Genomic DNA, 144179 nt, shown 5'->3' with positions numbered 1-144179 from the left:
CAAGAGCAGACTATATAACATGGTCTAAGTAGAGTAAAGCAACATTATCACAGGGAGAGTTCAGACACTGTGTTGTAGACCAGCTACATGATAAACAACCAACGATAAGAGAAATGTGGAAGGTGTTTCATCTTTACACAACATGCACGTTTATAACATCATAGAGAGTATTTGGGTATGAATGACTGGTGATTCTGGAGAATCTCCCAGCTCACACAGCGTGTAGATCATCATCGGAACACATGTGGTTAGAAGGGGTAGAACACCGTCTTCAAACACCAACGCAGGAGAGCAGATCAACACACTACAGTAGCTGTTGTTGACCTCACTTCAGAGAGGCAGAGCGCACAAATGTCATACTTGAGTAAAGTAAACATCCCTTAATAGAAAATGACTCAAGTAAAAGTGAAAGTCACCCAGTAAAATACTACTTGAGTAAAAGTATAAAAGTATTTGGTTTTAAATATAGTTAAGTATCAAAAGTAAATGTAAATGTAGAAATCATTTCAAATTCCTTATATTAAGCAAACCAGACGGCACACTTTCCTTGTTTTTTAAATTTACGGATAGCCAGGGGCACACTCCAACACTCATCATTTACAAATGAAGAATCTCTGTTTAGTGAGTCCTCCAGATCAGAGGCAGTAGGATGACCAGGGATGTTCTCTGTTTAGTGAGTCCTCCAGATCAGAGGCAGTAGGGATGACCAGGGATGTTCTCTGTTTAGTGAGTCCTCCAGATCAGAGGCAGTAGGGATGACCAGGGATGTTCTCTGTTTAGTGAGTCCTCCAGATCAGAGGCAGTAGGATGACCAGGGATGTTCTCTGTTTAGTGAGTCCTCCAGATCAGAGGCAGTAGGATGACCAGGGATGTTCTCTGTTTAGTGAGTCCTCCAGATCAGAGGCAGTAGGGATGACCAGGGATGTTCTCTGTTTAGTGAGTCCTCCAGATCAGAGGCAGTAGGGATGACCAGGGATGTTCTCTGTTTAGTTCGTCCGCCAGATCAGAGGCAGTAAGGATGACCAGGGATGTTCTCTGTTTAGTGAGTCCTCCAGATCAGAGGCAGTAGGGATGACCAGGGATGTTCTCTGTTTAGTGAGTCCGTCAGATCAGAGGCAGTAGGGATGACCAGGGATGTTCTCTGTTTAGTGAGTCCGCCAGATCAGAGGCAGTAGAGATGACCAGGGATGTTCTCTGTTTAGTGAGTCCTCCAGATCAGAGGCAGTAGGGATGACCAGGGATGTCCTCTGTTTAGTGAGTCCGCCAGATCAGAGGCAGTAGGGATGACCAGGGATGTTCTCTGTTTAGTGAGTCCTCCAGATCAGAGGCAGTAGGGATGACCAGGGATGTTCTCTGTTTAGTGAGTCCGTCAGATCAGAGGCAGTAGGATGACCAGGGATGTTCTCTGTTTAGTGAGTCCGCCAGATCAGAGGCAGTAGGGATGACCAGGGATGTTCTCTGTTTAGTGAGTCCTCCAGATCAGAGGCAGTAGGATGACCAGGGATGTTCTCTGTTTAGTGAGTCCTCCAGATCAGAGGCAGTAGGGATGACCAGGGATGTTCTCTGTTTAGTGAGTCCTCCAGATCAGAGGCAGTAGGGATGACCAGGGATGTTCTCTGTTTAGTTCGTCCGCCAGATCAGAGGCAGTAAGGACGACCAGGGATGTTCTCTGTTTAGTGAGTCCTCCAGATCAGAGGCAGTAGGGATGACCAGGGATGTTCTCTGTTTAGTGAGTCCGCCAGATCAGAGGCAGTAGGGATGACCAGGGATGTTCTCTGTTTAGTGAGTCCGCCAGATCAGAGGCAGTAGGGATGACCAGGGATGTTCTCTGTTTAGTGAGTCCTCCAGATCAGAGGCAGTAGGGATGACCAGGGATGTTCTCTGTTTAGTGAGTCCTCCAGATCAGAGGCAGTAGGGATGACCAGGGATGTTCTCTGTTTAGTGAGTCCTCCAGATCAGAGGCAGTAGGGATGACCAGGGATGTTCTCTGTTTAGTGAGTCCGTCAGATCAGAGGCAGTAGGATGACCAGGGATGTTCTCTGTTTAGTGAGTCCGCCAGATCAGAGGCAGTAGGGATGGCCAGGGATGTTCTCTGTTTAGTGAGTCCTCCAGATCAGAGGCAGTAGGGATGACCAGGGATGTTCTCTGTTTAGTGAGTCCGCCAGATCAGAGGCAGTAGGGATGACCAGGGATGTTCTCTGTTTAGTGAGTCCGCCAGATCAGAGGCAGTAGGGATGACCAGGGATGTTCTCTGTTTAGTGAGTCCTCCAGATCAGAGGCAGTAGGGATGACCAGGGATGTTCTCTGTTTAGTGAGTCCTCCAGATCAGAGGCAGTAGGGATGACCAGGGATGTCCTCTGTTTAGTGAGTCCTCCAGATCAGAGGCAGTAGGGATGACCAGGGATGTTCTCTGTTTAGTGAGTCCATCAGATCAGAGGCAGTAGGATGACCAGAGATGTTCTCTGGTTAGTGAGTCCTCCAGATCAGAGGCAGTAGGGATGACCAGGGATGTTCTCTGTTTAGTGAGTCCGCCAGATCAGAGTCAGTAGGGATGACCAGGGATGTTCTCTGTTTAGTGAGTCCTCCAGATCAGAGGCAGTAGGGATGACCAGGGATGTTCTCTGTTTAGTGAGTCCCCAGATCAGAGGCAGTAGGGATGACCAGGGATGTTCTCTGTTTAGTGAGTCCATCAGATCAGAGACAGTAGGGATGTCCAGGGATGTTCTCTGTTTAGTGAGTCCGTCAGATCAGAGGCAGTAGGGATGACCAGGGATGTTCTCTGTTTAGTGAGTCCATCAGATCAGAGGCAGTAGGGATGACCAGGGATGTTCTCTGTTTAGTGAGTCCGTCAGATCAGAGGCAGTAGGGATGACCAGGGATGTCCTCTTGATAAGTGTGTGAATTGGACCATTTTGCTGTCCTGCCTGAGCATTTGAAATGTAACGAGTACTTTTGGGTGTCAGGAAAAATGTATGGAGTAAAAAGCACATTATTTTCATTAGGAATGTAGTGAAGAAAAAGTAAATAGAAAGTATATATAAATAGTAAAGTAAAGTACAGATACCCCCAAAAACTACTTAAGTAATACTTTAAAGTATTTTTACTTCAGTACTTTACACCCCTTATTTTCTGCTCAGACCAGCCTGCAGAAAACACAGATCACAGAAACAACCAAAAAGCCTTTCCTTTCCTCCACCATGACACACAGCCTGCATCCCAAATCTTTTCCTATTTATTTAATTTAACCTTTATTTAACTAGGCAAGTCAGTTAAGAAGAAATTCTTATTTACAGTGACGGCCTACCCCAGTCAAACCCTAACCTGAACGACACTGGGCCAATTGTGCACCGCCCTATGGAACGCCCAATCACAGCCAGATGTGATATAGCCTGGATTTGAACCAGGGTCTGTAGTGACGCCTCTAGCACTGAGATGCAGTGCCTTAGACCGCTGCTCCACTCGGGAGCCCATATTCCCCTAGGGCTCTGGTAAAATGTTACCCTATTCCCCCAGGTCCCTGGTCAAATGTTACCCTATTCCCCCCAGGGCTCTGGTCAAATGTTACCCTATTCCCCCAGGGCTCTGGTCAAATGTTACCCTATTCCCCCAGGGCTCTGGTCAAATGTTACCCTATTCCCCAGGTCCCTGGTCAAGTGTTACCCTATTCCACAAGGGCTCTGGTCAAATGTTACCCTATTCCCCCCAGGTCCCTGGTCAAATGTTACCCTATTCCACAAGGGCTCTGGTCAAATGTTACCCTATTCCCCCAGATCCCTGGTCAAATGTTACCCTATTCCCCCAGGGCTCTGGTCAAATGTTACCCTATTCCCCCAGGTCCCTGGTCAAATGTTACCCTATTCCCCCAGGTCTCTGGTCAAATGTTACCCTTATTCCCCCCAGGGCTCTGGTCAAATGTTACCCTATTCCCCCAGGGCTCTGGTCAAATGTTACCCTATTCCCCCAGGGCTCTGGTCAAATGTTACCTTATTCCCCCCAGGGCTCTGGTCAAATGTTACCCTATTCCCCCAGGTCCCTGGTCAAATGTTACCCTATTCCCCCAGGTCCCTGGTCAAATGTTACCCTATTCCCCCCAGGGCTCTGGTTGAAAGTATTGCACTATATATAGGGAATAGGTTGCCATTTGGGAGTGGGATGTACACACAGTGGTTGTTGACAACACCTCAGAGAGGCAGGGAGCTCAGACCTGCAGAAAACAACCAAACAACCTTTCGTTTCCTGCACCAGGATCATAACACTGGGAACTGTGGGAAGTGCCCCCTCCCATCCCTGTCCCAGGGATATTTATATCTGACACTACACGTGGAGGTCTAGCATCTAGCATGTGACGGAGGCTGGTATGTAAGTGCTCTACTCATAGTGGAGGGAAGAGAAAGCAGCACTCACAGGGATAGTTTATTTATGATATAACAACTGATTCCCTGGCCAAGTACCATAGTACCATAGTACCATACATCCATATCTTTATCTAACTCTGTCTAACACTCACAGGGATAGGTTATAACAACTGATTCCCTGGTCAAGTACCATAGTACCATAGTACCACCATCCATCTCTTTATCTAACGCTGTCTAACACTCACAGGGATAGGTTATAACAACTGATTACCTGGCCAAGTACCATAGTACCATAGTACCAGTACACCATCCATCTCTTTATCTAACTCTCTAACACTCACAGGGAAAGGTTATAACAACTGATTACCTGGCCAAGTACCATAGTACCATAGTACCATAGTACCACCATCCATCTCTTTATCTAACTCTGTCTAACACTCACAGGGATAGGTTATAACAACTGATTACCTGGCCAAGTACCATAGTACCATAGTACCATAGTACCACCATCCATCTCTTTATCTAACTCTGTCTAACACTCACAGGGATAGGTTATAACAACTGATTACCTGGCCAAGTACCATAGTACCATAGTACCACCATCCATCTCTTTATCTAACGCTGTCTAACACTCACAGGGATAGGTTATAACAACTGATTCCCTGGCCAAGTACCATAGTACCATAGTACCATAGTACCACCATCCATCTCTTTATCTAACTCTGTCTAACACTCACAGGGATAGGTTATAACAACTGATTCCCTGGCCAAGTACCATAGTACCATAGTACCACCATCCATCTCTTTATCTAACTCTGTCTAACACTCACAGGGATAGGTTATAACAACTGATTCCCTGGCCAAGTACCATAGTACCATAGTACCATACATCCATCTCTTTATCTAACTCTGTCTAACACTCACAGGGATAGGTTATAACAACTGATTACCTGGCCAAGTACCATAGTACCATAGTACCAGTACCACCATCCATCTCTTTATCTAACTCTGTCTAACACTCACAGGGATAGGTTATAACAACTGATTCCCTGGCCAAGTACCATAGTACCATAGTACCACCATCCATCTCTTTATCTAACGCTGTTTGAGCGTAATGAGAGGAAGTAATGCCTGAGGTCTCCCACTTAAGAAAGCCACTCATTCTGCTGCAGAGCAGAGAGAACCTCGTTTTGGTTCATCTAGTGGCATGTTTCTCCAGGGTTATACTGCACTAGTCAGAGAGGAGGGATCACTTACCATGTAGAGCTCTCTGTCACTGTCACACCAATCTGTCATGACATCCTAAACACTCAAATGAGTAGCTAATTTGATTTTGGGTGCCGACATTACTGTCATACATAAGAGCCAACACACACATTACAGTACATTCATGATATTATACACATACAGCCAACACATACATTACAGTACATTCATGATATTATACACATATAGCCAACACATACATTACAGTACATTCATGATATTATACACATATAGCCAACACATACATTACAGTACATTCATGATATTATACACATACAGCCAACACATACATTACAGTACATTCATGATATTATACACATATAGCCAACACATACATTACAGTACATTCATGATATTATACACATACAGCCAACACACACATTACAGTACATTCATGATATTATACACATACAGCCAACACACACATTACAGTACATTCATGATATTATACACATACAGCCAACACACACATTACAGTACATTCATGATATTATACACATACAGCCAACACACACATTGCAGTACATTCATGATATTATACACATACAGCCAACACACACATTACAGTACATTCATGATATTATACACATACAGCCAACACACACATTACAGTACATTCATGATATTATACACATACAGCCAACACACACATTACAGTACATTCATGATATTATACACGTACAGCCAACACACACATTACAGTACATTCATGATATTATACACGTACAGCCAACACACACATTACAGTACATTCATGATATTATACACATACAGCCAACACACACATTACAGTACATTCATGATATTATACACATACAGCCAACACACACATTACAGTACATTCATGATATTATACACATACAGCCAACACACACATTACAGTACATTCATGATATTATACACATACAGCCAACACACACATTACAGTACATTCATGATATTATACACATACAGCCAACATACACATTACAGTACATTCATGATATATACACACACACAGCCACACACACACACACACACACACACACACACACGCACACACACACACACACACACACACACACACACACACACACACACACACACACACACACACACACACACACACACACACACCCTGATAGGTTGATAAGGGTGAGGGAGGGCTGCCCTTCTTCCTATTCTCTACATAGTGCATTACTTTGACCAGCCAAAGGCCACTACAGTGAGGGAAAAAGTATTTGATCCCCTGCTGATTTTGTACGTTTGCCCACTGACAAAGAAATGATCAGTCTATAATTTTAATGGTAGGTTTATTTGAACAGTGAGAGACAGATTAACAACAACAAAATCCAGAAAAACGCATGTCAAAAATGTTATAAATTGATTTGCATTTTAATGAGGGAAATAAGTATTTGACCCCCTCTCAATCAGAAAGATTTCTGGCTCCCAGGTGTCTTTTATACAGGTAACGAGCTGAGATTAGGAGCACACTCTTAAAGGGAGTGCTCCTAATCTCAGTTTGTTACCTGTATAAAAGACACCTGTCCACAGAAGCAATCAATCAATCAGATTCCAAACTCTCCACCATGGCCAAGACCTAAGAGCTCTCCAATGATGTCAGGGACAAGATTGTAGACCTACACAAGGCTGGAATGGGCTACAAGACCATCGCCAAGCAGCTTGGTGAGAAGGTGACAACAGTTGGGGCGATTATTCGCAAATGGAAGAAACAAAAAAGAACTGTCAATCTCCCTCGGCCTGGGTCTCCATGCAAGATCTCACCTCGTGGAGTTGCAATGATCATGAGAACGGTGAGGAATCAGCTCAGAACTACACGGGAGGATCTTGTCAATGATCTCAAGGCAGCTGGTACCATAGTCACCAAGAAAACAATTGGTAACACACAACGCCGTGAAGGACTGAAATCCTGCAGCGCCCGCAAGGTCCCCCCTGCTCAAGAAAGCACATATACATGCCCGTCTGAAGTTTGCCAATGAACATCTGAATGATTCAGAGGACAACTGGGTGAAAGTGTTGTGGTCAGATGAGACCAAAATGGAGCTCTTTGGCATCAACTCAACTCGCCGTGTTTGGAGGAGGAGGAATGCTGCCTATGACCCCAAGAACACCATCTCCACCGTCAAACATGGAGGTGGAAACATTATGCTTTGGGGGTGTTTTTCTGCTAAGGGGACAGGACAACTTCACCGCATCAAAGGGACGATGGACGGGGCCATGTACCGTCAAATCTTGGGTGAGAACCTCCTTCCCTCAGCCAGGGCATTGAAAATGGGTCGTGGATTGGTATTCCAGCATGACAATGACCCAAAACACACAGCCAAGGCAACAAAGGAGTGGCTCAAGAAGAAGCACATTAAGGTCCTGGAGTGGCCTAGCCAGTCTCCAGACCTTAATCCCATAGAAAATCTGTGGAGGGAGCTGAAGGTTCGAGTTGCCAAACGTCAGCCTCGAAACCTTAATGACTTGGAGAAGATTTGCAAAGAGGAGTGGGACAAAATCCCTCCTGAGATGTGTGCAAACCTGGTGGCCAACTACAAGAAACGTCTGACCTCTGTGATTGCCAACAAGGGTTTTGCCACCAAGTACTAAGTCATGTTTTGCAGAGGGGTCAAATACTTATTTCCCTCATTAAAATGCAAATCATTTTATAACATTTTTGACATGCGTTTTTCTGGATTTTTTTGTTGTTATTCTGTCTCATTGTTCAAATAAACCTACCATTAAAATTATAGACTGATCATTTCTTTGTCAGTGGGCAAACGCACAAAATCAGCAGGGGATCAAATACTTTTTTCCCTCACTGTATCTTTGGAATAGGGTGCCATTTGTGACACAACTGTGGTCTGATGTCATTCCTCATTCCTAATTCCAACTTGATTTACACCAGCAGCACTCTTCTGAGAAGCCTGAACATTGTGGAATAGATTGTCTTTCTCCCAAACTCTCTGCCTTATTTTACGTCCCAAAGGGAACCCTATTATAGAGCACTGTTGACCAGGGCCCTATGGGAATGTTACCCCTCTGCTCTCTCTGACTCTAGCACTGTCTCCTCCCTTGTCTCTCTACAGTAAAAGTAAATACCTGAGTTTCCACAGCCTCTCTCTTCAAGTGGTGCAAGACATTATAACCATCCACTGTGTTTTTCATACAAGCACTAAATAAATAGTCAATATCTCAGTCAGGTGTAGCCTGTCTTCTTTTCTCTGTAGTACAGACTGGAATATACCCTCCCTCCCTCCCTCCCTCCCTCCCTCCCATATCTCCCCATTTATGACCTTTTACCATAAATCTCCTTAAAAGGACTCCTTCCATTTTCTCCTCTGTTTTCACACCAGTCTTCCACTTCCTTTCCATCGTCTCCCCCCCACCTAACATCTCCATCCCCCACTCCACCTCTCTCACTCTGTCGTTCCTTCTCTTCCTCTGATCCTGGACTCAAACCCCCTTGAAATGTAATCCCCCCACCTCCCACTTCACACCATGTTAATACCTCCCTCCAAACCCTCCCAAACCCTCTCTCTCCTCTTGTCTCACCTCCTCTCCTCCCCTCCTCCCCTCCGCTTGACTTATACCCTCCCTTCTCCCCCTACTTCCTTGTACCCCCCCTCCCTCCTTCCCTACCTCCCCTGTCTCACCGTCGCTCCCCGGGGTGCTCGGTGTGTATTGCTGGGTGGTGATGGCCTCCTCCAGGCTGTCGATGACGCTGTTCTTATCTCTCAGCCTCTGACGGTACGATGTCCTCAGGGTCTTCATCTGGCGGCGGTGCTGGGCCCGGTGCCTCTTCAGCTGGACCCGGTACTGATCAGCCTGCTGCTGCAGCTGCTGGAGGTGGGAGTACTGCTCCAGAAAACTCAGCAAGTGGGACATCACTGCCACCAAGGGAGACTCAGACATCAACTGGACCAGGAGGAAATGTGGGTTTAGATGGATTTCATCTAACAAGACCAAGGCTTGAAGCAAGACACTGTAGTATTTATTGTGTGAACTACTGTCTATGTGTACTAAACCAAGGGAGACTCCCACAACTAAACCAGCAGGAAGTTTAGATAATGCATCAGTTCTAAGAAGGTCATGGCTACAACTAGACCAGCAGGATGTTTAGATAATGCATCAGTTCTAAGAAGGTCATGGCTACAACTAGACCAGCAGGAAGTTTAGATAATGCATCAGTTCTAAGAAGGTCATGGCTACAACTAAACCAGCAGGAAGTTTAGATAATGCATCAGTTCTAAGAAGGTCATGGCTACAACTAGACCAGCAGGAAGTTTAGATAATGCATCAGTTCTAAGAAGGTCATGGCTACAACTAGACCAGCAGGATGTTTAGATAATGCATCAGTTCTAAGAAGGTCATGGCTACAACTAGACCAGCAGGAAGTTTAGATAATGCATCAGTTCTAAGAAGGTCATGGCTACAACTAAACCAGCAGGATGTTTAGATAATGCATCAGTTCTAAGAAGGTCATGGCTACAACTAGACCAGCAGGAAGTTTAGATAATGCATCAGTTCTAAGAAGGTCATGGCTACAACTAAACCAGCAGGATGTTTAGATAATGCATCAGTTCTAAGAAGGTCATGGCTACAACTAGACCAGCAGGAAGTTTAGATAATGCATCAGTTCTAAGAAGGTCATGGCTACAACTAGACCAGCAGGAAGTTTAGATAATGCATCAGTTCTAAGAAGGTCATGGCTACAACTAAACCAGCAGGACGTTTAGATAATGCATCAGTTCTAAGAAGGTCATGGCTACAACTAGACCAGCAGGAAGTTTAGATAATGCATCAGTTCTAAGAAGGTCATGGCTACAACTAAACCAGCATGATGTTTAGATAATGCATCAGTTCTAAGAAGGTCATGGCTACAACTAAACCAGCAGGATGTTTAGATAATGCATCAGCTCTAAGAAGGTCAAGGCTACAACTAGACCAGCAGGACGTTTAGATAATGCATCAGTTCTAAGAAGGTCATGGCTACAACTAAACCAGCAGGAAGTTTAGATAATGCATCAGTTCTAAGAAGGTCATGGCTACAACTAAACCAGCAGGAAGTTTAGATAAGGCATCAGTTCTAAGAAGGTCATGGCTACAACTAAATCAGCAGGATGTTTAGATAATGCATCAGTTCTAAGAAGGTCATGGCTACAACTAAATCAGCAGGATGTTTAGATAATGCATCTGTTCTTAGAAGGTCATGGCTACAACTAGACCAGCAGGATGTTTAGATAATGCATCAGTTCTAAGAAGGTCATGGCTACAACTAAACCAGCAGGATGTTTAGATAATGCATCTGTTCTTAGAAGGTCATGGCTACAACTAGACCAGCAGGATGTTTAGATAATGCATCAGTTCTTAGAAGGTCATGGCTACAACTAAATCAGCAGGATGTTTAGATAATGCATCTGTTCTTAGAAGGTCATGGCTACAACTAGAAGCAACAGTATTATTGTGTAAATGAGACCCTAAATTGTGCACTACTTTTGACCAGGGCCTATAGGGAATAGGGTGCCAAGGTGTTTGTGGTGAAGCCTACCTTTCCTGCCGTCTCCAGCTGCACCTGGACCTCCCTCCTTTTCTCGTTCTCTTGTTTAAAGGACAGGAAGGCACCCAGAGGAGTGCATGCTGGGATATCGGGCACTTCACCACCTCCACCATCATAATCATCTTCATCACTCAGGGACAGGCCGTCACTATCACTGCTACTGCCTTGAAGAAAATACATCAGCATTTTAATAAGGGCATGAATTCATACGATCAATCACTATGAGAAATCACCATAAATCACTATGAGAAATCACCATAAATCCCCGTGAGAAATCACCATAAATCACCGTGAGAAATCATGATGAATCACCATGAGAAATCACTATGAATCACTATGAGAAATCACCATAAATCACTATGAGAAATCACCATAAATCACCGTGAGAAATCACCATAAATCACAATGAGAAATCACTATGAATCACCATGAGAAATCACTATGAATCACCATGAGAAATCACCATAAATCACTATGAGAAATCACCATAAATCACCGTGAGAAATCACCATAAATCACTGTGAGAAATCACCATAAATCACCGTGAGAAATCACCATAAATTACCATGAGAAATCACTATGAATCACCATGAGAGATATACCACATCAAAACAGTAGCTATTATCATTCCTGTTATTCCTATTCTGCAGTAGCTATTATCATTCCTGTTATTCCTATTCTAGTTGCTATTGGGCTCCTGAGTGGCGCAGTGGTCTAAGGCACTGTATCTCAGTGCAAGAGGCATCACTACAGTCCCTGGTTCAAATCCAGGCTGTATCACATCCATCTGCGATTGGGAGTCCCATAGGGCGGCGTACAATTGGCCCAGCATCGTCCGGGTTTGGCCAGGGTAGGCCGTCATTGTAAATAAAAATTTGTTCTTAACTGACTTGCCTAGTCAAATAAAGGTAAAAACATTTTTTTATCATTAAGCCTGGTATTTAAGTATCTATTGATCACCATGAGAAATATCTATCTATACCATAATAACAGCAATTATCACTGATATCTGTCAGTAGCAAATACAGTAGTTAAGTATTTAACCAGTGTTACAGATGCTTCTATTTATAGACATTGTTGTCATAAAGCATCCACTCACTGGAGTCACTCAACCTGCTGCCACGCCCCCTTTTTCTTCCTCTCCTTCCTGTGGGTGTGGTCTTTTTTCCTCCTGCTCCTTGTTTCCATGGAAACATGTCCTGGCTGCTGATCACAGCAACAGACAGACAGGGGGATGGCAGAGAGCAGAAACAGACATTAGTGTTACTAAATACTGTGTTAACCTCCAAAACAGACAACACACACACGTACACACTGCCAGCCTGCAATGTCAATGCCAGCCCAAATGCTGTTCTCCATATACAATGAACCTACACAACATGTATGACAGCATGAACATCTCTCTCTACCGACATAAAATAGCATTTCAGACGTACGTCTGTGAGATTAGCAGTAACATATCTCCCAGACAGTAGACTTACATAAATAGCTCAGTATCTATACAGTTTCCCTGCTGTCATGGGATTGGTAGTCCTGCTGCTGGTTACCATCCTCTGATGACAAGACAAAGGAACCGCGTGGTGCTGTAGATAAACACTGTTACTAGACTCTACTGAGGACTGTAGTTAAACACTGTTACTAGACTCTACTGAGGGCTGTAGTTAAACACTGTTACTAGACTCTACTGAGGACTGTAGATAAACACTGTTACTAGATTCTACTGAGGACTGTAGATAAACACTGTTACTAGACTCTACTGAGGACTGTAGATAAACACTGTTACTAGACTCTACTGAGGGCTGTAGTTAAACACTGTTACTAGACTCTACTGAGGGCTGTAGATAAACACTGTTACTAGACTCTACTGAGGACTGTAGATAAACACTGTTACTAGATTCTACTGAGGACTGTAGATAAACACTGTTACTAGACTCTACTGAGGGCTGTAGTTAAACACTGTTACTAGACTCTACTGAGGGCTGTAGTTAAACACTGTTACTCGACTCTACTGAGGTATCTGTATACAACACATTTTGAGCTTCAAAGTGCACTATATTAGTGCCCTGTAGTGCCCTTTATAGGGAATAGGATGCCATTTGGGTGCAGACGCTGTGACTAGACTCACCGCTGAGGCTCCACCCTGAGCAGCTCCCAGGGCTTCCTCCTCCTCCTTCTTAAAGACAGTGTAGAAGATGTAAACTAGCAGGGAGTAGAAGGCATACATCTCCCCTCCGTCTGGGACTCACTGTTACAGTCACAGTAGCAGAACTAGATACCCAGGGAAACACTGGCACGGTCCAACACTGCAGAGAGGAGAAAGAGAGATAAAAGGAAGAGAGAGAGAGAAAGGAAGAGAGAGAGAGAGAGAGAGAGAGAGAGAGAGAGAGAGAGAGAGAGAGAGAGAGAGAGAGAGAGAGAGAGAGAGAGAGAGAGAGAGAGAGAGAGAGAGAGAGAGAGAGAGAGAGAGAGAGAGAGAGAGAGAGAGAGAGAGAGAGAGAGGGGATAACAATGTCGTTCTATAGCCCATTCATTTTCAAACACCAAATCTTTTCCCAAGCAGTGACGCCCATTCACTGACAACAAAGGCTCTGGCAGCTAAAATATCAAATGCTGACGGATGAGGATACCACAGAGAAAGACCGATTAGCATAGATCTGTCTAAATAGATCTGTCAGGTTCCTCTTGATCTTTCCTCAGAGATCATCCTTCCGTCTTCCTCTTTAATCCGTTTTCTGATCTTAAAACGCTCCTCCTCTCCATCCCTCAGAAACATTTTGTCTTCTCCTTTCTTACCCATACTTGTCTTCAGGTCATTAATGATGTACGTTCCAGACAATCCAACGTTCTGCATTCCACCACAACATCCCATGTTCTCCCTGTTTTGTCTGTTATTGTTAATTCTGAAGCCCCCTTTGCAGCCCCTGTCCTCTCTGCTGCAGCAGCATCACTGCACTGAGCAGCAGCTCCTGTGTGATTCTCTCTCTCTCCTTCTCTTCTCCCCTCCACTCTCTCTCCTCCTCCTCTCCACTCCGTCCATCCACAGGCTGCAGTTGCAGCGGGCATGCTCAGTGCAGCTCTCTGCAGTGCTGAAGCAAGCAGCTGAGATGGAGATGATTGTGTTGGGGGCCATGTGGCCTCATGCTGTCAGCAGTATGCAGCAGCCACGGTTCCTTCACAAATGGCACCCTATTCCTCACAGGGCTCTGGTCAAAAGTAGTGCACTATGTAAGGAAAAAGGTGCCATTTGGGATGCACCCCAGGAGTCTGAGCTTGAGGAGAGGAGAGACTAGCCAGTCACTGATACTATCTGATGGGCACTCACATGGAAAGGATCAGCAGCCATTGTTTATGTGTACAGACATGAGTCACAACAACCTGTTGTTTATGTGTACAGACATTAGTCACAACAACCTGTTGTTTATGTACTGTATGTACAGACATGAGTCACAACAACCTGTTGTTTATGTACTGTATGTACAGACATGAGTCACAACAACCCGTTGTTTATGTACTGTATGTACAGACACGAGTCACAACATCCCATTGTTTATGTGTACAGACATGAGTCACAACAACCCATTGTTTATGTACTGTATGTACAGACACGAGTCACAACAACCCATTGTTTATGTACTGTATGTACAGACATGAGTCACACAACCCATTGTTTATGTACTGTATGTACAGACACGAGTCACAACAACCCATTGTTTATGTACTGTATGTACAGACACGAATCACAACAACCCATTGTTTATGTGTACAGACATGAGTCACAACAACCCATTGTTTATGTACTGTATGTACAGACACGAGTCACAACAACCCATTGTTTATGTACTGTATGTACAGACATGAGTCACAACAACCCATTGTTTATGTACTGTATGTACAGACCTGAGTCACAACAACCCATTGTTTATGTACTGTATGTACAGACACGAGTCACAACAACCCATTGTTTATGTGTACAGACACGAGTCACAACAACCCATTGTTTATGTACTGTATGTACAGACACGAGTCACAACAACCCATTGTTTATGTACTGTATGTACAGACACGAGTCACAACAACCCATTGTTTATGTACTGTATGTACAGACATGAGTCACAACAACCCATTGTTTATGTACTGTATGTACAGACACGAGTCACAACAACCCATTGTTTATGTACTGTATGTACAGACATGAGTCACAACAACCCATTGTTTATGTACTGTATGTACAGACATGAGTCACAACAACCCATTGTTTATGTACTGTATGTACAGACACGAGTCACAACAACCCATTGTTTATGTGTACAGACACGAGTCACAACAACCCATTGTTTATGTACTGTATGTACAGACACGAGTCACAACAACCCATTGTTTATGTACTGTATGTACAGACACGAGTCACAACAACCCATTGTTTATGTACTGTATGTACAGACACGAGTCACAACAACCCATTGTTTATGTACTGTATGTACAGACATGAGTCACAACAACCCATTGTTTATGTACTGTATGTACAGACACGAGTCACAACAACCCGTTGTTTATGTGTACAGACACGAGTCACAACAACCCATTGTTTATGTGTACAGACACGAGTCACAACAACCCATTGTTTATGTAGCTACAGACACAAGTCACAACAACCCATTGTTAATGTATGTACAGACACGAGTCAAAGCTAAGGACCAAATTACATCATTGGTTCGAAGTTTCTGACAATTACTGTTTCTGTGTGTATACCCAACAACATCTTGTCATTTTTGTTACCAAATTATGTACCAGTACACAAATGACTTAAATCACAAACGATGCCAATATGCAAAAAAGGTTTATTCAAGCATCTATTGACAATATGTATTACTCATCCACTACAATGTAAATAAGGACATGAATTAACAGGTAGATATCCTTAGTTAAGTCTGGCCCTATTTATGTTTGGCTGAGCTGGGCTTAGAGCGTTGGAAGGAAGTCTGCAGAAAAGAGCAAGTCTTGTAAATAGCAGATGGAGGCTGGCGCTGTGCTATCCAGGAGTCCTGGGAATTACAGCAGTTCCATTCTGCAGTGTCCACTCAGCACCTCTATCTGATACAGAAATGAATTCTTCCTTGGCTGTGCTTTGAGGAGAAGAAAATCTTGATGCATCCCAAAATGCATCAAACTGAGCATCTATCTGACAATCATATAGTCATTTATTCACAAGTTAATCAAAGTACATCACAAATACAACATAACTTACACAGAGGGTTAACCAATTAGCATCCCGAAATCAATGCACAATCCTCCAACTAGTATCAAATATCATTTTATTGGTCGGGTACACATATTTAGCCGATATTAATGTGGTTGTAGTGAAATGCTTGTGTTCCTAGTTCCAACAGTGGAGTAATATCTAACAATACACACAAATCTAAAAGTAAAAAAATGGAATAAAAAAAGATTGAAATATTAGGACGAGTAATGTCGGAGTCCAGAGTATAAATATATATATATATATATATACACAGTACCAGTCAAATGTTTGGACACACCCACTCATTCCAGGGTTTTTCTTTATTTTTGCTATTTTCTACATTGTAGAATAATAGTGAAGACATAAAACTATGAAAAAACACATATGGAATTATGTAGTAACCAAAAAAGTGATAAACAAATCAAAATATATTTTATAATTGAGATTCTTCAAATAACCACCCATTGCTTTGATGACAGCTGTGCACACTCTTGGCATTCTCTAAACCAGCTTCACCTGGAATGCTTTTCCAACAGTCTTGAAGGAGTTCCCACATTGGCTGAGCACTTATTGGCTGCTTTTCTATTACTTGGCGGTCCAACTCATCCCAAACCATCTCAATTGGGTTGAGGTCGGGTGATTGTGGAGGCCAGGTCATCTGATGCAGCACTCCATCACTCTCATTCTTGGTCAAATAGCCCTTACACACAGCCTGGAGGTGTGTTGGGTCATTGTCCTGTCGAATAACAAATGATAGACCCACTAAGTGCAAACCAAATGGGATGGTGTATCGCTGCAGAATGCTGTGGTAGCCACGCTGTCACGTCCTGACCAGTAAAGGGGTTATTTGTTATTGTAGTTTGGTCAGGACGTGGCAGGGGTGTGTTTGTTTAGAGTGTTTCGGGGTTTGTTGGGCATTGTTCTGTTTTAAGAGGGGTGTTTGTTTAGAGTGTTTCGGGGTTTGTTGGGCATTGTTCTGTTTTAAGAGGGGTGTTTGTTTAGAGTGTTTCGGGGTTTGTTGGGCTATGTTATATGTTAGTATATTTCTATGTTTATCTAGTATGTCTAGTTCTATGTTTAGTTAATGGGGTTGACCTTCAATTGGAAGCAGCTGCTCCTAGTTGCTTCTAATTGAAGGTCCTATTTAAGTGGGGTGTTTTTCTGTGGGATTTTGTGGGTAGTTGTTCCTTGTTTAGTGTTGGTTGCACCTGACAGGACTGTTTTTTTTTTTGTATACGTATTTAGTTGTTTCTCCTTCTTCAAAATAAAAAGAAGATGAGTATACATATTCCCGCTGCGTTTTGGTCAAATCCTTACGACCCCCGTTACACACGCTGGTTAAATGTGCCTTGAATTCGAAATAAATCACACTGATTTAGACAGTGATTTCACCAGCAAAGCACCCCCACACCATCTCCTCCATGCTTCACGGTGGGAACCACACATGCGGATATAATTTGTTCACCTACTCTGCGTCTCACAAAGACACAACGGTTGGAACCAAAAATCTCAGACCAAAGGACAGATTTCCACCGGTCTAATGTCCATTGCTTGTGTTTCTTGGCCCAAGCAAGTCTCTTTTTCTTACTGGTGTCCTTTAGTAGTGGTTTCTTTGCAGCAATTCAACCATGAAGGCCTTATTCATACAGTCTCCTCTGAACAGTTGATGTCGATGTGTCTATTACTTTGTAAAGCATTTATTTGGGCTGGAATTTGAGGCTGGTAACTCTAATGAACTTATCCTCTGCAGCAGAGGTAACTGGGTCTTCCTTTCCTGTGGCGGTCCTCATGAGAGCCAGTTTCATCATAGTGCTTTATGGTTTTTGCGACTGCACTTGAAGAAACTTGAAAAGTTCTTGAAATGATCCTGATTGACTGACCTTCATGTTTTAAAGTAATGATGGACTGTCATTTCTCTTTGCTTATTTGAGGGTTCTTGCCATAATATGGACACACCTGCTAATTGAAATGCATTCCAGGTGAGTACCTCATGAAGCTGTTTTAGGGAATGCCAAGAGTGTGCAAAGCTGTCATCAAGGCAAAGGGTGGCTACTTTGAAGAATCTCAAATATATTTTGATTTGTTTAATACTTTTTTTTGGTTACAACATGATTCCATATGTGTTATTTCATAGTTTTGATGTCTTCACTATTATTCTACAATGTAGAAAATAGTAAAAATAAAGAACCCTTCTGGTATAGACATTATGGACAGTAAGTGGATATAATATGTGTTATATCTGAAGAATAAATGAATATAGATCCATAGTGTTAGTGGTGTAAACACTGCAGATGTATCTAGTTAAATCTCACTGTACACAGTAGCTATCTGCTGAGGCTGCAGAATGAACAGGATCCTGAATCTGAGGGGACTTAGGGCTGCATCCCAAATGGCACCCTATTCCCTTTATAGTGCACTGCTTTTGACCATGCCCATATAGAGCTCTGGTCAAAAGAAGTGCACTATATCGGGGATAGGCTGTCATTTGGATCGCAGCCCTGACTATTTTGGTACCCCGGCCATGTTCAGGCACTAAAGCTATCGGCTCTCAAACGTGTCCTGTGTGTCAATGACATTGGCTTCACAGTGAGCATAGTCTAGTACAAGCTGTTTGGTGCTCATCGTAGGACAAGACACTGAAGTCAAGCCTGCCCAGGTTCAACCAGAGTGTGCCCCAAAATGGGCTCAAAGTAGTGCACTACATAGGGAATAGGGTGTTATTTGGGAGGCATACTCATAGACAAAGACAGTAATAAATGTCTGGAAGGTACTTCCATCCTCCTTATAGAGCCACTGTTGGGAGGATATTTTCACAGAGTAAGCAGATAGAATCTTTTATAGCCAATTGGTAATTACACTGTCCTGTAAATCAACCTCCATAGATGAATTAGACTTTCTAATATGTGGTGTGAAAGAGGTTGGGAGTATTAGTGACCCATGACAATCACTACATACAAGCGTTAAATCCAAGCGCTACTCCTTTTGTTGATACAACAACAAATCAATATTTTAGCACATAAAATGTTATTAACCGCTGTTACTAATATCATCAATAATGTTTTACAGTTTTAGAATTAAGACACCAGTGCTTCTTCGACTTGCATAGATGAAAGTACTAGGATAACAGAGCAGAGCTCCCTGGCCATGACAATAAGCTGAACAAGTAGAACAACACCCTTGACAGTGCTCATACACTGGCAACAGACACTTGTCCCAATGGTGGATCATGTCACCTCCAAGTTGGCAGACTGGCATCATTATATGGATCATATGGATAATCTCTTGAAAAGGTCATTGGCCAGTAGGAATTGGAAAGGTCATTGGCCAGTAGGAATTGGAAAGGTCATTGGCCAGTAGGAATTGTAAAGGTCATTGGCCAGTAGGAATTGGAAAGGTCATTGGCCAGTAGGAATTGTAAAGGTCATTGGCCAGTAGGAATTTTAAAGGTCATTGGCCAGTAGGAATTGGAAAGGTTATTGGCCAGTAGGAATTGGAAAGGTCATTGGCCAGTAGGAATTGGAAAGTTTATTGGCCAGTAGGAATTGGAAAGGTCATTGGCCAGTAGGAATTGGAAAGGTCATTGGCCAGTAGGAATTGGAAAGGTTATTGGCCAGTAGGAATTGGAAAGGTCATTGGCCAGTAGGAATTGTAAAGGTTATTGGCCAGTAGGAATTGGAAAGGTCATTGGCCAGTAGGAATTGTAAAGGTTATTGGCCAGTAGGAATTGGAAAGGTCATTGGCCAGTAGGAATTGGAAAGGTTATTGGCCAGTAGGAATTGGAAAGGTTATTGGCCAGTAGGAATTGGAAAGGTCATTGGCCAGTAGGAATTGGAAAGGTCATTGGCCAGTAGGAATTGGAAAGGTTATTGGCCAGTAGGAATTGGAAAGGTCATTGGCCAGTAGGAATTGTAAAGGTTATTGGCCAGTAGGAATTGGAAAGGTCATTGGCCAGTAGGAATTGTAAAGGTTATTGGCCAGTAGGAATTGGAAAGGTCATTGGCCAGTAGGAATTGGAAAGGTTATTGGCCAGTAGGAATTGTAAAGGTTATTGGCCAGTAGGAATTGGAAAGGTCATTGGCCAGTAGGAATTGGAAAGGTCATTGGCCAGTAGGAATTGGAAAGGTTATTGGCCAGTAGGAATTGTAAAGGTCATTGGCCAGTAGGAATTGGAAAGGTTATTGGCCAGTAGGAATTGGAAAGGTCATTGGCCAGTAGGAATTGTAAAGGTTATTGGCCAGTAGGAATTGGAAAGGTCATTGGCCAGTAGGAATTGGAAAGGTTATTGGTCATTAGGAATTGAAAAGGTTATTGGCTACAGATCAAAGGCAAGCCACAGTACTAGAATAAGTCGAACAAGCTTGCTCATTTAAGTCAATGACGCCATTTTGAGTGCACCCATGACTTTACCAGTCAAAAAGCCATGGTCAGAGGTTCCAAGACCGTTCTATTCATTCTACTTCTATGAGGCAAGGCCCTGCAGGACAAAATAAATAGACCCTCCATCTGGTTCTCTTCTGTCAGCAGCTCTATGTGCACATCATGAGACCACATCAACTTAACAATCAGTAATTATCATGTGTGAGGGACTATTGAACTGTTCAGACAGTGAGTAACTGTTACAGTAGCGTTTCCCAAACTCGATGCTCGGGACTCCAAGGGGTGCACGTTTTGGTTTTTGCCCAAACACTATAAACCTGATTGAAATGATCAAAGCTTTTAGTTGATTATTTGAATAAGCTGTGTAGTGCTTAGGAAAGACACTAAACCCCGGTGACCCGAGGACTGAGTTTGGGGAAGCCCTGTGTTACTGTGGTAACAAGTTAAAATGGCGTGTCCAATTCCTTCAGTTCCAACAGGTACTTGCTAAGTGCCTTCTCAGAGGCCCAGCACCCTACAGCCATGGAGCCCTTCAGGAGCCACTTAAGCAGTCCCACAGTGGCCCCTGGAGAGACAAGGGGAGCCAGAGTCTTGACCCCCACCCTGGGGGCCACCATTTGTGGCAGGCTGAGGGCCACACTGCCCAGGGCCCCGACAGCGTTTCCCGCAAACAGACACACAGTGAGCGAGCAGGAGATGGCAGACAACGCCAGACAGCGTGACATCAGCATCAACTCGTCCGCTGACAACCAATCGCAGAGCACCGGGAGGAGAGCTGAGCCAATAAGGAGGATGTTGGCTGTGGTGCGGTCTTCACTGAGCCACAGGAAGCCGAAGGAGACCAGCGGTGGAGCCAGGACCTCGCCGGCCCACTCCAGGTCCCCCTGTACAGAGGTCAGGTATGGGCTGAAGGAGAGAGGCAGGGTGCAGAGGCCTGATGAGAGACCAAGCAGGAAGAAACCCACCGCTGGAGCTCTGTGGTCCTACAAGAGAAAGAGGGAGATGAGGGAACAGTTAGGGTGAGGAGAAAGAGAGTCATGACAATAATCAGTGACAAAGGGGTGAAGAATGGTTTAATGGTCCACAAGAGTTACACTCAAGTGAACACCAATATATCCCAAAATTACCTTGAAGAGCTGATATGCTGTGCACAGGGCAGAGACTGACAGTGTGACGTTGGAACATGCTGTGATCAACTCTGCCATTGGTCTTGACTCAAATCCAAAGCTACAGTTGGAGGATCACACTGTTCATTTGATATGAAGAGACTGAGTGGGATTTGTGAAAGAGAAGAAGTTTCCACATATCTGCAAGTAAACTGTTGAATACCATATCAAAGTTGAGAAAACACTGTTGAAAGTAAGCTAGTATACTTGTCTTGCACCGTAGCTATGTGTACATTGTTAACATTCTAAACAGCTATGTTTCAGGTTAGTAGCCACGTTTATACTGACCAAGGTCAAGATTGAAACTAATATGTGAGCTGAAAAATATCGGTTAACGTTCACCCTTACCTGTCTCTGTTCCGCTTGTTTGAACACGTGAGACAAGCAGTACCAGGATGTGGGCGTCCCCAGAGCTTAAACAACTGCGCATGCTCGGCGCGATCTTCCAACAAATTCGAAAAATATGGCGGCGCTGTTGACAACAGTAACAGAGCAGTGGATACGACAGAAGCTACATCTAAATCACCATTGCCTTGGTAATGTATTTGACACTTAACTTATAGCTTGTAAGTTGGTAGCCTAGATGTATGATTAGTTTGATTTAAACCTAGTTTAAACTTCCATTAATAGCTAACTAATGCACAGAGACTATGCTTAATGCTAACGTTAGCTCGCCTGCTAGGCTAGCTGGCAAAACAGTGCTTTGAATTTGTCTGGCCACAGGTAGCTATCTAGCGAAAGATGGCCAGCGTTACCGTGGGTCTACAACTATCCAACTACTCTAACTTTGATTGCTGGCTACTAACATTCATGACCACTTTACAGCGGATGTGAGATCACTGAGCCTCCCAGGCTCATACAAGGAGAAAATCAGACATCTGGGAATCTCACTAAAGAACTTTGTCCGTTTGAAAACCCTGAACCTCTCCTGTAATGCACTCATCTCTGTCGAGGTGAGACGTCTCTCAACAGATAAATGTGTATACAGTACATGGTGAAATGGTGACTGAAGTCTGAATGTGTAGATCTGTTTACGTCCACAATGGTACTCAATTACATATTATTCCCTATATAGTGCACTACTTTTAACCAGTGCTCTGGGCAAAAGTTGTTCACTATGTAGGGAATATGGCACAATTTGGGACATGCACTGAATATGTAAGTCACATTTGTTTGGGTGGGTAAAATTTGTGGAACGTTCCAACAGGACTCTGGTTTCCAACAAACAACTCATACAAAGTAACATGATCAATTCACCTATCTAACTAGCTGCCGAATAGGCATCAACCTACCACTTAGCGTATTCTTGATGTTTGTCCATAGGCTACCAGTGAGGACAGACATTTTTCAGAATAAATGTGGGGAGTGAAAAACTTAATGAAATAGCCCACTCCCTACCAGGTATCTTATTCTGCCGCTATACAACTTTATATGCGTTGTTTGTTGGCAACCTTGTTATTTACAACGTTTTTGGAACAGATTCCTGTTGGAACGTTCCACAAATTATACCCACCGCTATTTGTTTCTTTCTATGTTTGTTCATCTATAGGGGGTCCAACACTTGAAGAGGCTGGAGAGGCTGAACTTGTACTACAACAGCATTCCCTCCCTTCAGGAGGTCAAAGTGCTCTGCCTGCTGACTGCTCTGAGAGAGCTGGACCTGAGGCTCAACCCTCTGGCTAAAACAGATCCACACTACCGCCTGTACTTGGTGCACGCACTGTCCAACCTTCGCAAGCTTGGTACCTATAGCTACCATATTTTCATTTTGGGTCCGATTGGCTGTCCAATGACTTTGCTGTTCGATAGTTCTTCTTACCAATCTGACATTTGATGTTTGTTTTATATTGTTTTTTCCTGCAGATGACTGTCCAGTCAGGGACAGTGAGAGAAAAGCTTCAATCATGCATTTCTCCTCAGACTCTGTGCTCGGACCCCAACAGACGAGCTCCTCGGAGACAGACATCACTGACCAGAGGTACTGTACTCTACAGTATTAGACATCACTGACCAGAGGTACTGTACTCTACAGTATTAGACATCACTGACCAGAGGTACTGTACTCTACAGTATTAGACATCACTGACCAGGGGTACTGTACTCTACAGTATTAGACATCACTGACCAGGGGTACTGTACTCTACAGTATTAGACATCACTGACCAGGGGTACTGTACTCTACAGTATTAGACATCACTGACCAGAGGTACTGTACTCTACAGTATTAGACATCACTGACCAGAGGTACTGTACTCTACAGTATTAGACATCACTGACCAGAGGTACTGTACTCTACAGTATTAGACATCACTGACCAGAGGTACTGTACTCTACAGTATTAGACATCACTGACCAGAGGTACTGTACTCTACAGTATTAGACATCACTGACCAGAGGTACTGTACTCTACAGTATTAGACATCACTGACCAGAGGTACTGTACTCTACAGTATTAGACATCACTGACCAGAGGTACTGTACTCTACAGTATTAGACATCACTGACCAGAGGTACTGTACTCTACAGTATTAGACATCACTGACCAGAGGTACTGTACTCTACAGTATTAGACATCACTGACCAGAGGTACTGTACTCTACAGTATTAGACATCACTGACCAGAGGTACTGTACTCTACAGTATTAGACATCACTGACCAGAGGTACTGTACTCTACAGTATTAGACATCACTGACCAGAGGTACTGTACTCTACAGTATTAGACATCACTGACCAGAGGTACTGTACTCTACAGTATTAGACATCACTGACCAGAGGTACTGTACTCTACAGTATTAGACATCACTGACCAGAGGTACTGTACTCTACAGTATTAGACATCACTGACCAGAGGTACTGTTCTCTACAGTATTAGACATCACTGACCAGAGGTACTGTACTCTACAGTATTAGACATCACTGACCAGAGGTACTGTTCTCTACACTATTAGACATCACTGACCAGAGGTACTGTACTCTACAGTATTAGACATCACTGACCAGAGGTACTGTACTCTACACTATTAGACATCACTGACCAGAGGTACTGTACTCTACAGTATTAGACATCACTGACCAGAGGTACTGTACTCTACAGTATTAGACATCACTGACCAGAGGTACTGTACTCTACAGTATTAGACATCACTGACCAGAGGTACTGTACTCTACAGTATTAGACATCACTGACCAGAGGTACTGTACTCTACAGTATTAGACATCACTGACCAGAGGTAGTGTACTCTACAGTATTAGACATCACTGACCAGAGGTACTGTACTCTACAGTATTAGACATCACTGACCAGAGGTACTGTACTCTACAGTATTAGACATCACTGACCAGAGGTACTGTACTCTACAGTATTAATACAGCAGATTGCTAATGTCAGGAGGTCTTGTTTGCACACCAAGGTCTCTTGTCTGTATTAGATATTGATTATTGATATTGTATTATTAGAAAACACCCGGAATGACAAACTTCAGATTTCATTCATTAAGTAAGCTGTTCTTTATGTGGCATTGTTTCCAATAGTGTGTACAGTGTAATAACGGTCACGTTACATTGCTATAGATTGTATTATACTCTATTCTTCTAGTAGTGCTATGTTATGATGTAATGTGTTTGATTGGTGTGTTCCAGGAGCAGTAAGCCGAGGATGGCCTCAGTAAATCGCCTGGCCAAGAAGCTCTCTGTCCTGGATGACAACGATGACATAGTGTTGAACCTTGTCGCTAAGAGCAACTGGGACCAAAGTGAACCTCTGTTCCTTACTGGTTCTTTCCACAAGGAGCCAGAGTCCCAGCTCTATCATCAGATCAAAGATGAGTGTGAGTTTATGTTGTTTGATCACAGAATAGTACTATTAGAGCGAGATGTACACCATGACTGTTAATGTAGGGACAGTCCACCAGGGGGAGACAAATGTTGTTAGTTTTCCCTAGGAACATGGGGATTTTGCTCATTTATGGCAAGATTTCAGAGATTTACCCTTAATTGATTTCATTCAGTACTTGATGAATTGTATGTTTAACTAGTTACATTTACTGTCAACCTTTTTTCAAGTGAGCAAACAAGCCTTCAGTTTAAAATGGGGATCTTTTATTTTCATTATGATCAGCTTGTCATTCCCAGTCCAATGGTCTACGTTTAAGAGAAGGATCTCGAAGGAAAGGTTCTTCCTCCTCGTTGAAAACGTCAGAGAGGCCGAGGGTAACCTTTAACCCCCGTGTAGAGAAACACAGCGGGACTAGCTCTGGACGGGAGGAGCGAGAGAAACTCCCCAAACACCTGAGAGTCACAGCCAAGGGCCACTTCACCCCTCACCCTGGTGAGGTGACACTCTGAATATCCTCTCTGTCACCGCTGTCACACAAATCAGGTTGCATGAATGGCCTAATACAACATTCTGAGTGTTTTGCACTGGCTTCATCCTCCTTTAGATCAAGTTGACCAGCATAAGTCTTCCTTAGTGAAGATCCGGCCCCCCAGTCCAAGAAGTCCCTGTCCCAGTAGGTCTGATGCCACCAACCCCATCCTGCACCCTCCCAGACTGTCCTACCATAACACCCAGCAGACAGCAGGGGGCTCCACCTCACCACAGAAACATGCCAAGCTTCAGAAGGTGAGACGTTTCAGAGAGAGAACCCACCTATCCCTACCGTACCATTCATTCACCCTAGAGAAAACCCACCTATCCCTACCGTACCATTCATTCACCCTAGAGAAAACCCACCTATCCCTACCGTACCATTCATTCACCCTAGAGAAAACCCACCTATCCCTACCGTACCATTCATCGTAGAGAAAACCCACCTATCCCTACCGTACCATTCATTCACCCTAGAGAAAACCCACCTATCCCTACCGTACCATTCATCCACCCTAGAGAAAACCCACCTATCTCTACCGTACCATTCATCCACCCTAGAGAATACCCACCTATCCCTACCGTACCATTCATCCACCCTAGAGAAAACCCACCTATCCCTACCGTACCATTCATCCACCCTAGAGAAAACCCACCTATCCCTACCGTACCATTCATCCACCCTAGAGAAAACCCACCTATCCCTACCGTACCATTCATCCACCCTAGAGAAAACCCACCTATCCCTACCGTACCATTCATTCACCCTAGAGAAAACCCACCTATCCCTACCGTACCATTCATCCACCCTAGAGAAAACCCACCTATCCCTACCGTACCATTCATCCACCCTAGAGAAAACCCACCTATCCCTACCGTACCATTCATTCACCCTAGAGAAAACCCACCTATCCCTACCGTACCATTCATTCACCCTAGAGAATACCCACCTATCCCTACCGTACCATTCATCCACCCTGGAGAAAACCCACCTATCCCTACCGTACCATTCATTCACCCTAGAGAAAACCCACCTATCCCTACCGTACCATTCATTCACCCTAGAGAATACCCACCTATCCCTACCGTACCATTCACCCTAGAGAAAACCCACCTTTTCCTACCGTACCATTCATCCACCTTAGAGAAAACCCACCTATCCCTACCGTACCATTCATTCACCCTAGAGAAAACCCACCTATCCCTACCGTACCATTCATTCACCCTAGAGAAAACCCACCTATCCCTACCGTACCATTCATTCACCCTAGAGAAAACCCACCTATCCCTACCGTACCATTCATTCACCCTAGAGAAAACCCACCTATCCCTACCGTACCATTCATCCACCCTAGAGAAAACCCACCTTTTCCTACCGTACCATTCATCCACCTTAGAGAATACCCACCTATCCCTACCGTACCATTCATCCACCCTAGAGAAAACCCACCTATCCCTACCGTACCATTCATCGTAGAGAATACCCACCTATTCCTACCGTACCATTCATCCACCCTAGAGAAAACCCACCTATCCCTACCGTACCATTCATTCACCCTAGAGAAAACCCACCTATCCCTACCGTACCATTCATCCACCCTAGAGAAAACCCACCTATCCCTACCGTACCATTCATTCATAGTAGAGAAAACCCACCTATCCCTACCGTACCATTCATCCACCCTAGAGAAAACCCACCTATCCCTACCGTACCATTCATCCACCCTAGAGAAAACCCACCTATCCCTACCGTACCATTCATTCACCCTAGAGAATACCCACCTATCCCTACCGTACCATTCATCCACCCTAGAGAAAACCCACCTATCCCTACCGTACCATTCATTCACCCTAGAGAAAACCCACCTATCCCTACCGTACCATTCATCCACCCTAGAGAATACCCACCTATCCCTACCGTACCATTCATCCACCCTAGAGAAAACCCACCTATCCCTACCGTACCATTCATTCATAGTAGAGAAAACCCACCTATCCCTACCGTACCATTCATCCACCCTAGAGAAAACCCACCTATCCCTACCGTACCATTCATTCATCATAGATCCTACTGTTCATTATAACCAGTCTTTTGTAATCTGTCTCCTAGGGAAGCTATAGGAAACCAATGGAGATGCTGCTGAGCCTAGTGGACAAGCACTGGACAGGGGAGAGGCCACTGCACCATGACAACAACTTCCTCTGTGAGTATGAAACCCCATGTACTGTGTAGCTTACCTGCTTAATGGAGAATCAGGCCCTAATAGTATTTATCTGTCCTACCTCCAGCTCAGGCAGTCCAGATCCTGTCCATGATGGAACAAGACATCTCCAGTGGAGAAGCCGAGGTCAGGACGTTGAGAGGGAACGTTGAAGAGCTGAAGGAGCAGGCAGAGATACGAGACCAAGACCACAGGACAGAGACCCATAGACTAACTACACAGCTGGAGGAAGCACACATCTCTGTTGTAAGCTTCAGACTGTTCAAAGCAGCATCTTCAATGATATTACCTCATGTTTGAAATGGCATGAGACCCTGACTCCACAAAGAGTTAAGAAGAAATGGATGGATGGAATTATCTTCAATGTCTTGATTGATTGATTGATTGATTGATTGATTGATTGCAGGACAGTTTGAATGAGCAGCTGAGGATACTGCTGGAGGATAACGTCTCTCTACAGAAGCAGATGATCAGATTAGAAAAACAATATCTCAACTCTATGATGAAAAGTTCACCAAACACTGAGATATGTGGTGAGTGAAAAAGCAGCAGCTTTTTGATATTCCTGGTCAGTGGTCACTATACTGGGCAGAATCTGACCGCGACGCAGAGCACATGTAACCGTGACGCAGAGCACGTGTAACATAGAGCACGTGTAACATAGAGCACGTGTAACCGTGACGCAGAGCACGTGTAACATAGAGCACATGTAACATAGAGCACGTGTAACCGCGACGCAGAGCACGTGTAACATAGAGCACGTGTAACCGTGACATAGAGCACGTGTAACATAGAGCACGTGTAACCGCGACGCAGAGCACATGTAACATAGAGCACGTGTAACCGTGACATAGAGCACGTGTAACATAGAGCACATGTAACCGCGACGCAGAGCACATGTAACATAGAGCACGTGTAACCGTGACGCAGAGCACGTGTAACATAGAGCACGTGTAACCGCGACGCAGAGCACATGTAACATAGAGCACGTGTAACATAGAGCACGTGTAACCGTGACGCAGAGCACGTGTAACATAGAGCACGTGTAACATAGAGCACGTGTAACCGCGACGCAGAGCACGTGTAACATAGAGCACGTGTAACCGTGACATAGAGCACGTGTAACATAGAGCACGTGTAACCGCGACGCAGAGCACGTGTAACATAGAGCATGTGTAACATAGAGCACGTGTAACCGTGACGCAGAGCACGTGTAACATAGAGCACGTGTAACCGCGACGCAGAGCACGTGTAACATAGAGCACGTGTAACCGCGACGCAGAGCACGTGTAACATAGAGCACGTGTAACCGCGACGCAGAGCACGTGTAACATAGAGCACGTGTAACATAGAGCACGTGTAACCGCGACGCAGAGCACGTGTAACCGCGACGCAGAGCACGTGTAACCGCGACGCAGAGCACGTGTAACATAGAGCACGTGTAACCGCGACATAGAGCACGTGTAACATAGAGCATGTGTAACCGCGACGCAGAGCACGTGTAACATAGAGCATGTGTAACATAGAGCACGTGTAACCGTGACGCAGAGCACGTGTAACATAGAGCACGTGTAACCGCGACGCAGAGCACGTGTAACATAGAGCACGTGTAACCGCGACGCAGAGCACGTGTAACATAGAGCATGTGTAACATAGAGCACGTGTAACCGCGACGCAGAGCACGTGTAACCCCGACGCGGAGCACGTGTAACATAGAGCACGTGTAACCGTGACGCGGAGCACGTGTAACATAGAGAACTTGTAACCGTGACATAGAGCACGGGTAACCGTGACATAGAGCACGTGTAACATAGAGCACGTGTAACCGTGACATAGAGCACGTGTAACATAGAGCACGTGTAACCGTGACATAGAGCACGTGTAACATAGAGCACGTGTAACCGTGACATAGAGCATGTGTAACATAGAGCACGTGTAACCGTGACATAGAGCACGTGTAACATAGAGCACGTGTAACATAGAGCACGTGTAACCGTGACAGAGCACGTGTAACATAGAGCACGTGTAACCGTGACATAGAGCACGTGTAACATAGAGCACGTGTAACATAGAGCACATGTAACCGTGACAGAGCACGTGTGACATAGAGCACGTGTAACCGTGATATAGAGCACGGGTAACCGTGACATAGAGCACGTGTAACATAGAGCGCGTGTAACCGTGACATAGAGCACGTGTAACATAGAGCACGTGTAACATAGAGCACGTGGAACTGTGACATAGAGCACGTGGAACCGTGACATAGAGCACGTGTAACATAGAGCACGTGGAACCGTGACATAGAGCACGTGTAACATAGAGCACGTGGAACCGTGACATAGAGCACGTCTAAGAGTAATGCAAGATGTTCCATAAATCTCTTAAGATTCGTACAAAAGTTAAACGTGCATATCTCAAGGTGGTGTTCACCACTTGACGGATTGGATTTGATTTCAGTCTGTTGTTGTTATATCCGTTGATGTTGCAAGTCAATGTGCATTTGTATTGCTGCAGAGTTAGCATCATATGCTAACTGTGGCCCATGTGGATCTGTATTGCTGCTAGCTTCATGTGCTAACTAACTGTGGTCCATGTGTCTCTCCAGAGAAGCAGGCAGAGGTGGATGAGCTGAGGAAGAAGGTATCAGAGCTGAGGGAGAAGGTCGAGGAGGGGGAGAGAGTCAAGGAGCTGGCAGATATGCTGCAGGAGAACCATAGGTAAGCACTACACTATGTCCAGTACCACCTGGCGCTAAGATACTACACTATGTCCAGTACCACCTGGTACCTAGACACTACACTATGTCCAGTACCACCTGGTGCTAAGATACTACACTATGTCCAGTACCACCTGGAGCTAAGATACTACACTATGTCCAGTACCACCTGGAGCTAAGATACTACACTATGTCCAGTACCACCTGGCGCCAAGATACTACACTATGTCCAGTACCACCTGGCGCCAAGATACTACACTATGTCCAGTACCACCTGACGCCAAGATACTACACTATGTCCAGTACCACCTGGCGCCAAGATACTACACTATGTCCAGTACCACCTGGCGCCAAGATACTACACTATGTCCAGTACCACCTGGCGCCAAGATACTACACTATGTCCAGTACCACCTGGCGCCAAGATACTACACTATGTCCAGTACCACCTGGCGCCAAGATACTACACTATGTCCAGTACCACCTGGCGCCAAGATACTACACTATGTCCAGTACCACCTGGCGCCAAGATACTACACTATGTCCAGTACCACCTGGCGCCAAGATACTACACTATGTCCAGTACCACCTGGCGCCAAGATACTACACTATGTCCAGTACCACCTGGCGCCAAGATACTACACTATGTCCAGTACCACCTGGCGCTAAGAAAAGCATTCAACTACTCTAGGGACAATAAAGGTCCTTGACTTGGGATAATAGAAATCTTAACACTAAAAGCAACCTAATGAGATATTCATTATAGGAGATGCCAGATTATATGTTCTAATATAAAGATAAAAGACCATACCCAATGGGTGAAGAAAGTGCTTGTTAGTGTTTGTGTGATTAAATGGTGTTGTGTTTGTGCTTCAGGTCACTGGTTGCAACTAATGAGCGTTTGCTGAGTGAATTGGAGGGGACTGGGAGACGGCTCTGAGGAGCTACAAGTCACAACAACTAGAGAGAACTGGAGGAGACTGGGAGACGGCTCTGAGGAGCTACAAGTCACAACTACAACAACTAGAGAGAACTGGAGGAGACTGGGAGACGGCTCTGAGGAGCTACAAGTCACAACAACTAGAGAGAACTGGAGGAGACTGGGAGACGGCTCTGAGGAGCTACAAGTCACAACTACAACAACTAGAGAGAACTGGAGGAGACTGGGAGACGGCTCTGAGGAGCTACAAGTCACAACAACTAGAGAGAACTGGAGGAGACTGGGAGACGGCTCTGAGGAGCTACAAGTCACAACTACAACAACTAGAGAGAACTGGAGGAGACTGGGAGACGGCTCTGAGGAGCTACAAGTCACAACTACAACAACTAGAGAGAACTGGAGGAGACTGGGAGACGGCTCTGAGGAGCTACAAGTCACAACAACTAGAGAGAACTGGAGGAGACTGGGAGACGGCTCTGAGGAGCTACAAGTCACAACTACAACAACTAGAGAGAACTGGAGGAGACTGGGAGACGGCTCTGAGGAGCTACAAGTCACAACTACAACAACTAGAGAGAACTGGAGGAGACTGGGAGACGGCTCTGAGGAGCTACAAGTCACAACTACAACAACTAGAGAGAACTGGAGGAGACTGGGAGACGGCTCTGAGGAGCTACAAGTCACAACAACTAGAGAGAACTGGAGGAGACTGGGAGACGGCTCTGAGGAGCTACAAGTCACAACTACAACAACTAGAGAGAACTGGAGGAGACTGGGAGACGGCTCTGAGGAGCTACAAGTCACAACTACAACAACTAGAGAGAACTGGAGGAGACTGGGAGACGGCTCTGAGGAGCTACAAGTCACAACTACAACAACTAGAGAGAACTGGAGGAGACTGGGAGACGGCTCTGAGGAGCTACAAGTCACAACTACAACTAGAGAGAACTGGAGGAGACTGGGAGACGGCTCTGAGGAGCTACAAGTCACAACACAACTAGAGAGAACTGGAGGAGACTGGGAGACGGCTCTGAGGAGCTACAAGTCACAACTACAACAACTAGAGAGAACTGGAGGAGACTGGGAGACGGCTCTGAGGAGCTACAAGTCACAACTACAACAACTAGAGAGAACTGGAGGAGACTGGGAGACGGCTCTGAGGAGCTACAAGTCACAACTACAACAACTAGAGAGAACTGGAGGAGACTGGGAGACGGCTCTGAGGAGCTACAAGTCACAACAACTAGAGAGAACTGGAGGAGACTGGGAGAGACGGCTCTGAGGAGCTACAAGTCACAACTACAACAACTAGAGAGAACTGGAGGAGACTGGGAGACGGCTCTGAGGAGCTACAAGTCACAACTACAACAACTAGAGAGAACTGGAGGAGACTGGGAGACGGCTCTGAGGAGCTACAAGTCACAACAACTAGAGAGAACTGGAGGAGACTGGGAGACGGCTCTGAGGAGCTACAAGTCACAACTACAACAACTAGAGAGAACTGGAGGAGACTGGGAGACGGCTCTGAGGAGCTACAAGTCACAACTACAACAACTAGAGAGAACTGGAGGAGACTGGGAGACGGCTCTGAGGAGCTACAAGTCACAACAACTAGAGAGAACTGGAGGAGACTGGGAGACGGCTCTGAGGAGCTACAAGTCACAACAACTAGAGAGAACTGGAGGAGACTGGGAGACGGCTCTGAGGAGCTACAAGTCACAACAACTAGAGAGAACTGGAGGAGACTGGGAGACGGCTCTGAGGAGCTACAAGTCACAACTACAACAACTAGAGAGAACTGGAGGAGACTGGGAGACGGCTCTGAGGAGCTACAAGTCACAACTACAACAACTAGAGAGAACTGGAGGAGACTGGGAGACGGCTCTGAGGAGCTACAAGTCACAACACAACAACTAGAGAGAACTGGAGGAGACTGGGAGACGGCTCTGAGGAGCTACAAGTCACAACACAACTAGAGAGAACTGGAGGAGACTGGGAGACGGCTCTGAGGAGCTACAAGTCACAACTAAACTAGAGAGAACTGGAGGAGACTGGGAGACGGCTCTGAGGAGCTACAAGTCACAACTACAACAACTAGAGAGAACTGGAGGAGACTGGGAGACGGCTCTGAGGAGCTACAAGTCACAACTACAACAACTAGAGAGAACTGGAGGAGACTGGGAGACGGCTCTGAGGAGCTACAAGTCACAACTACAACAACTAGAGAGAACTGGAGGAGACTGGGAGACGGCTCTGAGGAGCTACAAGTCACAACACCAACTAGAGAGAACTGGAGGAGACTGGGAGACGGCTCTGAGGAGCTACAAGTCACAACTACAACAACTAGAGAGAACTGGAGGAGACTGGGAGACGGCTCTGAGGAGCTACAAGTCACAACTACAACAACTAGAGAGAACTGGAGGAGACTGGGAGACGGCTCTGAGGAGCTACAAGTCACAACTACCAACTAGAGAGAACTGGAGGAGACTGGGAGACGGCTCTGAGGAGCTACAAGTCACAACAACTAGAGAGAACTGGAGGAGACTGGGAGACGGCTCTGAGGAGCTACAAGTCACAACTACAACAACTAGAGAGAACTGGAGGAGACTGGGAGACGGCTCTGAGGAGCTACAAGTCACAACTACAACAACTAGAGAGAACTGGAGGAGACTGGGAGACGGCTCTGAGGAGCTACAAGTCACAACCAACTAGAGAGAACTGGAGGAGACTGGGAGACGGCTCTGAGGAGCTACAAGTCACAACTACAACAACTAGAGAGAACTGGAGGAGACTGGGAGACGGCTCTGAGGAGCTACAAGTCACAACTACAACAACTAGAGAGAACTGGAGGAGACTGGGAGACGGCTCTGAGGAGCTACAAGTCACAACTACAACAACTAGAGAGAACTGGAGGAGACTGGGAGACGGCTCTGAGGAGCTACAAGTCACAACTACAACAACTAGAGAGAACTGGAGGAGACTGGGAGACGGCTCTGAGGAGCTACAAGTCACAACTACAACAACTAGAGAGAACTGGAGGAGACTGGGAGAGACGGCTCTGAGGAGCTACAAGTCACAACTACAACAACTAGAGAGAACTGGAGGAGACTGGGAGACGGCTCTGAGGAGCTACAAGTCACAACAACTAGAGAGAACTGGAGGAGACTGGGAGACGGCTCTGAGGAGCTACAAGTCACAACTACAACAACTAGCAGGCCCACAACTACAATACCAGGGCCACGTTCAGTAGGTAAACGTTATAGAACATTGCAGATAGAAATGTCATGAATAGAGCCCATGTTTGTTCTGCATTTCTATCTGAACGTTCCAGAACGTTGTCCTACTGAACAAGCACCAGCACCAGATTCTCTCATCTTAGCTCTATATACACTGCTGCCAGCATTTACACTGTTCTTCTGATGCTCCGGGATTAATGTTGAGCATGTAAACTTGTCTCTAACTCTGATCTCATTTTTTACTTCTGTGTATCGTCATGCTTTTACTGTGTCCACTATCCACACCTTTACAATGTTCCTTACTGACTGTATCCACACCTTTACACTTTTCCTTACTGACTGTATCCACACCTTTACAATGTTCCTTACTGACTGTATCCACACCTTTACACTGTTCCTTACTGACTGTATCCACACCTTTACACTGTTCCTTACTGACTGTATCCACACCTTTACACTGTTCCTTACTGACTGTATCCACACCTTTACAATGTTCCTTACTGACTGTATCCACACCTTTACAATGTTCCTTACTGACTGTATCCACACCTTTACACTGTTCCTTACTGACTGTATCCACACCTTTACAATGTTCCTTACTGACTGTATCCACACCTTTACAATGTTCCTTACTGACTGTATCCACACCTTTACAATGTTCCTTACTGACTGTATCCACACCTTTACACTGTTCCTTACTGACTGTATCCACACCTTTACAATGTTCCTTACTGACTGTATCCACACCTTTACAATGTTCCTTACTGACTGTATCCACACCTTTACACTTTTCCTTACTGACTGTATCCACACCTTTACAGTGCACATTGAATCTCAATATTTATGACTCTAGACATGTTGAAATGATAAAGTATTTATTGTGTTTAAGCTGTTTCTGCCTCTGTGTTTATGGAAACTGAAGTGGGGAAATGGCTTCTTCACTAAACACAATGCTGCTTGAGGTCAGTTCTAGCAAGTAAAGCCTGTCTTGGTAGAACATATTGTGGGGATAATATATTATTTTAACATATTTATGAGGAGAGAACAGGCATGGTGTTCATCACAAATGGCACCCTATTCCCTATGTAGTTGGGATAAAACAATTTCTTTCCAGAATCAGTGGCTAGATGAGGCCTCCCCCAGCCAGATCTGTAGCCTGGTTTTGAGGTCCGTTTTCTTCTCTCCATCTGCTTATCACGGCCGTGGTGGAATGGATGTTTCTAGATTACATCTGCACCGTGGCCTTATTTCTGCCTCAGGGTTCAAACACACATACACTTAAACAAGCTCCGTATGAATGTAGCTTGTCAGTCATACTGGCATGGGGATCTTGAATTGTGGTTATTGTGCCCTTTATGGTCCTGAACTTCTGGCAAGGAAAAAAAACTAATAATAATACAAAATGTAAGGAAGGATTCTGTCCAGATGGGATGTAGTAACATACAACCGATCCTCTCAATAAGTCATCAGATCAAAAGAGGAGGCAACTGATCCTCTCAATAAGTCATCAGATCAAAAGAGGAGGCAACTGATCCTCTCAATAAGTCATCAGATCAGTAGGAGACAACTGATCCTCTCAATAAGTCATCAGATCAGTAGGAGACAACTGATCCTCTTAATAAGTAATCAGATCAGTAGAGGAGACAACTGATCCTCTCAATAAGTAATCAGATCAGTAGGAGACAACTGATCCTCTCAATAAGTCATCAGATCAGTAGGAGGTAACTGATCCGCTCAATAAGTAATCAGATCAAAAGAGGAGGCAACTGATCCTCTCAATAAGTAATCAGATCAGTAGGAGACAACTGATCCTCTCAATAAGTAATCAGATCAAAAGAGGAGGCAACTGATCCTCTCAATAAGTCATCAGATCAGTAGGAGACAACTGATCCTCTTAATAAGTAATCAGATCAGTAGGAGACAACTGATCCTCTTAATAAGTAATCAGATCAGTAGAGGAGACAACTGATCCTCTCAATAAGTAATCAGATCAGTAGGAGACAACTGATCCTCTCAATAAGTCATCAGATCAGTAGGAGGTAACTGATCCTCTCAATAAGTCATCAGATCAGTAGGAGACAACTGATCCTCTTAATAAGTAATCAGATCAGTAGAGGAGACAACTGATCCTCTCAATAAGTAATCAGATCAGTAGGAGACAACTGATCCTCTCAATAAGTCATCAGATCAGTAGGAGGTAACTGATCCTCTCAATAAGTCATCAGATCAGTAGGAGACAACTGATCCTCTCAATAAGTAATCAGATCAGTAGGAGACAACTGATCCTCTCAATAAGTAATCAGATCAAAAGAGGAGACAACTGATCCTCTCAATAAGTAATCAGATCAAAAGAGGAGGCAACTGATCCTCTCAATAAGTCATCAGATCAGTAGGAGACAACTGATCCTCTTAATAAGTAATCAGATCAGTAGAGGAGACAACTGATCCTCTCAATAAGTCATCAGATCAGTAGAGGAGACAACTGATCCTCTCAATAAGTAATCAGATCAGTAGGAGACAACTGATCCTCTCAATAAGTAATCAGATCAGTAGGAGACAACTGATCCTCTCAATAAGTCATCAGATCAGTAGGAGACAACTGATCCTCTCAATAAGTCATCAGATCAGTAGAGGAGACAACTGATCCTCTCAATAAGTAATCAGATCAGTAGGAGACAACTGATCCTCAATAAGTAATCAGATTAGTAGGAGACAACTGATCCTCTCAATAAGTAATCAGATCAGTAGAGACAACTGATCCTCTCAATAAGTAATCAGATCAGTAGGAGACAACTGATCCTCTCAATAAGTCATCAGATCAGTAGGAGGTAACTGATCCTCTCAATAACTAATCAGATCAAAAGAGGAGGCAACTGATCCTCTCAATAAGTCATCAGAGCAGTAGGAGACAACTGATCCTCTCAATAAGTCATCAGATCAGTAGGAGACAACTGATCCTCTCAATAAGTAATCAGATCAGTAGAGGAGACAACTGATCCTCTCAATAAGTAATCAGATTAGTAGGAGACAACTGATCCTCTCAATAAGTAATCAGATCAGTAGGAGGCAACTGATCCTCTCAATAAGTAATCAGATCAGTAGGAGACAACTGATCCTCTCAATAAGTAATCAGATCAGTAGGAGACAACTGATCCTCTTAATAAGTAATCAGATCAGTAGAGGAGACAACTGATCCTCTCAATAAGTAATCAGATCAGTAGGAGACAACTGATCCTCTCAATAAGTAATCAGATCAGTAGAGGAGACAACTGTTCCTCTCAATAAGTAATCAGATCAGTAGGAGACAACTGATCCTCTCAATAAGTCATCAGATCAGTAGAGGAGACAACTGATCCTCTCAATAAGTAATCAGATCAGTAGAGGAGACAACTGTTCCTCTCAATAAGTAATCAGATCAGTAGGAGACAACTGATCCTCTCAATAAGTAATCAGATCAGTAGAGGAGACAACTGTTCCTCTCAATAAGTAATCAGATCAGTAGGAGACAACTGATCCTCTCAATAAGTAATCAGATCAGTAGGAGGCAACTGATCCTCTCAATAAGTAATCAGATCAGTAGAGGAGACAACTGATCCTCTCAATAAGTAATCAGATCAGTAGGAGACAACTGATCCTCTTAATAAGTAATCAGATCAGTAGGAGACAACTGATCCTCTCAATAAGTAATCAGATCAGTAGAGGAGACAACTGTTCCTCTCAATAACTAATCAGATCAGTAGAGGAGACAACTGATCCTCTCAATAAGTAATCAGATCAGTAGGAGACAACTGATCCTCTCAATAAGTCATCAGATCAGTAGGAGACAACTGATCCTCTCAATAAGTAATCAGATCAGTAGGAGACAACTGATCCTCTCAATAAGTAATCAGATCAGTAGAGGAGACAACTGTTCCTCTCAATAAGTAATCAGATCAGTAGGAGACAACTGATCCTCTCAATAAGTAATCAGATCAGTAGAGGAAATTAGAAACACCAATGATTCTTCAGGATGGGGAGTTTTTATTTTCAACAATGCTACAAATCATGAACACACAGGTCTCGAGAACAATAACCAAAACACAAAGCATGCACCAGGTCACAATAATAGTACATGAACAAGTTATTTTTTTGAAAAAATAAAACAGTATTGCTTCTCCACATGAAAAGGTGCACAGTATTTGGCATTAAGAACACAAGACAAATCGCACTAAAGCGACTACGATTCCACAAGTTAACAGGTGTTGATCTCAATCAATGCATGAGTCTTATTGGTCAGCAGAGGCTAAGGTAGGGTGGCCAGTATGAAAGCAACAGTATGTCATTATGCTGGAAAAATACATGTCCTACAAAAGTCTACTTCTTTGTTCATCCCCTTCTCCTCATACAGTATGCCCATCAAATATTACAGTACTATATTACCCTGCCTTTTGTATTCCGTTGAAAGTGTGCCGTAGAAAGTGTCAGGATAACAGTGTTTCAACTAAAATAGTTTCTCTAAAACTTCTTCAAAGACAAGAGTTCAAGGGTCACAAACAATACTGATGAAGTCACTAGTCATATGTACCTAACTGTAGTATCTATGGCAGTCGTCTTTTTCATTTAGAATGGAAAACCTTCTAGTTTGATATGCATCCATTTGACACAATGCCTTTTGCTGGCATTTGATTTTGTAGCCTGGTGGAACCAGTCTGATCGCTAGCTCATCATTCTATTTCATAGTGAACGTAGTGATCAGGCTGGTTCATCATTCTATTTCATGGTTCTATTTCATAGTGAACGCAGCGATCAGGCTGGTTCATCATTCTATTTCATGGTTCTATTTCATAGTGAACGTAGTGATCAGGCTGGTTCATCATTCTATTTCATAGTGAACGTAGTGATCAGGCTGGTTCATCATTCTATTTCATAGTGAACGTAGTGATCAGGCTGGTTCATCATTCTATTTCATGGTTCTATTTCATAGTGAACGCAGCGATCAGGCTGGTTCATCATTCTATTTCATGGTTCTATTTCATAGTGAACGTAGTGATCAGGCTGGTTCATCATTCTATTTCATAGTGAACGTAGTGATCAGGCTGGTTCATCATTCTATTTCATGGTTCTATTTCATAGTGAACGTAGTGATCAGGCTGGTTCATCATTCTATTTCATAGTGAACGTAGTGATCAGGCTGGTTCATCATTCTATTTCATGGTTCTATTTCATAGTGAACGCAGCGATCAGGCTGGTTCATCATTCTATTTCATGGTTCTATTTCATAGTGAACGTAGTGATCAGGCTGGTTCATCATTCTATTTCATAGTGAACGTAGTGATCAGGCTGGTTCATCATTCTATTTCATGGTTCTATTTCATAGTGAACGCAGCGAACAGGCTGGTTCATCATTCTATTTCATGGTTCTATTTCATAGTGAAAGCAGCGATCAGGCTGGTTCATCATTCTATTTCATGGTTCTATTTCATAGTGAACGTAGTGATCAGGCTGGTTCATCATTCTATTTCATGGTTCTATTTCATAGTGAACGCAGCGAACAGGCTGGTTCATCATTCTATTTCATGGTTCTATTTCATAGTGAACGCAGCGATCAGGCTGGTTCATCATTCTATTTCATAGTGAAAGCAGCGATCAGGCTGGTTCCACCAAGCTATAGATTTTTCTACGGTCAATGATAATATTACCTGATAATGTCAGCCAACTCCTTGGCCACAAACGTCCCCTTTGATATTCTTAGTCTATACATAGTAATTTACAGGATCTCTATGGTCTCTGTACACTCACAATTTAACCACAACTTGGTCCTCTTGTCAAAGTGAAGTTGTTTTAGTTTTAATTCCATTGGTCTGACTACTCTGACAGAACGTAGCAGCAGAGCAAGTCACTATAACTGAGTCACTAACACAGCAGTTAAAATGAGACATCTGAAATATGTTGTCTGTTTCCTATTGTTAATGGTAAAGTAGTAGCATTCCATTACTTCATGCATAAGATACAGCAAGACAAGAAAAACAGAAACGCAGTCAGTGTCTTAAATGAAGCCATGCGGCCACATGTTTAGAAATATACACACTCTTACCACCAATATATTACAACTATAGAAATCTGATGGCAATATCATATCAGTTAAATATTGAAAAATACAAACCTGAACAACCCAGCTCACCTCTTAGTTTCAGAGCTCCAGCTAATACAGCCCACATAGTGTGAACAAACTATGGAGCGTTATCAAACCGGGGTGTGATTTAGATGAATGATTACAGATAATCATTTCAGGGTCATTTACCTATTATCTTATTTAATATGTTGGGTGTAAATAATTGATGAGGGTTTCAGAATGAACCACACAAGACGTGTCCTTAGGATATCAAATCATTCTAGCATTGTTCTTCTCCTTGTGTTGTAAATACATAAGGTACAGTACCGATATAACTTCACAGAACGTTTCTAAAAGCAAGATTCACAAGAAAGGGAAGTTAAGACTCATAGATAACAAACTTCATATCTGACAGTAGAATGAACAAAAATAAAATGTCATCATTCATATGATATACGTAGCTAAAGACAGGAAGACACAGAACTTCTACATATCCTGTTGAAGGTTTAGTTATTTTAAGAACAATTGAAGGCAAACTATGTAGTCGTCAATATGTGTAAACTATGATGAAGTATAAAGGAGGACAGACAGTCAGTAGATGAAGACTCATACAGCAGACTTCATTGACCAGCGGAAAGACAGAACGTTGATATTGAAGATGGTTTGATCAATATAACAACCTACCAGTATATCTACTTCACCAGTTTATGCCAATAAACATTCAATTAACTAAAAAGTATGAAATTAAGGATGTATTTCTTCAACTAAAAATGGGAAAAGAAGCTATGGCCTATCTAAAGCAAAGTGCAATCTTGTTAAATAATTTGGCGAACCCTTTCTTCCCTGTTATTTGTTTTTCTTGGCATGGTGTTATTCATAGTGCTTATAATACATATGTGAAGGCCCTATCATAATAAAGAGGTTTCAAAATATACAGAGCAAAACAGTTGGTTTCCCTTGTTGGTTGGTGGGCTCATTTTAACATTTGGCAGTAACTTGCTATCTGTTAGGAATGTACCAGCTGTAAAAATTGATGTAAACAGTTTTCCAGTTCTCACACATAACAAAAAAGAGAGGAACTCAAAACATCCCACTCGCAAAAAGAAAACAAGATGGGTGAGAAAATATGAAATCCTATCTTTTTGTTGTGCTTTCATGGAGTTCTTTCTTTATAAAATTATTATCCTAGTAGTTGGTCTTATGTTTCTGTTTGTTTCTTTCTTTCTACTTTCCTCACACTGGTTTGGCTCCAGGGGGGCCCGGCTCTAGGGGGCCCAGCTCCAGGGGGGCCCAGCTCCAGGGGGCCCGGTGGGCTTGGTGACTTTCTTCTCGTACGACCCGAGGTGTTTGTATCCTGCGACGTACCCCGATGTGTCCACCATGTCCACGCGACCTGCCTTCCCCTTCCCACGGCCACTCTCGTCAAAACGCTCCTTGTGTGACCCAGTGAACTTGGTCGTGTCCGTCAGACGAGACACGGTCGGAGAAGCCACCGCTCTCTGTGGACAGAAAGAAATTTGAGTTTGTTCTAAGAATACATCCCAAATAGCACCTTATGCACTACCCTATGGACTCTGGTCAAAAGTAGTGCACTACCCGATGGGCCCTGGTCAAAAGTAGTGCACTATAAAGGGATTAGGGTGCCATTTGGAACGTAACCCTGAGTCATACCCAGCAGTTGTTTCTATATACACATCACAGTGGTCACGAGCATCCTGTCCAGGGGCTGTACTGGTACATCAAGATGCCTCATGCTATAGGAACCCTATGGGACGTTCTGGCTTGGACAAGGTTTACTTACATTGGTCTGTAGCATACAGTGCATTCGGAAATTATTCAGACCCCTTGACTTTTTCCACATTTTGTTACGTTACAGGCTTATTACAAAATGGATAAAAACATGTTTTTCCCTCATCAACCTACACACAATACCCCATAATGACAAAGCAAAAACAGATTTTTGAAATATCACATTTACATAAGTGTTCAGACCCTCAGTACTTTGTTGAAGCACCTTTGGTAGTGATTACAGCCTCAAGTCTTCTCTGTATGACGCTACAAGCTTGGCATACCTGTATTTGGGGAGTTTCTCCCATTCTTCTCTGCAGATCTTCTCAAGCTCTGTCAGGTTGGATGGGGAGCGTTGCTGCACAGCTATTTTCAGGTCTTTCCAGAGATGTTCGATCGGGTTCAAGTCCGGGCTCTGGCTGGGCATTCAGAGACTTGTCCTGAAGCCACTCCTGCGTTGTCTTGGCTGTGTGCTTAGGGTCGTTGTCCTGTTGGAAGGTGAACATTCGCCCCAGTCTGAGGTCCTGAGTGCTCTGGAGCAGGTTTTCATCAAGGATCTCTCTGTACATCTTTCCCTCGATCCTGACTAGTCTCTCGCTGACAAACCACAGCAAGATGCTGCCACCACCATGCTTCACTGTAGGGATGGTGGCAGGTTTCCTCCTGATGCGTCGCTTGGCATTCAGGCCAAAGAGTTCAATGTTGGTTTCATCAGAACAGAGAATCTTGTTTCTCATGGCCAGTCCTTTAGGTGCCTTTGGCAAACTCCAAGCAGGCTGTCGTACCTTTTACTGAGGAGTGCTTCCGTCTGACCACTCTACAATAAAGGCCTGATTGGTGGAGTGCTGCAGAGATGGTTGTCCTTCTGGAAGTTCTCCCATCTCCACAGAGGAACTCTGGAGCTCTGTCAGAGTGACCATCGGGTTCTTGGTCACCTCCCTGACCAAGGCCCTTCTCCCCTGATTGCTCAGTTTGGCTGGGCGTCTAGTTCTAGGAGTCTTGGGGGTTCCAAACAGCTTCCATTTAAGAATGATAAAGGTCACTGTGTTCTTGGGGAAATTCAATGCTGCAGAAATGTTTTGGTACCCTTCTCCAGATCTGTGCTTCGACACAATCCTGTCTCTGAGCTATACGGACAATTCCTTTGACCTCATGGCTTGAATTTTGCTCTGACATGCACTGTCAACTGTGGGATCTTATATAGACAGGTGTGTGCCTTTCCAAATCATGTCCAATCAATAGAATTTACCACAGATGGACTCCAATCAAGTTGTAGAAACAGGGTCTGAATACTTATGTAAATAATTATATATATATATATATATACATACACATACATACATACATACATACATACACACACACATACACACATACATACACACACACACACACACACACACACACACACACACACACACACACACACACACACACACACACACACACACACACACACACATTTGCAAACATTTCTAAAAACCAGTTTTTTGCTTTGTCATTATGGGGTATTGTGAGTAGATTGAGTATTTTATTTTATTTTGATACATTTTAGAATAAGTAACGTAACGAAATGTGGAAAAAGTCAAGGGTCTGAATACTTTCCGAATGCACTGTATCTGTGTCTGTATACGTGTATTTATCCTTAATGTACTGTGTCTGTATACGTGTATTTATTCATAATGTACTGTGTCTGTATACGTGTATTTATTCACAATGTACTGTGTCTGTATACGTGTATTTATTCACAATGTACTGTGTCTGTATACGTGTATTTATTCACAATGTACTGTGTCTGTATACGTGTATTTATTCACAATGTAGTGTCTGTATACGTGTATTTATTCATAATGTACTGTGTCTGTATACGTGTATTTATTCATAATGTACTGTGTCTGTGTATTTATTCATAATGTAGTGTGTCTGTGTATTTATTCATAATGTACTGTATCTGTGTATTTATTCATAATATACTGTGTCTGTGTATTTATTCATAATGTAGTGTGTCTGTGGATTTATTCATAATGTACTGTGTCTGTGTATTTATTCATAATGTAGTGTGTCTGTGTATTTATTCATAATGTACTGTGTCTGTGTATTTATTCATAATGTACTGTATCTGTGTATTTATTCATAATGTACTGTGTCTGTGTATTTATTCATAATGTACTGTGTCTGTGTATTTATTCATAATGTACTGTGTGTGTATTTATTCATAATGTACTGTGTCTGTGTATTTATTCATAATGTACTGTATCTGTGTATTTATTCAGAATGTACTGTATCTGTGTATTTATTCATATCTGTTGTAGCGTCAGTACTATTGGGTGTCATTTCCTGCTGCTTTGGGACCTTACTGTGACTCCTTTAATGACCGGTTTCTTCCCCTCAATCATCCTGAAGACCTCCCCCTCCGCCTCCTCTCCCGTTTTCTCCTTGAATCTCTTGCTGGCCAGCTCTCCCACCGCTGCCTTGAACTCGTCAAACGTGATGGTGCGACAGGATTTCTTCCTGAAATGTAGAAACAACCAACCAGCCACTTAGAAATGTCAAAACTACAGATGTCACAGAGTGAAGAGTCTGTGGAACTCAGTGAGAGAATTCTGCTGCTGTTGACCTCTGTCTCCATGTTACATCATAAACATGGGGATGTCTGTCCCAAATCACACCCTTTTCCCTATTGAGTACCCTGGTCAAAAGTAGTGCACTATAAAAGGGAATAGGGTGCCATTCAAGACATGATTTGGCTTGTCATTTTAATGCCCCTCATCAGTTTGAGAGCGTCAAAGGAGAATCGACCACACTGTATACAAAGCCATGAGATAACATCAACATGTCAGCTGTCTGATGGCCCTGCTGTGTGATAACATCAACATGTCAGCTATCTGATGGCCCTGCTGTGTGATAACATCAACATGTCAGCTATCTGATGGCCCTGCTGTGTGATAACATCAACATGTCAGCTGTCTGATGGCCCTGCTGTGTGATAACATCAACATGTCAGCTGTCTGATGGCCCTGCTGTGTGATAACATCAACATGTCAGCTATCTGATGGCTCTGCTGTGTGATAACATCAACATGTCAGCTATCTGATGGCCCTGCTGTGTGATAACATCAACATGTCAGCTATCTGATGGCCCTGCTGTGTGATAACATCAACATGTCAGCTATCTGATGGCCCTGCTGTGTGATAACATCAACATGTCAGCTATCTGATGGCCCTGCTGTGAGATAACATCAACATGTCAGCTATCTGATGGCCCTGCTGTGTGATAACATCAACATGTCAGCTATCTGATGGCCCTGCTGTGTGATAACATCAACATGTCAGCTATCTGATGGCCCTGCTGTGTGATAACATCAACATGTCAGCTATCTGATGGCCCTGCTGTGTGATAACATCAACATGTCAGCTATCTGATGGCTCTGCTGTGTGATAACATCAACATGTCAGCTATCTGATGGCCCTGCTGTGTGATAACATCAACATGTCAGCTATCTGATGGCCCTGCTGTGTGATAACATCAACATGTCAGCTATCTGATGGCCCTGCTGTGTGATAACATCAACATGTCAGCTATCTGATGGCCCTGCTGTGTGATAACATCAACATGTCAGCTATCTGATGGCCCTGCTGTGTGATAACATCAACATGTCAGCTATCTGATGGCCCTGCTGTGTGATAACATCAACATGTCAGCTATCTGATGGCCCTGCTGTGTGATAACATCAACATGTCAGCTATCTGATGGCTCTGCTGTGTGATAACATCAACATGTCAGCTATCTGATGGCCCTGCTGTGTGATAACATCAACATGTCAGCTATCTGATGGCTCTGCTGTGTGATAACATCAACATGTCAGCTGTCTGATGGCCCTGCTGTGTGATAACATCAACATGTCAGCTATCTGATGGCTCTGCTGTGTGATAACATCAACATGTCAGCTATCTGATGGCTCTGCTGTGTGATAACATCAACATGTCAGCTGTCGGATGGCCCTGCTGTGTGATAACATCAACATGTCAGCTATCTGATGGCCCTGCTGTGTGATAACATCAACATGTCAGCTATCTGATGGCCCTGCTGTGTGATAACATCAACATGTCAGCTATCTGATGGCTCTGCTGTGTGATAACATCAACATGTCAGCTATCTGATGGCCCTGCTGTGTGATAACATCAACATGTCAGCTATCTGATGGCTCTGCTGTGTGATAACATCAACATGTCAGCTGTCTGATGGCCCTGCTGTGTGATAACATCAACATGTCAGCTATCTGATGGCTCTGCTGTGTGATAACATCAACATGTCAGCTATCTGATGGCTCTGCTGTGTGATAACATCAACATGTCAGCTGTCGGATGGCCCTGCTGTGTGATAACATCAACATGTCAGCTATCTGATGGCCCTGCTGTGTGATAACATCAACATGTCAGCTATCTGATGGCCCTGCTGTGTGATAACATCAACATGTCAGCTATCTGATGGCCCTGCTGTGAGATAACATCAACATGTCAGCTATCTGATGGCCCTGCTGTGTGATAACATCAACATGTCAGCTATCTGATGGCCCTGCTGTGTGATAACATCAACATGTCAGCTGTCTGATGGCCCTGCTGTGTGATAACATCAACATGTCAGCTATCTGATGGCCCTGCTGTGTGCACAGCTGCGTGATGGTGTGCTCTACAGACAGACAGGGAGAAGCATCTTAGGCACTGCCTGGACAGAGACAGACGATGTGTTTATGTGTGAAAGTGAACTTCTCGGCTACAGAGTTTTTTGATTTTCTGGTGTTCCATGTTCTGCTTTCTACTAGGGCTGCGTCCCAAATGGCACCCTCAAATGGCACCCTCAAATAGGTCCCTATTCCCTAAAGGATGCACTACTTTCAACCAGGGTCCATTTGGTACACAGCCTAGTAGTCATCAACATGATGTCAGGTGTTATTATAGCTCAACCAATCACATCCTCCCCTCCAAGGGGCCATGCGTACGGCTGTTTAAACGGACTATACACCATTCTGCTTCTCCGTTCAGACGTCGTCGTGCATAGTAACACAAATACAAACAACCATTGCTGTGGTGATAAATCTGCTAAACAAAAGGCTATAAAGCCAAACAGTCTCCCCGGGTAACCTGCTGTCATAGCAGCAAGCCACAGTAAACAGGCGTGTTAGGGGTTTATTATTCATTTGACTCCTTCAGTGAGTGATTTTGTTTGGGCGATCCGTCAGTGTTGAACAGTTGAGAGCTCCATTCCTCCGTGCCTGTTCCATGCTGTCTAATGTCAGATGGGACACAGGACTTCCAGCTGGGACGTTGTGTCTGAGGAGAGGAGGAGGACGGCTCTGTGTCTTCTGGAAACCAATTAAAAAGCGTGCTAAGGAATCAGACATATCACACAGCATGTACCAAGCGTAGGAGTGCTGATTTAGGATCAGTTTTGCCTTTTAGATCGCAATAAATTATTTTTTATTTATTTTACCTTTCTTTAACCAGGAACAAGTTCTCATTTACAACTGCGACCTGGCCAAGATAAAGCAAAGCAGTGCGACACAAACAACAACACAGAGTTACACATGGAATAAACAAACATACAGTCATTAACACAATAGAAAAAGTCTATATACAGTGAGTGCAAAAGAGGTAAGATAAGGGAGGTAAGGCAATAAATAAGCCATAGTGGCGAAATAATTACAATATAGCAATTAAACACTGGAGTGATAGATGTGCAGAAGATGAATGTGCAAGTAGAGATACTGGGGTGCAAAGGAGCAAAATAAATAAATAACAGTATGGGGATGAGGTAGTTGGATGCGCTATTTACAGATGGGCTATGTACAGGAGAGGTGATCTGTGAGCTGCTCTGACAAATAAGGACAGTAGGGGACCTGATCCTAGATCAGCACTCCTACACTGAGAAGCTTGACACATACAGCGCTGGGTCTGTGGTGGGGGCTGGTTGGGACAAATCATTCAACTGACAATTGAGTGGCTAGCTGATTGGTAAGCTTTTCGGTTCTAGACTGTGCGGATATAGTTTTTATACCGTGTTAAAGATGGGATGGGACTTAATTTTTTACTTTCTTATGTTTTTACTGGAGATTATTATTTTTTTAAATAAAATATCTATCCAGCTGCCTGGCTCACCACAGTAAGGTTGGGGTTGGGGTAGGCAGTAGACACCATAGTGCTGAACTACAGCTAGTCCAGCCTGGTCTCATAGACTAGACCTAACATAGTAAAGTAAATCCGTGACACTCAAATGAGTATGATATGTTGTTTGGTATGGTTACATAAGACAGATGATTACTTAAGGCAAAAATGAAAGTAGGGTGGTTTGGTCGGGGTAGATGGGTGGGTGTATAACGCGAGCATCTAGTAACCCAAAGGTTGTGAGTTCGAATCTCATCACCAACAACTTCAGCATTTTAGCAACTTTTCAATTACTTACTACTTTTTTTGCTACTTTGCAACTACTTAGCATGTTAGTTAATCCTTCCCCTAACCTTAATCCTTTAACCTAACTTTAACCCTAACCCCTAGCCTAGCTAACGTTAGCCAGCTAGCTAACGTTAGCCACCTATCTAGAATTCGTAGCATATCCTACGTTTTGCAAATTCGGTAACATATTGTACACTTTGCACATTCGTAACATATAATACAAATTGTAATTCGTAACATACATTACATGGTCAAAAGTATGTGGACACCCCTTCAAATTAGTGGATTCGGATATTTCAGCCACACCCGTTGCAGACAAGTGTATAAAATCAAGCACACAGCCATGCAATCTCCATATACAAACATTGGCAGTAGAATGGCCCATACTGAAGAGCTCAGTGACATTCAACATGGAACCGTCATAGGATGCCACCTTTCCAACAAATCAGTTCAAATCTAATTTCTGCACTGCTAGAGCTGCAACTGTAAGTGCTGTTATTGTGAAGTGGAAACGTCTAGGAGCAGCAACGGCTCAGCTGTGAAGTGGTAGGCCACACAAGGTCGAAGAACGGGACCGCGGAAGTGCGTAGAGCGTAAAAATCATCGGTTGCGAGTAGGGTTGCAAAGGGTCGTAAAATATCCGGAAATTTTACATGGGAAGTCAAGCCCAGGAATTTTGGGAATTTTGCTTAAATTCATCAAAAAGTTAGCTTATAACAGTGAACCTTTTTTGTGGGATACACATAAGGCAATTCTAGGTCTTGTGGCATATTTTGGTTAAACTATATGTAATTCAATGTAATTGCAACCCTCTGCATGCACAGTGCACTATTCCATCACATGTGCAGTGCATTCTTCCATCACATGTACAGCTGATTCTCAAGATCTGCACACTAATGAGATGCTATTGAGTCCACACTACTACACTGGCTGAGCCAAGGACTACATGCTTTCTGGTAAGTTTTGATTACAATACTGGGTGGGGTGAATATATTTTATATGACATACATGATTTTTTGTTAACTAGTAAATAGTAGCCTACAGCAAAGTGTGTTTAAATAATTTCTAACTTGTTAACAACTTCTGCTAGTTAGTTTTTGCTACCATGTGGGTTTTAGCTTGCTAACCGAGGATTGTTAATTCACCTGTTTCCATAAACATTTATCTTACAAAGGAGTTGTTTAATCTAAATGTTAACTATATATCTGTACATGGAATTGTATTCTTTATTTTTTTTTACAGGGAAATGCCACATCTGATGTGTGGAGACATTTCACTGCAGCTAATGTAGAAGGAAAAGCTGTGTACATTTGCAAATACTGTGCCAAATCATATGGGAAGAAGGCAACAAAGATGCAGAATCATCTGGCCAAGTGCATAAAGTTCCCTCAGCGCTCACAACAAGCAACCTCTGACAAAAGTCCCTCTACTTCTATTTGAGCAGAAAATGATGAATCAGACACCTTATCGATAGCAACAGCTCATGGTCCTCCTGGAATCAGAAGTTTTGTTGACTCAATGGAGGAACGTAGTCAGAGAAATGCTGATGAATGTCTTGCTCGTGCTGTGTATGCAACTGGTTCACCTCTGATGCTCACAGGCAATGTGTATTGGAAGAGATTTCTGAATGTTCTTCTCCCAGCATACACCCCTCCAACCAGACATGCTTTATCTACTCATTTGATGGATGCAGAGTTCAACAGAGTTCAAGTGAAGGTCAAGCAAATCATAGAGAAAGCAGACTGTATTGCAGTCATCTCTGATGGGTGGTCAAATGTTCGTGGGCAAGGAATAATTAACTACATCATCTCCACCATTCAACCAGTATTCTACAAGAGCACAGACACAAGGAACAATAGACACACCAGTCTCTACACTGCAGATGAGCTGAAGGCAGTCATCAATGACCTTGAACCACAGAAGGTATTTGCACTGGTGACAGACAATAGTGCGAAATATGAAGGCTGCTTGGTCTAAAGTGGAGGAGTCCTACCCTCACATCACACCCATTGGCTGTGCTGCTCATGAATTGAATCTGCTCCTCAAGGACATCATGGCACTGAAAACAATGGATACACTCTACAAGAGAGCCAAGGAAATGGTTAGGTATGTGAAGGGTCATCAAGTTATAGCAGAAATCAACCTCACCAAGCAAAATGAGAAGAATAAGAGCACCACATTGAAGCTGCCCAGCAACACCCGTTGGGATGGTGTTGTCATCATGTTTGACAGTCTCCAGGAGGGGAAGGAGTCTCTCCAAGAAAAGGCCATATCACAGTCTGCCGATATGGACAGCCCCATCAAGAGGATCCTCCTGGATGATGTATTTTGGGAGAGAGTGGTAAGCAGCCGGAAACTCCTGAAACCTATAGCAGTAGCCATTGCACGGATTGAGGGAGACAATGCCATCCTGTCTGATGTTCAGACTCTGCTTGCAGATGTAAGAGTAGAAATCCATACTGCCCTGCCCACTTCACTGTTGCTCCAAGCAGAGGAAACTGCAGTTCTGAAATACATCAAAAAGTGTGAAGACTTCTGCCTGAAGTCCATACACGCCGCAGCATATATGTTGGACCCCAAGTATGCTGGCAAGAGCATCCTGTCTTGCCACCTTGGCCTGGATGAGGGCAAGGTTCTTGGTAGTCTGGCGAAGTACACTTCCAAGCAAGGGCTTTAGGATGGAGATGCAATATGGCAGTCGTGCCAACATATCTCATCAGCCACCTGGTGGAAGGGACTTTGTGGATCTGAGGCTCTTTCCCCTGATGCCTCCATCATCCTCCAAATCCCACCAACATCAGCCGCCTCAGAGCGCAACTGGTCCTTGTTTGGGAACACACACACACCAAAGCACGCAACAGGCTGACCATTACAAGGGTTGTAAAATTGGTGGCCATCCGGGCAAATGTGAGGCTTTTTGAGCCTGACAACGAGCCATCCTCAACAAGGTTGGAAAGTGACAGTGAAGATGAGGCTGATGTTCAAGAGGTGGATGTTGAGGAGGTCCAGGGAAAAGACATGGAAGCCTGAGAGGAAGACAACCAATGCTTTAGTTTCTAGACTATCATTTTACAGATGTATGTTGAAAATGTTTTTGGGAGATGCGATGGATCATTGGGGATCATTCAATATTCCCTTTCTTTTTTGTTCAGTGAAATCATCCATGTGAAGAGTCAACTCATTTAATTAAAGTTTAATTCATAACTAAATTCTATATATTTTTTCAATTGGAAGGATTTAATCATTTGCAATTATGTCTACTTATGATACAGTAAAAGGTTTATGTTTCTGTCTCCATATGATATGGTAAATATACCCAATGCAAAAAACGAGAACGCTACCTGCCCTAATGCATTGTGCCAAGTGTAAAGTTTAGTGGAGGAGGAATAAGGGTTCAGGCTAGGCCCCTTAGTTCCAGTGAAGTGAAATCTTAATGTTACAGCATACAATGACATTCTAGATGATTCAGCATGTTAATGCCACCTAGCACAAAGCGAGGTTCATACAGAAATGGTTTGTTGAGATCGGTGTGGAAGAACTTGATTGGCCTACACAGAGCCCTGACCTCAACTCCATCCAACACCTTTGGGATGAATTGGAACGCTGACTGCGAGCCAGGCCTAAACGTCCAACATCCATGCCCGACCTCACTAATGCTCTTGTGGCTGAATGGAAGCAAGTCCCTGCAGCAATGTTCCAACATCTAGTGGAAAGCCTTCCCAGAAGAGTGGAGGCTGTCATGGCAGTGAAGGGGGGGACCAACTCCATATAAATGCCCATGATTTTGGAATGAGATAATTCGACAAGCAGGTGTCAACATTATTTTGGTCATGTATTGTAGTGTATCATATGAAATGGGTGATGGACATCCACAATAAATACCATACGAAATGAAACATCATATTAAATGGAGTGTCTCGGCTTTACGTACAGAATAATACGAAATGCTCTGAGTCCAGGTTGTCTAGTCAGTGAGAGGGAAGGATCATCACTAGCATGAAATGGCATGACAACAGAGCCTCATTACATAGGCTATAGCATGGTACAGTAGACAACTTCCACCCTGAATAAATGTGGATTTAACTGAGCCATATAGTCATCAGACAGTGGCCATAAAGCCATTAAATTCTTAATGTCCTAGCTAGCGCTGTGTGAGCTCTGACTCTGCGATTAAAAGAAAGGCTCCATCTGCATCATGTCTGGCATGGTGGCACGCACAGCTCCCCAGCTCAGCTCTGCTCATGCCTCAGAAACAGCTCAGAACACATTCCCTCCCCACAAAACTCTGCTCTCTCTGTCTCTCTCTCTAACATATGGACATTCTACTGTAGGCCTACTGCTCTACTGAACACACAACTGACAACAGCAGCCTTCAAATATTTTCTTTCAGTTTTAAAGCTAATTTCCTGCAATTGTACACATTATGCCATGCAGCTGAGAGATGTTGCAGTTTTAAAGTACATTTTGGCCATGGAGCTAGTTTCCTGCATTTTTATACATTTTGCAAATGGCCAATGCTGTGTTTTTTTGTTGCTGAATGAATACTGCTAAATTAATTGTTTTGGGAATTTTCAGTTGTTTTGGGAATTTTCAGTTGTCAGTGTGAATGGCCTGCTCTCTCCCTTGGCTCCAGCTGCAGTACTGGTCTGTTCTGACGCTGTCTAGCAGAATCATCTTTAATCTCAGGGTTCAGTCAGGATGAAACAAATCACTTCATTAAAGCTTCATACTTGAGCAAACAACCCCCCCCCCTCCCCCAAATATGACTACACGTAAAACAGACTGCCCTGTCCTGTCCTGTCATTTAGCTTCATGCTTTGTAGATACACCTTCCTTCACCTACATTTAGAGCACAATACTCATGATCAACACAATAGACATCCCACCATGCCTTTCAAAGCATACAGAACATATATCTGAACCATTCAATACCCAACACAGAACATAGGAACACAGAACCCCACAACAAGCACGCTTCAGTCTGTGTGTGTTGGGTTGTTATTGAGGTCATTCTACTAGAAATGACCTGGACCCTGTGGCAGTAGAGGATGACAACTACCTCAGGCATCTGGGGAAACAGCAGAGTGAACAATCCTGCCCCCGGACTGTTACTGAGGGCAACAACCCACCACAACATGACTGTTACCGACGGCAACAACCCCCCACAACATGACTGTTACTGAGGGCAACAACCCCCCACAACATGACTGTTACTGAGGGCAACAACCCACCACAACATGACTGTTACCGACGGCAACAACCCCCCACAACATGACTGTTACTGAGGGCAACAACCCCCCACAACATGACTGTTACTGAGGGCAACAACCCCCCACAACATGACTGTTACTGAGGGGCAACAACCCACCACAACATGACTGTTACTGAGGGCAACAACCCACCACAACATGACTGTTACTGAGGGGCAACAACCCACCACAACATGACTGTTACTGAGGGCAACAACCCACCACAACATGACTGTTACTGAGGGGCAACAACCCACCACAACATGACTGTTACTGAGGGCAACAACCCACCACAACATGACTGTTACTGAGGGCAACAACCCACCACAACATGACTGTTACTGAGGGGCAACAACCCACCACAACATGACTTACTGAGGGCAACAACCCACCACAACATGACTGTTACTGAGGGCAACAACCCACCACAACATGACTGTTACCGACGGCAACAACCCCCACAACATGACTGTTACTGAGGGCAACAACCCCCCACAACATGACTGTTACTGAGGGCAACAACCCCCCCACAACATGACTGTTACTGAGGGGCAACAACCCACCACAACATGACTGTTACTGAGGGCAACAACCCACCATAACATGACTGTTACTGAGGGGCAACAACCCACCACAACATGACTGTTACTGAGGGCAACAACCCACCACAACATGACTGTTACTGAGGGGCAATAACCCACCACAACATGACTGTTACTGAGGGCAACAACCCACCACAACATGACTGTTACTGAGGGCAACAACCCACCACAACATGACTGTTACTGAGGGCAACAACCCACCACAACATGACTGTTACTGAGGGCAACAACCCACCACAACATGACTGTTACTGAGGGGCAACAACCCACCACAACATGACTGTTACTGAGGGCAACAACCCACCACAACATGACTGTTACTGAGGGCAACAACCCACCACAACATGACTGTTACTGAGGGGCAACAACCCACCACAACATGACTGTTACTGAGGGCAACAACCCACCACAACATGACTGTTACTGAGGGCAACAACCCACCACAACATGACTGTTACTGAGGGCAACAACCCCCCACAACATGACTGTTACTGAGGGGCAACAACCCCCCCACAACATGACTGTTACTGAGGGGCAACAACACCCCACAACATGACTGTTACTGATGGGCAACAACCCACCACAACATGACTGTTACTGATGGCAACAACCCCCCACAACATGACTGTTACCGACGGCAACAACCCCCCACAACATGACTGTTACTGAGGGCAAGAACCCCCCACAACATGACTGTTACTGAGGGCAACAACCCCCCACAACATGACTGTTACTGAGGGGCAACAACCCACCACAACATGACTGTTACTGAGGGCAACAACCCACCATAACATGACTGTTACTGAGGGGCAACAACCCACCACAACATGACTGTTACTGAGGGCAACAACCCACCACAACATGACTGTTACTGAGGGGCAATAACCCACCACAACATGACTGTTACTGAGGGCAACAACCCACCACAACATGACTGTTACTGAGGGCAACAACCCACCACAACATGACTGTTACTGAGGGCAACAACCCACCACAACATGACTGTTACTGAGGGCAACAACCCACCACAACATGACTGTTACTGAGGGGCAACAACCCACCACAACATGACTGTTACTGAGGGCAACAACCCACCACAACATGACTGTTACTGAGGGCAACAACCCACCACAACATGACTGTTACTGAGGGGCAACAACCCACCACAACATGACTGTTACTGAGGGCAACAACCCACCACAACATGACTGTTACTGAGGGCAACAACCCACCACAACATGACTGTTACTGAGGGCAACAACCCCCCCACAACATGACTGTTACTGAGGGGCAACAACCCCCCCACAACATGACTGTTACTGAGGGGCAACAACACCCCACAACATGACTGTTACTGATGGGCAACAACCCACCACAACATGACTGTTACTGATGGCAACAACCCCCCACAACATGACTGTTACTGAGGGCAACAACCCCCCACAACATGACTGTTACTGAGGGGCAACAACCCACCACAACATGACTGTTACTGAGGGCAACAACCCACCACAACATGACTGTTACTGAGGGGCAATGCTGCTAGTTTTAAATCAATAGACACTGACATGTCATATTGTCAGGAAGCAGTAGTTAGTATGTGTAATTCAAATTCCAAGTCCATCGATCAGCAAATTGAGCTTGATCTAGATACTGGCACCCTTGTTCCCAGTCCCAGGTCAAACCATCCATCCTACTATCTCTCTGTATCTGTCTGCTTTACATAACTATTATATAACAGGAGAATCCTACTATCTCTCTGTATCTGTATGCTTTACATAACTATTATATAACAGGAGGATCCTACTATCTCTCTGTATCTGTATGCTTTACATAACTATTATATAAAAGGAGGATCCTACTATCTCTCTGTATCTGTATGCTTTACATAACTATTATATAACAGGAGGATCCTACTATCTCTCTGTGTCTGTCTGCTTTACATAACTATTATATAACAGGAGGATCCTACTATCTCTCTGTATCTGTATGCTTTACATAACTATTATATAACAGGAGGATCCTACTATCTCTCTGTATCTGTCTGCTTTACATAACTATTATATAACAGGAGGATCCTACTATCTCTCTGTATCTGTATGCTTTACTAACTATTATATAAAAGGAGGATCCTACTATCTCTCTGTGTCTGTCTGCTTTACATAAATATTATATAAAAGGAGGATCCTACTATCTCTCTGTGTCTGTCTGCTTTACATAACTATTATATAACAGGAGGATCCTACTATCTCTCTGTATCTGTCTGCTTTACATAACTATTATATAACAGGAGGATCCTACTATCTCTCTGTATCTGTATGCTTTACATAACTATTATATAACAGGAGGATCCTACTATCTCTCTGTATCTGTCTGCTTTACATAAATATTATATAACAGGAGGATCCTACTATCTCTCTGTATCTGTATGCTTTACATAACTATTATATAACAGGAGGATCCTACTATCTCTCTGTATCTGTCTGCTTTACATAACTATTATATAACAGGAGGATCCTACTATCTCTCTGTATCTGTCTGCTTTACATAACTATTATATAACAGGAGGATCCTACTATCTCTCTGTATCTGTCTGCTTTACATAACTATTGTATAACAGTAGGATCCTACTATCTCTCTGTATTTGTCTGCTCTCCTGGCATCTCCCCTCATCTCCTCTCATCTCTCCTCTCATCTCCCCCTCTCCTCTCATCTCCCCCTCTCCTGGCATCTCCTCTCCTCTCTACACTCTCCTCTCTGCACTCTCCTCTCCTCTCTACACTCTCCTCTCTACACTCTCCTCTCTACACTCTCCTCTCTCTCCTCTCTACACTCCCCTCTCCTCTACACTCTCCTCGCTACAATCTCCTCTCATCTCCTCTCTACAATCTCCTCTCATCTCCTCTCTCACCTCTCCTCTCATCTCATCTCCCCTCTCCTCTCATCTCCTCTCTATACTCTCATCTCTACCCTCCCCTCTCTACCCTGTCCTCTCCTCTCTACCCTCTCCTCTCATCTATCTCCTCTCTCCCCCCTCTCCTCTCCTCTCTCCCCATTTCCCCCCTCCTCTCTCCAATAAGGACAAGTAAGAGCTCACAGTAGTAGTCAGCGTTTCAAATGGCAACCTAATCCCTTCATAGGGTTCTGGTCAAAAGTAGTGCACTATTTAGGGAATGGGGTGCCATTTGTGCTGCAAAATTTCTACTACGCCATTTGGGACACAGCCTACTAGAAAAGCTTTCCTTACTTGACTTTAGTGAAGACGATATCCACGTCCGTGAGGGTGACAGTTTTTCCGTCGATGATGCCGCAGTCCTTGCACAGCTTGGACCAGTTCTTGCCATGCATGTCCTTTCCTGTGGCACGCGTGTCGCCGTGGATGGCGAAGCGCCGGAATGACTCCTCCAGTGCGGTTATCTCCACGGGCGTCCGCGACCCTGCCCCACCCTCGCTGGTCCCGTTGGACTCGGAGGAAAGCCTTTTGGAGGCCCGGTCCTTGGACTGCTGTTCGCTGGGTGGACGCAGGGGAGTGGAGGAGATTGGAGGGTTGGAGTGCTTGGCCGTCTGAACTGTAAAATCTGCCATGCTGTCTCTGAGGAAGAGGAAAGAGACCGATACTATTAGCTGAAGAGCCAGGATGTGTGATTTTCCTGTCTATGTGAAACAGATTTACATACTGTACATGAGTTAAGTATGTGGGACATAATACCAGCTCTGTGTCTCCTGTGTTAAACCACTGTGTTAGTAAAGGTGGACTGGGACATAATAACAGCTGTCTCCTGTGTTAAACCACTGTGTTAATACAGGTGGACTGGGACATAATAACAGCTCTGTGTCTCCTGTGTTAAACCACTGTGTTAGTAAAGGTGGACTGGGACATAATAACAGCTCTGTCTCCTGTGTTAAACCACTGTGTTAATACAGGTGGACTGGGACATAATAACAGCTCTGTGTCTCCTGTGTTAAACCACTGTGTTAGTACAGGTGGACTGGGACATAATACCAGCTCTGTGTCTCCTGTGTTAAACCACTGTGTTAGTACAGGTGGACTGGGACATAATAACAGCTCTGTGTCTCCTGTGTTAAACCACTGTGTTAATACAGGTGGACTGGGACATAATAACAGCTCTGTGTCTCTTGTGTTAAACCACTGTGTTAGTAAAGGTGGACTGGGACATAATAACAGCTCTGTCTCCTGTGTTAAACCACTGTGTTAGTATAGGCGGACTGGGACATAACAGGTCTGGAGCAGAAAAGGGGAATTCGCATCTCTACTGCATCATGCTATGATCCTGACTGTAGTTGAAGGAGATGACTGTAGGCGAAGGAGATGACTGTAGGTGAAGGAGATGACTGTAGGCGAAGGAGATGAAGGAGATGACTGTAGGTGAAAGAGATGAAGGAGATGACTGTAGGTGAAAGAGATGACTGTAGTTGAAGGAGATGACTGTAGGTGAAGGAGATGACTGTAGGTGAAGGAGATGACTGTAGGTCAAAGATATGACTGTAGGTCAAAGATATGACTGTAGGTGAAGGAGATGACTGTAGGTGAAGGAGATGACTGTAGGTGAAGGAGATGACTGTAGGTGAAGGAGATGACTGTAGGTGAAGGAGATGACTGTAGGTCAAAGATATGACTGTAGGTGAAGGAGATGACTGTAGGTGAAGGAGATGACTGTAGGTCAAGGAGATGACTGCTTGCGAAGGAGATGAAGGAGATGACCGTAGGTGAAGGACATGACCGTAGGTGAAGGAGATGACTGTAGATGAAGTAGATGACTGTAGATGAAGTAGATGACTGTAGGTGAAGGAGATGACTGTAGGTGAAGGAGATGACTGTAGGTGAAGGAGATGACTGTAGGTGAAGGAGATGACTGTAGGTGAAGGAGATGACTGTAGATGACTGTAGGTGAAGGAGATGACTGTAGGTGAAGGAGATGACTGTAGGTGAAGGAGATGACTGTAGGTGAAGGAGATGACTGTAGATGACTGTAGGTGAAGGAGATGACTGTAGGTCAAGGAGATGACTGTAGGTGAAGGAGATGACTGTAGGTGAAGGAGATGACTGTAGATGACTGTAGGTGAAGGAGATGACTGTAAGTGAAGGAGATGACTGTAGGGGCAGCTCTAATCTTGTTCATCAGACCCTACGAGTCATGCACTATGTAGAGAATAGGGTCCCATTTTGGACAAGGGCTTAGCCTGGGGACAATGTTAGGACAGCTGTACAGACAGCCGTAGTGGTTTGACTTGGGTCCTCTTGTTCCCCTGTGAAAACACACTGTCTCTAACCCAAGGCTTGTTTCATTGGCTCTGGTTCTCTCTCTCTCACCGCTAACTCAGTGTGCTAGCTGGAGGCTGGAGGCAGGAGGCTGGAGGCAGAGCTTTAGCTCAGCTAGTTGTCAGTGGTGTGAGCCCAGGCTGACTGTGAATGGGCAGATGTCGTAAGTGTTCTGGCATGGAGGTGATGATTATTAATAGATCTCTGGTATTCAAGAGCAGACACACACACACACACACACACACACACACACACACACACACACACACACACAGCCAGTATTTCTACTGTTTCAAACTGCTGTGTTTCACTGTGATCGTGAGGTGATAGAACAGTTTAGAGAGAGGCAGACTGATTGAAGAAATGTTGGGCATTGATGATGATACAACAGCATATTCAGAGACATCTGTGACTATTTACCTTAGTTCAGCCAGCTTTGGGTCAGCCAGCTTTGGGTCAGCCAGCTTTGGGTCAGCCATGGCGCTGCAGTAGGTGATCTCCCCCTCTACACTGCTTGGACTAGGTGACTCTCTTAGTTTCTTTGTGCTGTGAAAAAGATTCAATGAACATTGTAAGTGACTGTGATGTTCACAGTCTTTCTCTCTCTGTGTGTGTGTGTGTGTGTGTGTGTGTGTGTGTGTGTGTGTGTGTGTGTGTGTGTGTGTGTGTGTGTGTGTGTGTGGACAAGAACGAAAGTGGAAAAAGTGATAGCCCATTGTTCATCAAAGTCTGAAAGCAAAGTGCAAAGTGCGGGACTGTGAGTGCTCCTACTTTCACATTGTGAGGCCTTCAGACTTATTAATCACCCTTCTTCTACTGTCCACATATTTATGACCCATCCAGTGATAACAACCACATCCCAAACGGCACCCTATTCCCTATATAGGATACTACTTACCCATAAGGCGCTGGTCAAAAGTAGTGCACTATATAGGGAATAGGGTGCCATTTGGGATGAAGACATATTTCATTATGTACTTGGCACCAAATCCAAAGCACTAAACTAGTAATAGCATGTCAATACAAATAACACCTTATAGTATAACCTAAATACTTATAGTTTAGATTAAAAACAAATACATACAGTATTGTTCAGTAAACAGTACTACAGTTAAAACCCTAACAGACAACAAAGTCATGTCCTGCCACAGCTGTCTTACCTCCTGTTTCTCATTTCTTCACCCCAACTGATAAAACCTGACTGCCTTCCTTTTTAAAGGCTGGCTATAGCCGAGCCCCTCTCCTGTTAAGGGCTTGTTTTACAACAGTCTTTCTCTGGCTACGTCCCAAAAGTCATGCACTATACAGAACAGGGTGCCGTTTGGGACACAGCCTCTCTCCAGATGCTTTCAGTCAGTCTGAGGAGCGGGAGCCCTCTTCAAACACATCACCATCATCACCATTTGTGTCTACACACAGCAAGACAAGCGGCATTCAGATAAACACGGCATAAAACACTCCTGGATCACAGATCACATCTACATTAATAAAGACACACGCAGGTATTTTATTCCATGTTACATGTCTCATTTAAATACCTTGTGTAGATTTGAAAAGAGTAACCAATGACAGGTATCAGATTTTCAACAAAGCTTTGTTTTAGGAAGATACTGATGACTTACTGATAATGTTGTACCACTGAAGTAAATAAGGACTGTGCTCACCAAGTCGTTCCCATGGTGAACTACAGTAACCACTCAGCAGCCTCGCAGAACCCGTGTTGCCATGGCAAAGTACACCACAGCAAAGTCCCCCCCGACACACGCAGTTTGTCAGTTCTGACTGCTCCCAGACAGCAGTTCTGTTATCTATCTAGAGGTCCAGAATACGGACAGACAACTTTTATATTCCAGAAGATTTAAACTTCTTCTCCAACTGATTTCAACTGTCACTCTAATTTTCAAAAATATAGAGGAGTGAAGACTGGATAGTTGTTGTCATTCAATACACCCCCAGCCTCCTTCAGCACTACATGGGTGGTACGGCACCATGGGTGGCAAAACAGGGGTTTTGTTTACAAGACACAGCTACAAATCAAGCACATAAATGAACTCTAAGTACAGAAAACCCCAGATGGACCCTGAGTAAGGGCATTACGTTTCACAGGTCCATTCTTACAGGGAAAACAAGCGATAATTAATGTCTATCAATCATGTCATTGAGAACGAGGGACACTGGGGAGCCATTGTGACAGCACTGTGACAGCACTGTGACAGCTCTGTCTGGCTCTGAGTCCCATGGCCGTCTCTTCACACATACACACATGGTGGGTGACGTCGCTGGGTGCTACCGTTGGTGTTAGGGGGTTGAGGTGCTGGCATGGGTCGTCCAGGACTCTGGCCAATACAGTATCCCAAATGACACCCTATGCCCTATATAGTGCATGACTTAGTGTTGACTAGGGCCAATAGAGCTCTGGTCTAAAGTAGTGCACTATATAGGGCCCTGGTGAAAAGTAGTACACTATACGTATATGAAATAGGGTGACTTTTTGGGACTTGTTAAGTTAAATGTTATAGCTCTAACTTGGTAAGTATTTAAACAGTTACCCTTGAAACCTAAACAGATCTAGTGACCAACCATTCAACTACTGAACTCCCAACTTCAGGAAAAAACAAAGAACTGTATTATAGAGTACACATAAAGAGTTTAACAGCATCTCTCTTCCACACATTAATAAAAACAGTGACATGACCAAGCATTTCGCTACACCCGCAATAACATCTGTTAAATATGTGTATGTGACCAATAACATCTGCTAAATATGTGTATATGACCAATAACATCTGTTAAATGTGTATATGACCAATAACATCTGTTAAATATGTGTATATGACCAATAACATCTGCTAAATATGTGTATATGACCAATAACATCTGTTAAATGTGTATATGACCAATAACATCTGCTAAATATGTGTATCTGACCAATAACATCTGTTAAATATGTGTATATGACCAATAACATCTGCTAAATATGTGTATATGACCAATAACATCTGTTAAATATGTGTATCTGACCAATAACATCTGTTAAATATGTGTATCTGACAAATAACATCTGTTAAATATGTGTATATGACCAATAACATCTGCTAAATATGTGTATATGACCAATAACATCTGTTAAATATGTGTATATGACCAATAACATCTGTTAAATATGTGTATGTGACCAATAACATCTGTTAAATATGTGTATATGACCAATAACATCTGTTAAATATGTGTATATGACCAATAACATCTGTTAAATATGTGTATATGACCAATAACATCTGTTAAATATGTGTATGTGACCAATAACATCTGTTAAATATGTGTATGTGACCAATAACATCTGTTAAATATGTGTATCTGACCAATAACATCTGTTAAATATGTGTATCTGACCAATAACATCTGTTAAATGTGTATCTGACCAATAACATCTGTTAAATATGTGTATGTGACCAATAACATCTGTTAAATATGTGTATGTGACCAATAACATCTGTTAAATATGTGTATGTGACCAATAACATCTGTTAAATATGTGTATGTGACCAATAACATCTGCTAAATATGTGTATCTGACCAATAACATCTGTTAAATATGTGTATCTGACCAATAACATCTGTTAAATATGTGTATATGACCAATAACATCTGTTAAATATGTGTATATGACCAATAACATCTGCTAAATATGTGTATATGACCAATAACATCTGTTAAATATGTGTATGTGACCAATAACATCTGTTAAATATGTGTATGTGACCAATAACATCTGATAAATATGTGTATCTGACCAATCACATCTGCTAAATATGTGTATATGACCAATAACATCTGTTAAATATGTGTATATGACCAATAACATCTGTTAAATATGTGTATCTGACCAATAACATCTGTTAAATATGTGTATGTGACCAATAACATCTGTTAAATATGTGTATATGACCAATCAAATGTGATTTGATATCCCAACATTCCTGCTACTAGTGGTACAGGACCTTGGATGATCTATGTGAAACTTTCACACAATCTGGTTTCAGCTTGTATCCTGCCAAACAAGACTTTCCCAGCAAATTCACTCCACTTTCTCTGGAACCATCTACATGTACTGACAGACTTGACTTCCCTCCGTGCACATACTTGTGTTTGGGGAAGACTTTAGGCTGTTTATTTACTGTGACACCCTCATCCCTACGATAGAGTGGTCTGTGACACCCTCATCCCTACGATAGAGTGGTCTGTGACACCCTCATCCCTACGATAGAGTGCTCTGTGACACCCTCATCCCTACGATAGAGTGCTCTGTGACACCCTCATCCCTACGATAGAGTGCTCTGTGACACCCTCATCCCTACGATAGAGTGCTCTGTGACACCCTCATCCCTACGATAGAGTGCTCTGTGACACCCTCATCCCTACGATAGAGTGCTCTGTGACACCCTCATCCCTACGATAGAGTGCTCTGTGACACCCTCATCCCTACGATAGAGTGGTCTGTGGCACCCTCATCCCTACGATAGAGTGCTCTGTGACACCCTCATCCCTACGATAGAGTGCTCTGTGACACCCTCATCCCTACGATAGAGTGCTCTGTGACACCCTCATCCCTACGATAGAGTGCTCTGTGACACCCTCATCCCTACGATAGAGTGCTCTGTGACACCCTCATCCCTACGATAGAGTGCTCTGTGACACCCCTCATCCCTACGATAGAGTGCTCTGTGACACCCTCATCCCTACGATAGAGTGCTCTGTGACACCCTCATCCCTACGATAGAGTGCTCTGTGACACCCTCATCCCTACGATAGAGTGGTCTGTGGCACCCTCATCCCTACGATAGAGTGGTCTGTGACACCCTCATCCCTACGATAGAGTGCTCTGTGACACCCTCATCCCTACGATAGAGTGGTCTGTGACACCCTCATCCCTACGATAGAGTGCTCTGTGACACCCTCATCCCTACGATAGAGTGCTCTGTGACACCCTCATCCCTACGATAGAGTGCTCTGTGACACCCTCATCCCTACGATAGAGTGCTCTGTGACACCCTCATCCCTACGATAGAGTGGTCTGTGACACCCTCATCCCTACGATAGAGTGGTCTGTGACACCCTCATCCCTACGATAGAGTGCTCTGTGACACCCTCATCCCTACGATAGAGTGGTCTGTGACACCCTCATCCCTACGATAGAGTGGTCTGTGACACCCTCATCCCTATGATAGAGTGGTCTGTGACACCCTCATCCCTACGATAGAGTGCTCTGTGACACCCTCATCCCTATGATAGAGTGCTCTGTGACACCCTCATCCCTACGATAGAGTGCTCTGTGACACCCTCATCCCTACGATAGAGTGCTCTGTGACACCCTTTGTGCACTGACAACTATTTCAGTTTATGTGACAAAACAAGCTAGTGTAGAGAATCATTCTACCATCTAAACCGCTGTGAAGTATCTTTTCAATAAACAAAAATATTGTATTTTCAGCTGTTTGAAACTGGTGTACAAAACCTAAAGTAAAAGATGCAAAAATGAAAGTTAAGAAGGAGAAGCTCACATAGAACAAATCTACCACTCTTAGACTTGCTTTCAATAAGCATGACAGATCTATAACACACATTTCTATGTGAATTTGGTTGGGTCACCCAAAAAGGAACATATTGCAGCTTTAAGTCTCATTTAGTCCATGGCTGTGAATACAGAATATATTATTACCTTACATTTTAGTAAACATGTTATGATTGGAAGGTCATACAACCCTACAACTCATCCAGAACGCCGCAGCCCGTCTGGTGTTCAACCTTCCCAAGTTCTCTCACGTCACCCCGCTCCTCCGCTCTCTCCACTGGCTTCCAGTTGAAGCTCGCATCCGCTACAAGACCATGGTGATTGCCTACGGAGCTGTGAAGGGAACGGCACCTCCATACCTTCAGGCTCTGATCAGGCCCTACACCCAAACAAGGGCACTGCGTTCATCCACCACTGGCCTGCTGGCCCCCTACCTCTGAGGAAGCACAGTTCCCGCTCAGCCCAGTCAAAACTGTTCGCTGCTCTGGCACCCCAATGGTGGAACAAGCTCCCTCACGACGCCAGGACAGGGGAGTCAATCACCACCTTCCGGAGACACCTGAAACCCCACCTTTTTAAGGAATACCTAGGATAGGATAAAGTAATCCTTCTAACCCCCTTAAAAGATTTAGATGCACTATTGTAAAGTGGTTGTTCCACTGGATATCATAAGGTGAATGCACCATTTTGTAAGTCGCTCTGGATAAGAGCGTCTGCTAAATGACTTAAATGTAATGTAATGTAAATGTCATATGATTGATGATGATTGGATTACAGTGATGAATATATTACATCAATTATAACGGTCAGAAATGACAGTTGGTGTGGCTTGGATCTAACAGAGGATTTCATTACTGTATATGAAAGGTTAATTACCATGGCATTAACCAGGCACTGGGCATATTAACCCCCCAACAGTGTGGAGTATAGTCCATACTGACACATTGGCCAGATAGTCTGTAGTACGGTCTTCTCTCTGTCTTAGGCCTGCCTGTTTCCTGTCCCACTACAAAGGAAAAAAGCCATTTGGTTAAGTCCAGATCTCAAGAGATAAATCAGTGACTGGATGACTGCCTGCTTACATATACTCTCCTTCTGGCCATGCATTGCTGCTTACAGATGACTGCTTTACTATAGAAATTGGCCCATTTTGAACTCTGGTATTAATAGCAACACAACATGCCATGGTAAGAACATTCTATCTGTTCTTAAGAGAGGGGGAATAGTCAGCACAAGACAATAAGCAGACAGCCAATCGTAAAAATTATGAGAATACCACACACTTAACAACTTGAGGATCTCTATACCAGGCGGTGTCAGAGGAAAGCACTAAAAATTGTCAAAGACTCCAGCCACCCTAGTCATAGACTGTTCTCTCTGCTACCACACGGAAAGCGATACCGGAGCGCCAAGTCTAGGTCCAAGAGGCTTCTAAACAGCTTCTACCCCAAGCCATAAGACTCCTGAACATCTAGTCAAATGGCTACCCAGACTATTTGCATTGCCCCCCCTTTCCACACCACTGCCACTCTGTTGTCATCTATGCATAGTCACTTTAATTAATAACTCTACCTACATGTACATACTACCTCAACTAACCGGTGCCCCGGCACATTGTCTCTGTACCGGCACCCCCCTGTATATATTGTTAATTTTTACTGCTCCTCTTTAATTACTTGTTACTTTTATCTCTTATTCTTATCCGCATTTTTTGAACCTACACTGTCGGTTAGGGGCACGTAAGGAAGCATTTCACCGTAAGGTCTCCTGTTCTATCCGGCGCATGTGACTAATAAAAGTTGATTTGAGTGTGTGTCTGTGTGTGTGCGTGTGTGTGTGTGTCTGTGTCTGTGTGTGTGCGTGTGTGCGTGCGACGTGAGTACATGTTTGCTTGTGAGCGGGCACCCTTGTGTTCGTTCATTCAAGCATTCGTATGAGTGCCTGTGTGTGTGTTTGTGTGTGTTTGTGTGTCCCTCCCTGACTGGGCATGCTGTGGTGAACCCATCTGCTCTCCATCTAGATCAGTCCCAGCCAGCCAACTGCTCTTGAATGTGGCCTTGTCAGCCAATCAGAGCAGAATGTGTGGTACAATGCCACCATGACCCCTAGTCTACCCAGTTCTATACCACCATGACCCCTAGTCTACCCAGTTCTATACCACCATGACCCCTAGTCTACCCAGTTCTATACCACCATGACCCCTAGTCTACCCAGTTCTATACCACCATGACCCCTAGTCTACCCAGTTCTATACCACCATGACCCCTAGTCTACCCAGTTCTATACCACCATGACCCCTAGTCTACCCAGTTCTATACCACCATGACCCCTAGTCTACCCAGTTCTATACCACCATGACCCCTAGTCTACCCAGTTCTATACCACCATGACCCCTAGTCTACCCAGTTCTATACCACCATGACCCCTAGTCTACCCAGTTCTATACCACCATGACCCCTAGTCTACCCAGTTCTATACCACCATGACCCCTAGTCTACCCAGTTCTATACCACCATGACCCCTAGTCTACCCAGTTCTATACCACCATGACCCCTAGTCTACCCAGTTCTATACCACCATGACCCCTAGTCTACCCAGTTCTATACCACCATGACCCCTAGTCTACCCAGTTCTATACCACCATGACCCCTAGTCTACCCAGTTCTATATCACCATGACCCCTAGTCTACCCAGTTCTATACCACCATGACCCCTAGTCTACCCAGTTCTATACCACCATGACCCCTAGTCTACCCAGTTCTATACCACCATGACCCCTAGTCTACCCAGTTCTATACCACCATGACCCCTAGTCTACCCAGTTCTATACCACCATGACCCCTAGTCTACCCAGTTCTATACCACCATGACCCCTAGTCTACCCAGTTCTATACCACCATGACCCCTAGTCTACCCAGTTCTATACCACCATGACCCCTAGTCTACCCAGTTCTATACCACCATGACCCCTAGTCTACCCAGTTCTATACCACCATGACCCCTAGTCTACCCAGTTCTATACCACCATGACCCCTAGTCTACCCAGTTCTATACCACCATGACCCCTAGTCTACCCAGTTCTATACCACCATGACCCCTAGTCTACCCAGTTCTATACCACCATGACCCCTAGTCTACCCAGTTCTATACCACCATGACCCCTAGTCTACCCAGTTCTATACCACCATGACCCCTAGTCTACCCAGTTCTATACCACCATGACCCCTAGTCTACCCAGTTCTATACCACCATGACCCCTAGTCTACCCAGTTCTATACCACCATGACCCCTAGTCTACCCAGTTCTATACCACCATGACCCCTAGTCTACCCAGTTCTATACCACCATGACCCCTAGTCTACCCAGTTCTATACCACCATGACCCCTAGTCTACCCAGTTCTATACCACCATGACCCCTAGTCTACCCAGTTCTATACCACCATGACCCCTAGTCTACCCAGTTCTATACCACCATAACCCCTAGTCTACCCAGTTCTATACCACTATGACCCCTAGGCTGGATGACCAATCAAATGTGATTTGATATCCCAACATTCCTGCTACTAGTGGTACAGGACCTTGGATGATCTATGTGAAACTTTCACACAATCTGGTTTCAGCTTGTATCCTGCCAAACAAGACTTTCCCAGCAAATTCACTCCACTTTCTCTGGAACCATCTACATGTACTGACAGACTTGACTTCCCTCCGTGCACATACTTGTGTTTGGGGAAGACTTTAGGCTGTTTATTTACTGTGACACCCTCATCCCTACGATAGAGTGCTCTGTGACACCCTCATCCCTACGATAGAGTGCTCTGTGACACCCTCATCCCTACGATAGAGTGCTCTGTGGCACCCTCATCCCTACGATAGAGTGCTCTGTGACACCCTCATCCCTACGATAGAGTGCTCTGTGACACCCTCATCCCTACGATAGAGTGCTCTGTGACACCCTCATCCCTACGATAGAGTGGTCTGTGACACCCTCATCCCTACGATAGAGTGCTCTGTGACACCCTCATCCCTACGATAGAGTGCTCTGTGGCACCCTCATCCCTACGATAGTGCTCTGTGACACCCTCATCCCTACGATAGAGTGCTCTGTGACACCCTCATCCCTACGATAGAGTGCTCTGTGACACCCTCATCCCTACGATAGAGTGCTCTGTGACACCCTCATCCCTACGATAGAGTGCTCTGTGACACCCTCATCCCTACGATAGAGTGCTCTGTGACACCCTCATCCCTACGATAGAGTGGTCTGTGACACCCTCATCCCTACGATAGAGTGCTCTGTGACACCCTCATCCCTACGATAGAGTGGTCTGTGACACCCTCATCCCTACGATAGAGTGCTCTGTGACACCCTCATCCCTACGATAGAGTGCTCTGTGACACCCTCAACCCCTACGATAGAGTGGTCTGTGACACCCTCATCCCTACGATAGAGTGCTCTGTGACACCCTCATCCCTACGATAGAGTGCTCTGTGACACCCTCATCCCCTACGATAGAGTGGTCTGTGGCACCCTCATCCCTACGATAGAGTGCTCTGTGACACCCTCATCCCTACGATAGAGTGGTCTGTGACACCCTCATCCCTACGATAGAGTGCTCTGTGGCACCCTCATCCCTACGATAGAGTGCTCTGTGACACCCTCATCCCTACGATAGAGTGCTCTGTGACACCCTCATCCCTACGATAGAGTGCTCTGTGACACCCTCATCCCTACGATAGAGTGCTCTGTGACACCCTCATCCCTACGATAGAGTGCTCTGTGACACCCTCATCCCTACGATAGAGTGCTCTGTGACACCCTCATCCCTACGATAGAGTGGTCTGTGACACCCTCATCCCCTACGATAGAGTGCTCTGTGACACCCTCATCCCTACGATAGAGTGGTCTGTGACACCCTCATCCCTACGATAGAGTGCTCTGTGACACCCTCATCCCTACGATAGAGTGCTCTGTGACACCCCTCATCCCTACGATAGAGTGGTCTGTGACACCCTCATCCCTACGATAGAGTGCTCTGTGACACCCTCATCCCTACGATAGAGTGCTCTGTGACACCCTCATCCCTACGATAGAGTGGTCTGTGACACCCTCATCCCTACGATAGAGTGCTCTGTGGCACCCTCATCCCCTACGATAGAGTGCTCTGTGACACCCTCATCCCTACGATAGAGTGCTCTGTGACACCCTCATCCCTACGATAGAGTGCTCTGTGACACCCCTCATCCCTACGATAGAGTGCTCTGTGACACCCTCATCCCTACGATAGAGTGCTCTGTGACACCCTCATCCCTACGATAGAGTGCTCTGTGACACCCTCATCCCTACGATAGAGTGGTCTGTGACACCCTCATCCCCTACGATAGAGTGCTCTGTGACACCCTCATCCCCTACGATAGAGTGGTCTGTGACACCCTCATCCCTACGATAGAGTGCTCTGTGACACCCTCATCCCTACGATAGAGTGCTCTGTGACACCCTCATCCCTACGATAGAGTGGTCTGTGACACCCTCATCCCCTACGATAGAGTGCTCTGTGACACCCCTCATCCCTACGATAGAGTGCTCTGTGACACCCTCATCCCTACGATAGAGTGGTCTGTGGCACCCTCATCCCTACGATAGAGTGCTCTGTGACACCCTCATCCCTACGATAGAGTGCTCTGTGACACCCTCATCCCTACGATAGAGTGGTCTGTGACACCCTCATCCCTACGATAGAGTGCTCTGTGACACCCTCATCCCTACGATAGAGTGCTCTGTGACACCCTCATCCCCTACGATAGAGTGGTCTGTGACACCCTCATCCCTACGATAGTGCTCTGTGACACCCTCATCCCTACGATAGAGTGCTCTGTGACACCCTCATCCCTACGATAGAGTGCTCTGTGACACCCTCATCCCTACGATAGAGTGCTCTGTGACACCCTCATCCCTACGATAGAGTGCTCTGTGACACCCTCATCCCTACGATAGAGTGCTCTGTGACACCCTCATCCCTACGATAGAGTGCTCTGTGACACCCTCATCCCTACGATAGAGTGCTCTGTGACACCCTTTGTGCCCTGAGAACTACAGCAAAATCGATCTGGAACAAAGGAATCTTTTAACTCTTGTTTTATAGTCAGTGAAGTCTCAAGTGTTCAACTACCACAGTCTTCTATACAGCCAGGCTCCTCAAAAACCCATCACGTTCAAGACTAAGGATAATGGAGAGGCTAGTGCGAGAGGATGCATCCCAACTGACACCCTATATAGTGCACTACTTATTGGGCTCTTGTCTAAAGTAGTGCACTATGTAGGGAATAGGGTGCCATTAGGGAAACACCCAAAGAGTTAATTCAGTCTACAAAACCCTCATGTTAACAATTAAGACTGGATGGTGTGGAAAATATAAGCAGAGAAAGTATTTTGGTACTTTTACATGGGTAGTTTTTTCCCTGCATTGTGTCTATTGAAGGTGCAATATGCAGAAACCGTCCTGACATTTCCTGGTTGCTAAAATTCCAATAGATCACCTAATTTCACTTTATGTGACAAAACAAGCAAGTGCAGAGAATCATTCTACCCTCTAAACCGCTGTGAAATATCTTTTCAATAAACAAAAATATTGTATTTTCAGCTGTTTGAAACTGGTGTACAAAACCTAAAGTAAAAGACGCAAAAACTAGACGTTAAGAAGGTGAAGCTCACATAGAACAAATCAACCGCTTCTTAGACTTGCTTTCAAAAAGCATGACAGATCTATAACACACATTTCTATGTGAATTTGGTCGGGTCACCCAAAAAGGAACATATTGCAGCTTTAAGTCTCATTTAGTCCATGGCTGTGAATACAGAATATATTATTACCTTACATTTTAGTAAACATGTTATGATTGGAAGATCATATGATTGATGATGATTGGATTACAGTGATGAATATATTACATCAATTATAACGGTCAGAAATGACAGTTGGTGTGGCTTGGATCTAACAGAGGATTTCATTACTGTATATGAAAGGTTAATTACCATGGCATTAACCAGGCACTGGGCATATTAACCCCCAACAGTGTGGAGTATAGTCCATACTGACACATTGGCCAGATAGTCTGTAGTACGGTCTTCTCTCTGTCTTAGGCCTGCCTGTTTCCTGTCCCACTACAAAGGAAAAAAAGCCATTTGGTTAAGTCCAGATCTCAAGAGATAAATCAGTGACTGGATGACTGCCTGCTTACATATACTCTCCTTCTGGCCATGCATTGCTGCTAGTCTACCCAGTTCTATACCACCATGACCCCTAGTCTACCCAGTTCTATACCACCATGACCCCTAGTCTACCCAGTTCTATATCACCACGACCCCTAGTCTACCCAGTTCTATATCACCACGACCCCTAGTCTACCCAGTTCTATATCACAATGACCCCTAGTCTACCCAGTTCTATACCACCATGACCCCCTAGTCTACCCAGTTCTATACCACCATGACCCCTAGTCTACCCAGTTCTATACCACCATGACCCCTAGTCTACCCAGTTCTATACCACCATGACCCCTAGTCTACCCAGTTCTATACCACCATGACCCCTAGTCTACCCAGTTCTATACCACCATGACCCCTAGTCTACCCAGTTCTATACCACCATGACCCCTAGTCTACCCAGTTCTATACCACCATGACCCCTAGTCTACCCAGTTCTATACCACCATGACCCCTAGTCTACCCAGTTCTATACCACCATGACCCCTAGTCTACCCAGTTCTATACCACCATGACCCCTAGTCTACCCAGTTCTATACCACCATGACCCCTAGTCTACCCAGTTCTATACCACCATGACCCCTAGTCTACCCAGTTCTATACCACCATGACCCCTAGTCTACCCAGTTCTATACCACCATGACCCCCTAGTCTACCCAGTTCTATACCACCATGACCCCTAGTCTACCCAGTTCTATACCACCATGACCCCTAGTCTACCCAGTTCTATACCACCATGACCCCTAGTCTACCCAGTTCTATACCACCATGACCCCTAGTCTACCCAGTTCTATACCACCATGACCCCTAGTCTACCCAGTTCTATACCACCATGACCCCTAGTCTACCCAGTTCTATACCACCATGACCCCTAGTCTACCCAGTTCTATACCACCATGACCCCTAGTCTACCCAGTTCTATACCACCATGACCCCTAGTCTACCCAGTTCTATACCACCATGACCCCTAGTCTACCCAGTTCTATACCACCATGACCCCTAGTCTACCCAGTTCTATACCACCATGACCCCTAGTCTACCCAGTTCTATACCACCATGACCCCTAGTCTACCCAGTTCTATACCACCATGACCCCTAGTCTACCCAGTTCTATACCACCATGACCCCTAGTCTACCCAGTTCTATACCACCATAACCCCTAGTCTACCCAGTTCTATACCACCATGACCCCTAGTCTACCCAGTTCTATATCACCATAACCCCTAGTCTACCCAGTTCTATACCACCATGACCCCTAGTCTACCCAGTTCTATACCACCATGACCCCTAGTCTACCCAGTTCTATACCACCATGACCCCTAGTCTACCCAGTTCTATATCACCATGACCCCTAGTCTACCCAGTTCTATATCACCATGACCCCTAGTCTACCCAGTTCTATACCACCATGACCCCTAGTCTACCCAGTTCTATACCACCATGACCCCTAGTCTACCCAGTTCTATACCACCATGACCCCTAGTCTACCCAGTTCTATACCACCATGACCCCTAGTCTACCCAGTTCTATACCACCATGACCCCTAGTCTACCCAGTTCTATACCACCATGACCCCTAGTCTACCCAGTTCTATACCACCATGACCCCTAGTCTACCCAGTTATATACCACCATGACCCCTAGTCTACCCAGTTCTATACCACCATGACCCCTAGTCTACCCAGTTCTATACCACCATGACCCCTAGTCTACCCAGTTCTATACCACCATGACCCCTAGTCTACCCAGTTCTATATCACCATGACCCCTGCCATGCCATGTCTACCATAGACTACCGCCTGGTCCAAGATCATAATGTGGTATTCTGGTCCCAGATCATTAGGTGTCAGCCTGGTCCCAGATCATTAGGTGGTAGCCTGGTCCCAGATCATTATGTGGTAGCCTGGTTCCAGATCATTATGTGGTAGCCTGGTCCCAGATCATTATGGGGTAGCCTGGTCCCAGATCATTATGTGGCAGCCTGGTCCCAGATCATTATGGGGTAGCCTGGTCCCAGATCATTATGTGGCAGCCTGGTCCAAGATCATTAGGTGGCAGCCTGGTCCCAGATCATTATGTGGCAGCCTGGTCCCAGATCATTAGGTGGCAGCCTGGTCCCAGATCATTAGGTGGCAGCCTGGTCCCAGATCATTATGTGGTATTCTGGTCCCAGATCATTATGTGGTATTCTGGTCCCAGATCATTATGTGGTATTCTGGTCCCAGATCATTATGTGGCAGCCTGGTCCCAGATCATTATGTGGCAGCCTGGTCCCAGATCATTATGTGGCAGCCTGGTCCTAGATCATTATGGGGTAGCCTGGTCCCAGATCATTATGTGGCAGCCTGGTCCAAGATCATTAGGTGGCAGCCTGGTCCCAGATCATTATGTGGTAGCCTGGTCCCAGATCATTAGGTGGCAGCCTGGTCCCAGATCATTAGGTGGCAGCCTGGTCCCAGATCATTATGTGGTATTCTGGTCCCAGATCATTAGGTGGCAGGCTGGTCCCAGATCATTATGTGGTATTCTGGTCCCAGATCATTATGTGGTATTCTGGTCCCAGATCATTATGTGGCAGCCTGGTCCCAGATCATTATGTGGCAGCCTGGTCCCAGATCATTATGTGGCAGCCTGGTCCCAGATCATTATGTGGCAGCCTGGTCCCAGATCATTATGTGGTAGCCTGGTCCCAGATCATTATGTGGTATTCTGGTCCCAGATCATTATGTGGTATTCTGGTCCCAGATCATTATGTGGTATTCTGGTCCCAGATCATTATGGGGTAGCCTGGTCCCAGCTCTAACTAGCACTGCCAATCCCATACATAAAGCAACATAGATCTGGGCCAAGGCTACATTGACAGAAGGCTACAAACACGCTATCTTGAGTCTGTCAGTCTTCACTAGAGCACCAGCAATCTGAGTCCCAGTCCGCCATTGTACCACTAACCCGAGTACACCAGTCAGACAACAACTCTTGCCTGTGTATACAGCTCTACCAAACCTCTCTACCACATCCAGGTCGTCAGTCTGCCATGGTGACACTCTTGGTCACCCAGTCTTACACAGGGCTCTACACTGACCTATTTTACAAGGAACATGTGTGCAACCTAAATGTATGCTCACACAAATATGAGGTAATAAAGCTAGAATCCTTCATTTAAAAAATTACAATTCCAGGTCACACAGCAAAATATTTAGGCGTATAACCTTCCTCCGCTCCATCCATCCATATATCCCAGAGTGCATTACACCATCACCCTACTGGCCCATGGGTCTGAAGTCACTCACTATTGTTGGTCTGTGTCTCTTGCTGCAGTTTGTTAGGGCTGGGAATTGCCAGGGACATCACAATATGATTTTATCACCATACTTAGGTGCCGACTGCGTTCTCATGATTACATACATATTGGGATTTGATGTTCCAAACATATTGCTCACCATATGTCTGCTGCAGAGAGACAAGAGAGAGCCATGAGAAAAGTAGTGTTGATCAGTTAGGGAAATGAAAGTGCTGAAAACATGTTGGCTCACTATTTAAGAAGAAGATGGAGAACAAGCTCTAGGAGTAAAATACTGGAGTTTTGGCTCAGGTACAGCCGACTGGCGCTAGCTAACGCCACCTACAGTAACAAACAAAAGTCAATCTTTTTTTACAAATCGATACTTGGAGTCAAATATCGATATAATATTGTATAAAAATAATATTGCGAAATGTAACTATCGATTTCTTCCCCCATCACTAGAGTTTGTGTGTCTCCATCCATCCCTCCCTCCCCCGTCCGTCCGCCCTCCCTCCCTCCCTACCTCCATCCCCCCCTCCCTCCCTCCCTCCCCCTCCATCCCCCCTCCCTTCCCCCTCCCTCCGTCCCCCCTCCCTCCCTCCCTCCGTCCCCCCTCTGGTGTCAGACACAGATGTATTGTGCTTCAGAAACAATATGTTACACTATATCTCTGCTCAGTTGTTATTGAGGTCATAACAACAAGCCATATTAAGATACAAGGAGAGGATCCTTATTCAACCCCATTGGCTGAATGATCCCAATGAGAGCAGCAGTGGTCCTGTCTGTCATGGAGAGAGGCCTGGGCTGTGGCTCTAATGCTACCTTATTCCCTATGCAGTACACTACATGGGCTCTGGTCAAAAGTAGTGCACTATATAGGGAATAGGGTGCCATTTGGGATGTGCAGCGCTGTTCATCCGACAGCACTGAGTGGAAGGTGTTGAACTTCAACAGGAATGCAGAACAAAGTGGGCTCCCTTTGACATACTACTGTACACACCAGTCAATTGTGGAAACTGTAACCACATTTTTTCATTGATATCACTGGCTGGGGGAGGCAAAGTTTAACATTTAAAAAACGAAAACATTAAAAAATATTGCGGGCTGATAAGATACAAACAGCGTCCTCTAATTACTAATCATCAGTGACACCAACAATTACCTGAATGATTTAAGAGGACTACAAGGGCTGAATTTCTCTGGCCTTTTTTACATCTTTGTGGGGAAAAGAGTGGGGAGTTTTTTCATGTTGGATAAGTGGTGAAAGGTAGGAGAGAGCAGGCTTAAAGAGCAGTCGTCCGGATTCAAACCCATGCTGACAGCGGTACATCGTACATGTGTTCCAGAGGAGGCGGCTTAAAGCTTAGACTACTAGACCACCCCTTTGGCTTTTTTCACTGACCATGCAGACTTTCACTTTCATAATGTGGCTTTTTACCAAAAACATAACCTTTCATAAGTCCACCCTGTCCTTAATATGACTAATTTACATCGTGAGGGTAATTGTTTATGACTGGATCCAGTGGCTCTCGGACCAGAGTGCACTGCAACCTAGAGCCAAGAGAGAAATCTGGGGCATAGTCAGTGGGTGACTGCGTTCTCTCCTCATGTGTACCTAATACAACATATGGCGATAAACAAGGCTAACGCACATGTAAAGCAGAAGTGCTATGAACAAAATACTGGGCCATTTATTTGTAGAATCTGACCTACGTTTGCAATTAGGTCAACGTTTTAATTACAGTAGTGCTTTACTTATATACTGCTTGAGTCCGACAAAAGCAAAGACTGATTGGCAAATGCTCTCATTTAACTCTCTGACTGTGAAACACTAGATACTGTATGTAAGCCCAACGCATGTAGTGCTGCCTGCCAAGCATCGGTCATATCCATTAACATACATGACCATATCATCAGCCACACTACCATATCATCATCATCATCATGTTACAACATATAGGTAGAATCTTTGACGCAATAAAATCGACGTACGCCTAGAGTATAGAAACAGAATACACAAGGAAGAGAAGTGTGTAAATGGGATTCATGCATCCTTATGGTAGTTTGTATGTATGAGAATATTATCATTTCAAAAAGGCTTCCTGCAACTATTTTCCCTTCTAGGCTGTCCGGGCTACATTATGTAATAATCATGCATTAGAAGGCAGCGCAGGGTTCGATACAAAGGATCTGTCCTACAGTTTCAAGAGGATCTCCTATGCCATTACGGACCTTGACTTCTTGACAGAGGTAGTAGGGAGAAGGTAACAACAACACATGTAACATGTCGGGAGAACAAGCGACATAGACTATACTATGGTTTTGTTTAAGTTGACAGTATGGAAGTTCTATAATGCAGTATGGGCATATTTCATGCGCGAGACTGGTTACATAAACTTGCAAATGTGCAGAGATTCATGCTCCAGTAGTGGTCTCTGGAATAGTCCACAGTGGCACGTGACCATTGTTATTGTGACCATGCACAGGCTGCAGTCGCCGCTCTTCTATTGCCACTTGCCAGTGCATAACGCAATACCTGGCAATACATTGAATATGCGTATACACTGTTGACAGCGTCTACAATTCAGTAAACGATACACCATTATGCAATGCATAATTCTAGAACCAAACGGCGTAAAAGACCAGTGCTTTCAAATGAGGGAAAAACGAAAGCATATTTGACAATCAAGCGACTTCCTGCATATAATGCACAACATCATTTAGTGTGAAATGAAATATTGAAATACATTTACATTTGTAGCTATCAATTTGATATTTATAAAAAGGCATTGAACCCGACTGTGTCAGTGTCAAAATAAACGCACACCAAAACAAACTGTCAACATCAATAGCTGTTCTTGTAAAATAACACATTTACCTGATATCTCAATCCTTCTCCAATCCACTGTTCTTTGTTGTCAATTCCACAAAATCATAACTGCACGTCGAGGAATGTTGGAGGTTGAAAGAACGTTGCCAACACTATATTCTCCCGCTATATAGAATCTCAAATGCCTGTCTGCTGTTCGCCTCCCAGAAAGAAATGCGGGGAGAAATCCAGGCCACTGATTGGCTGCCGCACTCCTACCACTCGTGTAAACATCAATCTATTCTCATGAAGGTGATGGAGAACGTTGTTTTGTTTTATCCATAATAGGATAAGTGAATTCTTTCCGTTCCGTGGGAATCTCGGTTCTGTCATGCTCTTTTGCAGTATGGCGTATTCGGGGGGCTTCTAAAACATGTATCAAAGGTTAGACCAGCCAGTGAGGTAATTGTACTTTCATCTGTATTAGCTGCTGCTATTCAATCAATTGTACCCACATCCAATAATGTAATACTTCAGAATATATATTCTGAGTGAAATGTATTCCACAATAAAGAGACAGTACAGGCAGAGTGAGAAAGCAGTAGCACACCACTAAGGTCCAAGGTCAAAGGCCATGGCATGTATATAAAAAGATTAGAAAATAAAAACATATTTTCTCCAGGAAATGCACCCTGGCTCTAGTCTGGGTACAGGATGTCTTGTGTGGGCTGGTCAACACACGGCCTGTGGGATTCTCTCTCTAGGGAAACAAGATTTCCCTCAAAGATACAGTAGAGGCAATTTGCATCCCAAATGGCACCCTATTCCTTTAGTGCACTACTGTTAACCAGGGCTTATAGGGTGTCATTTGGGATGCATCCTCTCTCTAGGGAAATAAGATATTCCCTAAAAGATAGAGATTGGGACAGAACCCTCTCCTTCCTTCAACGTCAACAGTTCTGCTTGGAATGCACATGGGACTTGAAAATCAAAGTCTCAAAGTCTCTGTAATTGTATTACTCTGCCCCCATCTAACCTCTGTGGGTAATTTGATTTCTATTTATGCTTAATTCTCTGATCTTGTCCACTCATGGCATAGACCTCTTTAAAGGGTTATACAACTAGTGGTAATGATTTAACATGTAGAACTGGAGATTATATAACACAGTGTCCACTGGGGCCAGGCAGGCTGGTGGTGAAACAGCACCAGAGGAGGCTGGTGAGAGGAGGACGCCTCATAATAATGGCTGGAATGGAGTGAACGGAATGGTATCAAACAAAATACATTCATTCCGTTCCAGCCATTACTATGATCCGTGTCCTCCCCATTTAAAGTGCGACCAGCCACCACTGTACAGCACTCATGGATTATCCAAGACACTAATTTAGGTACAGCTCCAAGAAATGTTTCTTAGGAATGACAAATGCTCTGCCACTCCATTGCCTGGATATACATAGGGTATAAATTAAGGACATTTATTGTAGTTCAATTGTTGTTCAATGAGTCTCAGTAGCGCCACTGTGTGGTTAGCTTGGGAATGGAACATTTCATTCAAGAGTTTGTATGGTATGTTTACACATTTTATTATTCAATTCAGGCAAGAACATTATGATCTGAAATGGCTAAATTAGCAAGTAAAACAATTCTTTAAATCCTCAGATAAAATACATAAAATTGCTACAAAATAAATGTCCTTCCCATCACTCAGTGTATATATCCTATTAAAATAGTAAATTATTTTAAAAAAGCAAATGTCACCCATCGCAGTCAAGATTTGAGAAATCACATTGTCTGTCCTCTTCCATAGGAATCCAGGTTGCATCCAATGTGTTCTATTCACTAGCACATTCCATAACATTCCATGATGCATTTTAGAAGCTCGGAATCCAAAGTTCCATTTCCAGGTCCAAGTGGTGATCGTCATAGGCAACAGCAGGAGGTCCGTTGGAGGCATCATGGTAGCTTCAATCCAGCATGAACATTCTATTTGTTCCCCAGTGCTGTGCTGGGTAAATACTGCTTCCGGTGGCCGATTCCATGGCTTCTGACCAGACAACATCAACAGTCATTCTTTGTTCATTTCCCAAAGATTTAACATGTTGTATCGACCACAGTTAGTCAACATCCAGTAGGTGATCTACTGTACTGCACACGGACGACGTTCGCTATGGCGTGTCAATGCCTTTAGTTCCTCAGGTACTGTGTGTGGCCACCTGTAGAGCATCAGAGACCAGCTACTGATGAGCTCTGTCAGTGTAGGGGACCCCCTCACACTGGCCTGCTCTGGGGCCCTCTCCACCTCCACCCAACCTCCAGCCCAAGGGGTCATCCATCACCACTTCACCTTCCAGACAGAACATTTAAAACATGTCAGTGAGGAAAACCAGCAGATTGGAATTAGTTACACTGATAATCACCTAGGGCTGTGTCCCAAATTGCGCCCTATTCCCTATGCAGTGCACTACTTTTGACCAGGACCCATATTCACTGGGTGCTGGTCAAAGGTAGTGAACTAAATAGGGAACAGGGTGCCATTTGGGACACAGCTCTAGTTAAATAGGAAAGACCCAGAGACCTAAATTCAGCGTAGGCGTTTAAAAAAGTTCAGTCTTAATTTAAATTGTCTGCCCAAACTCACCTGGTATAATCTGGGTGGGTAAACTCCCCTGGTATAATCTGGGTGGGTAAACTCCCCTGGTATAATCTGGGTGGGTAAACTCCCCTGGTATAATCTGGGTGGGTAAACTCCCCTGGTATAATCTGGGTGGGTAAACTCCTCGGGTATAATCTGGGTGGGTAAACTCCCCGGGTATAATCTGGGTGGGTATACTCCCCGGGTATAATCTGGGTGGGTATACTCCCCGGGTATATTCTGGGTGGGTAAACTCCCCTGGTATATTCTGGGTGGGTAAACTCCCCAGGTATAATCTGGGTGGGTATACTAACCTGGTATAATCTGGGTGGATAAACTCCCCTGGTATAATCTGGGTGGAGAAACTCACCTGGTATAATCTGAGTGGGTACACTCACCTGGTATAATCTGGGTGGGTAAACTCACCTGGTATAATCTGGGTGGGTACACTCACCTGGTATAATCTGAGTGGGTACACTCACCTGGTATCATCTGGGTGGGTACACTCACCTGGTATCATCTGGGTGGGTAACCTGACCTGGTATCATCTGGGTGGATAAACTCCCCTGGTATAATCTGGGTGGGTACACTCACCTGGTATAATCTGAGTGGGTACACTCACCTGGTATAATCTGGGTGGGTAAACTCACCTGGTATAATCTGGGTGGGTACACTCACCTGGTATAATCTGAGTGGGTACACTCACCTGGTATCATCTGGGTGGGTACACTCACCTGGTATCATCTGGGTGGGTAACCTGACCTGGTATCATCTGGGTGGGTAACCTGACCTGGTATCATCTGGGTGGGTAAACTCACCTGGTATCATCTGGGTGGGTAAACTCACCTGGTATCATCTGGGTGGGTAAACTCACCTGGTATCATCTGGGTGGGTAAACTCACCTGGTATCATCTGGGTGGGTAAACACACCTGGTATCATCTGGGTGTGTAAACTCACCTGGTATAATCTGGGTGGGTAAACTCAACCGGAATCATCTGGGTGGGTAAACTCACCTGGTATCATCTGGGTGGGTAAACTCACCTGGTATCATCTGGGTGGGTAAACTCACCTGGTATCATCTGGGTGGGTAAACTCACCTGGTATCATCTGGGTGGGTAAACTCACCTGGTATCATCTGGGTGGGTAAACTCACCTGGTATAATCTGGGTGGGTAAACTCACCTGGTATAATCTGGGTGGGTAAACTCACCTGGTATAATCTGGGTGGGTAAACTCACCTGGAATCATCTGGGTGGGTAAACTCACCTGGAATCATCTGGGTGGGTAAACTCACCTGGTATAATCTGGGTGGGTAAACTCACCTGGTATAATCTGGGTGGGTAAACTCACCTGGTATAATCTGGGTGGGTAAACTCACCTGGTATAATCTGGGTGGGTAAACTCACCTGGTATCATCTGGGTGGGTAAACTCACCTGGTATCATCTGGGTGGGTAAACTCACCTGGTATAATCTGGGTGGGTAAACTCACCTGGTATAATCTGGGTGGGTAAACTCACCTGGTATCATCTGGGTGGGTAAACTCACCTGGTATCATCTGGGTGGGTAAACTCACCTGGTATCATCTGGGTGGGTAAACTCACCTGGTATAATCTGGGTGGGTAAACTCACCTGGTATAATCTGGGTGGGTAAACTCACCTGGTATAATCTGGGTGGGTAAACTCACCTGGTATAATCTGGGTGGGTAAACTCACCTGGTATAATCTGGGTGGGTAAACTCACCTGGTATAATCTGGGTGGGTAAACTCACCTGGTATAATCTGGGTGGGTAAACTCACCTGGTATGATCTGGGTGGGTAAACTCACCTGGTATAATCTGGGTGGGTAAACTCACCTGGTATAATCTGGGTGGGTAGCTCTGTGCCATAGTAAAAGCCATTTTCCTTTTCTGATGATTTAGTGAAGTTGTCCAACTAGAACAAGAACATATTGACTTATTTTATTATAACAATATTTTCTAGCAAATGTTCCTAACTGATAGTTCTGAAACAAAAGACCTTCATACAGACAATACCCTAAATATTATTTTACAATACGATGACAAAAGTAGTTCAGTGATAACCTTTCATTTGGTTAGGGTAACTGACCTCAGTACAGAAAGATCCAGAAAGTCGACTTGAAATAGTTCCTGTTTCCTGATTCTTGCAGCTACCACAGAAAAAAACAAGGAGGTGCCATGCATAATATGTGATTCTACAAGTCTATCTTTGAGATAAGTACAATAATGTGTTATTCTATAAGTCTATCTTTGAGATAAGTACAATAATGTGTTATTCTACAAGTCCATCTTTGAGATAAGTACAATAATGTGTTATTCTATAAGTCTATCTTTGAGATAAGTACAATAATGTGTTATTCTACAAGTCTATCTTTGAGATAAGTACAATAATGTGTTATTCTATAAGTCTATCTTTGAGATAAGTACAATAATGTGTTATTCTATAAGTCTATCTTTGAGATAAGTACAATAATGTGTTATTCTATAAGTCTATCTTTGAGATAAGTACAATAATGTGTTATTCTATAAGTCTATCTTTGAGATAAGTACAATAATGTGTTATTCTATAAGTCCATCTTTGAGATAAGTACAATAATGTGTTATTCTATAAGTCTATCTTTGAGATAAGTACAATAATGTGTTATTCTATAAGTCTATCTTTGAGATAAGTACAATAATGTGTTATTCTATAAGTCTATCTTTGAGATAAGTACAATAATGTGTTATTCTATAAGTCTATCTTTGAGATAAGTACAATAATGTGTTATTCTATAAGTCTATCTTTGAGATAAGTACAATAATGTGTTATTCTATAAGTCTATCTTTGAGATAAGTACAATAATGTGTTATTCTATAAGTCTATCTTTGAGATAAGTACAATAATGTGTTATTCTATAAGTCTATCTTTGAGATAACTTTTACACTTTGGAAGACTACAATTTCACAGCTGCATAGCAGGAAAACTTCCAGTACTTGTGTCTTGCAACACTGTACATGATAACCAAATGCATCGGTATCATGATTTCCTAGTGGGATTACCTACCTGACACTGTCTGACAACAACGCATCACAATCCATGGAGGGCTCCATTTGCAGATGATTCTAAAAAACAATAAAATCAACATATCAATCCTGAGAATACATGATTGTGTAGTCTCACTTGTACCAAACTCATAGCTGTGGGATTGAAAAAAAATTGTTTGCATGCAACTATTGGAATTAGGGTCGCAATATTCCAGTAACTTTCCCAAAATGCCAAGTTCTTCCAGAAATCCTGGTTGGTTAATCACCAAGGCCAGAGAGGAGTAGTGAAACAAGGATCTGACCTGTCCTGCGTTGCCGTTGCTGTCAGATGACTGGGGAAAGCCCATCTCTATGTCCTGCTGGCTGGCCTGTTTACGCCGTCTTGTTATAATGTAGTCATACGTGCTCATTCTGTTTAACACTGCAGAGACCAGAGGAATGAAGGAAGGAAGACATGCAGTATGTAGTGTCTTGTTGTGATGACCTTGTGTATTGTTGTAATGCTGCAAGAGAAACATCCTCAGAGAGAATAATGAAGTGTTGTCATGCCAACTCACATACACATACACTATTCCATCGGTTCCATTGTACTAAATCAAGCTAAAATCTAGTATATGGAAGGTATTCAAAAGTATTTTGACATATGTACAATATTTTACCCAGGTCTGGGCCCGTATTCACAAAGTCTCAGAACAGAACTGCTGATCAATGATCAGTTTTGCTTTTCAGATCATAATGAACACACTTATGTTTTTATATCCTAGATCAGCACTTTCACTCTGAGACACTTGATACATACAGCCCCTGGACCAGTTTGTAACTCACAGAGATAGATGTGGAAGCCCAGTAGGTGAACCAGCAGCAGTAGAGAGCCAGTAGCCAACATGACCGTGAGGAAGGCTACAACCAGGAGACTCCCTGAGCTTGTCTCCATGGGTACCAGGGGCAGGAAGACCAGCCACGTCCCGTTACTCATCACACCTACAGACAGGAAGACCAGCCACGTCCCGTTACTCATCACACCTACAGACAGGAAGACCAGCCACGTCCCGTTACTCAACACACCTACAGACAGGAAGACCAGCCACATCCCGTTACTCATCACACCTACAGACAGGAAGACCAGCCACGTCCCGTTACTCATCACACCTACAGACAGGAAGACCAGCCACGTCCCGTTACTCAACACACCTACAGACAGGAAGACCAGCCACGTCCCGTTACTCATCACACCTACAGACAGGAAGACCAGCAACGTCCCGTTACTCAACACACCTACAGACAGGAAGACCAGCCACGTCCCGTTACTCAACACACCTACAGACAGGAAGCCCAGCCACGTCCCGTTACTCATCACACCTACAGACAGGAAGACCAGCCACGTCCCGTTACTCATCACACCTACAGACAGGAAGACCAGCCACGTCCCGTTACTCATCACACCTACAGACAGGAAGACCAGCCACGTCCCGTTACTCATCACACCTACAGACAGGAAGACCAGCCACGTCCCGTTACTCATCACACCTACAGACAGGAAGACCAGCCACGTCCCGTTACTCATCACACCTACAGACAGGAAGACCAGCCACGTCCCGTTACTCATCACACCTACAGACAGGAAGACCAGCCACGTCCCGTTACTCAACACACCTACAGACAGGAAGACCAGCCACGTCCCGTTACTCATCACACCTACAGACAGGAAGACCAGCCACGTCCCGTTACTCAACACACCTACAGACAGGAAGACCAGCCACGTCCCGTTACTCATCACACCTACAGACAGGAAGACCAGCCACGTCCCGTTACTCAACACACCTACAGACAGGAAGACCAGCCACGTCCCGTTACTCATCACACCTACAGACAGGAAGACCAGCCACGTCCCGTTACTCATCACACCTACAGACAGGAAGACCAGCCACGTCCCGTTACTCATCACACCTACAGACAGGAAGACCAGCCACGTCCCGTTACTCATCACACCTACAGACAGGAAGACCAGCCACGTCCCGTTACTCAACAGACCTACAGACAGGAAGACCAGCCACGTCCCGTTACTCAACACACCTACAGACAGGAAGACCAGCCACGTCCCGTTACTCAACACACCTACAGACAGGAAGACCAGCCACGTCCCGTTACTCAACACACCTACAGACAGGAAGACCAGCCACGTCCCGTTACTCATCACACCTACAGACAGGAAGACCAGCCACGTCCCATTACTCAACACACCTACACAGACAAGGGCCGTTTTTTTGCCCATACCTGACATAGATGATCAAAATCATCATCCAATTACTTCTCTGATGACCTCATATTGAACCCAGTCGTCTGCATTGCCTCCTCTCTATCTAGTCTAGTTAAGCTGACCTAACACCACCAAAGACCACGACTCACTGGTAAACTGTGGTGAGGTGATGAACTCACTGGTAAACTGTGGTGAGGTGATGAACTCACTGGTAAACTGTGGTGAGGTGATGAACTCACTGGTAAACTGTGGTGAGGTGATGAACTCACTGGTAAACTGTGGTGAGGTGATGAACACACTGGTAAACTGTGGTGAGGTGATGAACTCACTGGTAAACTGTTTTGAGGTGATGAACTCACTGGTAAACTGTGGTGCGGTGATGAACTCACTGGTAAACTGTGGTGCGGTGATGAACTCACTGGTAAACTGTGGTGAGGTGATGAACTCACTGGTAAACTGTGGTGCGGTGATGAACTCACTGGTAAACTGTGGTGCGGTGATGAACTCACTGGTAAACTGTGGTGCGGTGATGAACTCACTGGTAAACTGTGGTGAGGTGATGAACTCACTGGTAAACTGTGGGGCGATGCGGAGATAAACTCACTGGTAAACTGTGGTGAGGTGATGAACTCACTGGTAAACTGTGGTGAGGTGATGAACACACTGGTAAACTGTGGTGAGGTGATGAACTCACTAGTAAACTGTGGTGCGGTGATGAACTCACTGGTAAACTGTGGTGAGGTGATAAACTCACTGGTAAACTGTGGTGAGGTGATAAACTCACTGGTAAACTGTGGTGAGGTGATAAACTCACTGGTAAACTGTGGTGAGGTGATAAACTCACTGGTAAACTGTGGTGAGGTGATAAACTCACTGGTAAACTGTGGGGCGATGCGGAGATAAACTCACTGGTAAACTGTGGGGCGATGCGGAGATAAACTCACTGGTAAACTGTGGGGCGATGCGGAGATAAACTCACTGGTAAACTGTGGGGCGATGCGGAGATAAACTCACTGGTAAACTGTGGGGCGATGCGGAGATAAACTCACTGGTAAACTGTAGTGAGGTGATGAACTCACTGGTAAACTGTGGTGAGGTGATGAACTCACTGGTAAACTGTGGTGAGGTGATGAACTCACTGGTAAACTGTGGTGAGGTGATGAACTCACTGGTAAACTGTGGTGAGGTGATGAACTCACTGGTAAACTGTGGTGAGGTGATGAACTCACTGGTAAACTGTGGTGAGGTGATGAACTCACTGGTAAACTGTGGTGAGGTGATGAACTCACTGGTAAACTGTGGTGAGGTGATGAACTCACTGGTAAACTGTGGTGAGGTGATGAACTCACTGGTAAACTGTGGTGAGGTGATGAACTCACTGGTAAACTGTGGTGAGGTGATGAACTCACTGGTAAACTGTGGTGAGGTGATGAACTCTGGTAAACTGTGGTGAGGTGATGAACTCACTGGTAAACTGTGGTGAGGTGATGAACTCACTGGTAAACTGTGGTGAGGTGATGAACTCACTGGTAAACTGTGGTGAGGTGATGAACTCACTGGTAAACTGTGGTGAGGTGATGAACTCACTGGTAAACTGTGGTGAGGTGATGAACTCACTGGTAAACTGTGGTGAGGTGATGAACTCACTGGTAAACTGTGGTGAGGTGATGAACTCACTGGTAAACTGTGGTGAGGTGATGAACACACTGGTAAACTGTGGTGAGGTGATGAACTCACTGGTAAACTGTGGTGAGGTGATGAACTCACTGGTAAACTGTGGTGCGGGGATGAACTCACTGGTAAACTGTGGTGAGGGGATGAACTCACTGGTAAACTGTGGTGAGGTGATGAACTCACTGGTAAACTGTGGTGAGGTGATGAACTCACTGGTAAACTGTGGTGAGGTGATGAACTCACTGGTAAACTGTGGTGAGGTGATGAACTCACTGGAAAACTATGGTACGGTGAGGAGAAGAAAACATACTGTCAAACTGTTGTGCGGTGCGGAGACTGGCAGGGTCCATATAATGCTGGATGAAGATGAACAGGATGACCACGAGAAGCACGAGGACGCCCAGCGTAGCAGACAACACCGTCACAAAGAAGTACCTGAGGAGGAGAAACAGAGAAACGTGGCTTTGATCTCAATCAAATGTATTGGATTTAACCTTGTCCTTTTTATATGAGGCACAAAGTGCTTTCCAGTTACCCGGCCCAGACCCCAAAGAACAAGCAAAGCAGATGCTAAAGCAAAGTGGCTGAAATAAACTACATTTAAAAGAATGATATTCAAAACAATATTTCCTCAAACTCTTAGTAGTCAACGTTGACTGAAATGGGCCATCCTCCCATGCTTCCTCTTACCAGTAGTTCTGACCCCCCACACAGTTATTCAGCCATTTACAGTGGTGGTCAAAGTCTTCAATACACTTGTTGCACACACCACAGTGCTTCACTTTCGGGTCCCTAGAGAGAGACACAGAGAAACCACATCAACCTTGTTGCAATTTCCTCAATGAGAAAAAAAACACAATTGTATCTCAATGTATAGTATAATGCAACAGGTCAGAAATATATACTTTTAAAGGGGAAATCCTGAATTCAAACCGGAACAAAATATCCGCCCGCCACTTTTAAAAGTGAAAACATTTGACCATTTCCAGATTGCTCTTTTAAAGAGACTTGGGTGAGATACATACACATTGATTTTACACAGGTAGCAGTGTAGGTTGTGGATAACATGAGGTTGTTTCTTCTTGTCGAAGACAGGCAGTGGGTTGGAGTAGCTCTTCTTGGCACGGACGCCTGCCTCTGCTGGGTCTATAGACACGGCAGCTAGATGGGTGACCAGGTGCACAATGAAGGCTATACCAGTCAGCTGCATAGTGGAATGGTCAAGGGTCTAACAAGGGAAATATTGATAGAATTGATAAAATAACCACACCATGAACCATAGTAGAATCCAAACCAGCTTGAATATCTGATTCAGTATCGATGTTTGACATAAGAAGTGTCCACTCTCATTCCAGATGTCATTTTCACAGACCTTAGTGACTTCAAATGACTATACGGTATACTAGTGAATAATACTAGTGAATAATACTAGTGAATAATACTAGTGAATAATATAACCTTCAACTCATTCATGATCTTCTCACAGAAGATTCCATTGTGTGTGGAAGAGCCACACATAAGAAACGGGGCATTTAGGAGAGCCATGGAGGTACACAAAAGCTTCTCTATGTGAGGAGGAGTAGTAGTGCCAAGTCTGAATAAATAAACCCTTTCTGTTTCTGCCATCAACCTGCTAGCCTTTAAACAAGAGGTGCAGCTGACATCATACTGCAGTCAAATCAAGACAAAAGAGCTGTGATGACAGTGGCTTACATCCCAAATGTCACCCTATTCCCTATATAGTGCACTACTTTAGGTCAAAAGTTGTGTACTATGTAGGGAATAGGGTGCCATTTGGGACGCATGGCAACATTAAAGCCTTCTATGCAATGTATAGGTCTTGCTCTTCACTCAAAGCAGAAATATTTCAGGAACTGAAACCAAGCAAGACATCTCACAGAAAACATCTGACGTGAACACCTTGGTCAAATATTTACACTTATTTGAGTTGAGAATGACTTTTGGTACTATTCTATTGGTTCTACTTGTACCTGGAAAACTAAATCAAATGGTTCTACTTGTACCAGGCAAAGTCAATCGAGTGCAGCTCAAGTATTTGAAAGTATTTGACCCAGGCCCCCTTGAAACCTTTTCAACCTCGGCTTTCGACCCAGAGTCCTTGACTCCTTGAGTAAAGGTTACAGAGTAGGCCATGTGGCTCCAGGGTGAAGGTAGTAGTGGAATATAGATCCCAAAGCCAACTACAGCCATGTAGCTGTATATGGTCCATCCCACCAGCTGGAAGGAGTGAGGGGGACAGGCCCAGCCGTTAACCCTGGAGAGAGATGCCGTCGAGGGGGTCACCAGCTCATTCCTGCTGCTGCCGCGTGCAGGGGCCGTCCGCCTCAGCCCCCGCCCAAAACAGCTCATCTGGAACACAGAAGACAGCGACACATAGGACCAAGGTCCCAAATGGCACCCTATTCAGTGCACTACTTTAAACCAGGACACATAGTGCTCTGATCAAATGTAGTGCACTATATAGAGACTAGTGTGCCATTTGGGACGGAGCCCAGGCCTTTCTCCTGACCACAATACCTGGCCAGGAAAACCTCTCTGGATGTAGACTATGATGACTAGGACCCTGGTTATAGACTATGATGACTAGGAATCTGGTTATAGACTATGATGACTAGGACCCTGGTTATAGACTACAACCCTGGTTATAGACTATGCTGACTAGCACCCTGGTTATAGACTATGCTGACTAGGACCCTGGTTATAGACTATGATGACTAGGACCCTGGTTATAGACTATGATGACTAGGACCCTGGTTATAGACTACAACCCTAGTTATAGTCTATGGTGACTAGGACCCTGGTTATAGACTATGATGACTAGTACCCTGGTTATAGTCTGCGATGACTATCACCCTGGTTATAGACTATGCTGACTAGCACCCTGGTTATAGACTATGATGACTAGGACCCTGGTTATAGACTATGATGACTAGGACCCTGGTTATAGACTATGCTGACTATCACCCTGGTTATAGACTATGCTGACTAGCACCCTGGTTATAGACTATGCTGACTAGGATCCTGGTTATAGTCTATGATGACTAGGACCCTGGTTATAGACTATGCTGACTATCACCCTGGTTATAGACTATGCTGACTAGCACCCTGGTTATAGACTATGATGACTAGGACCCTGGTTATAGACTATGATGACTAGGACCCTGGTTATAGACTATGATGACTAGCACCCTGGTTATAGTCTATGATGACTAGCACCCTGGTTATAGACTATGATGACTAGGACCCTGGTTATAGTCTATGATGACTAGGACCCTGGTTATAGACTATGATGACTAGGACCCTGGTTATAGACTATGATGACTAGGACCCTGGTTATAGTCTATGATGACTAGGATCCTGGTTATAGTCTATGATGACTAGGACCCTGGTTATAGACTACAACCCTGGTTATAGACTATGCTGACTAGGACCCTGGTTATAGACTATGCTGACTAGGACCCTGGTTATAGACTATGCTGACTAGGACCCTGGTTATAGACTATGCTGACTAGGACCCTGGTTATAGACTATGCTGACTAGGACCCTGGTTATAGACTATGATGACTATCACCCTGGTTATAGACTATGATGACTAGGATCCTGGTTATAGTCTATGATGACTAGGACCCTGGTTATAGACTATGATGACTAGGACCCTGGTTGTAGACTATGATGACTAGGACCCTGGTTATAGACTACAACCCTGGTTATAGACTATGATGACTAGGACCCTGGTTATAGACTATGCTGACTAGGACCCTGGTTATAGTCTATGATGACTAGGACCCTGGTTATAGACTATGATGACTAGGACCCTGGTTATAGACTATGATGACTAGGACCCTGGTTATAGACTATGATGACTAGGACCCTGGTTATAGACTACAACCCTGGTTATAGACTATGATGACTAGTACCCTGGTTATAGACTACCACCCTGGTTATAGTCTATGATGACCAGGACACTGGTTATAGAATATGATGACTTAGGATCCTGGTTATAGAATATGATGACTTAGGATCCTGGTTATAGTCTATGATGACTAGGACCCTGGTTATAGAATATGATGACTAGGACCCTGGTTATAGACTATGATGACTAGGACCCTGGTTATAGACTACAACCCTGGTTATAGACTATGATGACTAGTACCCTGGTTATAGACTACCACCCTGGTTTTAGACTATGATGACTAGGACCCTGGTTATAGACTATGATGACTAGGACCCTGGTTATAGACTACCACCCTGGTTTTAGACTATGATGACTAGGACCCTGGTTATAGACTATGATGACTAGGACCCTGGTTATAGACTATGATGATTAGGACCCTGGTTATAGACTATGATGACTAGCACCCTGGTTATAGTCTATGATGACTAGGACCCTGGTTATAGACTATGATGACTAGGAATCTGGTTATAGACTATGATGACTAGGACCCTGGTTATGGTCTATGATGACTAGGACCCTGGTTATGGTCTATGATGACTAGGACCCTGGTTATAGACTATGATGACTAGCACCCTGGTTATAGTCTATGATGACTAGGACCCTGGTTATAGTCTATGATGACTAGGACCCTGGTTATAGTCTATGATGACTAGGACCCTGGTTATAGTCTATGATGACTAGGACCCTGGTTATAGACTATGATGACTAGGACCCTGGTTATAGACTATGATGACTAGCACCCTGGTTATAGTCTATGATGACTAGGACCCTGGTTATAGTCTATGATGACTAGGATCCTGGTTATAGTCTATGATGACTAGGACCCTGGTTATAGACTACAACCCTGGTTATAGACTATGATGACTAGTACCCTGGTTATAGACTATGCTGACTAGGACCCTGGTTATAGACTATGCTGACTATCACCCTGGTTATAGACTATGATGACTAGGACCCTGGTTATAGACTATGATGACTAGGACCCTGGTTATAGTCTATGATGACTAGGACCCTGGTTATAGTCTATGATGACTAGGACCCTGGTTATAGTCTATGATGACTAGGACCCTGGTTATAGTCTATGATGACTAGGACCCTGGTTATAGACTATGATGACTAGGACCCTGGTTATAGACTATGATGACTCGGACCCTGGTTATAGACTATGATGACTAGGACCCTGGTTATAGTCTATGATGACTAGGACCCTGGTTATAGACTATGATGACTAGGACCCTGGTTATAGACTATGATGACTAGGACCCTGGTTATAGACTATGATGACTAGGACCCTGGTTATAGACTATGATGACTAGGACCCTGGGGGACCAGTACCGAGAAAAAAATGTTTGAAATGTATGCATTCACTACTGTAAGTCGCTCTGGATAAGAGCGTCTGCTAAATGACTAAAATGTTTTAAATGTTTAAATGTTTATAGACTACAACCCTGGTTATAGACTACAACCCTGGTTATAGTCTATGATGACCAGGACCCTGGTTATAGACTATGCTGACTAGGATCCTGGTTATAGAATATGATGACTTAGGATCCTGGTTATAGAATATGATGACTTAGGATCCTGGTTATAGTCTATGATGACTAGGACCCTGGTTATAGAATATGATGACTAGGACCCTGGTTATAGACTATGATAACTAGGACCCTGGTTATAGACTACAACCCTGGTTATAGACTATGATGACTAGCACCCTGGTTATAGACTACCACCCTGGTTTTAGACTATGATGACTAGGACCCTGGTTATAGACTATGATGACTAGGACCCTGGTTATAGACTACCACCCTGGTTTTAGACTATGATGACTAGGACCCTGGTTATAGACTATGATGACTAGGACCCTGGTTATAGACTATGATGACTAGGACCCTGGTTATAGACTATGCTGACTAGGACCCTGGTTATAGACTATGATGACTATCACCCTGGTTATAGTCTATGATGACTAGGACCCTGGTTATAGACTATGATGACTAGGAATCTGGTTATAGACTATGATGACTAGGACCCTGGTTATGGTCTATGATGACTAGGACCCTGGTTATAGACTATGATGACTAGCACCCTGGTTATAGTCTATGATGACTAGGACCCTGGTTATAGTCTATGATGACTAGGACCCTGGTTATAGTCTATGATGACTAGGACCCTGGTTATAGTCTATGATGACTAGGACCCTGGTTATAGACTATGATGACTAGGACCCTGGTTATAGTCTATGATGACTAGGACCCTGGTTATAGACTATGCTGACTAGGACCCTGGTTATAGACTATGCTGACTAGGACCCTGGTTATAGACTATGATGACTATCACCCTGGTTATAGACTATGATGACTAGGACCCTGGTTATAGACTATGATGACTAGGACCCTGGTTATAGACTATGATGACTAGGACCCTGGTTATAGACTACAACCCTGGTTATAGACTATGATGACTAGTACCCTGGTTATAGACTACCACCCTGGTTATAGTCTATGATGACCAGGACCCTGGTTATAGAATATGATGACTTAGGATCCTGGTTATAGAATATGATGACTTAGGATCCTGGTTATAGTCTATGATGACTAGGACCCTGGTTATAGAATATGATGACTAGGACCCTGGTTATAGACTATGATGACTAGGACCCTGGTTATAGACTACAACCCTGGTTATAGACTATGATGACTAGTACCCTGGTTATAGACTACCACCCTGGTTTTAGACTATGATGACTAGGACCCTGGTTATAGACTATGATGACTAGGACCCTGGTTATAGACTACCACCCTGGTTTTAGACTATGATGACTAGGACCCTGGTTATAGACTATGATGACTAGGACCCTGGTTATAGACTATGATGATTAGGACCCTGGTTATAGACTATGATGACTAGCACCCTGGTTATAGTCTATGATGACTAGGACCCTGGTTATAGACTATGATGACTAGGAATCTGGTTATAGACTATGATGACTAGGACCCTGGTTATGGTCTATGATGACTAGGACCCTGGTTATAGACTATGATGACTATCACCCTGGTTATAGTCTATGATGACTAGGACCCTGGTTATAGTCTATGATGACTAGGACCCTGGTTATAGTCTATGATGACTAGGACCCTGGTTATAGTCTATGATGACTAGGACCCTGGTTATAGACTATGATGACTAGGACCCTGGTTATAGACTATGATGACTAGCACCCTGGTTATAGTCTATGATGACTAGGACCCTGGTTATAGTCTATGATGACTAGGATCCTGGTTATAGTCTATGATGACTAGGACCCTGGTTATAGACTACAACCCTGGTTATAGACTATGATGACTAGGACCCTGGTTATAGACTATGCTGACTAGGACCCTGGTTATAGACTATGCTGACTAACACCCTGGTTATAGACTATGATGACTAACACCCTGGTTATAGACTATGATGACTAGGACCCTGGTTATAGACTATGATGACTAGGACCCTGGTTATAGACTATGATGACTAGGACCCTGGTTATAGTCTATGATGACTCGTACCCTGGTTATAGTCTATGATGACTCGTACCCTGGTTATAGTCTATGATGACTCGTACCCTGGTTATAGACTATGATGACTAGGACCCTGGTTATAGACTATGATGACTAGGACCCTGGTTATAGACTATGATGACTAGGACCCTGGGGACCAGTACCGAGAAAAAAATGTTTGAAATGTATGCATTCACTACTGTAAGTCGCTCTGGATAAGAGCGTCTGCTAAATGACTAAAATGTTTTAAATGTTTAAATGTTTATAGACTACAACCCTGGTTATAGACTACAACCCTGGTTATAGACTATGATGACTAGTACCCTGGTTATAGACTACCACCCTGGTTATAGTCTATGATGACCAGGACCCTGGTTATAGACTATGCTGACTAGGATCCTGGTTATAGAATATGATGACTTAGGATCCTGGTTATAGAATATGATGACTTAGGATCCTGGTTATAGTCTATGATGACTAGGACCCTGGTTATAGAATATGATGACTAGGACCCTGGTTATAGACTATGATGACTAGCACCCTGGTTATAGACTACCACCCCTGGTTTTAGACTATGATGACTAGGACCCTGGTTATAGACTATGATGACTAGGACCCTGGTTATAGACTACCACCCTGGTTTTAGACTATGATGACTAGGACCCTGGTTATAGTCTACAACCCTGGTTATAGACTATGATGACTAGGACCCTGGTTATAGACTACCACCCTGGTTTTAGACTATGATGACTAGGACCCTGGTTATAGACTATGATGACTAGGACCCTGGTTATAGACTATGATGACTAGGACCCTGGTTATAGACTATGATGACTAGGATCCAAAGTTCTTCATTTTTTTGTGTCAAATGGCCAAGTACAACTTGCCCCCTTCCATCATCACACCAAAAGTGAAAGGGATGTTTTGTGTCTCTTTTAGAACGCATGATGCCACACTGGTAGGCTGCGGTTACATTTGCCAGGGAAATGAGTTGAGTTGTAGCATGACGGCATCGTTACCATCCCCACAACCATCCTGTATCAACAGCTTATCTCACAGTGTCCATAGCGGTTCAGCATTGTATCTAAACACTCTGGGCTGACGTCCCAAATGGCACCCGATTCCCTATATATTACACTACTTCTGACCAGGACCCATAGCGCTCTAGTCTAATGTCGTGCACTATATAAAGAACAGGGTGCCGTTTGGGACGGACGCAACTGTGGTCATAATATCCAACCCTTCTGGACGGTTTTGGTTAAGATGAAAACAAATTTACTTCCTTTTCTTTGGACTATCTGTTTTTTAAAAACAGAAGTTCGTTTCACAAGGAGGATATTGCTTTGAGCAGTCAGCCAGTCACATTTTAACCTTTCCCAATCAAAGCTGAACTTTTTCTATGACATTTACGCGGACAAACTCCTCCTATGCCACTATGTTTCTATCGTTATTTCTTTCTGACTTAAAATTGTCCCTTCCTCGTCTTACCTTCTCCACTAAGCTGTCAAAATCATAATGACCATTCTCTTAATTCTCAAAATTCAATAGTCAGAATGTTAGTGCATGAAAAATGATGATGCTGTAGAGCTAATCGTATTGTCATCATCTTAATTTTGGCACACATGGGCATTGAGCCAGCGCTTTGACATGGGCGTATGATCCTGTGTGCCTCCTGAGTTCATTGACAGGGGTTGAAATTCGGTTGCCTAGCAAATTCAGTAATAAATCCCTGTGGCGTATTCATTAAGCGCCATACGGAAGAAGATGTACTGAAACTGGGAAAGACTAGTCTAGACTTGTCCTATAAGAAACCCTCGTTTTCGTTTGCAGTTGTAAAACGTTTTGCCCCGGTGTGGACTAATGAATAGGACCCAGGCTTCTTATTTGAGCTCCTGCCAATCGGATGGTTTCTCCGACTACACTGTTTTCCTAGGCAAATAATGTAGCCCTAGTTCCCACAATAGTTGAAACATAAATCGAGACAGGAAAATGTATAGTGAGGCAAATGGCTTTATTATAGAGAAGCCGTAACAAAATGCACCAACCGGACGTTTGTAACTGCGAATGTTCCATAATGCGATTTGTTTTCATCATCTGTCAGTCACACACTCAACAACGCTAGCAAACAACACCACAATCAGAACTAAACATTTTCCAAAACACCAACGTGCACAGCTGCAAACATAAAATACATAAACTGATTAGACACATTATATCAAAACACATCAAATGTTCTATTGAAGTTGACCTTTTTACATCTGTAAAGTGTATTCAGAATTATTAGAAAATTACTTACGTTTGTCGGATGGCGTTCAATAACGAAAAGCACACTGTGATGACAAAAATAAATATTTGCTCAAATTAAGAAGCAGAATTCACCGTCTTGATTGCCCATAATTGTTTGGTTCACCCAATCAGTCGGACTTATGTCTCAACTACAGTCTCTTGCCAAAACGCAAAAGCGCACTGAATCAATTGAGCAGGCAACACTTAGGAAGGCTACTAGGCTATATAAAATGTAACGTACGTAAGATCCATATCAAAGGAACTTGCACGGTGGGTGTCAGTCAATCATCATAAGTTGGAGAACTTATCTCGCCGTGCGACCACTGCTATGGAAACTGGCCTTGGAGAAACGCGCATGCTCCGTACGCGGTGCTAATATAACACCCTCTGAAAGGATGCCTTTAACATTTACCAGGCTGACTGCACAACCAACTTTTTCAGTACTTTTCATACCTAAAACATTATTTTTTTTTTATAAAAATGAAATATATGTCTACATATGCAGCCTAGAACTCTAGCCCTATAACCTTGGCATTGCATTCAACTTCATGTAGCTATAATTAGGGGAGATTCTTTCCCATGACTGGTTTGCTTCTTTAGGAGTAATTTACTTTACAGTTATTATGCTACATAATTTATAGCCTCCACAGAACAACAGGAACTGAAACCAGGTAGGAAATACTGTGGCAGTGAAACTTCTGCTTTCTTAACAGACTCCTACACATGCTTTAAAGTCTGCATCCTAAATGGAACCCTGTTCCCTTTATAGTGCACTTTTAAAGAATGTGTAGGAGTCTGTTCCAGTTCATCCGAAAGGTGTTCGATGGGGTTGAGATTTCCCTTCACTGGAACTAAGGGGCCTAGCCAGAACCATGAAAAACAGCCCCAGGCCATTATTCTTCCTCCACCAAACTTTACAGTTGGCACTATGCATTGGGGCAGGTAGGGGTTCTCCTGGCATCCGCCAAACCCAGATTTATCTGTCAGACTGCCAGATGGTGAAGCGTGATTCATCACTCAAGAGAACGCATTTCCACTGCTCCAAAAAGTCCAATGGTGGCGAGCTTTACACCACTCCAGCCGACGCTTGGCATTGCGCTTGGTGATATCAGGCTTGTGTGCGGCTGCTCGGCCATGGAAAACCATTTCATGATGCTCCTGACGAACAGTTCTTGTGCTGATGTTGCTTCCAGGGGCAGTTTGAAACTCAGTAGTGAGTGTTGTAACCGAGGACAGATCATTTTAATGCCCTACACGCTTCAGCACTAGGTGGTCCCGTTCTGTGAGCTTGTGTGGCCTACCACTTCGCGGCTGAGTCGTTGTTGCTCCTAGACGTTTCCATATTACAATAACAGCACTTACAGTTGACCTGGGAAGCTCTAGCAGGGCAGAAATTTGACAAACTTACTTGTTGGAAAGGTGGCATCCTATGACAGTGCCACGTTGAAAGTCACTGAACTCTTCAGTAAGGCCATTCTACTGCCAATGTTTGTCTATGGAGATTGCATGGCAGTGTGCTCTATTTTATACACCTGTCAGCAACGGGTTTGGCTGAAATAGCAGAATATACTAATTTAAAGGTGTCCACATACTTTTGTATATATAGTGTATATTGTTCCTTTGTATCCTGTTTCTTACCCACCGTCCCTAATGGTCTGAATGAACCCTTTTCATAACTTGATGGGCATAAACCAGCACAGACCTACTAACAACATTGACATTCATTTCAGTGTGATGTTTTGAACTCAACATTGAATAGTCTCTTTCCTCTCAGCCACAGAGATACGTGGCTGTGAGAAGAAGATGGAACATTGCATGGCAACTGTGTTACCTTTCCATTAATACAAGAGTCCATTCTAGAATTGTCCTTAAATAGAACAGACAGTCCAGCTAAAACTGGTGGGTTGGACATGTAGCTTAGCAACAATAGCTCTTGGGTGGCCTGTAAGAGACTCCCACTCCAACATGCTTGTTCCTTTTCTCACTAACAGTGGGCAGCCATGTAAACACAGGGACCAGTCCTTTTCACACCGGACCAATACAACCTGCGTGATAACATCCTTTATGAGAGGAGGACAGTTGGTAGGCTCCTGGGGCCTTATTATATATCAAGTGTCTCAGAGTAAAGACTGCTGATTTAGGATCAGTTTAGCCATTTAGTTCACAATGAACAGGATTACATGGATGGGGGGGTCTGATCCTAGATCAGCACTCCTATGCTGAGATGGTTGATACATATGGTCCCTGAGCTTGTTTTTTAACCTTTATTGAACTAGGCAAGTTAGATACAAACAAATTCTTATTTACAAAGACGGCCTAACCCGGCCAAACCCTCTCCTAAGCCGGACGACACTGGGCCAATTGTGCACCACCCTATGGGACTTCCGAATTACGGCCAGTTGTGATACAGCCCGGGATCGAACCAGGGTCTGTAGTGATGCACTGCCTTAGACCGCTGCGCCACTCGGGAGCCCTTTTATACCGCTCTGATATCTGCCCTCTTGAAAAGTACGAGATAAGACTCCACTGTATCATATCAATCCCTGAAGTGCCCAAAACATTTGAAAGAAAAGCTAATGAATGACACAGTAGTGTCTGTTTGGCCCTGTCCGGGGGTATCATCGGATGGGGCCAGTGTCTCCTGACCCCTCCTGTCTCAGCCTCCAGTATTCATGCTGCAGTAGTTTATGTGTCTGGGGGCTAGGGTCAGTCTGTTATATCTGGAGTATTTCTCCAGTGTCCTGTGTGAATTTAAGTATGCTCTCTCTAATTCTCTTTCTTTCTTTCTTTCTTCTTTCTTTTTTCTTTCTTCTTTCTTTCTTTCTTTCTCTCTCTCGGGGATTACCTCAGGATTACCTGGCATGATGACTCCTTGCTGTCCCCAGTCCACCTGGCTGTGCTGCTGCTCCAGTTTCAACTGTTCTGCCTGCGGCTATGGAACCCTGACCTGTTCACCGGACGTGCTACCTCTGTCCCAGACCTGCTGTTTTCAACTCTCTAGAAACAGCAGGAGCGGTAGAGATACTCTGAATGATCGGCTATGAAAAGCCAACTGACAATTACTCCTGAGGTGCTGACCTGTTGCACTCTCGACAACCACTGTGATTATTATTATTTGACCATGCTGGTCATTTATGAACATTTGAACATCTTGGCCAAGTTCTGTTATAATCTCCACCTGGCACAGCCAGAAGAGGACTGGCCACCCCTCATAGCCTGGTTCCTCTCTAGGTTTCTTCCTAGGTTTTTGCCTTTCTAGGGAGTTTTCCCCTAGCCACCGTGGCTTCTACACCTGGATTGCTTGCTGTTTGTGGTTTTAGGCTGGGTTTCTGTACAGCACTTTGAGATATCAGCTGATGTAAGAAGGGCTAAAAAATACATTTGATTTGATTTGTAAAAACACAACCTGATGACACAGTACTGTGTAAAAACACAACCTGATGACACAGTACTGTGTAAAACACAACCTGATGACACGGTACTTGTAAAAACACAACCTGATGACACGGTACTGTGTAAAAACACAACCTGATGACACGGTACTGTGTAAAAACACAACCTGATGACACGGTACTGTGTAAAAACACAACCTGATGACACGGTACTGTGTAAAAACACAACCTGATGACACGGTACTGTGTAAAAACACAACCTGATGACACGGTACTGTGTAAAACACAACCTGATGACAACGGTACTGTGTAAAAAACACAACCTGATAACATGGTACTGTGTAAAAACACAACCTGATGACACAGTACTGTGTAAAAACACAACCTGATGACACAGTACTGTGTAAAAACACAACCTGATGACACAGTACTGTGTAAAAACACAACCTGATGACACAGTACTGTGTAAAAACACAACCTGATGACACAGTACTGTGTAAAAACACAACCTGATGACACAGTACTGTGTAAAAACACACCTGATGACACAGTACTGTGTAAAAACACAACCTGTGGCGACTTTATTCTCTTAAGTATAGCGCACATACAAATAATCTGTACAATCATGATGACCTTTCACAACATGTCTGAGGTTCACTCTCGTTGTTCCCAGGGTGTTGAGAGCAGAGTCAGACAACAAAACAACCAGTGTGGTTAAAAACAGGACGTCAGATCAGCTCTGAGTAGAAGTTTCCTCTAAGCCACAGATCTAGGATCAGATTACCCATCAAACAATGTCTACCCCAGACCAGTAGTTAGAGGCATTGTCTACCAACTCCTAGTAGTGTCTCAATAGCAGAATCGCTTATACTCAGAAGTCCTAATGTTGGATACAAACAAGCAGCATTATGTTGTCACCCAGAGTCACATTTGTTTGTTTTTCAAGCTACAGAAAACAATATTTTAGATAAAGCAGGTTTTTAAAGAGTTAAAACAGTTTCAGTGTTTCCTTTTTGCCTTGGAAAGTGGAGTATCATAGTATAGTGATACTGGTATTGTGACCAGAGCTACCCTAGTTAGAGCCAACTTGCCAGTGTGTGAGTTAGCTGTTGGATGTGGAGCCTGGCTCAGGAGACTGGAGAACTCATAGGTCAGCTGTTGGATGTGGAGCCTGGCTCAGGAGACTGGAGGAACTCATAGGTCAGCTGTTGGATGTGGAGCCTGGCTCTGGGGACTGGAGGAACTCATGGGTCAGCTGTTGGATGTGGAGCCTGGCTCAGGAGACTGGAGGAACTCATAGGTCAGCTGTTGGATGTGGAGCCTGGCTCTGGGGACTGGAGGAACTCATAGGTCAGCTGTTGGATGTGGAGCCTGGCTCTGGGGACTGGAGGAACTCATAGGTCAGCTGTTGGATGTGGAGCCTGGCTCAGGAGACTGGAGGAACTCATACAGGTCAGCTGTTGGATGTGAGCCTGGCTCAGGAGACTGGAGGAACTCATAGGTCAGCTGTTGGATGTGGAGCCTGGCTCTGGGGACTGGAGGAACTCATAGGTCAGCTGTTGGATGTGGAGCCTGGCTCAGGAGACTGGAGGAACTCATAGGTCAGCTGTTGGATGTGGAGCCTGGCTCTGGGGACTGGAGGAACTCATAGGTCAGCTGTTGGATGTGGAGCCTGGCTCTGGGGACTGGAGGAACTCATAGGTCAGCTGTTGGATGTGGAGCCTGGCTCTGGGGACTGGAGGAACTCATAGGTTAGCTGTTGGATGTGGAGCCTGGCTCTGGGGACTGGAGGAACTCATGGGTCAGCTGTTGGATGTGGAGCCTGGCTCTGGGGACTGGAGGAACTACATGGTTAGCTGTTGGATGTGGAGCCTGGCTCTGGAGACTGGAGGAACTCATAGGTCAGCTGTTGGATGTGGAGCCTGGCTCTGGGGACTGGAGGAACTCATAGGTCAGCTGTTGGCTGTGGAGCCTGGCTCTGGGGACTGGAGGAACTCATAGGTCAGCTGTTGGATGTGGAGCCTGGCTCTGGGGACTGGAGGAACTCATGGTCAGCTGTTGGATGTGGAGCCTGGCTCTGGGGACTGGAGGAACTCATAGGTTAGCTGTTGGCTGTGGAGCCTGGCTCTGGGGACTGGAGGAACTCATAGGTCAGCTGTTGGATGTGGAGCCTGGCTCTGGGGACTGGAGGAACTCATAGGTTAGCTGTTGGATGTGGAGCCTGGCTCTGGAGACTGGAGGAACTCATAGGTCAGCTGTTGGATGTGGAGCCTGGCTCTGGAGACTGGAGGAACTCATAGGTCAGCTGTTGGATGTGGAGCCTGGCTCTGGGGACTGGAGGAACTCATAGGTCAGCTGTTGGATGTGGAGCCTGGCTCTGGGGACTGGAGGAACTCATAGGTCAGCTGTTGGATGTGGAGCCTGGCTCAGGAGACTGGAGGAACTCATAGGTCAGCTGTTGGATGTGGAGCCTGGCTCTGGGGACTGGAGGAACTCATAGGTCAGCTGTTGGATGTGGAGCCTGGCTCTGGGGACTGGAGGAACTCATAGGTTAGCTGTTGGATGTGGAGCCTGGCTCTGGAGACTGGAGGAACTCATAGGTCAGCTGTTGGATGTGGAGCCTGGCTCTGGGGACTGGAGGAACTCATGGGTCGGCTGTTGGCTGTGGAGCCTGGCTCTGGGGACTGGAGGAACTCATAGGTCAGCTGTTGGATGTGGAGCCTGGCTCTGGGGACTGGAGGAACTCATAGGTCAGCTGTTGGATGTGGAGCCTGGCTCTGGGGGACTGGAGGAACTCATAGGTTAGCCTGTTGGCTGTGGAGCCTGGCTCTGGGGACTGGAGAACTCATAGGCCAGCTGTTGGATGTGGAGCCTGGCTCTGGGGACTGGAGGAACTCATAGGTTAGCTGTTGGATGTGGAGCCTGGCTCTGAGACTGGAGGAACTCATAGGTCAGCTGTTGGATGTGGAGCCTGGCTCTGGAGACTGGAGGGAACTCATAGGTCAGCTGTTGGATGTGGAGCCTGGCTCTCGGGGACTGGAGGAACTCATACGGGTCATGAACCATCTCAGACTGGTCACCAACACCCAGGTGTGAGGGACTCCCCTGAGGGAGGAACATAGAAAAACAGGACCAACGGTCATTGAAACAAAAGCACATAAATCACATGTCTATAAAGCCTTTGAAACGTTGAAACCCATGTCTCCTTATAACATTTTACATGATATTTATTAATTTGGTAGAAGCTCTTATCCAGGACCGTCTTTCCTTACAGGCTTTAAGTGACTGATGGGACATACCGAGCCTGTAAGTGTCTACAAGGCACAAAATGGCAACTGGCACAGACAAATCCTCATGTTTCTGACACTGACTTAGCGAGGCAGTTGGAAGAGCTCCTTTCCGTCCCAAATGGCACCCTATTCCCTACATAGTGCACTACTTTTGACCAGAGCTCTCTTGGCTCTGGTCAAAAGTAGTACACTATATAGGAATAGGGCACCATTTGGGACTTACTAACTGATACAGCCAGGCAAGTGGATGAGGTCCAGACAGTGTTGTCCTGCAGTCCTTACCCAGGTGGTGCTGGTCCCTGTCTGAGGTCCCTGACAGGAGGAGAGGTTAGAGGAGGGTCTGGAGCCTCCCCTCTCCACCTGGCCTTCCTGGAACTCCTGCAGCAGCTTGGCTGCCTCCTCAAAGTGCTGCTGGCTGACCCCGTCTTCGTGCTCCGGCTCCTTCTTCACTGACTTCCCTGAGAGGAGAGGGGAGGGACACAGGGAAGACCATTACAGTCATACAAGTGATGAAGATGACAGGGTCTGCATACCGAACAGCACCCTATTCCTATATAGTGCACTACTTTAGGGCTATGGTAAACAATCACTATAAAGAGTGTGTGTGTCTGTTTGTGTGTGCCTGTGTGGGTCTGTGTGTGTCTGTGTGTGTGTCTGTGCCTGGGTGTGTGCCTGGGTGTGTGTCTGTGTGTGTCTGTGTGTGTGTCTGTGTGTGTGTTTGTGTGTGTGTTTGTGTGTGCCTGTGTGTGTCTGTGTGTGTGCCTGTGTGTGCCTGTGTGTGTCTGTGTAGTGTGCCTGTGTGTGTCTGTGTGTGTGCCTGTGTGTGCCTGTGTGTGTGCCTGTGTGTGTGCCTGTGTGTGTGTGTATGTCTGTATGGGGGGTGGTGGTAAACACACAGGTGGTTAAGATAATGGAAGCGATACTACTGATTGACAACCAGGTAGGATTATCACCTAAAGAGTTGAGCATGGACATCTCCAGAGACATGTCAGAGTAGCTCTTCATGGACATGAAGTCCAGCACTGAGCTGCCCTCTCCCAGACCTGTCCCATCAGCCATCTGGGCAAATAAACACACAGATCTGGAGGATCAACCATGTGGGGCAAGCAAGATGGACACACACACACACACACACACACACACACACACACACACACACACACACACACACACACACACACACACACACACACACACACACACACACACACACACACACACACACACAGACAAACACACACACACACAGTAAGCATATTCAATTGAACAGCTGTAAAATACTTTACCTGCATATCGAAATGTTGTTCTTGGTTTCATCCGGTAGCACCATGTTTCTTTCTGAAACACAAGACGACATGTTACAACCACATTAACATAATGTATATATACCCAGCTTCTACCACTAGTTAAAACTAGTTAACATAATGTATATATACCCAGCTTCTACCACTAGTTAAAACTAGTTAACATCATGTATATATACCCAGCTTCTACCACTAGTTAAAACTAGTTAACATCATGTATATATACCCAGCCTCTACCACTAGTTAATATAATGTATATATACCCAGCTTCTACCACTAGTTAAAACTAGTTAACATCATGTATATATACCCAGCTTCTACCACTAGTTAAAACTAGTTAACATAATGTATATATACACCCAGCTTCTACCACTAGTTAATATAATGTATATATACACCCAGCTTCTACCACTAGTTAAAACTAGTTAACATAATGTATATATACACCCAGCTTCTACCACTAGTTAAAACTAGTTAACATGTGTATATACCCAGCTTCTACCACTAGTTAAAACTAGTTAACATAATGTATATATACACCCAGCTTCTACCACTAGTTAAAACTAGTTAATATAATGTATATATACACCCAGCTTCTACCACTAGTTAACATAATGTATATATACACCCAGCTTCTACCACTAGTTAAAACTAGTTAACATGTGTATATACCCAGCTTCTAAAACTAGTTAAAACTAGTTAACATAATGTATATATACACCCAGCTTCTACCACTAGTTAAAACTAGTTAACATGTGTATATACCCAGCTTCTAAAACTAGTTAAAACTAGTTAACATAATGTATATATACCCAGCTTCTACCACTAGTTAAAACTAGTTAATATAATGTATATATACCCAGCTTCTAAAACTAGTTAAAACTAGTTAATATAATGTATATATACACCCAGCTTCTACCACTAGTTAAAACTAGTTAACATAATGTATATATACCCAGCTTCTACCACTAGTTAATATAATGTATATTTACCCAGCTTCTACCACTAGTTAAAACTAGTTAACATAATGTACATATATACCCAGCTTCTACCACTAGTTAAAACTAGTTAATATAATGTACATATACCCAGCTTCTACCACTAGTTAAAACTAGTTAATATAATGCATATATATACCCAGCTTCTACCACTAGTTAATATAATGTACATATACCCAGCTTCTACCACTAGTTAAAACTAGTTAATATAATGTATATACACCCAGCTTCTACCTCTAGTTAAAACTAGTTAACATAATGTATATATACACCCAGCTTCTACCACTAGTTAATATAATGTATTGTGGCAAAGAAGGGGGTCGAGTGATAAATGGCAGATATGTGAGGGCAGAACTAATAAACGGGCTCCGCCCGATCACTAAAATGGCCACCCCGATCAGAACTACAGATCACAAAATGGCCGACTGCCAAAACTACAATTCCCAGAAGCAAGGGGACCCCTCAGAAGGTGGAGCCGACCCACAGATAAAAGGTCAAGAAAAACCAGGAAGAGAGAGAGAGAGGCGGGAAGGATCTATGAACCATAGAGAAAGAGACAATCTACATTGGCTGGATTTACCGTGTACGAGCTGGACTGTTTTGGACTTACCTGTTGGCGTTTAGACCTGGACCTACCGAGAACCAGATTTGTGTACCGAACCCTGCTATCCTTGACCTTACCTGTGGCCTGGGTGGACCAGGACAGCGAAACAAACACACAGGTACTGTCATGTTCGAAAGAACTTTCATTCTGGGCTGACTTTGGTGACAGTTTCCCACTTAATTTGTGACAAACGCTCCTAACTTTTAAGAGGTTTGCCACACGTGGTGGAGAATGTGGGCACTGGATTAACCATACCGCTAGTTAGGTAGAAAAATAAATTAAAAAAAAAAGTTAGCACTCCAAAGGGGAGTCAGGTTTTTTTTGTTTTTTTTGTGGCTTTGTTTGGTTAGGACAGTTTTTTTCAGGAAAATGAGTATGGAGGGAGCCATACAGGCCCTGTTACAAGCCGCGGCCGCCCAACAAGAGGCAACTAGAGGCTCAACAAATAGCTCATCAGGATGCAATGCGAATGTATCAGGACACGTTACAGGTCCAGCACCGCACCAACCAGCTACTCAGAGAAGAGCAAGAGAGAAACACCCGGGAGTTAAGAGAAGGCCTAAAGGGGCTAGCGGACCAAATTGGGGCTCAGTTACCAGGTGCAAATACCCAAAGGTGGGCCAATCATTTTCTTAAAAAAATGACAGCGCAGGATGATGTGGAAGCATATCTTACCACCTTCGAAAGGACGGCAGAGAGGGAGAAGTGGCCGAAAGAAGAATGGGCAGGGCTTCTGGCACCATACCTGGCAGGGGACGCTCAAAAAGCATATTTCGACCTGGAGTTGAAGGATGCACAGGATTACGATAAACTCAAGGGAGAGATTCTGACTAGACTGGGAGTGACCACCGGGGGCACACCGCTTCCACCAGTGGTCCTACAGACCGGGACAACCCCCCGAACACAGATGTTCGACTTGATTCACCTGGCACGAAAATGGTTGCGACCGGAGACCCGTTCGTCCGCCGAGGTCGTCGAGACCATCGTACTCAACCAGTTTCAGCGAGGTCTACCCCAAGAAGTGCGACGATGGGTTGGCCAGAACGAGGTACTTTCCGCCGACCATCTCGTGGGCCTGGTTGAACGGTATTGTACGTTAGGAACAGCTGAGCAGGCGCAGGAGGAAAGATTCCCATTCCCCAGGCCTGGGCGAACCAGCGGACAGGGTAAGACTGTCCCAACAGGGGAGGGGGAGGAGAGCAGCGTGGGGCCATGAGGAAAGAATCAGAATCGGGCCGAGACACTAAGGGAAAAACCGGAAACCGGGACTGGGGGTCGAGGAGGTCTCCCCCGGAACCCTATTATCTGTTACAATTGTAATCGACCGGGACATATTGCAGCCTACTGCCCTATTAAAGAAGAGCCAATGCAATGTAACCTCGGTGAAAAAGAAGATGAGATATGGTATGCATGTCCCGTGGTAACCACTGTACTTGAAAGATCAAGAAACAAACATATGTGCAGGGTGAAGGTTGAAGGGAAGGAGGTTGAAGCACTACTGGATTCCGCAGTATGCTAACCCTGGTCGTTGCAAACCTAGTGCCGACGCATAAACTGGATACACAGTCAGGATATCAGTGTTACGTGCATTCATGGGGATACCCGTCTGTACCCCACAGCATTAGTGAGCATACAAACAGAGTGACGGTCTGCTGGATTATGAGGTCGCGTGGTCCCAAAGATGCCATATGATGTAATATTGGTAGATACTTTCCTAACTTTGCGAAGTTAGGTCAAAAGAACGGCATATTTGAGAAGCCAACAACCCTGACCAAGCAGGAAGAAGCATGGGGCCTTCAACCAAGGCCAAGAAAAGAGGTCTCCCAGGGGCCAACCTCACAGGTACTAGTAGGGAGGATGAGGATGAAGTGGCAAACCTCGTTGATAATGAACAGCCCAGTACTAGTGGGGCTGGGGGTCGATCTGAATCCAGAGGACGACTATCTAGAACCAGCAGACCTGGCAGGGTCCACGACTAATTCCGGACGGCCCAACACCAGGATCCAACCCTGCAGCAAGCCAGAGCAGACGTGCAGGTCGTAGATGGTACTCCCATAAATGATAGGATGATGCCTAATAGTTTTCCCCACTTCATCATGAAAAATGGTTTGGTGTACAGAGTCTCAAAAATAGGGGTTGATGTGGTGGAACAGTTGTTGGTCCCCACCCGGTACAGGAAGACAGTACTGGATCTAGCTCATGGGCACATTCTGGGTGGACACCTTGGTATCGATAAAACCCGAGACCGGATTGTAAGGAGGTTTTACTGGCCAGGAATTCAGGCTGAAGTGGCTCGGCATTGTGGAGAGTGCCCGGAGTGCCAGGTAACAGCTCCCCGACCAGCGTTTAGAAGCCCGTTAGTGCCACTCCCCATAATCGAAACGCCATTTGAGAGGATAGCGATGGACATAGTGGGCCCACTACCCAAATCTGCCAGAGGGCACCAATACATTCTGGTCATTCTAGATTATGCCACTCGCTACCCAGAAGCCATTCCCCTTCGGACAATGGCTTCCAAAAATATCGCCAAGGAACTAGTGCTATTGTTCACCAGGGTTGGGGTCCCAAAGGAGATCCTTACTGACCAGGGGACCCCCTTTATGTCCCGCCTTATGGCGGACCTTTGTAAATTGTGGCAGGTGAAACAGTTGAGGACATCGGTTTACCATCCACAGACGGACGGGCTGGTTGAGAGATTCAACCGGACCCTGAAGTCAATGCTCAGGAAGGTAATCGACAAGGATGGGAAAACTGGGATTGCATGTTGCCATATCTGATGTTTGCCATTAGAGAGGTTCCTCAAGCCTCGCTGGGGTTTTCTCCTTCGAGCTGGTATATGGGGAGGCACCCCCGGGGAATCTTAGACATCGCCCGGAAACCTGGGAACACCAATCCACCCCGTATACTAGTGTCATAGAGCACGTCACGGCAATGCAAAACAGGATAGCCACAGTCATGCCCATCGTCAGAGAGCACATGAGACAAGCACAAGAGCACCAGCGGCACACTTATAACCGGCAGGCTACCCTGAGGGAATTTCAACCGGGAGATAAGGTGTTAGTGCTGATCCCCACGGTAGAGTGCAAACTACTAGCCACATGGAAAGGACCATACGAAGTACTGGAGAGAATAGGAGAAGTTAATTATCGGATCCGACAGCCAGGTCGACGGCCCCAGGAACAGATCTATCACATAAAACCTGTTAAAAGCATGGAGAGAGAGAAACACTAATGGTCACGTACCCCACACACACTCAGGAGACAGCTGAAGTAAATATTTCACCTACTTTGTCCCCAGCACAAGTACAGGAAGTAAAGACCCCGATCCAGAAAAACAGAGATGTGTTTTCAGAAGTACCCGGCCGAACTGAGGTTACAGCTCATGATATCGTTTCCCTACCAGGGAGAAAAGTGAGCATGAGGCCATATCGGGTACCCGAGGCTCGACAGGCAGCGATTAGAGCAGAGACGGAGAAAATGTTGACAGCTGGAGTGATCGAAGAGTCACATAGTGAGTGGTCTAGCCCAATTGTGATGGTCTCCAAGCCCGATGGGTCTTTGCGGTTCTGTAACGACTTTCGGAAGGTAAATGAAATCTCCAAGTTTGACGCCTACCCCATGCCCAGAGTAGACGAACTACTGGAGAAAATTGGTAAAGCTCAGTACATTACGACCCTGGACCTGACAAAAGGGTACTGGCAAATTCCTCTGACCCCCAGGGCCAAAGAAAAGACAGCCTTTGCAACCCCTGACGGTTTGTTTCAATACACCGTCATGCCATTCGGCCTACACGGGGCCCCAGCCACCTTTCAACGGCTCATGGACAAGGTCCTAAAACCGCACCAAACATACACCGCAGCTTATTTAGATGACGTGGGGATCTACAGCCCAGATTGGGAATCCCACTTACCCCGGGTACAGGCGGTGTTAGACGCCCTTAGAAAGGCAGGGCTCAAAGGCGAACCCTGCCATGTGTTATGTGGGGTTAGAGGAAACGGAGTATCTGGGATACACAGTGGGAAGAGGATTAATCAAACCCCAACGTAAGAAGGTGGAGGCAATTAGAGAATGGCCAAAACCAGTAAATAAGAAGCAGGTTCGAGCCTTCCTAAGGCTGACCGGGTACTGCCGGAAGTTCATCCCAAGTTATGCCACAGTGGCCGCCCCACTCACCGACATGACTAGAGCCAGAGGGCCAAACATGGTCAAGTGGGATGAAAGGGCCACCAAAGCATTTAGGACATTACAGGAGGCCCTCTGCTGTAATCCAGTGCTGGTGGTACCAGAATTTGAGAGAGAGTTTGTGGTTCAGACGGATGCTTCAGAGGTCGGCTTGGGAGCAGTGCTGTCCCAAGAGGTAGAAGGGTGGAACACCCCATCCTGTTTTTAAGCAGGAAGCTGGAACCACGGGAAACCAACTACTCAGTTGTTGAGAAAGAGGCGCTGGCAGTAAAGTGGGCTCTGGAAAGCCTGAAATACTACCTGCTGGGCGCCACTTCACCCTCATCAGTGACCATGCACCACTCACCTGGATGGATAGGGCTAAAGAGAAGAACGCTCGGGTGATGCGGTGGTTTTTGAGTCTCCAACCGTTTCACTTTGACTTGCAACACAGAGCAGGAAAGGAAATGGGAAATGTGGATGGGTTATCCCGCATGCACGCATATTTTGTTGCGTGTAGCCCGACCTAGGGGTCGGATCTAGGGGGAGATGTGTGGCAAAGAAGGGGGTCGAGTGATAAATGGCAGATATGTGAGGGCAGAACTAATAAACGGGTTCTGCCCGATCACTAAAATGGCCACCCCGATCAGAACTACAGATCACAAAATGGCCGACTGCCAAAACTACAATTCCCAGAAGCAAGAGGAACCCTCAGAAGGTGGAGCCGACCCACAGATAAAAGGTCAAGAAAAACCAGGAAGAGAGAGAGAGGGCGGGAAGGATCTATGAACCATAGAGAAAGAGACAATCTACATTGGCTGGATTTACAGTGTACGAGCTGGACTGTTTTGGACTTACCTGTTGGCGTTTAGACCTGGACCTACCGAGAACCAGATTTGTGTACCGAACCCTGCTATCCTTGACCTTACCTGTGGCCTGGGTGGACCAGGACAGCGAAACAAACACACAGGTACTGTCATGTTCGAAAGAACTTTCATTCTGGGCTGACTTTGGTGACAGTTTCCCACTTAATTTGTGACAAACGCTCCTAACTTTGAAGACGTTTGCCACAGTATATATATACCCAGCTTCTACCACTAGTTAACATAATGTATATATATACCCAGCTTCTACCACTTGTTAACATAATGTATATATAGACCCAGCTTCTACCACTAGTTAATATAATGTATATATACACCCAGCTTCTACCACTAGTTAACATAATGTATATATATACCCAGCTTCTACCACTAGTTAATATAATGTATATATACACCCAGCTTCTACCACTAGTTAATATAATGTATATATACACCCAGCTTCTACCACTAGTTAACATAATGTATATATATACCCAGCTTCTACCACTTGTTAACATAATGTATATATAGACCCAGCTTCTACCACTAGTTAACATAATGTATATATATACCCAGCTTCTACCACTAGTTAATATAATGTATATATACACCAGCTTCTACCACTAGTTAAAACTAGTTAACATAATGTATATATACCCAGCTTCTACCACTAGTTAAAACGAGTTAACATAATGTCTATATACCCAGCTTCTACCACTAGTTAAAACGAGTTAACATAATGTATATACACCCAGCTTCTACCACTAGTTAAAACGAGTTAACATAATGTATATACACCCAGCTTCTACCACTAGTTAAAACGAGTTAACATAATGTATATACACCCAGCTTCTACCACTAGTTAAAACGAGTTAACATATTGTATATACACCCAGCTTCTACCACTAGTTAAAACTAGTTAACATAATGTATATACACCCAGCTTCTACCACTAGTTAAAACTAGTTAACATAATGTATATACACCCAGCTTCTACCACTAGTTAAAACTAGTTAACATAATGTATATACACCCAGCTTCTACCACTAGTTAAAACGAGTTAACATAATGTATATACACCCAGCTTCTACCACTAGTTAAAACGAGTTAACATAATGTATATACACCCAGCTTCTACCACTAGTTAAAACTAGTTAACATAATGTATATACACCCAGCTTCTACCACTAGTTAATATAATGTATATATACCCAGCTTCTACCACTAGTTAAAACTAGTTAACATAATGCATATATACACCCAGCTTCTACCACTAGTTAAAACTAGTTAACATAATGTGTATATATACACCCAGCTTCTACCACTAGTTAATATAATGTATATATACCCAGCTTCTACCACTAGTTAAAACTAGTTAACATAATGTATATATACACCCAGCTTCTACCACTAGTTAATATAATGTATATACACCCAGCTTCTACCACTAGTTAAAACTAGTTAACATAATGTATATATACCCAGCTTCTACCACTAGTTAAAACTAGTTAACATAATGTATATATACACCCACACGGTGTACTTTAGGAAGTCATGCGTGACAGTGTCCCCCCCAGACGGCCCGGGTCAAAGGTAGAGCCCTAGATAGGGCATAGGGGGCCATTTGGGGCCCAGCCTGTATGAGTGGTTAATGGGGTACAGACCTGTCTGATCTGGTAGACAGCCTTAGAGTGATCCCCTGCAGTCATCTTATCCAGCAGCCCGTCAACCAAATGTTTAGTAACGTTCCCACAACCTTTAACAAACTCCTGAATACTGGAATGAGGAAGGAGACAGCATTTATACAGTGTATATATACTACAATGTTAAGGCTTTTTTCACACAGCACGTTAGATGTGCACTGCACGTAGGGTTGCAAAATTGCGGTAAATTTCCCCAAAATCCCAGGATTTCCTTATTATTGCATCTTGATTCCAGGAATGGTCTGATGGGAACCCTAACTCCAGTAATGATGCGAGTGCTGCTACAGCATTGACTAACCTGAGAGCACACTGTACCCCAGTCTCGTCCCCGTAGGCTGAGTACAGCAGGTCCATCTCATCAGGCAGCAGGTCTGGGTAGATGGAGTTGTTCTGTAGGGTCTGGGTGTTATAGGTACTGCTCAGGAACGTCACTACACACACACACACACACCACCGAGCAGAGGAAGGAAGCCTTGGAAGAAATTCTCTCTAATCATAGCCAACATTATGAAAGACAGAAACTAAAACTTCTACGCAGCAGGAGGTCACATTGACTTTTACATTGTCAGGACATGTATCAAACGTGTTAGCTAACAGCTAAGCAGCTTTGCACTTTCTATACATACCCTTGTGTCTCCTGTCATCTTTAAAACCCAGTGTTGTTAATCCAGGTAGGAGCTTATTGGACAGAGAGCTCAGGTCCACAGGGTGGGTCTCTCCTCTGGGAAGCAGAGACAGAACAGGTTCTTCCCTCTGTGTCATGTAGTACAGAACATCTTGGACATTTATCACATACACTACATCTATACAGGTTCTATATCTGTGTCCCAAATGGCAGCCTATTCCCTATGCTTAGTGCACTACTTTTGACCAGGGTCCATAGGGCTCTATAAGCACACTATATAGTAGTGTACTATATAGGGAATAGGCTGCCATTTGGGACTGTGAGTTTCCCACTGGATAATACCCTAGAAAAGTAGGGAACAAACCTTTTGCTTCTGGATTCAGCTGATTCACTACAGTGTACAACAGATTACCATCAGGCTCTTTCCTCAGGTAACCCATCTGAAAATACAGGGACACAAGAACCATGTGGTCACAGGGACACTAGAACCATGTGGTCACCGGGACACCTAGAACCATGTGGTCACAGGGACACTAGAACCATGTGGTCACCGGGACACTAGAACCATGTGGTCACAGGGACACTAGAACCATGTGGTCACCGAGACACTAGAACCATGTGGTCACCGGGACACTAGAACCATGTGGTCACCGGGACACTATCACCGGGACACTAGAACCATGTGGTCACCGGGACACTAGAACCATGTGGTCACCGGGACACTAGAACCATGTGGTCACCGGGACACTAGAACCATGTGGTCACCGGGACACTAGAACCATGTGGTCACCGGGACACTAGAACCATGTGGTCACCGGGACACAAGAACCATGTGGTCACCGAGAAAACTGAACATAGATCAACCCTGGCATCCACTTTAAATATCCATCTATTAAACCTGACTCAAAGCCAGGGATTCGAACCAGCAACCCTCCGCTTCTCTAACCTCTAGGCTAGCAGTCATATCTGATTAAAACAGACACTGTTGTATTGAGTACAGTACCTTGGACTTGGGAATATAACAGCTGATCATTATATACAGTGTTAATCTTGATTTAACAAGTTTTTGATTACTACATGATTCCATACGTGTTATTTCATAGTTTTGAAATCTTCAGTATTATTCTACAATGTAGAAAACAGTAAAAACAAAGAAAAACCCACTTGAAGAAACCTTTGACTGGTAATGTAATCACTACCGGTCAAACGTTTTAGAACACCTACTCATTCAAGGGGTACTATTTTCTATATTGTAGAATAACAGTGAAGACATCAAAACTATGAAATAACACATTTGGAATCATGTAATAACCCCAAAAAGTGTTAAACAAATTCAACATATATTTTATATTTGAGATTCTTCAAATAGCCACCCTTTGCCTTGATGACAGTTTTGCACACCCTTGGCATTCTCTCAACCAGCTTCATGAGGTAGTCACCTGGAATGTATTTCAATTAACAGGTGTGCCTTCTTAAAAGTTAATTTGTGGAATTTCTTTCCTTCTTAATATGTTTGAGCCAATCAGTTGTGCTGTGACAAGGTGGGTGGGTGGGGGGCTATACAGAAGATAGCCCTATTTAGTAAAAGACCAAGTCCATATTAAGGCAAGAACAGCTCAAATAAGCAAAGAGAAACGACAATACATCATTACTTTAAGACATGAAGGTCAATCAATACAGAAAATGTAAAGAACTTTGAAACTTTCTTCAAGTGCAGTCGCAAAAAACCATCAAGCGCTGTGATGAAACTGGCTCTCATGAGGACCGCCACAGGAATGGAAGACCCAGAGTTACCTCTGCTGCAGAGGATAACTTCACTAGAGTTACCAGCATCATAAATTGCAGCCCAAATAAATGCTTCACAGAGTTCAAGTAACAGACACATCTCACCATCAACTGTTCAAAGGAGACTGCGTGAATCAGGCCTTCATGGTCGATTGCTGCAAAGAAACCACTATTAAAGGACACCAATAAGAAGAATAGACTTGCTTCGGCCAAGAAACACGAGCAATGGACATTAGACCGGTGGAAATTTGTCCTTTGGTCTGGAGTCCAAATTGGAGATTTTTGGCTCCAACCGCTGTGTCTTTGTGAGATGTGGTGTGGGTGAACTGATGATCTCTGCATGTGTATTTCCCACGGTAAAGCATGGAGGAGGTGGTGTTATGGTCTCGTGTGCTTTTCTGGTGACACTGTGATTTATTTAGGAATTCAAGGCACACTTAACCAGCATGGCTACCACAGCATTCTGCAGCGATATGCCATCCCATCTGGTTTTGGACTATCATTTGTTTTTCAACAGGACAATGACCCAACACACCTCCAGGCTGTGTAAGGGCTATTTGACCAAGAAGGAGAGTGATAGAGTGCTGCATCAGATGACCTGGCCTCCACAATCACCCAATCTCAACTAAATTGAGATGGTTTGGGATGAGTCGGACCGCAGAGTTAAGGAAAGCAGCCAACAAGTGCTCAGCATATATGGGAACTCCTTCAAGACTGTTGGAAAAGCATTCCAGGTGAAGCTGGTTGAGAGAATGCCAAGAGTGTGCAAAGCTGTCATCAAGGTAAAGGGTGGCTATTTGAAGAATATCAATTTGTTTAACACTTATTTGGTTAATACATGATTCCATATGTGTTATTTTATAGTTTTGATGTCTTCACTATTATTCTACAATGTAGACAATAGTACAAAATTCAGAAAAACCTTGGAATGACTAAGTGTCTCCAAACTTTTGACTGGTACTATATATATATATATATATATATATATACCTTGGAGTTGGGCATGTACGGTTGATGCGGTCGTGTGCTTCATCTGCAGCGTGCTCCACCAGGGCCAGAACGTGTTCCTCCGCTGTGCTGTCAGTCAGGCTGCAGGCGTTCCCCTCTGGCTCATACAGGTAACAGCTGGGACCACAGAGATGCACAATGTTACTCCACAGATCACTGGTTAATACAGGTAACTCCTGGGACCACGTCTCGCCTAGGGCGGCAGAACAAAAAAATTGCCGCCCTACAAGAATAGTCCCAGTAAGCAAAATTACGTTGAAAAGACGTCTAAAATAGGTATTTTTTCCAGATGTTAAGGTTTAGGTTCTGAATAAAAGGTGATTTTCAGTTCTAAATGAAAGTTGAAAAGATTATTTAAATTATTTAATTAATAGACATATATTTTGGGCCAAATCAAGGCTCGTCCAGACCGGACAAAATCTGAAACAAACAGAAGTGTATGATGGGTTCAGAGTTGATCCGGACTGGACTAGAACACAACGTCCGTGTAAATCAAGGCTAAATCAAAAAAGACGTCAGCATCGGTCTGTGCTTACTGAGGTATAGTGGCTTTATTCATCCTGATTCCTGTCACTAATCAATTTGTCTCTTTAAGCTCTGAATATCAGCTACCCAACTTCATCAGGAGTTATCCTGAGCCTATTTGCAATGTGTTTACACAGCGGGAAATGCAGAAGTATTTAATGTTTTGCTATGATCAGCTCGTAAAAAAATTGATGGAAACAAACTTGAAACCACTGACCATGACAATTTAGCCCACGGGATGATACTCCTGGACAAAAGTTGTGAGTAGCCTGATTGTCCATTTTACTTTGACCTGTCCTGTTTTGTTTTTTTACTTTGACCTGTCCTGTTTTGTTTTTTTACTTTGCCCTGTCCATGTTTGTTAATATGTCAGCAGTTTTTTATTTTGATTAGGCACCATTTAGGCTATTTGATGGGGGAGAAACCTACCGATATAAAAACGTTTCCATCTCATTACATTGTCATCCATTTTATCTCCAGCCTGTAGGCTACAGAAAAGGACACCTAGTCTTTCTACCTATATCTGTTACATGATGGTGGATTATTTTATTGACGGAATGTTGGTGGTGCTATCTGCAGCTGACCCTGGAGAGGCATGCTGGGAATGGACAAGATAAATATTTTGAGACTCTTCATTTGACAAAGTGGCACTGCTTATCATAGGGCGGAATCAGCTCTCACCTAAAAAGCCCTTATGCCACTGACTGAGAAAATGTCATTGTTTTTGGGCAGAATTATGTGAGGTTTTATGTGTTGTTGGAAATGCGTCTTGGTCAGTTTAGCTCAGAAATTGCTAAACTCATAGGCGGCTGCCTAATGAGCGGGCCGGCCCTGGCTGGGACCACAGAGATACACACTGTTACTCTACAGTTTATGGTTATGTAGCATGTTGGATGGAACATGTAGGATACATGAGTCCTACAATGAGCACCATACAGCAGTGGTTTATGGGTCTCATCCATCACATTGTACCAAGCCTGGGATAACAGAAGGGACTACATGAGCAATGACGTCATGTGCACACATGGAGTACATGATGCATGAGACCAACATCTACCGAAGTCAAGACACTGGACTAGAGAGTAGGCCATTCCATTCTACCTGATGACTTCCTTCATATCTTTGATGTCTTTGGGCTGCTTCTTGGATTTCTTGGCCGACGCCGACTCCACGGGCATGGGGGATGACCTCCGGAGGGGGCTCCTCAGAGCCACATCCTCGTCCCCTAAAATGGCCGCCTGCTGAGAGAAATCCATGTCCTGCATGAAAGACATGCTGCGCCTCAGTGCTAACAGCCGCTCCTGTAAACAGAGCAGAGCCACAGAAAAAGAGCCAGAGAGAGAGAGAACCACAGAAAGAGAACCACAGGGAGAGAAAGAGAACCAAAAGGAATTGCTTTATACTCCATCTGCCACAACTCAGCCAGAGAGTGATAGGATGGCTGGTGGGATGGGATGGCTGGTGGATGGGATTGTCTGGTGGGATGGCAGGATGAGATGGCAGGATGGGATGGCTGGTAGGATGACTGGTGGGATGGGATGGCTGGTGGATGGGATTGTCTGGTGGGATGGGATTGGCTGGTGGGATGGTTGGTGGGATGGTATTTCAGGATGGGATGGCTGGTGAGATGGAATGGCTGGTGGGATGGCAAGGTAGGATGGTTGTGGGATGGCTGGTGGGATGGGATGTCAGGATGGGATGGCATGATGGGATGGCTGGTGGGATGGAAGGAGAGGATGGTGGTGGGATGGAATTGTCTGGTGGGATAGGATTGGCTGGTGGGATGGCTGGTGGGATGGTGGTGGAATGGGATGTCAGGATGGGATGGCTGGTGGGATGTCAGGATGGGATGGCTGGTGGGATGGTGGTGGGAATGGGATGTCAGGATGGGATGGCTGGTGGGATGGTGGTGGAATGGGATGTCAGGATGGGATGGCTGGTGGGATGGGGGTGGTGAGTCTAACTGCAATGGTGATGATTGTTAGGAGGGAAAACATTGATCAAAACATCTTGAGTCACACGTCTGCCTTCTATCTGCTTAGTTGTTCTACAGTCTCCTGAATGCTCCAGAAATATACAAGGACGTTACAGTGTGGTGTGTCTGTTTGAAGTAAAAAACCACACAGAGGCAAATCTGTTTCACAAAAGCCAGAGAGGAAGAAGAATGACCAACATGTGTAATGACATAGAGAGAACAGAAAAGGACAAGACAAGGGGGAAACAGGACTCCACCAGCATCTGTCACAGGAAAGGGAAATACATGAAATGGATGGGTTATGAACATCAACATGCACAACAAATCATACACTGACAATGACACCTCTATCCTCTCCTTGTAGAGACACTACTCATTACTTTGCTCATCATCTTGAAGCCAGTGTGCAGCAGTTTCTTGGCAGCCTTGTAGTAAACGGTCTCTGGACGGTTATACACCATGGCATTATCACACATCAGCTTGAAGTCCGCCTGCAACAGAGGAAGCAACCGCTTTACAACAACAAGCTCTCCGTCACTCACTTACAAATACAAAACTCATACAAATACTTCAACACAAATATTTGTTTCATTGAAGCAAATAAATATCCTCCTTTGAAAATACGATCAATGTTATGAATGTGACCATTATGTACAGCACACACATTCCTTTCCACAAGTTATATCAACGTGATGATACCAAGGCTCTTTCACAATTCATCTTTCCCTGATTCCTGTATCTTCTATCCTTGTCACCTTGTCAAAATGCTCAAGGAGGCACGTTGGACCTTCTCCTCCAATACAGTTGAGAAAGAGGTGAGGAATCACTGAAAGACGTATTGAGGTACATCTCAAAATTCTAATCATGACAGTTCCTGTGATCTGTGATGGACAGATCGCCATGTGGTCGCTTGTAGCATCACCTCACCTTGAACTCTGTGACGGTTTTGTACTCGTTGTCTGTGATCTTGTCGTTCATGGTGCTGAAATCCATGGGGTGTTTGATTATCACAGAGTAACCTGGAGCGATGGCGTCTGTCACTGGGAAAGTGAAGAAGCCATGGGCATCCTTCCTGGAAAGACAAGACAAACAGAATTCTTAGTACCGACTGAACTGACTTTCATGTCACCAACAGGCATAATCCAGAGATGTTTGTGGATCTGTCACTGAACACATTTACATGCGCACAGTATTCGAATAGTAGCTCATATCCCACTTAAGGTCTTATTCGGGGAAAGCTGTTTACATGCACCTTTGATATCTCGCTCACGAGTATCACTGTGGCCATGAATAAACAGAATAATCCTCATTTAAATTCATATGGGTTAAAATGGAATAGTAACTGAAATCTGGACACTGACTGTAGGCTTATAACTTCTCATATGTAGAGTAATATAATATTAACTCCTGCAGAATTACGCATTTCTTAAAGTAAAATTATAAAACAAATGCTAATTTTGTCTCGGGAACAAGAGTGGAGAAATATGATTGAATTCTTTCAGCATCTCTTGAGAAAATGTGACTGTGCGTGTAATATTTGGACACGGTTATGCAAGCAGACAGTACTTCAACCACCTAAAATAAGCACCTAAGATGAAAGGGAAAGAGGGGAGACCTAGTCAGTTGTACAACTGAATGCATTCAACTGAAATGTGTCTTTTACATTTAACCCAACCCCTCTGAATCAGATGGAAGACTTATAAGCAATGTTTCATGGTTTTCTCAGCTTTTCATTTCCTTAAAACCGGTCAAACGGATGACATTTGGACATTTTGCACAGAACCAATCTTTCCAGTGTTTTGGTGTTGTTGCGTTTTCTCCCCTGGTCCCTAAATGCAGAACTAAAACGAAACAGACAATGTTACCGGTGTTAACTAGATTACTGATGCATTCCTTCTATCAGTGTAAGACATTCTGGTGAGCCCTACTTTATTTAGTCTCCTGGGGAAACAAGACATGACAGAAAACAAGCTGCATGTATCTAACTATAGTTGACAAATGGCCTACCAAAATGTAGGAAATTATAATATGGCCTACCAAAATGTAGGAAATTATAATATGGCCTACCAAAATGTAGGAAATTATAATATGGCCTACCAAAATGTAGGAAATGATAATATGGCCTACCAAAATGTAGGAAATGATAATATGGCCTACCAAAATGTAGGAAATGATAATATGGTCTACCAATTGTCGGAAATTATAATATGGCCTACCAAAATGTAGGAAATTATAATATGGCCTACCAAATGTCGGAAATTATAAGCAGAAACTTGTCTAAATTGGGGGTGAAAGTAGCCAGTAGGCTATATGGTCCAGTATGGAGTACAGCTAAATGATTTATTATGGTGGATGGAACTGCACGGGTAGCCTACATTCTGAAGTGAATTGTTTTATGAAAACATCATCACACAACACTCATGATATGTGAAACTGAGCCTGACAGCACAGAACATGAAAAACAACACTCATGATATGTGAAACTGAGCCTGACAGCACAGAACATGAAAAACAACACTCATGATATGTGAAACTGAGCCTGACAGCACAGAACATGAAAAACAACACTCATGATATGTGAAACTGAGCCTGACAGCACAGAACATGAAAAACAACACTCATGATATGTGAAACTGAGCCTGACAGCACAGAACATGAAAAACAACACTCATGATATGTGAAACTGAGCCTGACAGCACAGAACATGAAAAACAACACTCATGATATGTGAAACTGAGCCTGACAGCACAGAACATGAAAAACAACACTCATGATATGTGAAACTGACAGCACAGAATGTGAAAAACAACAGTAAACGGGATGAGATGTTGACATGCCACAGTATCCCGTCTAAGATCAGCATATCCCAGGCATCTTATCCTGGTTTTTCATAACCAGGATACAAACTGATATGTTTATACGTGTCAACTCAAAAACAGAATACTTGAGCATTCCGAATAATAACGGGATATTGGTGTTCATGTAAACGTGGCCAATGTTGTCAGAGAGCCTTACCTCTGAAGCTGGGCGCAGGAAGTGTTCCAGGAGCTGCTGTCGAGGGGTGCACTCACTCTCTGAGGGAAGAGACAAACATACAATCACAACCTGTTTTACATTAGCCTTTAACACCTCAGATTACTATGGGTGTACAATGTATGTTATGATTAAGCAATAAGGCCAGAGGGGTGTGGTATAAGACCAATGTACCACGGCTAAGGGCTGTTCTTACACATGACACAATGTGGAGTGCCTGGATACAGCCCTTAGCCGTGGTAACAAACCCTGAGGTGCCTTATTGCTATTACAAACTGGTTACCAACGGAATTAGAGCAGTAAAAAAATGTTTTTGTCATACCCGTGGTATACAGTCTGATATACCACAGCTGTCAGCCAATCAGCATTCAGGGCTGGAACCACTCAGCTTATAATCAGTAATAACATGTGTAATAACATAACAACACAAGAGAACAGCTAGATTATTACCCGGGGCTGTCCTGCAAGCCCTGACAGGCCGGTCTCCTTGTTGCTCCACCTCTACCTTGATGTTGGGGTGAAAGTGGTCCATCACCTCTGGCTCCATCTCAGACCTCTCCCTCTTCCTCTTCTTCTCCTCCTGCTGCTGCTGCTGAGACAGACCTCATTAAACTACTGGAGATGGCCCTGTGATCTCCTATCTATTATGGTTAGGGTTAGTGTTACTGCTGCAAGTACAGTGTATGAATGAGTAATTAGAATACATGCTTGACTGTAGCAAAGGCAGTAATGTACAGTGTTGCCAAACACTGTATTATTTACTTCACTATCTCCTATGGGACCAGGAGGTCTCCAGTTCCACTATCTCCTGTAGGACCTGGAGGTTTCCGACTATGTGATCTCCAGGAAAACATTATAGGCTCTAGGGATCAAGTAAGCTTGCTGCAAGTAAGCATTTCATAGGATGCTGTATACCATGTGTATCCTCTACTTACGACTAATAAAACTTGAAACCCCAAAAACGTGTCTCACCTCAAAACTAATACCAATGTTTGGTATCTTTGGCAGCATGAAAGGCTCGACTGCCACACCAGTGTGACTGGGCACAACACTGGGCAGGCCTACACCACAGGCAGAGGCAGTAGCAGCCTCTGATTCATTCTGCTCCCGCTCTCTCTTCTTCCTCTTCTCCTCCTGTCAAAGATTACACATTCATTGATTGATTATTGTTTTTTGTAATTAAATAACGACCTAGCTCACGACCTAACGTCATGTTATATGGTATGCTTTATATGAAAGGTTAACTCCCAAGTTGCACCATATTCGCTTTATAGTGTGCCCACCTTCTTACCAAGGCTCATTTGGGTCTGGCTAAAAGGAGTGCACTATATAGGGAATAGGGTGCCATTTGAGACCAGACCCTTGTTCCCCTCATACTCACCTTCCGTCTTCTCCTCTCCTCATCATCTACGTGTTTGTCTTTCTCCTTCTCAGACTTTTTCTTCTTCTTCTTCTTTTTGTCCTTGTGGCGCTCTCGTTCATGGTCTGACCTGTCGTCGTAGTAACTGGAGTCATGGCCGGAGCCTGAGAGTTCTGTGATCTCACTTCCTCCCACTTTGAGCACCAGCTTCAGCTGCTTCTCAAAAGGCTTGTCCTCACAGTCTGAAAACAGAGACCACATTTAGCTGAGTGATGGGTCATACCCAGTGCAAGATCAACAAGCATGATGTGTCATCATCCTAGCAGAAGATGTGGTGTGTGTTACTGTGTAATAAGTGATGATAAACATTTGCTACCCATCACAGATATCTATCTGCAGTGCAATGCTACCACTACGACAGGATAAACTGGCTAGCTGGCGTAAATGCCAATATTATGCATACTCAATCTTGATAAGACCTGATACACATCCGTCATAATAGTTATTGGTAATGCTTATGGCAGCAAGCAACAGAAGTTGAGGAATAATAAGCTACAACAGAAGTTGAGGAATAGTAAGTTAACACTAGCACTGCAGGACGATTCAGTCAGCAGGCCAGTAAGTAGGATAACGTTAACTGCTAGCTAGCTAGCTAGGCTAGCAAAGGGACAAAGCCAGGCTTTGAATTGTTTTCTTTGCTCACTTACCATCAACTGTTCTCCACTCCGGCTTGTGCTTTTATGCTTCTTCCCATGTTTGTTGTGTTTAAATTAAGCGAAAGCGTCTGGTAATTAGGTATCTGTATCTAATAATTGTTTGCATTAAAATGCGATCCATACCCCGATAACCCGGAAGTACATTTCCCACAACAACTCATCTACTTCAGGTTCAACAAAACTGCGCGCTAAATTCGAGTGACGTTCAGTCCATTCCGTACCAAAACTAAGGTAAGCAATTTTGTGTACACTTCTTGAATGAAAGCTTAACAAAATAAATGACGAATCGCAATAGCTGTATTACACACGTAACACTAGTAACATCACTTGCTAGTGAGATCTAGCAACAGAATAAAGCGTGTCACTCTGCGACTTTAACTAGTAACGTCCGTGTAGCTAGCGAACATTAGCTAGGTAGCTAAATGCTGTGAGCTTGATGCTTTGCATTGAATGTGTTGTTGTCATACTAGCTAGCTAATTATACTTATTTTGTTGTAAGTTCTAAAGGCAGATAGTTGATAAGTACTTCTTATGCATGTTGGTGATGTCAACATGTCATGTGTACTGCTGCCGAGACATTACATTAGACTGAGCAAGGAGTTATTGTATTTCCACCCGAAAATGATTTAATTTTGACATACATTTTAATCTCTGAAGGTATGGAGGGCGACAGAATGGAGGTAGGGGATCTGAAGCAGAACCCCAACGACATGAACAACATCCATGTGGAGGTTCACGTCAAATCTACCAGGTTCTAACTAGCTAGTGTATCTTCAAAAGCTCTATTCACACTGAACTGGTATTACAGTACTAGGGAAGTAAAGTGTCCCAAATGGCACCCTGTTCCCTGTAAAGTGCACTACTTTTGAAAAGGGCCCTCCCTAAATAGTGGGCCCTGTCAGCCCTTGTCAAGAGTAGTGCACTATAAGGGAATATGGCTGCCTTTTTGGGACACTGTCCGTTATGTAATGATTTACCCCAGCATGTTAGTCTTTTCAAAGTTGTATTCATGACATGCTTCCATTCCTTTCTCCTTGTCCCTAACAACACTGCTCTCTGTCGTTCTTTGCCTCTCTCTCTCTCCTCTGTCTCTCTCTCTCTGTCTCTCTCTCTCTCTCCTCTCTGTCTCTCTATGCGTATTACACTGACTACAGCACTGCGAAGAGGTCTGACGTGAAGATGCACGTCTTGACCCTGCTGAACCGTCATCGCATGGTGTTCGGGGCTTACAGGTGGACAGAGTTTGACGAGGACTTCCTTATCAAACACGTCCAATCAGTGGCCATAGTGGATGCTGAGAGAAAAGTGAAGTACTGTGACAGCCTGCCCTCATGTACTGTTGTTCTTACTCTTCCCTCTCTCTCTAGCTGCTTAGATAATGTCCTGTAGGAACTCACTAGAACATATAGTATGTCTTAGTGGCACATTAATAATACATTTTCAGCTGTATGTTAATGCAACATGGGATGAGTCGGGTGGTATAATTTGTGGAACGTTCCAACAGCAATCTGTTCCAAAAACGTTGTAAGTAACAAGGTTGCCAACAAACAACGATATAAAGTTGTATAGAGGCAGAATAAGATACCTGGTAGGGAGTGGGCTATTTCATTAAGTTTTTCACTCACCACATTTATTCTGAAAAATGTCTGTCCTCACTGGTAGCCTATGGACAAACATCAAGAATACGCTAAGTGGTAGGTTGATGCCTATTCGGCAGCTAGTTAGATAGGTGAATTGATGATGCTACTTTGTATGTGTTGTTTGTTGGCAACCTTGTACTTTACAAAGTTTTTGGAACAGATTCCTGTTGGAACGTTCCACAAACTATACCCACCCGGATGAGTCTCAAATGTCACCCTATTCCTTATCTAGTGCACTACTTTAGACCTGAGCCCTGTGGGCCCTGGTAAAAAGCAGTAGTGTACTATAAGACACATGTCTGATGTTTGGGTTGTTTTCCTCCTGCAGCCCATAGATCTGAAGAGCTGCAGTCTGTCCATCCACATCTTCACCCTGAATGATGACGGGCCCAGCACTCTGAACCTGGAGGAGGAGGAGCTCTCTGCAGCCAATCACTGGCTCTTACCAGCCGGTGGGCGGGCCCATGTTAACAGAGATTCTACTAATTCACTGTTCTATATGTAGTTCTATGGTTGCCAGGGTGACGTTTTCTTCAAAAAAAGATTTATATACATAATTACTCCCATGTGTGTGTTTTTCAGCTGAGTTCCATGGCATCTGGGAGAGTCTGGTGTATGAGAGCGGGGTCAAAACACAAGTAAGAAACATTTAGGATACGTTCCAAATGCTACCCTCCGGCCCCATAGGGCTCTGGTCAAAAGTAGTGCACTACATAAGGCATACGGCTTCATTTGGGAATCAACCTTAATAACCTTGTGTTATTAACAGAGTGTTATAGATAGATGCCAGTGGTACTACATTGATTGAATTATTTGAACTCCATCCTGTTGTCTTCCTCTTTTCCCCTCTAGCTCTTGGATTACGTCTCAACCACAATTTACTTCTCTGACAAAAACGTGGACAGCAACCTGATCTCATGGAACCGAGTTGTCCTGCTTCATGGTAACAGGATCTTGTTAACTTCACACATGAATATAATAATATATATGATATTATGATATAATACGATAATAAAATATAGTAGTAACTTTGATATTAATGTATAATATCCTATGATTATTCCAATCCTCAATATGCTGTATATAATATGCCTCAAATATGGATGTGTCAACTGTAATGCACATACATGTGATATCTGTAAAAAGCGATATGATTTAGATTGTGTGTGTATATTTGTGGCCACATTAGGACCCCCGGGCACAGGGAAGACGTCTTTGTGTAAAGCTCTGGCCCAGAAGCTGTCAATCAGACTATCAAACCGGTAAGAGAGAGCTCTCACTCTGAGGAAAGGGCTTTGGCAGAATCTTGTTGTGGAATGTTTTTCACCACCTCCACCACTTTCTGTTTTCCCCAACGTAAATGTACATATTGTCCTGGTTTTACCTTGTATTTTAACTTCAATGTTTTGTTCTCTATTAATCAATGCAATATCCATGTATTTTAGTGTCTTATGACGTCCATGTGGGTTCTATAAACTTTAACTTCAACTTCCTGTCCTATTCTTCCTGCAGGTACTCTTATGGGCAGTTTGTTGAGATCAACAGCCACAGTTTGTTCTCCAAGTGGTTCTCTGAGGTACAGTTGGCTCTTCCCTCTTCTCGTCTTATTGAATTTACTGGAATAAATGATTATTGGTGTTGTTTGACTGTAAACAGGTCATGCGTCTTTCTTCCAGAGTGGTAAACTGGTCACTAAGATGTTCCAGAAGATCCAAGAGCTGATAGATGACAAGCAGGCTCTGGTGTTTGTTCTCATCGATGAGGTAAAGCATGAATAGCCTACAACAGTGGTCCAGAGCTTTTCCTGGTCAGGAACAACTCCAGGCCCCAGTTAACTCCTACAACTGAAGGCCCACTTAACTGGGCCCTGCAGTTGTAGGAGTTAACTCCTACAAATGTAACTGCGGGGCCCAGTTAAAGCCTACAAATGTAACTGCGGGGCCCAGTTAAAGCCTACAAATGTAACTGCGGGGCCCAGTTAAAGCCTACAAATGTGACTGCGGGGCCCAGTTAAAGCCTACAAATGTGACTGCGGGGCCCAGTTAAAGCCTACAAATGTGACTGCGGGGCCCAGTTAAAGCCTACAAATGTGACTGCGGGGCCCAGTTAAAGCCTACAAATGTGATTGCGGGGCCCAGTTAAAGCCTACAAATGTGATTGCGGGGCCCAGTTAAAGCCTACAAATGTGACTGCGGGGCCCAGTTAAAGCCTACAAATGTGACTGCGGGGCCCAGTTAAAGCCTACAAATGTGACTGCGGGGCCCAGTTAAAGCCTACAAATGTGACTGCGGGGCCCAGTTAAAGCCTACAAATGTGACTGCGGGGCCCAGTTAAAGCCTACAAATGTGACTGCGGGGCCCAGTTAAAGCCTACAAATGTGACTGCGGGGCCCAGTTAAAGCCTACAAATGTGACTGCGGGGCCCAGTTAAAGCCTACAAATGTAACTGCAGGAAGTTAAAGCCTACAAATGTGACTGCGGGGCCCAGTTAAAGCCTACAAATGTAACTGCGGGGCCCAGTTAAAGCCTACAAATGTAACTGCGGGGCCCAGAGTAACTCTGTGTTGTTTGATGACCAGGTGGAGAGTCTGACGGCAGCGCGGAACGCTTCCCAGGCCGGAACGGAACCCTCAGACGCCATCCGAGTGGTCAACTCTGTCCTCACACAGCTGGACCAGATCAAGCGGTCAGTCAGACATGTTCAGTTCATCTGCTGTGGTGGGTCACACATTAAGCCCCATAGATTCAGAGGCAACAACTCATGAAAGCACTGTTTAACATGACTTCCTATTACTGGTCAAAAGTAGAGCACTATGTAGGGAATAGGGGGCCATTAGGTCTATGGGCCTTGGTCAAAAGTAGTGCACTATATAGGGAATAGGGGGCCATTTGGGATACATACATGTTCTCTACAAGCGGCTGTGGAATTCTACCACTTCATCCTCCGTCCTCCAGTGTGTTGGTGTGTATGTGGTTTAGCCCAGCTGATCTTCCTGTATATCCCAGGCATTCTAATGTTGTGATCCTGACCACCTCCAACGTGACAGAGAAGATAGACCTGGCATTTGTGGACAGAGCTGACATCAAGCAGTACATTGGCCCTCCATCTGTAGAGGGCATCTTCAACATCTACCTGTCCTGCCTGGAGGAACTCATGAAGGTAAAAACACACCAACATCTATCTGTCCTGCCTGGAGGAACTCATGAAGGTAAAAACACACCAACATCTCTGTCCTGCCTCGAGGAACTCATGAAGGTAAAAACACACCAACGTCTGTCTGTCCTGCCTGGAGGAACTCATGAAGGTAAAAACACACCAACATCTCTCTGTCCTGCCTGGAGGAACTCATGAAGGTAAAAACACACCAACATCTCTGTCCTGCCTGGAGGAACTCATGAAGGTAAAAACACACCAACATCTCTCTGTCCTGCCTGGAGGAACTCATGAAGGTAAAAACACACCAACATCTGTCTGTCCTGCCTGGAGGAACTCATGAAGGTAAAAACACACCAACATCTATCTGTCCTGCCTGGAGGAACTCATGAAGGTAAAAACACACCAACATCTCTGTCCTGCCTCGAGGAACTCATGAAGGTAAAAACACACCAACGTCTGTCTGTCCTGCCTGGAGGAACTCATGAAGGTAAAAACACACCAACGTCTGTCTGTCCTGCCTGGAGGAACTCATGAAGGTAAAAACACACCAACATCTATCTGTCCTGCCTGGAGGAACTCATGAAGGTAAAAACACACCAACGTCTGTCTGTCCTGCCTGGAGGAACTCATGAAGGTAAAAACACACCAACATGTGTATTTAATGAATACAGTAGGACCTCTTTGGGAATGGAGGTCATTTGGAACACTGAGTTGTCTGTAACTTTGAAATGTGTCTGTCTGTAACTGTGGGGTTGGTATCTTTTGAGTTTCTACCGTAGGATACAGTTCTTCTGACCAAAGTTACTGAGGTGTTCTTTAACTGACATGATTGTGTTCAGTACCAGGGTCTTCACAAAGGTGTTGTACCGAAACATCAACCTCAATAAATACGCAGAGGTAAAAATCATGTGTGTTATTTTTCCTTTTTCTACGTTGTGTCTAGTGCCAGATCGTGTACCCCAGACAGCCACTGCTGACCATGTTTGAGCTGGAGACCATGGGCTTCAGGGAGAGCAAGGTGTCGGAGCTCAGCCTGGTTCTCAGGAACATCGCCATGTGAGTCCCAGTCCTCCGTAGCTCTGCCGTTCATCTCAGACCTGCCACCGAGCTACTTCCCTTGAGAAGTGTGTGTGTGCATTGGATTGTATCAGAGTAGAATTGAATGATGTTTTAGGCTTATTTCTGTTGTTGACTTTTCCAGAAAGAGTAAGGGTTTCAGTGGAAGAGCGCTGAGGAAACTACCCTTTTTGGCCCATGCTCTTTTTGTGAAGGTTTGTAGACGTTTTCAAATGTTTCACGGAGAATGCAAACAGTTTTAAATTTTTTTTTATTTTAAACATTAATTCAATGGGAAGATATTTTTATCTAAAATAAACGGTAGTATTTTCATATGGAAAGAGTGCTACTCATTGCGTTCCTATGCAACACCAATCTGACTTGTCTATGATTCCTTGTTACCAGACCCCGACAGTGTCCCTGGAGAGGTTCCTGGAGGCCATGGACCTAGCAGTGGACAAACAGATAGAGGAGAGGCACAACCTGGTCAACTGTCTGTGATCTACAGTGGCACTGTCTCAAATAGCACCCTATACCCTTTATAGTGTCTGTAGGGATCTGGTCAAAAGTAGTGCGCTAAATATGGAATAGAGTACCATTTGGGACTTGTCTCAGACAGTCTGGACCTGTTTTACCCAACGGTTGATTGAAACTGTCTCTTCTGGCTTTTCATGTACATTTTATTTCCTGGTTAAACAATATACATTTATAATCATATTTTTCTAACCACTCAACGTTGACCAAACCAATTTAGTTTTCTCACAGACAGTGTGTGAAAGGAAAGCCATTTTACCATTAGAGTACTATATTAAAGATGGCAGCCATGAAGCAGTCAGTCATGTTCTGTGGAGACTTCCTGAAGTCTGTGTTGCTACTGCCTAGCGTCATCAACATTAGGTGCATTCTCAGCACATTTTAAAAAGCAACAGTATTAAGCTTGAGATGCAGTCCTCTCTTGATACGTGTGACTATACGGCTTTCATTTCCTAACCCAAGAGAGCGTGTCCCGAATGGCACCCAGTTCCCTATGCATTGCACTACTTCGGACTGGGGCCCATAGGGCTATGGTCAAGCGTAGTGCACTATATGAGGGAATAGGGTGCGATATGGGAGACGCCCCATATGTTGTTTACAGCACATGTATTCATTACTCTGTCTGCTTGTCTGATGTTTTCTATGTGAGCATGCTGTTTCCTATGTTTCTAATAGCACCTATTGAAACTTAGACTTTCTGCTATTGTAAATGAATGCAAATGCCCCAAATAGGAGAGCTTCAATGGAAATGTACAAATTCTGATTTAATTTCTAAATCCCTGGATGTTTTTTTGATACTCAAGGATGTTCCATGTATTGTATGCTGCCATCATATGGTCTTTTCATTCAAACTCAGGATACACATGTTCATAACTGACCCTGTTTATTTATATATAAAACATTGGCTTATTCAACTCTTTAAAACACCCTTTGACTCATTTTGAGTTTGTCAAATACACTGCCCACATGATAAACATGTGATTTCATCATGATTGGCTAACAGGTCATATTCATTAGTGCACACTGTAGCAAAACCTTTTGCAACGGAAGCCTTATTCCAAGTGCTCTAATCTACAATGTGATGTCAAGGATTCTGTTGCAAAACGGTTTGCTTTGGTGCACTAATGAATATAACCCTCTGTTTCTGAATTAGCCCAGACCTGCCTTCCTCCTGATGAAAACAAGCCCAGATTCCCCCAGGGTGAAATTCCCCTTTTAAGTGTGAAGGGGGTTAATGTGTCTTCTAGAACCCAATGCCCTGTGGTGTTCAACCACTGGGTGGCGCAATAGCCCAGTTCTCCTGTCCTCCAACCCTGTAATGAACTTTAAAGTCCTGTTTGCTCTGTAACTGATATCTAACAGCTATTTACCTTTATTAATATCTGGCCATAGCTTTGTGTTCCCTGCAGAAATTCAACAAGGACAATTCCAATTAAACCAACTACTGACCATTTGAACACAAACCTTTCTGATTGGTACAGTAGAACAATATCACTTCCTGTTGTACAGCTCACTGATAACTGATCATAACAATACTGTAGTAACTTCCTGTTGTACAGCTCACTGATAACTGATCATAACAATACTGTAGTAACTTCCTGTTGTACAGCTCACTGATAACTGATCATAACTGACCACCAGTCTGGATACCTTGTTACCTCTGCTGCTTTCCTAATGGCACCCTATTCCAGGAATATACTATACTATAGGAAATAGGGTATAGTGCACTACAGGGAATAGGGTATACTGTCCTATATAGGGAATAGGGTATACTGTACTACAGTGAGGGGAAAAAAGTATTTGATCCCCTGCTGATTTTGTACGTTTGCCCACTGACAAAGAAATGATCAGTCTATCATTTTAATGGTAGGTTTATTTGAACAGTGAGAGACAGATTAACAACAACAAAATCCAGAAAAACGCATGTCAAAAATGTTATAAATTGATTTGCATTTTAATGAGGGAAATAAGTATTTGACCCCCTCTCAGTCAGAAAGATTTCTGGCTCCCAAGTGTCTTTTATACAGGTAACGAGCTGAGATTAGGAGCACACTTAAACGGAGTGCTCCTAATCTCAGTTTGTTACCTGTAAAAAAGACACCTGTCCACAGAAGCCATCAATCAATCAGATTCCAAACTCTCCACCATGGCCAAGACCAAAGAGCTCTCCAAGGATGTCAGGGACAAGATTGTAGACCTACACAAGGCTGGAATGGGCTACAAGACCATCGCCAAGCAGCTTGGTGAGAAGGTGGCAACAGTTGGTGCGATTATTCGCAAATGGAAGAAACACAAAAGAACTGTCAATCTCCCTCGGCCTGGGGCTCCATGCAAGATCTCACCTCGTGGAGTTGCAATGATCATGAGAACGGTGAGGAATCAGCCCAGAACTACACGGGAGGACCTTGTCAATGATCTCAAGGCAGCTGGGACCATAGTCACCAAGAAAACAATTGGTAACACACTACGCCGTGAAAGACTGAAATCCTGCAGCGCCTGCAAGGTCCCCCTGCTCAAGAAAGCACATATACATGCCCGTCTGAAGTTTGCCAATGAACATCTGAATGATTCAGAGGACAACTGGGTGAAAGTGTTGTGGTCAGATAAGACCAAAATGGAGCTCTTTGGCATCAACTCAACTCGCCGTGTTTGGAGGAGGAGGAATGCTGCCTATGACCCTAAGAACACCATCTCCACCGTCAAACATGGAGGTGGAAACATTATGCTTTGGGGGTGTTTTTCTGCTAAGGGGACAGGACAACTTCACCGCATCAAAGGGACGATGGACGGGGCCATGTACCGTCAAATCTTGGGTGAGAACCTCCTTCCCTCAGCCAGGACATTGAAAATGGGTCGTGGATGGGTATTCCAGCATGACAATGACCCAAAGTACACAGCCAAGGCAACAAAGGAGTGGCTCAAGAAGAAGCACATTAAGGTCCTGGAGTGGCCTAGCCAGTCTCCAGACCTTAATCCCATAGAAAATCTGAGGAGGGAGCTGAAGGTTCGAGTTGCCAAACGTCAGCCTCGAAACCTTAATGACTTGGAGAAGATCTGCAAAGAGCAGTGGGACAAAATCCCTCCTGAGATGTGTGCAAACCTGTAGCCCAACTACAAGAAACGTCTGACCTCTGTGATTGCCAACAAGGGTTTTGCCACCAAGTACTAAGTCATGTTTTGCAGAGGGGTCAAATACTTATTTCCCTCATTAAAATGCAAATCAATTTATAACATTTTTGACATGCGTTTTTCTGGATTGTTTTGTTGTTATTCTGTCTCTCATTGTTCAAATAAACCTACCATTAAAATTATAGACTGATCATTTCTTTGTCAGTGGGCAAACGCACAAAATCAGCAGGGGAGCAAATACGTTTTTTCCCTCACTGTATATAGGGTGTACTGTACTATAGGGAAAAGGGTATACTGTACTATATAGGGAATAGGGTATACTGTAGTATAGGGAATATGGTATAATGTACTATATAGGGAATAGGGTATACTGCACTATATAGGGAATAGAGTATACTGTACTATATAGGGAATAGGGTATACTGTACTATATATTGTATAGGGTATACTGTACTATATAGGGAATAGGGTATACTGTACTGTATAGGGTATAGGGTATACTGTACTATATAGGGAATAGGGTATACTGTACTATAGGGAATAGGGTATACTGCACTATACAGGGAATAGGGTATACTGTACTATATAGGGACTAGGGTATACTGTACTATAGGGAATAGGGTACACTGTACTATATAGGGAATAGGGTATACTGCACTGTAGGGAATATGGTATACTGTACTATATAGGGAATAGGGTATACTGTACTATATAGGGAATAGGGTATACTGCACTATACGGGGAATAGGATATACTGCACTATATAGGGAATAGGGTATACTGTACTATAGGGACTAGGGTATACTGTACTATATAGGGAATAGGGTATACTGTACTATATAGGGAATAGGGTATACTGTATTATATAGGGAATAGAGTATACTGTACTATATAGGGAATATGGTATACTGTACTATATAGGGATCAGGGTATACTGTACTATTTAGGGAATAGGGTATACTGTACTATATAGGGTATAGGGTATACTGCACTATATAGGGAATAGGGTATACTGTACTATATAGGGTATAGGGTATACTGCACTATATAGGGAATAGGGTATACTGTACTATATATTGTATAGGGTATACTGTACTATATAGGGTATAGGGTATACTGTACTATATAGGGAATAGGGTATACTGTACTATATAGGGAATAGGGTATACTGTACTGTATAGGGTATACTGTACTATATAGGGAATAGGGTATACTGTACTGTATATGGTATAGGGTATACTGTACTATATAGGGAATAGGGTATACTGTACTGTATATGGTATAGGGTATACTGTACTATATAGGGAATAGGGTATACTGTACTATAGGGAATAGGGTATACTGCACTATATAGGGAATAGGGTATACTGTACTATATAGGGTATAGGGTATACTGTACTATATAGGGAATAGGGTATACTGTACTATATAGGGAATAGGGTATACTGTACTATATAGGGTATAGGGTATACTGTACTATATAGGGAATAGGGTATACTGTACTATATAGGGAATAGGGTATACTGTACTATATAGGGTATAGGGTATACTGTACTATATAGGGAATAGGGTATACTGTACTATATAGGGTATAGGGTATACTGTACTATATAGGGAATAGGGTATACTGTACTATAGGGTATCATTTGGGGGCACGTATCTCTAACATGGAGTTTCCATGTACAGACTGGTATTTCTACCCATTCTCTGTATGTTGCATGTTTTGCATTCTGTGAATACTGTGCTGTCCTGGTTTACATGCGAGCTGCAGCCTACAGGGCTCAGACAATGAGCTCTCTGTTTGTCGTTGGGCAACATGCTTTAACTCCACTTCAAAGGTTCATCTGGGGTTGCGTCCCAAATGGTACCCTATTCCCAATGTTGTGCACTACCAGAGCCTATGGGGGTCTGATCAGAAGTAGTGCACTACATGTTGTGTAGTTTACAAAGGCCCAACTCTTCTGTTTCTTTCTACCTGTCATATTTCTCAGACACATTAGTGTTGTAATATACTGGTTACAACTGTCTTTAACTCAACACACCGTTCATAATTACATTCATATACTGTACCTGTTTCACTACGTCAGCCCTCAGTGGAAATGTAATCATTCAGCAGAGACTAACACCTGCAACCCATCAGCCTATTGCTTTTCCCTTACACTAATCTTATTAACCATTATAAAGTCATCAGAGGGAAAGCTAGGGGGCAGAAGTGTGTGAGAGTGTGAGTGTGGGTTTGAGAGTGTGTGTGTGTGTATGGGTTTGAGAGTGTGTGTGTGTGTGTATGGGTTTGAGAGTGTGTGGGTGTGAGAGTGTGTGTGTGTGTGTGGGTGGGGGGGTGAGAGTGTGTGTGTGTGTGTGTGTGTGGGTTTGAGAGTGTGTGTGTGTGTGTGTGTGTGTGTGTGTGTGTGTGTGTGTGTGTGTGTGTGTGTGGATAAATAAAACCATAATTACACTGTCTGAAGGCCCTTTTCTCTCCTCTGTAGTCGCTCCAGAAATCAGGCAGCTGCTGAACTGCAATCAAGACGGAGACAGATTGTAAAGCCTTATTGTTGCACCATTTTATCACTGTTCTAAAGCGGTTTGAAAACGGCCATGAAAAGTCCAAACTAAACAAACAGCCGTGTGTTTATCCTGTCAGCCGTTGATCAGCAACATGGCCGAAAGCAACGGAATATCAGGACCAGCGCCAAGAGTAAATCACTGTGGGTGGAGACACGTTTACTGCAGGGAAATGGACAGGACGCTTTGATTTGTTGTTTGAGGTTTGTTGAAAACATTTGCTGACAAATCCTTTTTGTTCTGGATGTGAGATGATTACAACATTGGTTTATGCGTTACAACAGATTGCTGCTGGAAGCTTCTTCAAATAAAAAAGAGTGGGTGCATCAGAAATGGCACGCCTATTCCCTATGTAGTGCACTACTTTTGACCAGGGCCTATACATACTGTAGTGCACTATAGGGAATAGGATTCCATTTGGGATGCACACATTCATTCATTATCCATTCACAGCTTGTAATAAACTGCCATGGGTTTTGTTTAACGCTGACATGGCTTTAGGAAGAGGCAGCTCAACCTGTATATCCACACTTTACATTTTATTCACACTTGAAGGGTCGGTTTCCTGGTCTCCGACTAAGCCTAGTTCCTGACTAAAAAACATTTCATTATGTGGAGATGTTCCCATTGAGTGTGCTTTCTAGTCCAGAAATAACCTTTTATTAGTCTGTGTCCTGGAAAGCGGTGTTAAATGTCCTCTGAAAACTAACTGACTGACCAAACCCTGATAATCATCCACATCCTCTGGAAGAATTCTTAATAACAATCCCTAAAGCCTGTTTGTGTCCCAAATTACACCATATTCCCTATGTAATGCACTACTTTTGACCAGGGACCCATAGTGGGCTATGTTATATAGGGAATAGGGTGCCATTTGGGATGCAGAACCCTTGCAAATTGTCAGAGAGAGCAGCTAGTGGATTGGTTCTTGTTTCATATTCCATTCCTCTCATCTACAGAAGCAGCTTTGACAACGCGCCTGCCTTCTCATCTTAATGAGACAGCGGGTTAGTCCCAAATGGCAGAGGTAATCAAAAGGAATTCACTATAGGGAATAGGGTGAAATTTGGAAAACAGACGTGCAAATGTACAAAGATAACAGACACCACTACCTCTGCCTACCACCATTTTCATGATGTCAGGGATTGATTGTAAAACAGTTATCTGCTGTAGTAAATAGACGACTGTGGGGGGTTTCACATCCCATTCATCTCTGTAACACAGAAATAAAATCTCACATAATGGGAGATGAACATCCAATTATCATGCATTTAAAAAGCCTGTTAGATGAGTGAATTATGAGTGGGGGATGGGAATATCAGGACAAGAGAGAGGAGAGAAGGAGAGGGGAGTAGAGAGATGAGGACAGGAACGAGGAGAGGAGAGAGATACCTTCTAAAGAGAGGAGAGGAGAGAGATACCTTCTAAAGAGAGAAGAGGAGAGAGATACCTTCTAAAGAGAGGAGAGGAGAGGAGAGAGATACCTTCTAAAGAGAGAAGAGGAGAGAGATACCTTCTAAAGAGAGAAGAGGAGAGAGATACCTTCTAAAGAGAGGAGAGGAGAGGAGAGAGATACCTTCTAAAGAGAGAAGAGGAGAGAGATACCTTCTAAAGAGAGGAGAGGAGAGAGATACCTTCTAAAGAGAGGAGAGGAGAGAGATACCTTCTAAAGAGAGGAGAGGAGAGAGGTACCTTATAAAGAGAGAAGAGGAGAGGAGAGAGATACCTTCTAAAGAGAGGAGAGGAGAGAGGTACCTTATAAAGAGAGAAGAGGAGAGGAGAGAGATACCTTCTAAAGAGAGGAGAGGAGAGGAGAGAGATACCTTCTAAAGAGAGAAGAGGAGAGAGATACCTTCTAAAGAGAGAAGAGGAGAGAGATACCTTATAAAGAGAGGAGAGGAGAGAGATACCTTCTAAAGAGAGAAGAGGAGAGAGATACCTTCTAAAGAGAGAAGAGGAGAGGAGAGAGATACCTTCTAAAGAGAGAAGAGGAGAGGAGAGAGATACCTTCTAAAGAGAGAAGAGGAGAGGAGAGAGATACCTTATAAAGAGAGAAGAGGAGAGAGATACCTTCTAAAGAGAGAAGAGGAGAGAGATACCTTCTAAAGAGAGAAGAGGAGAGGAGAGAGATACCTTCTAAAGAGAGAAGAGGAGAGAGGTACCTTCTAAAGAGAGGAGAGGAGAGGAGAGAGATACCTTCTAAAGAGAGGAGAGGAGAGAGATACCTTCTAAAGAGAGAAGAGGAGAGGAGAGAGATACCTTCTAAAGAGAGAAGAGGAGAGAGATACCTTCTAAAGAGAGAAGAGGAGAGAGATACCTTCTAAAGAGAGGAGAGGAGAGAGATACCTTCTAAAGAGAGAAGAGGAGAGAGAAACCTTCTAAAGAGAGGAGAGGAGAGAGATACCTTCTAAAGAGAGGAGAGGAGAGAGATACCTTCTAAAGAGAGAAGAGGAGAGAGATACCTTCTAAAGAGAGAAGAGGAGAGAGATACCTTCTAAAGAGAGAAGAGGAGAGGAGAGAGATACCTTCTAAAGAGAGAAGAGGAGAGGAGAGAGATACCTTCTAAAGAGAGGAGAGGAGAGAGATACCTTCTAAAGAGAGGAGAGGAGAGAGATACCTTCTAAAGAGAGAAGAGGAGAGAGATACCTTCTAAAGAGAGAAGAGGAGAGGAGAGAGATACCTTCTAAAGAGAGAAGAGGAGAGAGATACCTTCTAAAGAGAGGAGAGGAGAGAGATACCTTCTAAAGAGAGAAGAGGAGAGAGATACCTTATAAAGAGAGAAGAGGAGAGGAGAGAGATACCTTATAAAGAGAGAAGAGGAGAGAGATACCTTCTAAAGAGAGAAGAGGAGAGAGATACCTTCTAAAGAGAGAAGAGGAGAGAGATACCTTCTAAAGAGAGGAGAGGAGAGGAGAGAGATACCTTCTAAAGAGAGGAGAGGAGAGAGATACCTTCTAAAGAGAGAAGAGGAGAGAGATACCTTCTAAAGAGAGAAGAGGAGAGAGATACCTTCTAAAGAGAGAAGGGGAGAGGAGAGAGATACCTTCTAAAGAGAGAAGAGGAGAGAGATACCTTCTAAAGAGAGAAGAGGAGAGAGATACCTTCTAAAGAGAGAAGAGGAGAGAGATACCTTCTAAAGAGAGAAGAGGAGAGAGATACCTTCTAAAGAGAGAAGAGGAGAGGAGAGAGATACCTTATAAAGAGAGAAGAGGAGAGAGATACCTTCTAAAGAGAGAAGAGGAGAGAGATACCTTATAAAGAGAGAAGAGGAGAGAGATACCTTCTAAAGAGAGGAGAGGAGAGAGATACCTTCTAAAGAGAGAAGAGGAGAGAGATACCTTCTAAAGAGAGGAGAGGAGAGAGATACCTTCTAAAGAGAGAAGAGGAGAGAGATACCTTATAAAGAGAGAAGAGGAGAGGAGAGAGATACCTTATAAAGAGAGAAGAGGAGAGAGATACCTTCTAAAGAGAGAAGAGGAGAGAGGTACCTTCTAAAGAGAGAAGAGGAGAGAGATACCTTCTAAAGAGAGGAGAGGAGAGGAGAGAGATACCTTCTAAAGAGAGAAGAGGAGAGGAGAGAGATACCTTCTAAAGAGAGAAGAGGAGAGAGATACCTTCTAAAGAGAGAAGAGGAGAGAGATACCTTCTAAAGAGAGAAGAGGAGAGAGATACCTTCTAAAGAGAGGAGAGGAGAGAGATACCTTCTAAAGAGAGAAGAGGAGAGGAGAGAGATACCTTCTAAAGAGAGGAGAGGAGAGAGATACCTTCTAAAGAGAGAAGAGGAGAGAGATACCTTCTAAAGAGAGGAGAGGAGAGAGATACCTTCTAAAGAGAGAAGAGGAGAGAGATACCTTCTAAAGAGAGAAGAGGAGAGGAGAAAGATACCTTCTAAAGAGAGAAGAGGAGAGAGATACCTTCTAAAGAGAGGAGAGGAGAGGAGAGAGATACCTTCTAAAAAGAGAAGAGGAGAGAGATACCTTCTAAAGAGAGAAGAGGAGAGAGATACCTTATAAAGAGAGAAGAGGAGAGAGATACCTTATAAAGAGAGAAGAAAAAAAGAGAGATACCTTATAAAAAGAGGAGAGGAGAGAGATACCTTATAAAGAGAGACGAGGAGAGAGATACCTTCTAAAGAGAGGAGAGGAGAGAGATACCTTCTAAAGAGAGGAGAGGAGAGAGATACCTTCTAAAGAGAGGAGAGGAGAGAGATACCTTATAAAGAGAGAAGAGGAGAGAGATACCTTCTAAAGAGAGGAGAGGAGAGAGATACCTTCTAAAGAGAGGAGAGGAGAGAGATACCTTATAAAGAGAGAAGAGGAGAGAGATACCTTATAAAGAGAGAAGAAAAAAAGAGAGATACCTTATAAAGAGAGGAGAGGAGAGAGATACCTTATAAAGAGAGACGAGGAGAGAGATACCTTCTAAAGAGAGGAGAGGAGAGAGATACCTTCTAAAGAGAGAAGAGGAGAGAGATACCTTCTAAAGAGAGAAGAGGAGAGGAGAGAGATACCTTATAAAGAGAGAAGAGGAGAGAGATACCTTATAACGAGAGAAGAGGAGAGAGATACCTTATAAAGAGAGAAGAGGAGAGAGATACCTTATAAAGAGAGACGAGGAGAGAGATACCTTCTAAAGAGAGGAGAGGAGAGAGATACCTTCTAAAGAGAGAAGAGGAGAGAGATACCTTCTAAAGAGAAGAGAGGAGAGAGATACCTTCTAAAGAGAGAAGAGGAGAGGAGAGAGATACCTTCTAAAGAGAGGAGAGAAGAGAGATACCTTCTAAAGAGAGGAGAGGAGAGAGATACCTTCTAAAGAGAGAAGAGGAGAGAGATACCTTCTAAAGAGAGAAGAGGAGAGGAGAGAGATACCTTCTAAAGAGAGAAGAGGAGAGAGATACCTTCTAAAGAGAGAAGAGGAGAGAGATACCTTCTAAAGAGAGAAGAGGAGAGGAGAGAGATACCTTCTAAAGAGAGGAGAGGAGAGAGATACCTTCTAAAGAGAGAAGAGGAGAGGAGAGAGATACCTTCTAAAGAGAGAAGAGGAGAGAGATACCTTCTAAAGAGAGAAGAGGAGAGGAGAGACATACCTTCTAAAGAGAGAAGAGGAGAGAGATACCTTCTAAAGAGAGAAGAGGAGAGGAGAGAGATACCTTCTAAAGAGAAGAGAGGAGAGAGATACCTTCTAAAGAGAGGAAAGGAGAGGAGAGAGATACCTTCTAAAGAGAGAAGAGGAGAGAGATACCTTATAAAGAGAGGAGAGGAGAGAGATACCTTCTAAAGAGAGAAGAGGAGAGAGATACCTTCTAAAGTGAAGAGAGGAGAGAGATACCTTCTAAAGAGAGAAGAGGAGAGGAGAGAGATACCTTCTAAAGAGAGAAGAGGAGAGAGATACCTTATAAAGAGAGGAGAGGAGAGAGATACCTTCTAAAGAGAGAAGAGGAGAGAGATACCTTCTAAAGTGAAGAGAGGAGAGAGATACCTTCTAAAGAGAAGAGAGGAGAGAGATACCTTCTAAAGAGAGGAGAGGAGAGAGATACCTTCTA

General features: G+C 44.2%; 6 protein-coding genes and 1 pseudogene across 13 annotated transcripts in view; 2 read left to right on the top strand and 5 right to left on the bottom strand.

The window, feature by feature from the left end:
* Positions 1-13387, bottom strand: part of LOC106597130 (kinesin-like protein KIFC3) — a 32622-nt gene extending 19235 nt beyond the window's left edge. Inside the window, exons 1-2 of the mRNA XM_045717766.1 lie at positions 13289-13387; positions 9260-9521 (exon numbers count right to left, since the gene is read on the bottom strand). Of these exons, the coding sequence (XP_045573722.1) occupies positions 9260-9521; positions 13289-13387 (361 nt within the window). The remainder of the gene's footprint in view (positions 1-9259; positions 9522-13288) is intronic.
* A 5084-nt stretch (positions 13388-18471) lies between these two features.
* Positions 18472-22389, bottom strand: LOC106595450 (uncharacterized). The gene is made up of 3 exons (XM_014186822.2): positions 22294-22389; positions 21907-22006; positions 18472-21762 (listed from the first exon to the last, which is right to left on the bottom strand). Exons 2-3 carry the CDS (start codon positions 21982-21984, stop codon positions 21223-21225), a joined length of 618 nt encoding a protein of 205 aa, XP_014042297.1. The 5' UTR covers positions 21985-22006; positions 22294-22389; the 3' UTR covers positions 18472-21222.
* LOC106595451 (centrosomal protein of 72 kDa) lies at positions 22388-32332 on the top strand. Of its 3 annotated transcripts, none has more exons than XR_006770030.1 (12): positions 22388-22481; positions 22771-22898; positions 23495-23687; positions 23809-23923; positions 25587-25774; positions 26065-26274; positions 26387-26568; positions 28424-28517; positions 28603-28781; positions 28942-29068; positions 31146-31252; positions 32128-32332. XR_006770030.1 is itself a non-coding variant. In XM_045719230.1 (12 exons), exons 1-12 carry the CDS (start codon positions 22409-22411, stop codon positions 32189-32191), a joined length of 1635 nt encoding a protein of 544 aa, XP_045575186.1. In that variant the 5' UTR covers positions 22388-22408; the 3' UTR covers positions 32192-32332. The 3 variants fall into 3 exon arrangements, 2 of the variants coding, with proteins under 2 accessions (XP_045575186.1, XP_045575185.1); XM_045719230.1 differs by having other exon boundaries at positions 26417-26568; positions 31141-31252; XM_045719229.1 differs by having other exon boundaries at positions 31141-31252.
* Positions 32333-39424: 7092 nt separating this feature from the next.
* Positions 39425-80156, bottom strand: LOC106595469 (tubulin polymerization-promoting protein). 2 transcript variants are annotated; one of them, XM_045719228.1, is made up of 5 exons: positions 79885-80156; positions 61308-61433; positions 58854-59198; positions 45664-45817; positions 39425-43017 (listed from the first exon to the last, which is right to left on the bottom strand). In XM_045719228.1, exons 2-5 carry the CDS (start codon positions 61364-61366, stop codon positions 42784-42786), a joined length of 792 nt encoding a protein of 263 aa, XP_045575184.1. In that variant the 5' UTR covers positions 61367-61433; positions 79885-80156; the 3' UTR covers positions 39425-42783. The 2 variants fall into 2 exon arrangements, with proteins under 2 accessions (XP_045575184.1, XP_045575183.1); XM_045719227.1 differs by lacking the exon at positions 79885-80156 and adding an exon at positions 62048-62147.
* Positions 80157-81374: 1218 nt separating this feature from the next.
* On the bottom strand, positions 81375-99772 carry zdh11 (Probable palmitoyltransferase ZDHHC11). 4 transcript variants are annotated; one of them, XM_045717718.1, is made up of 12 exons: positions 99461-99772; positions 99230-99263; positions 91564-91791; positions 90447-90625; positions 90112-90213; positions 89732-89856; positions 86316-86513; positions 85793-85911; positions 85510-85568; positions 84556-84616; positions 84303-84381; positions 81384-82160 (listed from the first exon to the last, which is right to left on the bottom strand). In XM_045717718.1, exons 1-12 carry the CDS (start codon positions 99469-99471, stop codon positions 82051-82053), a joined length of 1305 nt encoding a protein of 434 aa, XP_045573674.1. In that variant the 5' UTR covers positions 99472-99772; the 3' UTR covers positions 81384-82050.
* Positions 99773-103162: 3390 nt separating this feature from the next.
* Positions 103163-126460, bottom strand: LOC123743059 (bromodomain-containing protein 9-like; annotated as a pseudogene).
* Positions 126461-126683: 223 nt separating this feature from the next.
* LOC123743208 (pachytene checkpoint protein 2 homolog) lies at positions 126684-133872 on the top strand. Of its 2 annotated transcripts, XM_045719225.1 has the most exons (14): positions 126684-126791; positions 127218-127311; positions 127715-127865; positions 128529-128652; positions 128783-128838; positions 129053-129143; positions 129390-129462; positions 129713-129776; positions 129877-129963; positions 130779-130885; positions 131206-131359; positions 132300-132412; positions 132558-132627; positions 132818-133872. In XM_045719225.1, exons 2-14 carry the CDS (start codon positions 127220-127222, stop codon positions 132911-132913), a joined length of 1278 nt encoding a protein of 425 aa, XP_045575181.1. In that variant the 5' UTR covers positions 126684-126791; positions 127218-127219; the 3' UTR covers positions 132914-133872. The 2 variants fall into 2 exon arrangements, with proteins under 2 accessions (XP_045575181.1, XP_045575182.1); XM_045719226.1 differs by lacking the exon at positions 126684-126791 and having other exon boundaries at positions 127218-127291.
* The last annotated feature ends 10307 nt before the right edge of the window (positions 133873-144179 follow it).

Source organism: Salmo salar, chromosome ssa05 (assembly GCF_905237065.1).
Source record: "Salmo salar chromosome ssa05, Ssal_v3.1, whole genome shotgun sequence".
Lineage (NCBI taxonomy): Eukaryota > Metazoa > Chordata > Actinopteri > Salmoniformes > Salmonidae > Salmo > Salmo salar.
The sequence above is the reverse complement of the archived record's forward strand: the minus strand, read 5'-3'. Positions and strand labels throughout refer to the sequence as shown.

Coding starts and splice junctions, on each gene's coding strand:
- zdh11 (XM_045717718.1), bottom strand. Junction 91,792..99,229: donor TTGAACGCCATCCGACAAAC/GTAAGTAATTTT, acceptor TCTGTGTTCCAG/ATGAGCTGTTTTGGGCGGGG. Junction 86,514..89,731: donor CACCGCACAACAGTTTGACA/GTATGTTTTCTT, acceptor TCCTGTCTGTAG/GTGTGATGAGTAACGGGACG.
- LOC106595450 (XM_014186822.2), bottom strand. CDS start 21,984: ATGGCAGAGTTGATCACAGCATGTTCCAACGTCACACTGTCAGTCTCT. Junction 21,763..21,906: donor CAGCATATCAGCTCTTCAAG/GTAATTTTGGGA, acceptor TTTCTCTTGTAG/GACCACAGAGCTCCAGCGGT.
- LOC106595451 (XM_045719229.1), top strand. CDS start 22,409: ATGGCGGCGCTGTTGACAACAGTAACAGAGCAGTGGATACGACAGAAG. Junction 23,924..25,586: donor ACAGACATCACTGACCAGAG/GTACTGTACTCT, acceptor GGTGTGTTCCAG/GAGCAGTAAGCCGAGGATGG. Junction 25,775..26,064: donor TCATCAGATCAAAGATGAGT/GTGAGTTTATGT, acceptor CATTATGATCAG/CTTGTCATTCCCAGTCCAAT.
- LOC106595469 (XM_045719227.1), bottom strand. Junction 59,199..61,307: donor CCAAAGCTGGCTGAACTAAG/GTAAATAGTCAC, acceptor CCTCTTCCTCAG/AGACAGCATGGCAGATTTTA. Junction 45,818..58,853: donor ATCGTCTTCACTAAAGTCAA/GTAAGGAAAGCT, acceptor TCTACATTTCAG/GAAGAAATCCTGTCGCACCA.
- LOC123743208 (XM_045719225.1), top strand. CDS start 127,220: ATGGAGGGCGACAGAATGGAGGTAGGGGATCTGAAGCAGAACCCCAAC. Junction 128,653..128,782: donor TCACTGGCTCTTACCAGCCG/GTGGGCGGGCCC, acceptor TGTGTTTTTCAG/CTGAGTTCCATGGCATCTGG. Junction 132,628..132,817: donor CCCATGCTCTTTTTGTGAAG/GTTTGTAGACGT, acceptor CCTTGTTACCAG/ACCCCGACAGTGTCCCTGGA.